This window comes from Balaenoptera ricei, chromosome 3, assembly GCF_028023285.1.
Source record: "Balaenoptera ricei isolate mBalRic1 chromosome 3, mBalRic1.hap2, whole genome shotgun sequence".
Taxonomy (NCBI): Eukaryota; Metazoa; Chordata; class Mammalia; order Artiodactyla; family Balaenopteridae; genus Balaenoptera; species Balaenoptera ricei.
In genome coordinates, this window is record NC_082641.1 from 36,784,034 (window position 1) to 36,928,212 (window position 144,179).

General features: G+C 38.9%; 1 protein-coding gene across 4 annotated transcripts; it reads left to right on the forward strand.

Moving 5' to 3' along the window:
• The first annotated feature begins 11,788 nt into the window (after window positions 1-11,788).
• On the forward strand, window positions 11,789-109,067 carry NNT (nicotinamide nucleotide transhydrogenase). 4 transcript variants are annotated; one of them, XM_059916353.1, is made up of 22 exons: window positions 11,789-11,996; window positions 22,763-22,966; window positions 27,569-27,798; window positions 30,177-30,394; window positions 34,043-34,130; window positions 39,152-39,240; window positions 43,010-43,197; window positions 60,103-60,236; window positions 60,515-60,706; window positions 61,247-61,400; window positions 64,767-64,928; window positions 65,744-65,854; window positions 66,710-66,855; window positions 68,073-68,268; window positions 70,880-71,113; window positions 72,798-72,958; window positions 74,132-74,311; window positions 81,851-82,010; window positions 84,124-84,205; window positions 103,364-103,482; window positions 105,555-105,670; window positions 107,208-109,067. In XM_059916353.1, the coding sequence occupies exons 2-22, from the start codon at window positions 22,816-22,818 to the stop codon at window positions 107,355-107,357; spliced, it is 3,261 nt and encodes a 1,086-aa protein (XP_059772336.1). In that variant the 5' UTR covers window positions 11,789-11,996; window positions 22,763-22,815; the 3' UTR covers window positions 107,358-109,067. The 4 variants fall into 4 exon arrangements, with proteins under 4 accessions (XP_059772336.1, XP_059772339.1, XP_059772337.1 ...); XM_059916356.1 differs by having other exon boundaries at window positions 11,841-11,864; XM_059916354.1 differs by lacking the exon at window positions 11,789-11,996 and adding an exon at window positions 12,295-12,404.
• The last annotated feature ends 35,112 nt before the right edge of the window (window positions 109,068-144,179 follow it).

Here is a 144,179-nt window from a genome sequence, read left to right on the forward strand (position 1 = left end):
GTTAGATAATTGAGATGTTGTCCTTTGCCTCTCCCTATTTACTGTTATATAACTTTAGCCCTATTCTCATGACATATGAAAAGTGGACTTGCGGACAACATGAATGGATTTTTTTACACTGTTGTTGCTCTGATTCTCAGGTCTTCAGATTCAGGCTAGAACTACACTACTAGCTTTCCTGGGTTTCCAGCTTGCAGACATTAAATCATGGAACTTCGCAGCCTCCTTGAGCACATAAGCCAATTCCTCATAGTAAATCATATATATATATATATTATATATAATATATATATTAGTTCTCTTTCTCTGAAGAACCCTAAGAAAGAATCTGATACTCAGAAGTGGGGTGCAGCTGTAACAAATACCTTAAAAATGTGGAAGAGGCTTTTGAACTGGTTAATGGGTACAGGCTGGTAGTGGTTTTTGATGCATGCTAGAAAAAGTCGACATTGCCATGAAGGGGTTGTTAATGGTAATGCTGGTCAGGGCTGAGAAAGGAAAAGAGGAGAGCTGTAGAGAAAGCTTCCATCTTCTTAGAGTATACAAATAATCATGTACAGAATGTTGTTAGAAATATGGACACTAAAGGTGATTCTGATGAGGTATCAGACAGAAATAAAGTTGTTTTTGGACAACGGAGAAAAGGCAATCCTTATGATAAAGTGGTGAAGGTCCTCTCCAGCTGTGAACCTGTGAAACCAGCTAAGTGATGTGCTTCCACCCAGTCTGTGGTATTTTTGTTAAAGCAGCCCAAATTAGGCATTTATTCCAGAGAAATGAAGATTTATGTTCACACGAAAACCTGTACCCACATTTTTATAACAGTCTTGTTCATAATAGCCCAAACGGGGAACACCATAAGTTCTTTAACGGGTGAATGGTTTAACGGTGGTATTCATACCATAAAATACTGCTCAGCAAGAAAACCACTGATAAATGCAGCTTTGATGGCTCTCAAGGGAATTATGCTGAGTTAAAAGAAAGTAATCTCAAGAGGTTATTGTATGATTCCATTTATACATGACAAAGTTATAAAGATGACAAAATTATAAAGATGGAGAACAGTTTAGTGGTTGCCAGGGATTAAGGAGGGGGTGGGATTTGGAGAGAAGTAGGTGCAGCTATTAAAAGTAGGTACTATGAATAATCCTTGCGATGGAACTATTCCTGTCTTAACTGGTGGTGATCACACGAATCTACACATGTGATTAAATTGCATAGAACTAACTACATGTGTGCACACACACATACACAAATGAGTGCATGTAAAACTAAGGTGGGTGTATTGTATGTTGTCAGTTTCCTGGATGTGATATTGTATTATAGTAATGCATGGTTACGTAAGATATTACCATCAGAGGAAACTGGGTAAAGGGGTAATGAAATCTCTCTGTATTGTTTCTTACAACTGCATGTAAATGTACAATTGTCTCCAAGTAAAAAGTTTAAAAAATAAGCCTTATTTCATTTTATTCCATCACTCCCCACTCTTTCTTAGCTAATTCTGTTCACTTTTCCCTGCCCAAATCATCTTGGCAACTAATATATCATTTTTAATTAATGGGGGCCTCCTTAACAGAGAGAAGAATTAGCTGATGTGTTTGTTCTCTTGGGTCTCATTTGTGTGAATTATCTTCCTCTCCTAGTCTCCTGGGCCTGCTATGAAATGTAGCCCCAAGCCAGTCAGCACTTGACTCCCATCTGGATCAGGGCTCCAATCCATCTTCGAGAGCCAGGAAACTGCCTGGGATTTCCCCAACATCTAGTGCACACATTGGTTTAATGTTGATCTCTTCGCTGGACTATAGCTCCATGAGGATAGGAATTCATGCATTTGTTCCTTCAGTAAATATTTTTTGCACATCTACTAAATGCCAGACACTGTTCTAGGTGTGAGGACGCTCAGAGGTGTGAACTTAGTAGCTGTGAAGTGTGTGACACTAGAAGCAGGAAGACCTGTTTGACGGCTGTAGCAGAAATTCCGGTGAGAAGTGATAATGGCTACTAAGGTAATGGTTGTGGGGTCGGAGAGAAGGACCAAATGCAAGAGATGTTAGAAGGAAGCTGACAGATGTGTATAAGGCATTAATGAGAGGCCAGAGACAAGGACGACTCCCAGGTTTCTGGCTTTGGTGCCTCAGTCCCAAAGAGTGAGAAAACCAGAGGAAAGCAGACTCTCACCGGGCCTCTCGCTAATTCCATTTTGGACATTTCATTTGGCACCCGGAGCATCCAAGTGGAATTGTTCGGTCAACAGGTAAGTCATGGACTTGGAGTTCAGAGGGGTGTTGCCTAGAGTTAGAGATCTGATAGCTGAAGCCACAGGAAGAAATGAGATAACTTAGGAAAAAGTATACAGAGGCAGAAGAGGAAAGAGAAGCACCAAACTGAATGGCTAGGTCGAAGAAGAGGAATCTCTGTTTCTACATAGGACAAAAACTGAGAGAAGACAGTGAGGAATAGAAGATTAAAGAGGGAAAGCCCAGGAGTGTCAAACTGTGCCGAGATGTCAAACAAAAGTAGGATTCTAAAGAATCCAGGAAAGCACACCCATTCCCTGAGTTTGAGCCCTGAAGTCACTTAGGCAGCTGTGTGCTGTCTGGGGTCATTACAGAGCTCAATGAACAACCACCCCTGGGAACCACGCCCTCCTTCACCGAGCCATCTTCTGACTATAATTTGACTATCTGGATAGATTTGCATTTTGAGAGGAAAAATAACAACAATAATAGCTAATATTTAGCACCAACTCTGTTCCAAGTACACTTTACATGGATTATCTCATTTAATCTTCAAAACAACCCTATGAGGTAGGTTCTATTACTTACCCCATTTTATAGATAAAAACACTGAGATTCAGAGACGTTAATTAACTTGCCTAAGATCACATAGTTAACGAGCAACTCAGTTTTATTAAGAGTCCACAAACTGAGACAATATGCTATACTTTATCTCCAGAATAAGTGGATGACACTGATACAAACATTCTATTCTGTTTGGGTTATATTTCTCACTATAAATTAATAAATAGGCATTCCAGTGATATTATCAATTGGAATAATATAGATTTGTGAGTGATATGGGTGCAAGCAATTGCCAGTATTAGGAAGTATAGACAGCTCTAAGCTTGACTGTGAAATAAATGGGAGAGATATGAGAAGTTTGCAAGACAAGTGTATTAAGGACGTTTTTGTTGCTATTATGGGTTTGTTTTGTTTTTAATGGGAGAAAGATTAGTTTGTTAGCCAAAGACAATGAGGTAAGGGAACACATCAGGGAAGAGGGAGGAAAATTGAGAGATTAAAGGACCAGAGGAGGTAGCAGTTCATAAACTCAAAGTACAGGCAGCAGAAATAATTTGAGATGGGAGAGAAGCTATGTCACTAAGAAATGGAAGCAAATGCAGATAAACTGCAGGAGAGGGAAGGTGCTGGAAACTTCAGACAGTCTCCATGTTCTCAGCAAAAAAGAAGGAAATGTCTTTACTTTGAGGGTGGGAGACATAAAAGAAGGGACTTGAGGAGAGGGGCAACAGTTGGAAAAGCTGCTCTGGGAGAGGAAGCTGAGGAGGAAGGGGGAGTGCTCACAGGAAGACAGCTGGGTGGTACCGAAAGTCCCCCTGAGGTTGGAGACCAGGGTCTTGTAGGGGCAACACTCTGAACAATTTCGTGACTTTTCTCTAGCAACTCTTCCCAACCTGATGTGGAAAATGAGAAGCCTGTTAGTGGGAATGTAATTTCATGGTGCAGTTAAGGCAGAAGAACAAAAGCAGAAGGGGCTGAGAGGCTGTTCATGGTTTCAGCTAGCTAGAGGAAGGGTTAAAGATGAGGGTGATAGATTGGAAGGAAAAGGGGAATCAAAAGAAAGAAATAAGGGAGTTGGCATGAAAGTGGTGGTCCGAGCATGAGACATGAGAGTTAAAAATTTTAGAGGAAGTTTCGGTGAATAGTTCCATGTACAATATTCTACTAATTGTACAGTTCAACTAATTGAACTGAAGTGCTTGCTGGCCAGCAGGAAGGTAATGTAATAGCTGGGAATGCTATTTTCAGCGTTGAAATTTGGCATTCAAAAGACAATTAGGAATGTCAATGTCTAATGTATAAGTGTCAAGTATGAGGCATGTTCTGCTTCCCTATCTCTGGCACAGTGTATTCACTGCCCTTTCTGTTGGCACCTAGATTCTATCATTAATATTTTACTACACCTGCCAGGCTTATTTTTTAAATTAAATATTTTATTTTGAGATAACTGTTGATTCACGTGCAGTAGTAATAAATAATACAAAGAGAATATTTGTACTCTTTACCTAGTTCTCCCCAACGGTAGCATTTTGCAAAACTACAGTATAATGTCACAACCCGGATATTGACATTGATACAGTCAAGATATAGAACATCTTCATCATCATAAGGATCTCTCCTGTTGCCCTTTTATAGTCACATCCACCCTCCTCCTTAACTCTAGAAACTTCTAATCTGTTCTCTATTTCCATAATTTTGTTATTTCAAGAATGTTTTATAAATGGCATCATACAGGTATGTAACCTTTCAAGACTGACTTTTTTTCTCTCAGCATAATTCTCTGGAGATTCAGCTAAGCTGTTGTGTGTATCAATACTTCATTCCTTTTCATTGCTGAAAAGCATTCCATTGTAAGGATATACAACAGTCTGTTCAACCTGTTGAAGGACATCTGGGTTGTTTCCAGTTTTGGACTATTATGAATAAAGCTACTATGAACATTGATGTACAGGTTTTTGTGTGAACATAAATTTTCATTTCTCTGGGATAAATGCCCAGGAGTATAATTTCTGGGTCATATGCTAGTTGCAAGTTTAGTTTTTTAAGAAACCACCGAACTGTGTTCCAGTGATGAGTACCATTTTACATTGTCATTAGTGACGTGTGAGTGATCCAGCTTCTCCCCATCTTCGCCAGCATTTGGTATTGTCACTATTTTTTTTTTTTTTAGACATTCATATAGATGTGTAGTGATGTCTCATTGTGGTTTTAATTTTCATTTCCTTAATGGCTAATGATGTTGAACATCTTTTCATGTGCTTATATCCCTCTTTGGTGAAATTTTTTTTATGCCTTTTGCTCATTTTCTATTTGGATTTTTTTAAACTGTTGAGTTTTGAGAGTTCTTTATATATTCTAAATACAAGTCCTTTGTAGATCAGGAGGGAATTTTCTCATGTTGAGTTTAAGATATATGTGGATATCTCAGTGGAAATGACCAGCAGGCAGTTGGCTGCATGAGTCTGGAGGTTAGGAGAGAGATTGGGGCTGGACATTAAGCTCTGGGAGTTGTGATAGCACAGCTGACATTAAACTGGAAGGAAGACAATATTAGAGTTAAAAGGAAAGAGGGCCAAGAGAACATTTGCACATTTAAGCAGTGAAAGAACTGAGAAAGAATGGTTAAAGAAGTAGGAGCAGATAGGAAAGTGGTAAGATGAAAACCAGAATCTGGTTTTTGCTTTTTTATTATGGGTAACATCTAGCATTAAAAAGAGATCTACAAAGAGATGACGTTAACAAAACAGCTTAAAAAGTATTTGAACTGGAGTTTTCATCAAATGCAACATTTAAAAAGTTAAGTAATAAAAACCCTCCAGAAAGTAGGCATAGAGGGAACTTACCTCAACATAATAAAGGCCATATATGACAAACCCACAGCCAACATCGTTCTCAATGGTGAAAAACTGAAACCGTTTCCTCTAAGATCAGGAACAAGAAAAGACTGTCCACTCTCACCACTATTATTCAACACAGTTTTGGAAGTTTTAGCCACAGCAATCAGAGAGGAAAAAGAAATAAAAGGAATCCAAATTGGAAAAGAAGAAGTAAAACTGTCACTGTTTGCAGATGACAAGATACTATACATAGGGAATCCTAAAGATGCTAACAGAAAACTACTAGAGCTAATCAATGAATTTGGTAAAGTAGCAGGATACAAAATTAATGCACAGAAATCTCTTGCATTCCTATACACTGATGATGAAAAATCTGAAAGAGAAATTAAGGAAACACTCCCATTTACCGCTGCACCAAAAAGAATAAAATACCTAGGAATAAATCTACCTAAGGAGAAAAAAGCCTTGTATGCAGAAAACTATAAGACACTGATGAAAGAAATTAAAGATGATACAAACAGATGGAGAGATATACAATGTTCTTGGATTGGAAGAATCAGCACTGTGAAAATGACTATACTACCCAAAGCAATCTACAGATTCCATGCAATCCCTATCAAACTACCAATGGCATTTTTCACAGAACTAGAACAAAAAATTTCACACTTTGTATGGAAACACAAAAGACCCCGAATAGCCAAAGCAATCTTGAGAAAGAAAAACGGAGCTGGAGGAATCAGGCTCCCAGACTTCAGACTATACTACAAAGCTACAGTAATCAAGACAGTATGGTACTGGCACATAAACAGAAATATAGATCAATGGAACAGGATAGAAACCCCAGAGATAAACCCACGCACATATGGTCACCTTATTTTTGATAAAGGAGGCAAGAATATACAATGGAGAAAATACAACCTCTTCAATAAGTGGCGTTGGGAAAACTGGACAGCTACATGTAAAAGAATGAAATTAGAACACTCCCTAACACCATACACAAAAATAAACTCAAAATGGATTAAAGACCTAAATGTAATGCCAGACACTACAAAACTCTTAGAGGAAAACATAGGCAGGACACTCTATGACATAAATCACAGCAAGATCCTTTTTGACCCACCTCCTAGAGTAATGGAAATAAAAACAAAAATAAACAAATGGGACCTAATGAAACTTAAAAGCTTTTGCACAGCAAAGGAAAACATAAACAAGATGAAAAGACAACCCTCAGAATGGGAGAAAATATTTGCAAATGAAGCATCTGACAGAGGATTAATCTCCAAAATATACAAGCAACTCATGCAGTTCAATATCAAAAAAACAAACAACCCAATCCAAAAATGGGCAGAAGACCTAAATCAACATTTCTCCAAAGAAGATATACAGATTGCTAACAAACACATGAAAGGATGCTCAGCATTACTAATATTTAGAGAAGTGCAAATCAAAACTACAATGAGGTATCACCTCACACCAGTCAGAATGGCCATCATCAAAAAATCTACAAACAATAAATGCTGGAGAGGGTGTGGAGAAAAGGGAATCCTCTTGCACTGTTGGTGGGAATGTAAATTGATACAGCCACTATGGAGAACAGTATGGAGGTTCCTTAAAAAACTAAAAATACAACTACCATACAACCAAGCAATCCCACTACTGGGCATATACCCTGAGAAAACCATAATTCAAAAAGAGTCATGTACCACAGTGTTCATTGCAGATCTATTTACAATAGCCAGGACATGGAAGCAACCTAAGTGTCCATCGACAGACGAATGGATAAAGATGTGGCACATATATACAATGGAATATTACTCAGCCATAAAAAGAAGTGAAATTGAGTTATTTGTAGTGAGATGGATGGACCTAAAGTCTGTCATACAAAGTAAGTCAGAAAGAGAAAAACAAATACCGTATGCTAACACATATATATGGAATCTAAAGAAAAAAAAAAACTTGTTCTGAAGAACCTAGGGAAAGGACAGGAATAAAGACACAGACGTAGAGAATGGACTTGAGGACACGGGGAGGGGGAAGGGTAAGCTGGGATGAAGTGAGAGAGTGGCATGGCATATATACACTACCAAATGTAAAATAGATCGCTAGTGGGAAGCAGCCACATAGCACAGGGAGATCAGCTCGGTGCTTTGTGACCACCTAGAGGGGTGGGATAGGGAAGGTGGGAGGGAGACGCAAGAGGGAGGAGATATGGGGATGTATGTATATGTATAGCTGACTCACTTTGTTATAAAGCAGAAACTAACAGACCATTGTAAAGTAATTATACTCCAATAAAAATGTTAAAAAAATAAAATAAATAAAAAGTTAAGTATAAACATGTTAACTGCTATTATGGAGTTTATGATCAAGTAGTTTGACAATGGTAACTATGTAATATATAGTTATATTTTTTAAAAAATTGAAGGAAAAATTCAATTAGGTTGAGTATTAAAAAAGCAAACAAGTTTATAGGAAAATTCTTCTAATTATTAATACAAAACAACTTTCACCTGAATTTCCCCCAAATAATTTGAACTTTCACTTTAAACTCAAGAGCTAGTAAATCTACCCATGTTAAAAAAACAACAAAAACCTGTCTTTACATTTTGTACCCTTAAACACACAGACTGCCCCTGTAGTGGGTTGAACAGTGCCTCCCCAAAATTTGTGATTACGCTTATTTGAAAATACAGTCTTTGCAGATGTAATTAGTTAAGGATCTCATCCTGGATTTAGGGTGGACCTTAAATCCACTGACTGTTGTTTTCATAAGAGGAAGAAGAGGGAGATTTGGGCACAGAGAGACACACAGAGAAGGCGGCAATGTGAAGAGGAGACAGAGATTGGAGTGATGTGTCTACAAGCCAAGGAACACCAGGGATCGCTGACAACCAGAAGCTTTCTCCACAAGCTAGGAGAGAGGTGTGGGGTATTTTCTCCCTCAGAGCCTCCAGGGGAAGCAACCCTGCTGACACTTTGATTTCACACTTCTGGCCTCCAGAACTGTGAGAGAGCATATTTCTGTCATTTTTAAGACACCCAGGTTGTGGTAATTTGTTACAGCAGCCCTAGGATATTAATATAGCTCCTATCCCTCACCATTTTCCCAGGCCCCCAAAGATATCATTAAATAAATAATTTTTTGTATTCATTAAAAAAAACATAGATTTTTATCACTGGCACTTACTACATGGAGAGAACAAAGGTGTGCTTAGAGATGGTGTTTTAGGTGCTTACAGTTGTAAATGCAAACTTGTTTTACTTAGCTTAAATTGCCAATTATTTAACTTTGTGCTGGCTGCTTATTGTCAGTTCTCCTCTATCCTCTTCCAATTACTGTTGAGTAGTGTAAGTTCATTCAGTCAGTTAATATTTGCTTCCTACAATCAAACACACTTTTGATTGGTCTGCCTGAGAGAAGAGGGCTGAGACTGACATTAGTGATGGTTGCTTCAAAACCTGTCAAGTGCCTGTATAATTAAAAATCCCCGGAGTCTAAGCATATTATCTCATTGGAGTTGTTTACTTTGCTAATAATTACTTATAAAAGGGAAGTTTGAAAAAACAAACTGCCGATAACTGTTTAAAGTAATAACCACAATGAAAACACATTAAATTGACCTGTTCTCTGGCCTGGTTTTAACTAGATGCAGGGTTTTGGTAACATGTTATCTTTGGAGTTAGGTTTCTGATCACACATTTTCTCAGGCTTAGCCTACATTTTGATTTTTGGCTATTGGGCACCTCTGTGGTTTGAGGCTTCAAAGCTGACTCTAATGGTGCGTTACACTCTTCTAAAGATTTAAATCTTTTTTGCTTTGGATAGATTAGGACTCTAAATATTAAATAATATCTTTAAGCATTTGTGGGTACAAAGTCTCCTAAATTTTAGAGGGTTTAAGTTTTGATGTGTATCTTGACTTTAAAATATATTTATTTATTTATTTATTTTAATAGCTACTTTATTTATTTATTTTTGGCTGTGTTGGGTCTTCGGTTCGTGCGAGGGCTTTCTCTAGTTACGGCAAGTGGGGGCCACTCTTCATCGCGGTGCGGGGACCGCTCTTCATCGCGGTGCGCGGGCCTCTCACTATCGCGGCCCCTCCCGTTGCGGGGCACAGGCTCCAGACGCGCAGGCTCAGTAGTTGTGGCTCACGGGCCCAGCTGCTCCGTGGCATGTGGGATCTTCCCAGACCAGGGCTCGAACCCGTGTCCCCTGCATTGGCAGGCAGATTCTCAACCACTGCGCCACCAGGGAAGCCCCTAAAATATATTTAAAATTAAAATATCCAATCACAGAACAATCTGTAATGAAAACTTGCATATATGTGAGAAGTACTGTTCTAAGTGGGATTGAAGGCTGAGAAGGCCAAGGAGGAAGGAGCAGATATCAAAATGGACAAAGTCCTCACCACCTAATAGGGGATACAAAATCTTGGCAAAAATTTTATACAAGACAGTGTCTAAGATTCAGAAGCAACTAACTTAAAACAAACTTTTGGAAATATTCCTATTTTCTTTGGTAATTCCTATGACTATATTGTAATGATTATGTAGGAGCTTAAAGCCTAAAACAATCCTCCAAATGACAAATGTTTTCATCTGGAGCAATGCACTCAAATTACGTTGGACAAATGAGCAGAATGAATTTTTAAAATTACCATACACTGGGCTTCCCTGGTGGCGCAGTGGTTAAGAATCCGCCTGCCAATGCAGGGCACATGGGTTTGAGCCCTGGTCCTGGAAGATCCTCCATGCCGCGGAGCAACTGAGCCCGCGAGCCACAACTACTGAAGCCTGCGCGCCTAGGGCCCGTGCTCCGCAACTAGAGAAGCCACTGCAATGAGAAGATAACCCGTGCGCAGCAACAAAGACCCGATGCAGCCAAAAGTAAATAAAATAAAATAAATAAATTTATGAAAAAAAATTACCATATACTTACTATTTAACAGAAAAAGTGAAAATCGATATATCATCTTTGGATTTGCTCTCCAGTCATATAATCACAAATTAAGTCAAATTAAATAAGCCATTGAGCATTTATTTAAGCCAGGGTTTCTCAGTCTTGGCACTGTTGCTGTTTGGGGCCAGATAATTCTTTGTTGTAAGGGGCTATCCGGTGTAATATAGGGTGTTTAGCAGCATCCCTGGCCTCTACCCATTAGATGCCTCCCCTTTCCAGTTGTGATGACCAAAATGTCTCCTGACACTGTGGGATAAAATTGTCCCCAGCTGGGAACCACTGATTTTTAAGCCTTGGGAGAGAAAAGAAAACCCCTGCTCCACCCCCCAACACGTTTTAAACCTACCTTAGTTTTTTCCCACGTTTTATTGAGATATAGTTGACACACAGCAATGCATATGTTTACGGCGTACACCATACTGATTTGACTTACATACATAGTGAAAGGAGCTTAGTTTTAATCCTTATCAACTACTCATGCCTTACTGTACTTGCAGTATTTTGAAACTGTTTCTAGGGTTGCACTTATCACCGTTCATTATTATTTTAAAACATGAGGCTGTGTCCTTTCCTGTCTGTGAATTCTTCCAGGACAGGAACAGTGTTTTTACCTCGTCTGGATGCAGTGGAAGTCCTCAAGTTGTATGATCTTTTGTGTTGGTTAAAGACAAGAAATGTTCTCAAAATAAGGGTTTCCCTGTAGTTTATTTCTTTTTAAGGATATGGAATATCTGTTTGCCTCATGCCTTTGAGATTCATAATTTTTAACTCATCTTAGATATCTCAATTAAAGTAAAAATGCAGTGACCATACTGACACTTCGTGATAATTCAGCTTTGGGTAAGCGAACCAATTTATACTCTCTACCTTATTATTCCCACTTTTAATCAGAAGACACCTGTAGACTAAGTAACACAAGTCATTACGTTTCAGCGTCCTTCAGTTGTTTTGCCGAAATCAGCCTAGGCCTGGTCAGGACACTTAACGTCCACCAAAGGCGCTCTCCAGCCCCTGGATATTAATAAGAACAGAAGCACACGACTTTCTGTGGGCGTGCCGTAGGGAGACCAGTCAGCAGATGTGTGTTAATTTTGGAGCCTTGACTTCTTCTCAGAGGAATTTAACTCCACCCCTCCGTCCGGAATGGAAAAACAACGCCCCCATTCCCGCCCTTCACCACCTCCTGGCCTCCTCCCACTTGTCCTTTGGTCTTCTGTTTTAGAAGTTCTGATTTTTCCTAGACAGCTAGAGGAAAGTCAGGTACCAAAAGTGGAGGTCTGTTATTTCATTCGTTCTGGTGGGACACGGGAGAGGCGATCACACTTTGTAACTGGCTCTCCAGGAGAGGACCAATGTAGCCCTGGAAACTTCAGCGCCTGCGTTGGGCTCCAGGTTTGATTGACAAGGACGGGCCGAGGGAAAGTGCGGGGGGGCGGGGGGCGGGGAGGCCGCAGGTCGAGCCCGGGACAAAGAGGTTTTTGGCTGCCACCAAGGAGAGGGAAGGGCTCCTTGGGGTAACTGGCCTTTGTGCGCTAAGGGGCATTTCGTGAGGTCGTTTTCTCATTCGGAGAGAGGGCTGGCGGGCGGGCGGGCTGGTGGAGGCAGCCGGGCGGGAAGAAGGGCCCGGCGAGGAGAGGGCGCTGGGCCGGGGTGGGGACTGTGCCGTCGTCACGTGGCCTCAGCCACCACCGGCTTGGGGCTGTTCTTCCGGGTTGGAGGCGCCGCGCCGCGGGGCTGGAGCCCGGGTCTGCCAGCGCGGCGTCCCCTCGCAACCCGCGGCCGCCCCGCCTCCCTGCCAAGGTGAGCGTCAAGGCGGCGGCAGCCCGGGCGCGCTCCTGGGGCGCAGCTGGGGAAGGGGCGCGGGGCTGGTCCAGAAGATCCCGGCGCCCGCGGAGAAGGAGACCTGTCAAGGAGCCGAAGGGGGCGGGGTCGGCAGTGACCCCGGCACGTGGTGGACCCTCGGGAGCCTTGGGCCGGGAAGGAGAACTGTGCCTCGAGGGCCCCCTTTCTTGTCTCGAGCGGGGGCGACGTGGAAGCAAGTGGGGGATGGTGGATTCGAAAACTGCGTCTTCGCTGAGGGCAGGAAACGAGGTGTCAGCTGTGCAGGTGCAGATTTTGGAGCTTTGTGGGGCGGCGGGAGTTGTACGGGGTTGTTTCAGGTTACAGGATGGAAGGAGGGAAGGAGGTCATAGAGGACTCTTGGTACGGGGTGCACCCGGAGAGGTGGCACCTGGACGCCCCGAAATTGTTCTTGAACCCGGAGGGAATTTGGGGTGGGTGACTGGCTGGAGACACAGTTGGTGTCGAAAGTTGTGAGTGTATGTCGGAGGCGGGCTGGTGGTGGTCGGGGCATGCCTCTATTGGGCCGAGAGTGGGGCCGGGGCTGGCAATGCGGGAGAGACAGCGGAGGGGGCAGAGCTGATTCGAACCCCGGAGGCGGAATGACTATTACGCCGCCTCGGCCAATCGGCTTCCGGGGAAGGTTATAAATAGCGGTCCCGGGCAGATGCCAGCAGGGTGGCAGTTTAGTTGCAGAGGGAGGAGCTAAACCCGTGGCTTTGGGCGACGTCACGCTGCCTGCCAGTCTAAGCTTTTGTAGGGTATTGTGTCCTTGGTTGGTTTGTCTCGTTTTAGAAGTGTAACTTGTTTAATAAAGTTGCAGGCGTCCTTTATTTGCTCTCTGGTGCAGGGAAGTCCTTAAGGAATCTGTTCGTAAGGAGTCTTGTAGGACAGGCTCTGTTAGGAACGGTGAGGCTTGTGTGCTTTAATTTAAAATATTTCGCTCTTCTCCAGGGCACCCCTTTTACTTGCAAACTTTGGCTTTTTTTTTTTTTAATTGAATGGACAGTTTAGGATTGCTTTCTTATCAGCAAGTGTGCCCAGGCTGCTTAGCTTTGCTGATGGAATCACTTTTCCACAAAGCTACGTAGCATTTAATTTTTAAAGGAAATTTCCTGAAGCTCCTTGGAGAATGTGTTCATAGATCCCCAGGCTTCAGGTTACCTATCCCTAGTTATTCATTCACTCAGTCAAACAATACTTGTTGATTTCCTCTATTTTGTGCAAGGCACTGGGCCAGAGGTAATACCAAAGTGAACACTGATAGCAATTAAGATACTGTGTCCTTTTAATCCTCACAATAACCCTATATGATAGGTGCCATTATTATTTTCCCCATTTTAAAGGTGGTGAAATCAGACACAAAGAAGTGACTTGCCAGGGTGACACAGCTAATGCGTTGCAGAGTGGGGCCTTCCAACCAAGAGTTCACCCTCTTAGCCTCAATGCTATCCTCTCTCAGGTGCTTGCCTCCAAGGATTTTAATCTATTAGGGGAGATATTTACCAAAATAACTTACATTAAACGGCTGTATGAATGCCATACTAAAAAAAACAGTTTTTTTTTTCAATTTTGAGTTGTAAAGTTTTTCTCCATTGCTTAAAAGCCATAGAAGACATGGATAATATAACAGCAGAGCTTTAAAGTGAAGATAGGAGAAAATGTGACAATCAAGGTGGAATACAGTTGGCTCTTGAATAAGGGCCCTCTGTATCTGCAGTTGCTCCCCATCCGAGGATTCAGCCAACCATAGACTATGTATATTGTAGTATTGTTAATATTTACTATGGAAAAATAGCCGCCTAGGAGTGGACCCATGCAGTTCAAACCCCCGTTGTTCAAGGGTCAACTGTACTATCTTTGATGTAAACAAGTACTAGGCTGTAATAGCATGGTTCAGATATTCTCTGAATATCTTTCAGGGTCATTTTTATTTGATTTAGGCTTAGTGACATTTTCAAGTAGGCAGGGCTAATTTTCCAGGCTCCAGGCCATGAAATAGGACTTCAGCTTTAAAGCATTGCAAAATCTCATCTAATCATAAAACTTCTAGAGCCTAATGGGGTCCTAGAAAGGAGCTTTCCTGTGCTCGTTTTATAGATGAGCAGACTGTGGTGCTGAGAGATTCAGGTCAAACAGCGAGTGAGTGGCGGCAGGCTTAGACGATACTCGGCCTGTATTCTAGCCAGCTTTGTTCTTTTGCTGATGAGGTCTGGCTAAGCCTGACCAGTGAGAATGGTGGTTGTTGGGGAGCTGGGATGATCCAAGAAGAGAAACTAGGGTAAGTGGGGAAGTTGGGATAGGACTAGGTCCTTGGTAATGGTAGTTCAAAACCTCCCTCAAGACAAGAATTATCTTTTTTAAAAAAAAATTTTAAATTTAATTTAATTTATTTTTTTATACAGCAGGTCCTTATTAGTCATCAATTTTATACACATCAGTGTATACATGTCAATCCCAATCTCCCAGTTCCTCACACCACCACCCCCATCCCCCTGCCACTTACCCTGCTTGGTGTCCATACGTTTGTTCTCTACATATGTGTCTCAATTTCTGCCCTGCAAACTGGTTCATCTGTACCATTTTTCTAGGTTCCACATATATGCGTTACTATATGATATTTGTTTTTCTCTTTCTGACTTACTTCATTCTGTATGACAGACTCTAGATCCATCCACGTCTCAACAAATGACCCAATTTTGTTCCTTTTTATGGCTGAGTAATATTCCATTGTATACATATACCACATCTTCTTTATCCATTCGTCTGTCGATGGGCATTTAGGTTGCTTCCATGACCTGGCTATTGTAAATAGTGCTGCAATGAACATTGGGGTGCGTGTGTCTTTTCGAATTATGGTTTTCTCTGGGTATATGCACAGTAGCGGGATTGCTGGGTCATGTGGTAATTCTATTTTTAGTTTTCTAAGGAACCTCCATACTATTCTCCATAGTGGTTGTATCAATTTACATTCCCACCAACAGTGCAAGAGGGTTCCCTTTTCTCCACACCCACCCTCTCCAGCATTTGTTGTTTGTAGATTTTCTGATGATGCCCATTCTAACTGGTGTGAGGTAATACCTCATTGTAGTTTTGATTTGCATTTCTCTAATAATTAGTGATGTTGAACAGCTTTTCATGTGCTTCTTGGCCATCTGTATGTCTTCTTTGGAGAAATGTCTATTTAGGTCTTCTGCCCATTTTTGGATTGGGTTGTTTGTTTTTTTAATATTGAGCTGCATGAGCTGTTTATATATTTTGGAGATAAATCCTTTGTCTGTTGATTCGTTTGCAAATATTTTCTCCCATTCTGAGGGTTGTCTTTTCGTCTTGTTTATGGTTTCCTTTGCTGTGCAAAAGCTTTGAAGTTTCATTCGGTCCCATTTGTTTATTTTTGTTTTTATTTCCATTACTCTAGGAGGTGGATCAAAAAAGATCATGCTGTGATTTATGTCAAAGAGTGTTCTTCTTATGTTTTCCTCTAAGAGTTTTATAGTGTCTGCTTTTACATTTAGGTCTCTAATCCATTTTGAGTTTATTTTTGTGTATGGTGTTAGGGAGTGTTCTAATTTCATTCTTTTACATGTAGTTGTCCAGTTTTCCCAGCACCACTTACTGAAGAGGTTTTCTTTTCTCCATCGTATATCCTTGCCTCCTTTGTCATAGATTAGTTGACCATAGGTGCGTGGGTTTATCTCTGGGCTTTCTATCTTGTTCCATTGATCTATGTTTCTGTTTTTGTGCTAGTACCATATTGTCTTCATTACTGTAGCTTTGTAGTATAGTCTGAAGTCAGGGAGTCTGATTCCTCCAGCTCTGTTTTTTTCCCTCAAGACTGCTTTGGCTATTTGGGGTCTTTTGTGTCTCCGTACAAATTTTAAGTTTTTTGTTCTAGTTCTGTAAAAAATGCCATTGGTAATTGGATAGGGATTGCATTGAATCTGTAGATTGCTTTGGGTAGTAGAGTCATTATCATAATATTGATTCTTCCAATCCAAGAACATGGTATATCTCTCCATCTCTTGGTATCATCTTTAATTTCTTTCATCAGTGTCTTATAGTTTTCTGCATACAGGTCTTTTGTCTCCCTAGGTAGGTTTATTCCTAGGTATTTTATTCATTTTGTTGCAATGGTGAATGGGAGTGTTTCCTTAATTTCTCTTTCAGATTTTTCATGATTAGTATATAGGAATGCAAGAGATTTCCGTGCATTAATTTTGTATCCTGTAACTTTACCAAATTCATTGGTTAGCTCTAATAGTTTTCTGGTAGCATCTTTAAGATTCTCTATGTATAGTATCATGTCATCTGCAAACAGTGACAGTTTTACTTCTTCTTTTCCAATTTGTATTTTATTTCTTTTTCTTCTCTGATTGCTGTGGCTGGGACTTCCAAAACTATGTTGAATAATAGTGGCGAGAGTGGACATCCTTGTCTCATTTCTGATCTTAGAGGAAATGCTTTCAGTTTTTCACCATTGAGAATGATGTTTGCTGTGGGTTTGTCGTATATGGCCTTTATTATGTTGAGGTAGGTTCCCTCTATGCCCACTTTCTGGAGAGTTTTTATCATAAATGTGTGCTGAATTTTGTCAAAAGCTTTTTCTGCATCTATTGAGATGATCATATGGTTTTTACTCTTCAATTTGTCAATATGGTGTATCACATGGATTGATTTGCGTATGTTGAAGAATCCTTGCATCCCTGGGGTAAATCCCACTTGGCCATGGTGTATGATCCTTTTAATGTGTTGTTGGATTCTGTTTGCTAGCATTTTGTTGAGGATTTTTGCATCTATATTCATCAGTGATATTGGTCTGTAATTTTCTTTTTTTGTAGTATCTTTGTCTGGTTTTGGTATCAGGGTGATGGTGGCCTTATAGAATGAGTTTGGGAGTGTTCCTTCCTCTGCAATTTTTTGGAAGAGTTTGAGAAGGATGGGTGTTAGCTCTTCTCTAAATGTTTGATAGAATTCACCTGTGAAGCTATCTGGTCCTGGACTTTTGTTTGTTGGAAGATTTTTAATCACAGTTTCAATTTCATTACTAGTGATTGGTCTGTTCATATTTTCTATTTCTTCCTGGTTCAGTCTTGGAAGGTTATACCTTTCTAAGAAGTTGTCCATTTCTTCCAGGTTGTCCATTTTATTGGCATAGAGTTGCTTGTAGTAGTCTCTTAGGATGCTTTGTATTTCTGCTGTGTCTGTTGTAACTTCTCCTTTTTCCTTTCTAATTTTATTGATTTGAGTCCTCTCCCTCTTTTTCTTGATGTGTATGGCTAATGGTTTATCAATTTTGTTTATCTTTTCAAAGAACCAGCTTTTAGTTTTATTGATCTTTGCTATTGTTTTCTTTGTTTCTATTTCATTTATTTCTGCTCTGATCTTTATGATTTCTTTCCTTCTGCTAACTTTGGGTTTTGTTTGTTCTTCTTTCTCTAGTTCCTTCAGGTGTAAGGTTAGATTGTTTATTTGAGATTTTTCTTGTTTCTTGAGGTAGGCTTGTATAGCTATAAACTTCCCTTTCAGAACTGCTTTTGCTGCACCCCATAGCTTTTGGATCGTCGTGTTTTCACTGTCATTTGTCTCTAGGTATTTTTTGATTTCCTCTTTGATTTCTTCAGGCATCTCTTGGTTATTTAGTAACGTATTGTTTAACCTCCATGTGTTTGTGTTTTTTACGTTTTTTTCCCTGTAATTCATTTCTAATCTCATAGCGCTGTGGTCAGAAAAGATGCTTGATATGATTTCAATTTTCTTAAATTTACTGAGGCTTGATTTGTGACCCAAGATGTGATCTATCCTGGAGAATGTTTCGTGCACACTTGAGAAGAAAGTGTAGTCTGCTGTTTTTGGATGGAATGTCCTATAAGTATCAATTAAATCTATCTGGTCTATTGTATCATTTAAAGCTTGTGTTTCCTTATTTATTTTCATTTTGGATGATCTGTCCATTGGTGTAAGTGAGGTGTTAAAGTCCCCCACTATTATTGTGTTACTGTCAATTACCTCTTCTATAGCTGTTAGCAGTTGCCTTATGTATTGAGGTGCTCCTGTGTTGGTTGCATGTATATTTATAATTGTTATATCTTCTTCTTGGATTGATCCCCTGATCATTATGTAGTGTCCTTCCTTGTGTCTTGTAACATTCTTTATTTAAAGTCTATTTTATCTGATATGAGTATTACTACTCCAGCTTTCTTTTGATTTCCATTTGCATGGAATATATTTTTCCATCCCCTCACTTTCAGTCTGAATGTGTCCCTAGGTCTGAAATGGGTCTCTTGTAGACAGCATATATATGGGTCTTGTTTTTGTATCCATTCAGCAAGCCTGTGTCTTTTGGTTGGAGCATTTAATCCATTCACGTTTAAGGTAATTATCGATATGTATGTTCCTATGACCATTTTCTTAATTGTTTTGGGTTTGTTTTTGTAGGTCCTTTTCTTCTCTTGTGTTTCCCACTTAGAGAAGTTCCTGTAACGTTTGTTGTAGAGCTGGTTTGGTGGTGCTGAATTCTCTTAGCTTTTGCTTGTCTGTAAAGCCTTTGCTTTCTCCATCGAATCTGAATGAGATCCTTGCTGGGTAGAGTAATCTTGGTTGTAGGTTATTCCCTTTCATCACTTTAAGTATATCATGCCACTCCCTTCTGGCTTGTAGAGTTTCTGCTGAGAAATCAGCTGTTAACCTTATGGGAGTTCCCTTGTATGTTATTTGTCATTTTTCCCTTGCTGCTTTTAATAATTTTTCTTTGTCTTTAATTTTTGCCAGTTTGATTACTATATGTCTTGGCATATTTCTCCTTGGGTTTATCCTGTGTGGGACTCTCTGTGCTTCCTGGACTTGGGTGGCTATTACCTTTCCCATTTAGGGAAGTTTTTGGCTATAATCTCTTCAAATATTTTCTCTGGTCCTTTCTCTCTCTCTTCTCCTTCTGGGACCCCTATAATGCGAATTTTATTGCGTTTAATGTTGTCCCAGAGGTCTCTTAGGCTGTCTTCATTTCTTTTCATTCTTTTTTCTTTATTATGTTCCACAGCAGTGAATTCCACCATTCTGTCTTCCAGGTCACTTATCCATTCTTCTCCCTCAGTTATTCTGCTACTGACTCCTTCTAGTGTAGTTTTCATTTCAGTTATTGTATTGTTCATCTCTGTTTGTTCTTTAATTCTTCTAGGTCTTTGTTAAACATTTCTTGCATCTTCTCGATCTTTGCCTCCATTCTTTTTCCGGGGTCCTGGATCATCTTCACTATCGTTATTCTGAATTTTTTTTCTGGAAGGTTGCCTATCTCCACTTCATTTAGTTGTTTTTCTGGGGTTTTATCTTGTTCCTTCATCTGGTACATAGCTCTCTGCCTTTTCATCTTGTCTGTGTTTCTGTGAATGTGGTTTTTGTTCCACAGGCTGCAGGATTGTAGTTCTTCTTGTTTCTGCTGTCTGCCCTCTGATGGATGAGGCTATCTAAGAGGCTTATGCAAGTTTCCTGATGGGAGGGACTGGTGATGGGTACAGCTGACTGTTGCTCTGGTAGGCGGAGCTCAGTAAAACTTTAATCTGCTTGACTGCTGATGGGTGGGGCTGGGTTCCCTCCCTGTTGCTTGTTTGGCCTGAGGCAACCCAACACTGGAGCCTACCTGGGCTCTTTTGTGGGGTAATGGCGGACACTGGGAGAGCTCACGCCAAGGAGTACTTCCCAGAACTTCTGCTGCCAGTGTCCTTGTTAGCACGGTGAGCCACAGCACCCCCCCCGCCCCGCCCGGCTCTGCAGGAGACCCTCCAACACTAGCAGGTAGGTCTGGTTCAGTCTCCCCTGGGGTCACTGCTCCTTCCCCTGGGTCCCTATGCGCACACTACTTTGTGTGTGCCCTCCAAGAGTGGAGTCTCTGTTTCCCCCTGTTCTGTCGAAGTCCTGCCATCAAATCCTGCTGGGCTTCAAAGTCTGATTCTCTAGGAATTCCTCCTCCCATTGCCGGACCCTCAGGTTGGGAAGCCTGACGTGGGGCTCAGAACCTTCACTCCAGTGGGTGTACTTCTGTGGTATAAGTGTTCTCTAGTCTGTGAGTCACCCACCTAGCAGTTATGGGATTTGATTTTACTGTGATTGCACCCGTCCTACCATCTCATTGTGGCTTCTCCTTTATCTTTGGATGTGGGGTATCTTTTTTGGTGAGTTCCAGTGTCTTCCTGTCGATGATTGTCCAGCAGCTAGTTCTGATTCTGGTGCTCTCGCCAGAGGGAGTGAGAGCGCGTCCTTCTACTCCACCATCTTGGTTCCAAAATCCAAGAATTATATTTTATATATCTTTGTATCTCCCTCAGTTCTTGGCATAGATTCAGTGAATGTTTCCAGTGGGTGGCTGAATTCTGAACTTATTTGCTCTCTGTTCTCAGCCATGAATAACCCTAGAAGTGACCTATGAATGAATGAGGAAGGTATTTATTGACTCAGGAATGCTTTAGGACTGCGATGAAATGACATATATGGAAATGCTGTGAAAATATAAAACCTTCTATTTGAATGCAAAGAATTATTCCCATTTTTGATTGCATGCCTGAACACATCTTGCATGCTCCCTCTTCCTTAGCTTTTTTCATAGTATTCTCTCCTTCTCAAATGCCTTTCCCTTCCTTTTCTTAGCCTTGTAGGAGGACATGATCTCCTCTGATGCCTGGAACTTTGGATTTGTGTTACTCTGCTTTCTGTGTTATTACTTGTTGACTTTTCTTATCTCCAAGTCTGTGACCTATTCCAGTTTAATTCTACAGATGCTCCTAACGGCTGTGCCTCTGAGACTCAGCCCTCAGTACATGTTTGTTGAACTAAAGGACATCTTAAGAATAAGCCCTGGGCTTCCCTGGTGGCGCAGTGGTTGAGAGTCGGCCTGCCAGTGCAGGGGACACGGGTTCGGGCCCTGGTCTGGGAAGATCCCACGTGCCACGGAGCAACTGGGCCCGTGAGCCACAGCTGCTGAGCGTGCGCGTCTGGAGCCTGTGCTCCGCAACAAAAGAGGCCGCGATAGTGAGAGGCCCGCACACCGCAATGAAGAGTGGCCCCCGCTTGCCGCAACTGGAGAAAGCCCTCGCACAGAAACGAAACCCAACACAGCCAAAAATAAAATTAATTAATTAAAATACTTATTAAAAAAAAAAAAAAAAAAAGAATAAGCCCTACCTGGATCGAGCACTTCTGTTCCCATTGTTGCTTTCTGGTGTTTGTAGGAAGTTGCTTCAGGGAGTTGTGGCAGTAGTTATGACATAAAAAATGAGTTAGACCCTTCTTCCTCTGGAAGCTGGAAGTATGTTTATGGAGTCTGCTGGGTTTGGGTGCTGGACCCCAGTAGGGCCCGCATGATGGGGCAGAGCCTAAAGGCATAGTTAGTGGAGTTAGCTGAGGTTGATTGATGGAGTTCCAGGTCTTCTACTTCTTCCCATTTTTGAAGGAAAGAGAGCACTGGGAGTCAGGGGGATGGTGGGAGTGCCTTCCATGTACCCCTGGGGATCTGCCACGGAGGGTGGTTGAGGTAGCCACTGAAGCCTCAGAAACAGCAAAGGTCAATGACACTTCACCTAGCTCAGTTAGAGCTGGCAAAAACTGTCCACTTGTGGGAACCACTGAGAGAATTCCTAGTTATGCCCACATCTGCCAGCACAAACCTATGTGATAAGGTTAACCAGGGAATTTTTCTTTCTTTTTTAAAATTGGAGTCATATTCCATGCATGTTTAATTTTCTTGTGATGTACACCTAACAAACATGAATCTCTCATTCACTGAGTCAATCTGGGTTTGGGGGGGTATCTCACAGGATGAATACCCTGCTGCACTGAAAAGTATGCAGGTGTTTTCTGTATAACACGGTGGCTAAACAAGTACTACTGTATTGTACAGTATTTTAGACAATCTAAGGGAAATTATTGGTAATTTTGATTTTATGCAATTTTTGCTGGACAAGCTGACTTAGACAGTGACTTTCATGTAAGATGTGACTGGACTTTATAGCATTTTTTTTTAACTTTCCAGCTACATTAAGGATCAATTAGACTTATGTGACCTAGGCTTGGAATTGAATAGTGAGTTTATAACTACAATTTAAGTGGGAAACGAATTCCAAGTTTTAAATACCTGAATTGGAAACAAACTTTTGAAGCATCTTCTGTAAGTAAAGGACTTGGCAAATAAATTCATTGTAGATGCCCACATTTAACTGTTATTTTCCAACCTCTTTGAATTAGCTGGGTTTTGTTTTTTTTAATGTTTTTGATGTACAAAAGGCAAAGTATGTTTTTCTCAGCACATAAATGTTTCGTTTTCTTTCCTTTAGTGATTTACCTTCAAGGAAATTGGGGATTCAGAAAGTTGGGAGCTCCTGTGAACATGGCGAACCTACTGAAAACAGCGGTGGCTGGCTGTTCCTGCCCTTTCCTTAGCAGTTTGGGGTCCTGTAAGGTTCTACCTAGGAAGAAGGATTTTTTACGAACATTTCATACACATCAGGCGCTGTGGTGTAAAGCCCCTGTAAAACCAGGTAAAGTCTCACTTCATGTCATGGGAGCCAATAGATCTCCTGATGACAGATAAAATAAGGCACGCAGTTTTACAGCCCTGTGTTTGCCAGTGATCATTTTGAGTAAAAAACGAAATGAGTGCTTTCTTATATTTTCCATGTATGGAAGTTCCTGACTGTCAGTGCTAACAGAAAAGAAAATAAAACAGAAAAAAAAAAAGTCAAATCAGTTGAGTTGTACCCAGGGAACTATTGCTCATAGTATCTATTTCTCCTAGCAGCTCTTCCTCTTTCCTGGTCGGTGTTGGGGAATTGTACATATATGGCTCAGCTATGCTCAGGAATTAGGAACTAGGTGTATTAATTGATCTGCATTAATGTTTCTTGATTTAGTAAATGGCAACTTCATCTCAGTTGCTCAGGTCAGAAACCTTGGAGTCATTCCAGATCCTCATAATCGGTATAGGTCAGCTCTACCTTTTATCTAGAATCTCTCCTCTTCTCACCATCACCACTGTTATCATCCTGGTCCAAGCCACTATCATCTGTCACCTGGATTATTGCATTAGTCTTCTAAGTGGTCTCTGTGCTTTCTACTTCTGTCCCCGGCAACAGTCTGTTCTGTACGTGACAATGAGAATAATCTTTTTAAAATGAAAGATCATGTCACTCTTCTATTCAAAATTTGCAACTAACTTCCTAGGTCACACAGAGTAAGAGCTGAAGTCTTCTAGTGGCCTACAAGGCCTTCCTTGCTAGGACCTCCACTTGCTTCTGTTCTGGGGTGCAAGCCAGAAGGAGGAGAGTATCAAAGGGGAACCTTCTAAGCTGAGTCAGATCCCTTTAAGCATCTTGCCCAGAGACCCTCCTAGCACTCTGTATACACCTCATTGGCCAGAACTCAGACAGGTGGCAATATGTAGCTCTAAGGGAGACTTGGCCATTTAGTTTTTTATTCTAGATGGCAACATACTCAAATAAAAATAGCATTCTGTTATTTTTAGGGGAGGAACAGCGTGGTTATTTGAGAGAAACCAGAAGTCTTTGCCGTATAGAATAATTCCCTTTTTGTTTGTAGGACTATTTGTGCATTAAGGACGCCTAAACTGATAGGTTTTTTGAGTTCTTATGTCTGCCTTTTGTAGATTTCACAGCTCTTTTCTTGTTCTCTCATGATAAGTCACTACTGGCAGGGTACCTGCCTCTGAGAGCCCTCAGCCTTATCTTCAGATTTTTTTAAAGTGTTCTGAAAAGCCAGATTATCCAGTGTGATAAAATTGTGTATAAAGTAAAAGTCAGTAACTACATTGAGCACATGGGAATTGTCCTTGTGAGTGAAAGCGTGGACTTCAAGATCTCTATATCAACTGTGCATGAGACTTTTTTTGTTTGTTTAATTTCTGGTTCTTGACTGTTTCCTAGATAATTATTTTTTACCTCTAAAAGATGAGGGTCCTATTTATTCCTTAATATAACCACACTTTCATTACCACATTGAAAAGCATGAAAAGTAATTTCAGTCAGTATTCATATTTTCTCAATTTTTTCTTTTCTTTTTTTTTTTTTTAACAGTTGCCTTGTTCAAATGATGATCCAAACAGGGTCTCTTTTGATCTGTATGTTCCTCTCCTCTGTTTTCTTTTTAATTTATTTTTTGAAGAATTTAGTTGTCCTGTAGAATTTCTCACATTCTAGGTTTAGCTTATTGAATTCCCTTGGTATTATTTAACCAGTTTCTCTGTCGCTTGTATTTTCTGTAACATTTAGCTAGAGCTAGAGGCTTGATCAGACTCAGGTTTGCTTTTTTTGGCAAGTGTACTTCATAGGTGATGCTGTGTACTATCTGTTGCAGCACATCAGGAAGATTAATCAGTGAGTTTAGATGCTCTCAGTGTGATCCATCTATTGTGAAGTTCCCATCAGTTTTTCACTCAAAGGCTGTAGCAGTCATTTGATTGATGATCATTAACTAAATCTGTGATTTTATCAGGGGCTTTAAAATGGTGATATTCTATCATTTTATCTTCATTTATTAGCTAGAATTTTTCTATTAAAAAATCTTTCCCTGTATTACAGTCATCCCTTGGTATCCATGGGGAATTGGTTCTAGGACTTCCCGTGGATACCAAAATCTGTGGGTGCTCAAGTGCCTTATATAAAATGGTGTAGTATTTGCACATAACCTTCACACATCCTCCTGTACACTTTAAATCATCTTTAGGTTACTCATAATGCCTAATACAATCAAGTTTTGCTTTTCAGAACTTTCTGGATTTTTTTTTTTCTTTTTAATATTTTTGATCTGTGGTTGGTTGAATCCATGGATACGGAGGGCCAACTGTATTTAGTTACTCTGAGATTGTACTGGAAGGGTGGGTAGATGTTTGATTATTTTCCATTATTTACTAGTTTTGCTAATCTGTTCGTTTTCTTATGTATACATTTTCTACTTCTGCTGTAACAGATGATCACAAACTTACTGGCTTCATATAACACAAATTTATTATTTTACACTTCTGGAGGCCAAAGTCTGAAATGGTTCTCACTTCCACAGGCTCTAGGGGAGAATCTGTTTCCTTGCCTTTTCCAGCTTCTGGGGACTGCCTGCATTCCTTGGCGCATGGCCTCTTCCTCCGCCTTCCAATCCAGCAGGATAGCGTCTTCAAATTATTCTTTGACTCTGATTCTTCTGCTCCCTTCCTCCACATTTAAGGACCCATGTGATTACATCGGGCCCACCCAGATAATCCAGGATATTCTCCCTGTTTCAAGGTCAGCGGATTAACAACCTTAATTCCATCTGCTACCTTAATTCTCCTTTGCCATGTATTGGGTTCTGAGGATTAGGACATGGATATATTTGGGAGACCATGATTCTGCCTACCACACCTTACTTTCTCCAGAGTTGACCAGTGAAGCTTTTAGAAAATATTTATCTTTTGAATATTTTATTTTTTGAATTTTGAAATATTTATTATTATCCTGAACTCATGGATTTTAACATCTTTATAGATGTATTTTACTACATTGCAATTAATTATCCTTTTGATGCTCAAATTGGCTCATATTTGGCCAGCAGAAGCCCTTTGTGGTTGGATCCTAAATCCTTTTGATATGACTTCATTTGTCTTTGGTAGCTTCCTTGGCTTATATGTAGGACCTAGATAATTTGAGGTTGTCAGATAAGTGAACTCCAGATAAGTTTATGTAATTTAATTTTGCACATTAATTCAAGATATTTGCCAGCTTTCAATTATTTTCCTCCCTCTCTTTTAAGTAGAGAGCAAGATTCAGCATATGTTTGCCTTTGGCTTACTATCAATTATTACTGCTTAAACAGTGTGGGATCTAAGACTGTATGTCCAAATGCAGCTATTTTAGGTTGATTTAGTCTCTCTAAGGTCTCAATAAATTACTCTGTAGAGATAATTTGATTTATTTTTTTATTATATGTATTCAGAGTTTAGATTGCTAGAGTGGCTTTTCTAAACTTTAGTAAAACTTATATAGAAGCAGACGCTCTTCATTAAAAAAAAATATCTGTTTGTGTCCATATATTGAGTAAAACAACAGAAGAAACTAGTCTACTTTAGCTAAGTCTGGTCTGAACCATATATAAATAATTTAACTCTTGTGTTATACAGGTTCTTTTGTGTTGCAGGCAACACAATCACATCAGGTTATATTTTGTGATGAGGGTTTATTTTTACGGATTCTTGGGAAGTATGGGAGCCCAGGAAACCCTTCATCTACTTCTTGGAAAAGTGGGATGTTATTCTGAATTTCATAGCCATGACTCCTCTGCATGTCCACTAATGATGTTTCTACCACTGTGGCTGCTGACCTCCCTTTGATTATCTCATGGCTGTGTTTATGAATAGCTGCTGCACCATTCTACTCTCTTTGTCCTTTTTGGTGGGTCTTGCATCCAAACTCCCTCTGAGAGAAACTGATTGGGTTGGATAGTCATTGGCCAACATGGAGTGTCCTCGGGCAGAGTTCCTGTATAAGTCATCTCATGGGCTGCTGGTTTTCCTTAGGTCTGGCCTGTAGACTGTTATCTCTGATCCAGCTGCCGACCCCTGGTCTAATCAGTTGTGGCCAAGAATGGAAGGTCTTAAGATACAACACTTGGAAATCTATGAAGAATTGCCTGTGGCCAAATTGCCAAGAAAAGGACTTTGGGTGTGGCAGGCCATCAAAGTGTCTAGTGTAGGATTGTTTTTCAAAATAGTTAATTACTTCTGTCTTCCTTAAAGGTAAAGACCAGGAGACTATAAACCTGAGAGGGTTAGTTAGATGCGTGGGGTTAGCCTGTTGAGTGGCCTTTCAACGTACTTTTCCCTAAGAATAAACTAAGCTAGTTACAGACCTTGAAGAGAGCCATTTGGTTAAATAAAATATTTAGGATTTTCAGGAGAGTACGTATAAAAATTTCCAGTCATCTTATCAAACAAAGTCAAAAAATTATGAGTATGAATCAGGAACATCATTCTGAACAGCAACCTGTATGTGCAGCATATTTTGAACAGACTGCCCATTTCTGTTTTCTGAACCGTATTATTAAAACACTGACTTTTGGTGTTGTTATTTACCAAATTTTTTTTTTTCTCTTTGTTGTAGGAATTCCATATAAGCAACTGACTATTGGGGTCCCCAAAGAGATTTTCCAAAATGAGAAGCGAGTGGCATTGTCTCCTGCTGGCGTTCAGGCCTTGGTCAAGCAGGGTTTTAATACTGTTGTGGAATCGGGTGCTGGCGAAGCTTCCAAGTTCTCAGATGATCACTACAGAGCAGCAGGTGCCCAGATCCAAGGGGTGAAGGAAGTGCTGGCTTCTGATTTGGTGGTCAAAGTAATTATTCCTTTCCCCCTTCCATTTATGGCATGCTGACTTTTCTAAATCTTCTCGTAGAAAGATTAAATTACCTCTTCTATGCTTATAGTTTTTCATACTTTTAAATGATGCTTTTTTTCTCAAAGAAATGGTTGCATGTTGTGAATATTCTTCATGTTCCAGTAGAACTTTTATCAGGCAATGTGACCTATATTTAACCATGAGAAAAGAAGAAGTGATCTTCCTTTTTACATTTGCTATGTGGAAATTCCCTTCTTATTGCCTAGGGAAAATTTGCGGTACATGGTTCCTATGTGTCCACAGTACCCTCAGGTGAGTGTTTAACTGCTTCTAGAATGGAAAGGAGGCATGGAACTCCTCCTGGGACCGAATGTAGAATGATCTACAGGTATGTTCCTGATACCTTGAAGGAACAGTGATTTAACGACTTAGGTACTATTTCTAGAGAGGGAAGACTATTCTGGAAAAAGCAATGTTGGGCTTAGAGCAGCCTTACCTGCTTTAATAAAAGGTCCTAAGGTAATGTGTAATAGAGGTCTATATGCTAAAGAGCTTTACAAATAAAATCTTGAGTAAAAAATCATGTAGAGAAAAGAAGAGAGACTGTATCTGAACATTAACTTAAATCCTAAGCCTTCTGTAACCAAGGCAAGTAAGGAAGTATGGACTAAATAAGCATGATTATCTGGTTAAAATAAGCTTCTTACTTTTTCAGGATAGACCTGCTTTTTTTCTACATTAATTTCTAAAGGGGAATCAATAACATAGTTTTTTTAACATACAGTCCACTGAATAACTTGATAGGGTCTTAAATAGTGTTTTTTTGCAGAGACACAAAACTTTTCTTCTATAGGAAATTAATAACAATATGATATGGAGATAAATAGTAATTCAGGTTAAGTTTTTAAGTGTTTAGGTATAGTGATACTTGGTAATGTAACTTGGTATAATAAAAGAGCTTAGAGAAAATAGAAAAATGAGTATAATCCATTCTAATGTATGTTCTAGTGGCCAAAACCTTTTGAGATGTCCCACAAAAAAGGATTAGTAGGGTGCACATAAGTTTTAGAAATGCTCTGTGTTCCTTTTAGGGATTCACAATGTGTATGAGCATGTTAAATGCACTGAGAAATCCTACAATATAAAAACTTAAGTAACCTTATACTTGTACTAATAAACTACTTGATCTTAGGGTCTCTTTTTTGAGTCAAGTCTGTTAATATCCTGAGGAGCTAGTGACCCGAAAAGCACCTTCAGGGAAACGTTCTAGTGGCTTAACTCACTCAGATGTCAACAGTCTCAGCTGAGCATTTGATAGGGGCCAGGAGAATTAATTCAAAGTTGTCCTCTAATTTTTATTAAATCTATATTATAGATTCTCACTGAGGAAAAATAGACCTTGTCAGAGAGTCTTAATTAAAGTCCAGAACCTAAAATCACATGCAGCACCAGATCAACAACTGAAATGGGAATAGCAGATAAAGGTGTCTCATAGGTAAATTGAGATGAAATGCTGTGAAATGACAGTATTGACCCAGTGTTTGTGTTTCTGTTTCCTTTTAAAACATAAGTCTCAGAGCTGTTTTTTTTTTTTTCTGTGCTTACTAGCCTAAAAGCACTACTGCTGCAAATTGGGAGCTAATGAAATGATATACTTTAAGATTGATTTTAAACAGGGATGTGAAACACATTTTAAAACACCTTTTTAAATGGAATTTTAAAAAATTTGGCTTGAAAAAGTGGACGTTTGAAACTTTCAAGCATGTGCAGTGTGTGCTCATTGACTGATACTTAACAGAATATATTGTAGCTTTTTGCTTAAACCCAATTCAGTAAGGCTACTAGTTTGAGTTGTGTTCATCTATAAATATTCTTGTGGAATTTTAAGGTGACATAAATTGATACATATTACCATGGATAGTTTAGTTTATGTTGTTCTTAACTTCTCACCACTCCAAATGTTTGTGCTTGCCAAAATTAATAATAATTGAATCTTTGAACACACAACAAAAACTTCCTGCCTGTTTATTCTAATGTGTCTTAATTTTACCAGAGTAATAGATTTTGGGAGAACAGGTTTGTTGTAGAACCTACATATTTTTTTACTGCTCTACCTGTCATTATCAAACCTGTCCCAACCCTATTTCCAGGTATGTGTGCTCCTTACTCAGACCAGGTCATAGGTTCAGTGAGACGATAGGTGGCATAGATCTTTGTGTGCTTTATTTTGTTTAGGAATTGAGTCAGAAATTTATTGCTGAGAGATTACTTCTGGAGTGTTATTTCAATCATGGCATATTATTTTAATTGTTTTGTTTACTTAAAAATATTATAAAGGCATTTACATTTTTAATTGGTGATGACTTTTTTCTTAGGTGCGAGCCCCTATGCTTAACCCAACGTTAGGTGTTCATGAAGCTGACCTTTTAAAAACATCGGGAACACTGATTAGTTTTATTTACCCAACCCAAAATCCAGACTTGCTAAATAAGCTTTCCAAAAGGAAAACTACAGTTCTGGCGATGGACCAGGTTCCAAGAGTCACAATTGCTCAGGGATACGATGCGCTAAGCTCCATGGCCAACATTGCTGGGTAGGTTGATTCTTTTCCATTCCCGCTGAACAAAAGCACAATGGTGCTATAGAAATACTCTCACTGTAGCTCTTCTCTCTTACAATGATTTTACTTGTAATGATTGTTGGAGATTGCAGCCTTCTGAGAGTGCACTTAAATTATTTTTAAGACTTGTATTGTTTCACAGTCATCAGTGGGAAATGACTCTTCACTTTGCATGCTATTGTACACTACTTTTTAATCTTCATGGGGAGAAGGGAAGTAGTATTTCCTTCCACCAAAGGAAATGACTTTTTTTTAATGAAATGCAATATCTTAATATCTGTTTTCATGAAAAACTGTATGGTAAGTAAACCACAGTGTTAGTAATTTCTAATTATCCAAAAACCTTAATAGAGTAAACTCATATTTTACTGAAGTCGATAGCAAGGGTAGTGATAACAATTTAGAACAAATGATTTAAAATTCACATAGATCTAGTACTGTTTTTCAGACTGTTAGTCATAAAGGATGAGAAAGGGAAAGGGTGCAATGTAGAAAGTCTTATTTTTAGTTTACTAATTATAAGGCTTCTGAGTCTATGCTAAGAAAGTACTTCTGACTTCTGAATACATAATGTCCCAAATTTTGTTCTTTGGAATTTATCTGTTCTTTAACAGGGATACACTGTATTTCATGTGTGTGTGTGTATATATGTGTATATTTATGTATATATTAGGTTGAAATTACTGTTTTTTTCCTCAGTTTTATTACAGTATGACTGACATAGAACATTGTGTAAGTTTAAGGTGTAAACAATGATTTGCTATATATATATATATATATAGTGAAATTATTACCACAATAAGTTTAGTTAACATAAATTGCTGTTGTCATAGGGTCAAAAATGGTTGGATATTAGCAGTTTCATATGGTTCAATCTAATATATACATATTGGTAGATTTACCATTTTAATTAGGTTTTACGTAGGTAAATTCATAAAATATTTAATGAATAGGGAAAATGCGTGCACTTGAGGAAGTTTCATCTGGTGTCAAAACCCATATTGATAACTGAGGGCTAACTATGGCCAAGATGGCAATAAACTTCATTCGCCCACCAGCACTAATGCATTCCCCATTGATTGCCTGGACCACTGTGTATAAAAGAATTCCAAGGCCCAATCAGCTCAGAGGAATGTGGCTGTGACTGAGTAACCATGCCTGCCACGGGGCAGGGATAGGAATAGCTATGTGAGTACAGTGTATTGCTGACTCTGCCTGGAGAGTGGGAAAAATCTGGAAGTCAGATGATGCTTATGAAATCAGCTCATCTAAGAAACCTGTTGAATTAGATTTTAAGCATGAAAACTATTAGTAGTGACAAATTGCTAATATGAATGAGGCACTGACAAATGAAAATGTTTAAAAAATAAAACGGTGCATGAAAAAAGACTAACCTGAATAGACTCTTAAAGCTAACACACGAACTGAAAGTTTTCTTAGGTTTCATATCTTAGATGTAGCATATCAAATGTGCCACAGATTCTACTTTGGGTTTCACCTTGTTCACATTTGATATAAATGAGATGCAGTAAACAAAGATGACAAGTTAACAACACATTTTGTTGTCCTTATGTAATATGGCAAGTGGTTGGTTTGAAGATATTTCTTGTGATGTGAATTAATACTAAGGGACAAAATAAACTTTTGTCATATTTATTTAGTTTTGGAAGAGTTATGCAATGTGGGACTTAAAATTTTATATAGGAAATGTACAACGTAAAGTTTTAAGGGCGCTGTTGATTTTTGTCATGTGAAATGCACATGTGTGAAAGGTTATCCCAACCAGTAGCTCTAGATCAGTGGTTTTCAGCTGCAGAATCTTTTGAGCAAATGAAATATGAAGCAATATAAACAAATCCAATAAGAACAGAGTGGTCTTCATTGAATTGAGGGATGAAAGGGTGTCTAGAAACATTCTCTCTCCGTTCTCCATCCCAACCACAGTGGCCCCAGAGTTGGCTGAAATTTGAACTTTTGGGGATCCAGGGACACAGCTTAAAGAATCACTGTCTTACGTCCTGAGCTGATATATGCAAAAGGCATAGTTTGAGATGAATCATCTAGTATACTTACCCATACAATGTGTGATAAGTCATTACCTAACTCACACACACAGCTGTATTACCGTGAAGACGTGCTCCTTCTGGTTCACTGATGTTCATTCTGAGCCTTTTTGCTTTCATCAAAAAAAAGGCCCACTTTTATCACCTTTTCCCACTATCAACGTTTTCTTGTACATTTTCTGTGTAATCAGTCTCGTTTTTGTTTTTTTCCAGTATAACAACTGAATCTTTTAAAACGTTAATTCCAAAATTAATTCCTTATAGTGACCTTTGAATCTTTATCACGTTTGCCCTTTGAAAATTTCTATCACTTGGATTCAGAACTAACAAATAATGTAATCATTAAAATATTTTTCTGCTCTAATATGATTTAACTTAAAGTAATAGTGGTAACTGTTCCATGCTTTTGCGTTAATTATTATATCAAGTATTATTTTACAAAAATATGACCAGGGAAAGGTTTTTTTTGTCAACTAGCAGGTGGATCTTATCATTATAATATTTGCATTATGATATTAATCTGTGTATCATAATGTTAAGGTAGAGTGTGTGTTACTGAGAGTGTGCAAAAGTGCCTTTTAAGTATAATATGAGAATGAAACTAATGTAATAGGAAATGAAATTAGTGTAATAAAAACATCCTGTTAAAGAAAAGGTGGTATAAATTACTAGTTTTTGACACATAGAGCGTTTCTTTAGCTAAAAACATATTTACCAAGCACTTATTGTAACAGGTTTTATGATAAGGGCTTTACCTGCATTATCTCATTTAGTCCTCACAACACTAAGAGACTCTTTGTTCCCATTTTAGAGATGAGAAAACCAAGGATTAGAGAACTAAAGAAATTTGCCCAAGGTCACAAAGCTAGTTAGTGATAGAACTTGGACTTGAACTGAGGTCACTCTGTCTCAAAATCCCATGGTTTCAACCATTAGAGATCAAGGGAAGTGTTTTTTGTTGTGAGGTTGGAATTTTGAATTTTATTATGTACAAGCATATAGCCAATCTACTTTTTTTAATTTAAAAGATTTTTTTCCTCTATTATGTAAAGACTACACAGTCAACAAGGAAAATTTGGACAATAAAGTAAAACAGAAAGTTTGAAGTATCTGTAGTCCCAGCTGCCAAAGAAAACCATTGTTAGCATTTTCTTGTCTTCCCTTCATTTCTTTTTTGTATCCCAACTGAGCTTCTGTAGTGCTCATTACGAAGAGGTCAGAGAGCGTCACGGGTAAGAGTGTGCCTCTGTAGGCAGCATGCCAGGGTCAGACGTCTGGCTCTGCCATTTACTAGCTGAGGGACCTCAGTCAAGTCTCTTCACCTCTGTGTGTCTGTTTCCTCACCTATAAAATGAAGATAATAGTTATACTTATCCATAGGATTGTTGTGAAGATTAGGAGTAAGCATATATACAGCACTTAGAACTGTTTTTGACAGATAGTAGTCACTATAAAAATGTTAGCTATTATTCTTATTCTTTAATAATTTCTCCTACATAAACTTAAGTTCTTTAATTTTATAGAATTATTTATCCATTTATTTTTCTATTTTCTTAAGTTACAAGGCTGTTGTACTAGCGGCAAATCATTTTGGACGTTTTTTTACTGGTCAGATCACAGCTGCTGGAAAAGTTCCTCCAGCTAAGGTAGGTAAAACTAATATTTCTTCATACTATGAATTAGGCAAGAGTATTATAGTTTTTAAATAGTTATTTAAAAATGTTTTGTTTGCAAATGATGACGTCCGTATCATATACAAATATATGGCAGAGCCTCAAAGCTACTTCAGGTTACTTGAAAACAATGAATTTTGACATTTCTGGAAGTTCAATGTTTTTTCACTTTCTAACTTGAATTCTTTTTTTTTTTTTAAATTAATTAATTAATTAATTTATTTTTGGCTGTGTTGGGTCTTCGTTTCTGTGCAAGGGCTTTCTCCAGTTGCGGCAAGCAGGGGCCACTCTTCATCGCGGTGCGCGGGCCTCTCACTGTCGCGGACTCTCTTGTTGGGAGCACGGGCTCCAGATGCGCAGGCTCAGTAGTTGTGGCTCACGGGCCTAGTTGCTCCGCGGCATGTGGGATCTTCCCGGACCAGGGCTTGAACCCGTGTCCCCTGCATTGGCAGGCAGATTCTCAACCACTGCGCCACCAGGGAAGCCCTCTAACTTGAATTCTTAAAGCGATTTTGGATGACTTGTTTATTAGTAATTGTTTAAAAAGCCTCGTGATACATTCAGCAAATTCTCAGCTTCCCAGTGATTGTGACACATTGGCTCAGGAAAGACTTGGTTTTCTCACTTTTTGCCAGATTTTGGGTCAAGAGGACAGGAAATAGTAGGTGGTATAATCAGGGTGTTTGGCAGGGGGAAAGGGTGCAGTTTCTTTAATCTATATTGAGAGCAGAGAAGAGCAGTTGATGAGAGGTGGTGGTGGCTAGGTGAAAGAATAGATTATGCTGTGACCCTTCGAGGCCACGGACCCTAAATAATACTGTAAGCCTCTTAGCAAAGTATAGGAAACAGGACCTTAAACGTTGTCATCTATCTGCAGAGTATACTCTGTAGGGTGCAGGTTTACTTGGTGCTTCCTGCTCTTAATTACTTTGTTATATCAACCCAGAGCTCTCACACAAAATAAATCTCCTAGGAAAAATGAAAAAAAGACAATAGCAGCTTTGAGAAATCTATTTATACATGGCTTTAAAAACAGACCAGGTGAAGACAGTGGCACGTGGTTCAAGTGGAGGCCAGAATACTTAACAAGAGAGTATGAGCAAGCAACACAGAGGTGTGATACGTAAAGTGATTACATCTGACTTCTTTCTCAGGATCATAAGAAAAGGTCTGGCCCTCATGGTGGCCAGAAGTTGGCTGCTGTTCTTAAACTGGCTGAATGCTTTGATGCACAAATCCACTACTCAGTTTTGGTTAGAATCTGTCTGGAAGGTGAGAGGAAAGCTGTTAGTATAAGGGATTAAAAAGTGAAACAGAAGACAAGAGGTGTAAAGGAAGGAGAATCAGTCAGCTTTTAAAAGGTGGAAAAGTGACTCTCTTTACTGAAAATTTAAATTGCAGCTTAAGGGATTTTAGTTACATGTCAGAAACACTTTCCTGATATTGAAGAATTGGACAATAGATGGACTTATCAAGGTAGATTGCTTAGGGACTTCCCTGGCAGTCCAGTGGTTAAGACTCCGTGCTTCCACTGCAGGGGGCGTGGGTTCGATCCCTGGTCGGGGAACTAAGATCCTCCATGCTGCGCAGCACGGCCAAAAAAAAAAAAAAAAAAAGGTAGCTTGCATAATATTTTATTTGGGTTTCCTTTAAACATGGTGTGTTCTTACATGTCTAGAATGAGCTAAAATCAATCGGTTGATGGCTTTTGACGTGCCAGGCACTGTTCTAGTAGCTGGGGATATGGCATGAACAAGGCAAAAAAATCCCTGCCACAGAAATTTACACATAGTAGGGACCACAGTGAGGAGATAAATAAACCATCAGACACATATGGGAGATCATTTTAGACATAAAAGAAAAGAACAGCATGATATGGTGGTGAGTCATAGGAGCAAGCTACTGTAGTTAGGGTGATGGGGAAGGCACCGCTGACATTTGATTGGGACCTAAAGGGTGGGAAGAAAGAAAGCGGGGTTCAGGATTCTAGGCCAAGGGAACAGCACATATAAAGGTGCTGTGATGGGAAAGAATTCAGTGCTTCTAGGAGAGTAAAGAAGGCCATTGGTCTTCGAGTGTGGTGAGCAAGGTGGAGAGTGATCTGAGATGATGTTGGAAAGGTAGGTCGGGGCTGGATGATGTGGGGCCTTTCTTATGGGTCATGTTACAGAGTTCAGATCCTCTTTTTTCTTTTTTTTTTAAAATTTATTTATTTATTTATATATGGCTGTGTTGGGTCTTCATTGCTGTGCATGGGCTTTCTCTAGTTGTGGCGAGCGGGGGCTACTCTTCATTGCAGTGCGCGGGCTTCTCATTGTGGTGGCTTCTCTCGTTGCAGAGCACCGGCTCTAGGCGCCGCAGGCTTCAGTAGTTGTGGCACGTGGGCTCCGTAGTTGTGGCTCGCGGGCTCTAGAACGCACGCTCAGTAGTTGTGGCGCACAGGCTTAGTTGCTCCGCGGCATGTGGGATCTTCCCAGACCAGGGCTTGAACCCATGTCCGCTGCACTGGCAGGCGGATTCTTAACCACTGCGCCACCAGGGAAGTCCCAGATCCTCTTGCAGATGAGGGAATGTCTGATTTAGGATTGTTTAGGAAAAACTCCACTCTTGCTCCTGTGTCTCTCCTTAACTTTCATATAGAACACTTCACTTCTGATACTTCCAGTCACCAAATGTGTAGGGATTTTCCCCAGACCAAGCAATTCTGTGACACCAGCTGGGTGTCCTACAATTTCACTTAATTCTGAACCTATCTGCGTGGGGATAGCATCAGATCTCACAGGTTAAGGACTCAGGCCCACAGGACTGTCCCCACCCCCCTTCAGATGCCAGTCACAAGTCTAGGTTGTCACCTGTGCTTCTGACTTGTTGACCGTAAGTCAGAGGTTCCCACAACCCCCCTTGGGTTCAGTTAATTTGCTAGAGGTGCTCACAGAGCTCAGGAAAACAATTTACTTCCTATTTACCAGTTTATTAGGAAGGCCTATGATAAAGGATGCAGATGAACATCCTGTTGAGAGAGATGACTAGGGAAAGGTATGTGGGATGGGGTGTGGGGCTTCCATGCCCTCTTTGGACACCATTCCTGGAAGCTTCCAGAACCTCCTGGAACCCTGTACGTTTGTGATTTTTATGGAGCTTCATAACGTAGGCATGATGGATCATTAACTCCATTTCCAGCCCCGCTTCCCTTTTTGAAGAATGGCTTCTGTCTTTTAAATTATGGGGTCTTTTGTTATTTCTTGATTCAGGATAACTTGGCCCAGTCCTATGACTTTTACTTATTTTAATTGCATTTTTTTTTTTTTTAGTGGTGGTGGGGCTTCGGTGTGTGGAGTGGGGATTGGTGCCTTGGAGCCCAGCAGCGTCTTGTTCCCTCTGGTCCCTCTTTGTCGCCTTTCTTGTAGACCCCCCAGAGAAAGCATTCCCATTTAGATCAATTCACACGATCTCTGAGACAGTGCCCAGGGGTCACCAGAGCACAGTTCCACTAGCCTAGTCTTCTTAAAGAGGCAGAAGAAGTGGGCGTGAGGGGTGGGTGGGAATTTATAAACTTCACTGTTTCTGTGGGTGGCTTTTTTTTTTTTTTTTTGACTGCAAAGTATAATAGGTCTTTTCTCTGGAAGGCCCATTCCAGATTACATTGTTCTTAGTTTGTTTCTTAGAAGGCGGGGAGACTCTTGTTTCTGAGGAATTCTATGATTTTCTTGGCTCTGATCCTTCCTTGGTTAGGGAGATTAGTTACATTGCTTTGGATTTCAGGTGCAATTCATTGAAAGTGGATCAAAATTAGGTGGTTGGTCACCTGCTGTTCCTCTTAGAAGCTCAAAATAGGAGTAGGTGTTTCACCAAAGTTGTACCCGTCTTTGAAACTTATTTTGATATTTTATGAACATAGAAAACCTTAAAATTTGAGAGGGGAGAGGGAGCTAGAATACTATAATATATAGTATTAGTAAAAGTAGCTTTGATAGTGTGGGAAAGAACCTGTCAGTCTTTAACATATGTAACACTGATGGTGCTGTATGTAGCTTTTACACTGAGATGCTGAAAGTCACACTAGCTTTAGTGAAGTTTTTGGCCTTTGCCATCAGCTTTAAAAAACTTTTTAAGGGCTTCCCTGGTGGCGCAGTGGTTGAGAATCTGCCTGCCAATGCAGGGGACATGGGTTTGAGCCCTGGTCTGGGAGGATCCCACATGCCGCGGAGTGACTAGGCCCGTGAGCCACAATTACTGAGCCTGCGCGTCTGGAGCCTGTGCTCCGCAACAAGAGAGGCCGCGATAGTGACAGGCCCGCGCACCGCGATGAAGAGTGGCCCCCACTTGCCGCAACTAGAGAAAGCCCTCTCACAGAAACGAAGACCCAACACAGCCATAAATAAAATAAAATAAATAAAAATAAAAAAATAAACAGGAGCTGTTGTTTAAAAAAAAAACAAAAAACTTTTTAAAACAGTGGTGGTCCGGGGGAATTCCCTGGTGGTCCAGTGTTTAAGAATCCTCCTTCCAAAAAAAAAAAAGAATCCACCTTCCAATGCAAGGGACTTGGGGGTTCGATCCCTGGTTGGGGAACTAAGATCCCACATGCCGCGGGGCAGCCAAGACCGCGCGCGGCAACTACTGAGCCCGCGAGCCACATCTAGAGAACCCGCGTGCTGCAAATACTGAGCCTGCGCACCACAACTAGAGAGAAACCCCTGCGCTGCAACAAAGAGCCCGTGCGCCGCAACAAAAGGTTCCACGTGCCGCAAGGAAGATCCTGTGTGCTGCAACTAAGAAAAAAAAAAACCCCGAAAAACAGCGGTGGTCCAGGTACAGAGTAGCCTATCCACACAGTACATTTATTCAGGGCTGATCATCACCACCAGCACCACCTGGTGTATTACTGCATGCTGACTGTGTACCCGGCCCTGAGAGTTACTAGCGGATGATTTTACATAATCAGTTGATCATGAACTTTATTTAAAACATACGGGTTCTGCCTTCTTTCCTAGATTCTGATAGTCGGTGGCGGTGTGGCCGGGCTGGCTTCTGCAGGTGCAGCAAAGTCGATGGGTGCAATTGTTCGGGGATTTGACACAAGGTGAGGGCTTTACTAGCGATTGCTGTTAAGGTAGAAACGTTTTGTTTTAGGTGGATGTTATGCTTTCCTTTTGCAAATTGAAGTAGCACGCTGAAACTGCTCTGTAAGCTCTTTTCATTTAAAAGTGTATCCATTTGTTCAAAGTTAACTCAAAGTGAAAATGTATTACTTAGTGGAAAAAAAAAAGTTTAAGGACTCAGGCCCAGTACAGCAGAAATAATTTTAAAAAATTGCAAACGAACTGCTCACACTCAGTCTTGTATTTTCATGTAGATTAGCAATGGGACCAGAGTTCTCTGTATCCTGACTTTCTACCGTGTTGCTCTGCTGTGTTTTATTTCTGCTCAGAATGTGTTTAGTCACTAGGTAGGGCATGAACAAAGATGTTTGTGAGTGTGAAGAAGGGGAGTAGTATGGGAGACATCTTGGAGAGCAGACTGGGGTGGGGGGTGAGGGACGTGCTCGGCATCGAACAGACGGAAGCAGATAAAGCTGACTGGGCAGCAGTAGAGCCGCCAGGTGAAAGTGCTTGATTATGTTCATTGCATATTTCTTTAAAGCAGACACATCAACATTTTCCTGGAATTTCTTTAAAGTAAAGAGAAGTTGAATTAAAATTGTTCTTCATTTCAGAAGACACTAGATACTAGCTTTTATTACGTGTTTTTTGAGTATTGTTATCATTTATGCGTTCCAATACTTTTTTAAGGTTGAAACATGTAGTTAGTTATTATCCGTTGAAGTCAGTAGAGGAAAAATACCATTACTAATCTTGAATATAGAATGATGAAAAAGAAATGCAACCATTCAAAGTTAAAAAGAATATGACATTTCAGAGTAAAGGCTGTTCCAATAGAATATGGTTTACAGTGCTTACCTGGAGTTTAGAGGGGTGATGTGCTGATAAAATGCTGTCTTGCTGAAATGAGAAAAGGCATTTCTGAAGTAACCAGGACACAAGCCAGGGATAGCCACAGTTAAGTATGTCATTAGTCCTAGCTTTTAATTTTTAATGTTTGCAGATGTGAAGTTATTGAAGACCCCCCAAATCTGGCAAAAGTAGGTTGTTCAAGTTTTCATTGTAGTGGACAATACTATTAAAGTGGAAGTGTATATATTTGACTTGGAGATGATGTGAAACTCAGTGTTGGGTTAACTACTGAGAATTTATAAAAGTTTTGTTGATGTCTTTGGTTTAGATTATGTAGAGAGTAGACAGCTAGAATATAGCTGTTGCTTAACTTCATTTTTATTTACAGTTTATTAAGATAACTCAAGTATACAGTGAAGAAAGATGTGGCTGATCTGATGTAATGCTTTTCTTATAATTATAGCTCATTAGTTAATCTAATCACTATTTTGAGACTGGGGGTTAGTATCATGTTATAAATGTGAAATCTAAATATGTTGGAAAACACACTTGATTATAAATTCTTGTTGGAAAACTGAATGGTATTATTTTCAGTTAAACACCCTAAAAGCAAGGAAAACTCATTGCCTAGCGGTATTATACGGGTGTGATTTTCTAAATTCTTTCAGACAATAACTAGGAAATTCCACTCATTGCCTATTGTCTCTATTACAAAGTTTATAAAGTCTTTACTTTCCTTTTTTGGTGTGTATTCCAAAAAGCTTTATTTGCAAAAACAATTGGCCGGTCAAGAGCTTTAGTTTTCAGATACCTGTACTAAATGCTTACTCTCTTCCAGGCATTGTGCTCTATGCTTTATTTGTTCTTTATTGTAAGTATATGAAATAGGAATAAATAACCCTATATTACATAATATTAAAAGAAATATAAATCAGTTTAATAACTTATCCAGTTTACTTTCTTTCTGATTATAAAAATGCTTATTTTCCCAATTCAGAAAAATATAAAAAAGTATGAAAAGTGAAAATAAAATACCCTACAACCCTGCTAGAGATAACTATTAACATTTTAGTATATGTTCCCTTTTCTACACATTAATTAAAAATGTAATTTTACTAATAGTACTATTTAACTTACTTTTTTACTTTTTTTTAACTTAGCAGTAGATCATGAAGCTCTTTACTTATCTGCAAATATATTTAATGGCTGCACAAGATTCATTGTATAGAAATACAGTGACTTGGGGCTTCCCTGGTGGCACAGTGATTAAGAGTCCGCCAGCCAATGCAGGGGACACGGGTTTGATCCATGTCCGGGAAGATCCCACATGCTGTGGAGCAACTAAGCCCGTGCGCCACAACTACTGAGCCTGCGCTCTAGAGCCCGTGAGCCACAACTACTGAGCCCACGTGCCACAACTACTGAAGCCAGCACACTCTAGGGCCCGCATGCCGCAACTAGTGAGCCTGCATGCTGCCACTACTGAAGCCCGCACGCCTAGAGCCCGTGCTCCACAACAAGAGAAGCCACTGCAACGAGAAGCCCGCGCACTGCAACGAAGAGTAGCCCCCACTCGCCACAACTAGAGAAAGCCCGTGCGCAGCAATGAAGACCCAACGCAGCCAAAAATAAATAATTAATTAAAAAAATAGACATTTCTAAAACTTTTTAAACCTGTATCCCTTTGGATAACACCAACTCAAATTGGCCTAAACTATAAGAAAATGTGTTATCTCTCCGAAGTGAAAATCCATAGAAAGGACTCCCTTTTCACGCTAGAGGCAGCCGCTGGTCGGTGCCATCCAGGACCAGGTTCCTTCTGTCTCTCCTCTCTGCTGTCCTCAGCTCTGGCTGATTCCCCCTGTGGTCACAAGTTGACCTCGGCAGGCAATTTGGGTTACAAGCTTCCTTGTTCAAGTCCGCAGAAACGGAGAGAAGCTCTTGTTCATCCATGTCTTACCTTTTCTGCCCTGCCTTCTGTATCCTATCTTTGTGTCTGCTCCCCGACCATGACAGTTGCCAGGGGACTGATGGGCTCAGTCCACTGTTTCCCAGACTTCCCTTACGGCAAGAATTACCTACAGCTCTTGCTGAAAATAGAGCTCCTGGCCCCTCTGCTGGAGATTGTAACTCACTGGGTCTCGGAAGGGGCCTGGGAATTTGAATTTTTAACAAGTGCCTGGAGCGATTGTTGTCGTTAGGGAGGTTTGGGATTCACTGTAGTGAGATGGATGTTGGTGAGTTAAACACTGTCCGCCACAGAGCTGAGAGCTTTGTTGGCTCTGGTTTCCCAACTAGTACACAGAACTTGGCTAGCATTTATTTATTTATTTTTAAACTGAATGTATTTTTACATAAGTTAAATGTGTTGGCTCTTCACATTTTGCCATTTATAGGTCGCTTTTCTCAAACACAATTTAACGAGGACTAGGGGCAAAAATCACTTTGTAACAATATTTCTAAGTAAAAGAGTCGTTGATGTGGGAAAAGTCCCCGTAAGTCAGAACATTTACAAGTGAAAACCTCAACCTGAGTGATTTGAATGATGTCAAATCTGAATGTAGGTCAGATCTCACATCATCAACAGTGGGACCACTGTCAAGAAACTCAGGTAATTGATGACTGGAGTTGGCAGTAGTGAAATTCCTTTTGTAACTTAACTAAGTAAGAGTTGGAATTTCCTATAGTTTTTTTTTTTTTTTTCCCAGAAAAAAATATTATCATAAAGTTGTTACCTGCCTTTAGAAAAAAATTCAAACGGTCTGGTCAGAGACCTCAAAAGAAAGTTTCTACTTTTGAATATGTAGAGTTTTCTTAAAAATGTGTATGTAAATGATGATATTGATTTCTGTATTAAGGACCTGAAATAACCACTGCTTTCCCTTCAATAATCACCAGGGCCGCAGCTTTGGAGCAGTTCAAGTCTCTGGGTGCTGAGCCCTTAGAGGTGGCCTTGAAGGAATCTGGTGAGGGACAAGGAGGATATGCAAAGGAGATGTCCAAAGAGTTCATTGAGGCCGAAATGAAGCTCTTTGCTCAGCAGTGCAAGGAGGTGGATATCCTTATCAGCACAGCACTTATTCCAGGTGTGTCATTACGTCAGTGGTTATCGATAAAGCACTTTTACTAATGATACTTCAAAATGAGGGTGAATAATTGTTTAACGTTTGCATTTCTTTAAGTAAAGATTGATTTAATTTCTAGAGAATGAGAAGGCACATGAAAGGCAGAAAAGACAAAATCACTGTGGCCCCTGCACAAAAACGGTCATTAATAATTTGTATATTTTCTTCCAGTCTTTTTTTCTGTGTATTATTATCTATGTTCGTAGATCATATTCTGTGTACAGTATTATATTTGTAAGCAGTTTGCTTTGTTTACACCCTTGATAATTGTTTTTTAATTTATTTCTGTTCTTTGTTAAGATACTACATTTCTATTGTAGGAAATCCAAACAGCACTGAAAAATATGAAGGAAAAAAGTACAGATTGGAAGTTCTACCAGAGTGACCATTATTAATATATATTTTTAAAATTTTATTTATTATTTTTAAAATTTTATTTATTTATTTATTTATCTTTGGCTGTGTTGGGTCTTCCTTGCTGCGCGTGGGCTTTCTCTAGCTGTGGCGAGCCGGGGCTACTCTTCGTTGTGGTACGCGGGCTTCTCATTGCGGTGGCTTCTCTTATTGCGGAACATGGGCTCTAGGCGTGCAGGCTTCAGTAGTTGTGACTTGTGGGCTCCAGAGAGCAGGCTCAGTAGTTGTGGTGCACAGGCTTAGTTGCTCCGCAGCATGTGGGATCTTCCCGGACCAGGGCTTGAACCCGTGTCCCCTGCATTGGCAGGCGGATTCTTAACCACTGCACCACCAGGGAAGTCCCATTATTAATATTTTGATGATCATTTTTTTATACATGAGAAAGAGAGGGGGACTTTGTGTGTGTGTATATATATTTATGGGATTTCCCATATATATTTTTTACTAAAGGTTATGATACTTTGTTACTTTGTAATTACTTCCTTTGACTTGTTTGGTCTTTGCAATCAAATCGTGAGCTCTTTGATGGCAGGAATTACTTTTTAGTCCTTTACAACATGCTCTTCTGAAGAATAGATGCTTGATGTCAAACCAGCCAGCATTTATTAATCAGTAATAAACAGTGAACAGTAGCTTGATCTAGCAAGACTTGGGAGTGAAGAAACTCTCTACCTTTTATATTTCTATCTCCTCTCCTGTCCTTTGCTTCTGTTATTGAATAATGACTACCATGCTGACTCTAATTTTTTTACCTTTCTAAAAGAAAGTGGGCCAGATAATGAGAACTTACAGGGTTCAGGTTACCTGTGTTCGATCCTCCTAAAGGAGCCTTGCTTTCTCTCGGGGACCGTGGAAAATTAGGAGAAGCTGCTTTGTCATGAGGTTCTGGGAAAGGAGAAGTTCTCTTCTGGCACCCCCTTCCCCCAATCTGGCTAATATACACCCAAGGGCAGGAAGCTGATTGGCAGCATATCTGTGAGCTTGTGGGGGAAAACATGCCTCTCAGGCTCTTCTTTCTGTCCTCTGTTTACCCACCTGATACCCAGTAGGTGAGCTCTTCTCTCCAGACATCCCCATCCCACCGGAGCTGGCTAGATGAAGCAGACAGCGGGAGAGTGACATGGGCTCAACCCATAGAAGAATCTGTGTGTGTGGAAATGAGGCTGGGGTTGGTTACTGGAGGTGGGTGCAAATCAGACAAGGCAGGGGCCACAGGTGGTGTTTGTGAAATCTGCCAGCGACAGTAGGACTCATGAACAGGTGGTGGCAGGAGAGCACTTCGGGATTCATCCTTTCCTTTTGTGGCGGTGGCTTCTGGCTCAGCTGTTGCAGGTGGCTTTCAAGGAAGGATGGGGTGGCTTTTGCTGTAGCCACCATTTGACCTGTGAAAGGTAGTTGCCTGTTGGGGAGATGAGTTGGGAACTGACTGTATGTAACAAGTGGCCAGCAGAGGGTGCTAAAGCATTTACTCATGCAGTAAATGATGAAGCCCTGAAGCTAGTAGTTTTAAATCATTCTCTTTATAAAGAACTGAGTAGATCCACAGACATTGAAAACAAACTTAGGGTTACCAAAGGGGAAAAGGGTAGAGGGATAAATTAGGAGTTTAGGATTAACATATACACACTACTGTGTATAAAATAGATAACCAGCAAGGACTTACTGTATAGCACAGGGAACTCTACTCAGTATTTTGTAATAACCTATGAGGGAAAAAGTCTGAAAAAGAATATCTATATCTATATATCTATATATAAAAACTGAATCACTTTGCTCTACACTTGAAACTAACACAACATTGTAAATCAACTAAACTTCAATAAAAAAATAAAATAATAAGAAAAAGAAAAAATAAAGTATATGTCACTAGGTTAAAAAAAGAACTGAGTATACTTTGGATATAGTATGTAGAATTATTATTGATGGTAAATCTTAAAGTAAGTTATAGAACTCAAGACTTCTTCTATAAAACGCATATGGACTTTTAGGACCTACCCCCTATAGTATCTTTTTTTTTGAACAAAAAAAGGGCATGTGAACAGCTGACTAAACTTTAACCTCTTATTTTTTATAAGTAGTTCACAGTAAGTGTATGTACCTTAGCAGCAGTTCAAATTATATGATAGTGTTAAAGAGGACTTGTTGAAGAAGTTTTACCAGTTTGTTCTGCTGAGCCTTTCCCGTTTTCAGCCTTTTCTGAAGCCATCTGGTCAAAGCACTTTAAACTTGCACAAAGTCCCTGACCGGTGGATTGACCCAGAGTTCACACTCACAAGGCTGGTCTGAAAAGCACCTTTCTGTTACTTTTTTGGTAAGCCCCCCAAAAAGAGAAAAACTAATTTGAATATAATAAGGAAGAAGATGATCTTTCTAAAGATCTTTCATATCCCTAGGCGACTGAAACCTGAAAACCTGTGAGCATTAAAAAAAAAAAAAAAGATTGAAAAGATTATATAAAGGTACACATGCCCTTTGAAAAACAGTGTCCTTGGCATTGTACCCTTACTGGTGTTTGTCCTGAGCCTTTGCATGGGTCACCTGATGATGTGTCTTGCTCCTGAAAGACTCCTGGAGCAGAAGTTGTTCTAAAGTTTTCCTTGAGTGGATCCAAAGGGGATTAAGTTAAATGTCAGAAGTTCTCCAAGTTGCGATTCCTTAGACCGAGATCCTCGTGGCTATACTGAAGACCTGGCGTGGATAAGAACACTGAGAGAGGAACACGGGCGATGAGCTCGCTTCAGGTAGCAATCCTGTGGAGTTGGTAAATTTTCATTCCTCCTGGGCACACGTCAATCAGTGGGCTTGGACACACAAAAACGTTGTACTTATGAGGATCGTAGGTAAAATGAGAGGTTTCTGTAGCTAGCTACTTATTATGCTGCCTGGTATCTTGTACCACTGTCTAGACCCCCTCATTTGGGTTGGGCGATGGATGCAGGGCTAGCATTTCACTTAGTGCAGGTAACTTCAAGAGAGGGCCTAGCGGACAGTCTCATTTTGTGGTGCTGTGCCCACGAGGGAAAGCTCCCAACCTTCCTCTCCAGCTCCGTGACCTTTCGGGTTACCACTAAAAAGTTCGGCAGCCCCCCTCTCTGATAACGTTCAGGCCGTGCTCATAATCTTTTCCAGTAAACCTTTTGAGACACAGGAGATTTTTTCAGCATTCTTATTGTTCTGAAACCCTTTTAGAGAGACTTTTCATAGACTTGGAATGTTTAATCAGGAAGAAACTGGATCAGGTTGAAAATCTGATTCGTAAATTAGGGATTATAGCGGTGGGGTGAGGAGAATCACAGTGGTTTAGCAGTGACTGTGTGTTAGGCAAATTTTGCCTAAATTCCTGTGAGAATTAGGAGTACTGTGGGGCACACGCTAAATCTACCCTGACGGAGACAACTTTCTCCATTTAGAACCTTTCCTGATGACGCCTAATTAAAAATCATAAGCATCATAGGGTCATCTGGCTTTCCTGCTCTCCCCTTCCCCACCTCAGGTCCTGCCCTCATTTCGTAATTGAACCATAGCTACTGGAAAGCCTGGGGTTTTGTTTAGTAATGACAGTAACTTGGACCACTCAAGTTCCCAGCATCATTAGGTAAAGGCATCTAAAGCCCTCAGGATTGGACCACCTCCCCTCCCTCCCCACCCCACCCTTAACTGTGCTCTAAATTTTGCACCCTTTGGTAAGGTGTTTCTTGCCTTTCAGTTTCTAGTCCTGATTGAGCTTTTGGACCTCATGTGAAACTCATTTCTTGCTCTCTGGGCCCGATTTCAGTCACGCGCGCTGCTATTATCTCTACAAGGAGGCCAAGGACTTTCAGGCCTTGCACATGTTGTTCCTTCTCTTTGGAGTGCTGTCCCTGCCCTTCCCTGCCTTTTTTTTTTTTTTTAAACATCTTTATTGGAATATAATTGCTTTACAATGGTGTGTTAGTTTCTGCTTTATAACAAAGTGAATCAGTTATACATATACATATGTTCCCATATCTCTTCCCTCTTGCGTCTCCCTCCCTCCCACCCTCCCTATCCCACCCCTCTAGGTGGTCACAAAGCACCGAGCTGATCTCCCTGTGCTATTTGCCTGCTTCCCACTAGCTATCTATTTTACATTTACTTATAGTATATATAAGCCCATGCCACTCTCTCACTTCGTCCCAGCTTACCCTTCCCCCTCCCCGTGTCCTCAAGTCCATTCTCTAGTAGGTCTGTGTCTTTATTCCCTGCCTTTTGAAGTCCTACTGAGCTCAGCAGTTTCTCCAGAGTTCCTGCCGTCTCCTGCTCCGTAGTAAACACTCTTTTTTCTGCATTCATAGCATCTGCCCGTGCCTCAAATTCCAGTAGTTCTCAGTCTCACTGCCCTTTAGTTGCCCTGGCTCATCTCTGCCACGAGGGTGCTTACCAGGGAGACTTGTGTACAGCTGTGGCTCAGCAGATGTTCCTGAGCTAATGTGGGGTCCTTCCTTAGTTCTCGGTTGGTACAATCCCTTTTATTTTTCTGGTGCTATCCAAGGAAAGAAAGAACACTCTTGGATAGGAATACTGCAGAGGCTAATTTAAGACTGGGAAGCTAGCTTTCTTAAATTTTCAAAAGTAGGACACTGGCCACGTTTGCAGTTTGAGGTGTTGAGCTAGGCCTCTCAGGAGATAGAATTAGGAAGTAGTGGGAAGGTCTGTTCAGGAGTTAGAAAGTGTCCTATCAGCCAGGAGGGAAGATATTCATTGCTTGATTATAAATTATGATCCCTTAGGCCGTATATCCTTGCACCTCTTTTTAGGTATGAACCAGATTAGGGTAACAGTCCTTTTAATTTTTATCTATATCAGATAGGCTCTGTAGTATACACCCATCAAAGGAGCTTTGTGGCAATTTTGCATGACTCTGGAGAATTGGGAGGGGGTGTTTTCCCTTGATATACAAGGGCCTTACACATATGAGACCAAACCTGAGGGATCTCACAGTCTCCTGGAAAATCAACATTGGTTCTCCATTGGATGCTGCCTGTCTCTTTGAAGCCATCTTTCATATGGAGTAGAAATATAGTACAAAAGAGTAACTTTCCATAGTAATTTTCACACTTGTTCGTTTAGGCAAGAGAATAATTGATACAGCAGTATACTCTTCGTTTGTGAAATTCCGCAAAGATAATATTGTTTTGATGACTACACAAGGTTTTCCCCTAAAGTAAAGCTTTATTTTTCAGATTGTTTCTTTCATTCTGTAAACATTGTGATCTTATAGGACAGTGATAAATCAGGGATTTTCAACTATTTTTGAATTATTTAACTTTCTTTTACTGACTAATCTGACTCATCTACCATCCTCTCCTTTAAATGCATTGTATGATTGTATGGAATTTTGTAATATTTCTTGTACAGAGTTTCATTTGTTTTGAGAATTTTGAAGGACAGAGAGAAATACTTAAATGTTGCAACATCAACGGTTGGTAACCACAGGCTGTCTATACACCTCTTGGTAGCTTTCAACAGAGACAGGGCAACTTGTCATCAAGAGGAAGATGCCAAAACTGTGGAGTTTTCCGTCGTCATTATCAATCTTGACTATTTAGAGTGTGTTTGAGCACATTTAGTGAGTGACTGGGCCAAATTTAACAAATGTCCTGGTAGGAAGATTTATGGCACAGAATTATGTTCTGGTTTGGTCTGTTATTTCTCCCAAAGTACGTTGCAAGATTGGAAAGCACTGTGCTTCCCTCCGTGGCAGTCCCTGAGTTGAAAAGGATTGGGAGGCTGAGGCTGTCCTGTCTCTGGTGAAACAGCACCCGATAGATAGAGTTACAGCTACAACCAGCACTTTCCACCATGGGCATTTCTGTTCTTCCTTCTTTCCACTTTCTCTATACTTTCTTATGCCTCAGTATTAGTTAGGATGGTCTAGCTGCTAAAACAAATTCACCCAAAAGCTCAGACATTATAGAAATTTACTTCTTGCTCAGTTAGCAGTAATAGGTGGTTGACACATTGGGGGCAGCTGTCCTTCAGGTGGTCCTCTGGGGATTCAGGTACAGCAATGTTGTCATCGTTATGAGGCTGTGAAGGTCACTCAGGGCACTGTCTCCGTTCCAGCCGGCTAGAAGCAAAGGGCCGTGGCGGAGTGCGCCTGGGACGCCCAGAAGTGGCACACACCACCCCGCTCACATTTCTTTTGCTAAAGACCTAGTCACGTGGCCAAACCTAACTATGAAGGAGGCTGGGAATTGTTGTCTAACTGCGCCCCCAGGAATAAGAGAACATTGTATTAGTTTGCTAAGGGTGCCGTAACAAAATCTCACAGACTGGGGAGCTTAAACGACAGAAATTTATTTTCTCACAGTCTGGAGCCTAGAAGTCCAAGATCAAGGTGTTGGCAGGTTTGGTTTCTTTTGAGGCTTCTCTCCTGGGCGTGTAGAGGGCCTCTTCTTGCTGTATCCTCACATGGTCTTGGTGTCTTTTTTGTGTCCGCATTTTCTCTTGTTTTAAGGAAACCAGTCAGATTGGATTAGGGCCCACCCTGATGGCCTCATTTAATGTAATCATCTCTTTAAAGACTCTATCTCCAAATATAATCGTATTCTGAGTTACCGGGGGTTAGGGTTTCAACATGTGAATTTTTCTGGGGACACAATTCAGCCCATAACAAATGTGGATTTTGGTGAGGAGCTAAAAGCTTCTTTCCTCTTCCCCAGTTTTTAATTTTATCTGCTTATGTTTAATCCATTCATTGGCAATCAGATCATGGATTTAGAACCAGATACAGTAGATTCCAATTCCAGTTCCACTGCTTGACAGCTGTGGCTCTCCGAACCTCAGATTCCTCATTGCTGAAAAGGAAGTAAACCTTTTTATCTTGCAGAGTTGTTTTGAGGACTACATGAAGAAAAAAGCCCAGTGTAGGGCCTGGCACATAGAGCATTAGCATAATTGCCTTTCTTCCATTGGTGATGCCTGGCCTTGCAAATGGTATCCAGACTGAAAAACTTATTGACTGTTGCAATAGAAAGTCCAGACATTCTTGAGCATTATGTGGCATGTCAAAGATGTTCTCTGAAATCATCAGGCTTATGGATATACTCATGAAGTTACAAAAGCATTGCCATTAGATGGCAATCTAGCATGGATTTCACTGTGGAAAACCTTGGCTTAACTTGCTTTTTATCTGACTTTTCTGAAGATATCCATTTCATTAAGGCTTTTTTGTCAATCTCATTCTGACCTAAGTTTTTTTTTTTTTTTAATTTTATTTACTTATTTTTGGCTACGTTGGGTCTTCGTTGCTGCGCACGGGCTTTCTCTAGTTGTGGTGAGCAGGGGCTACTACTCTTCGTTGCAGTGCACGTGTTCTCATTGTGGTGGCTTCTCTTGTGGCAGAGCACAGGCTCTAGGCGTGTGGGCTTCAGTCGTTGTGGCGCATGGGCTTAGTTGCTCCGTGGCATGTGGGATCTTCCTGGACCAGGGATCGAACCCGTGTCTCCTGCATTGGCAGGCGGATTCTTTTTTTTTTTTTTTTTTAATCTGAGAATCGGGTCCCAGACTTAATTAGTATGTTGCAGAGCAGTTTTAAATTTATTTATTTATTTATTTATGGCTGTGTTGGGTCTTCGTTTCTGTGCGAGGGCTTTCTCTAGTTGTGGCAAGCGGGGGCCACTCTTCATCGTGGTGCGCGGGCCTCTCACTATCGCGGCCTCTCTTGTTGCGGAGCACAGGCTCCAGACGCGCAGGCTCAGTAATCGTGGCTCACGGGCCTAGTTGCTCCGCGGCATGTGGGATCTTCCCAGACCAGGGCTTGAACCCGTGTCCCCTGCATTGGCAGGCAGATTCTCAACCACTGCGCCACCAGGGAAACCCCCGGCAGGCTGATTCTTAACCACTGCACCACCAGGGAAGTCCCCTGACCTAAGTTTTCTGACATAGAAAATGAGATAAACGGCATTATTTCTCTTTTAAAAAATAACCTCCTAATTATTTTATAAACAAATGTATAATAAATATTCATTAATTTTTTAGGGATTGGTAGCTAATGTACATCTAAACATGTATTGGAGGGAAGACAAAGAACATTATAATTTATATAAGAATATTATTTAATGTATTATATATAATATATAATATATATTATATAATATATATGTTTCCTTTCTATGCTACCATTTAGGTTTGGTAGGTTGTTTTCCTTTTTTTGAGAATTCCCATAGCTTATGAAGCCATGGTAAAGCCTTGACTGATTTTGATTTTTATCTATACAGAATTTTGCAGCTATGACAGGTCAATTATTGAGGTAATCCTCAAAAAATTTTTATAAATGTGTTCTTTAATTATTAGGTAAAGGCTTGTTTTCAGGTTTCTTCTTTACATAGATCTTTAATTTCTCTTATCTGCTAAAACATGCTGTTGGCTAATCATATTTCCTATGTATTACATTTAGAAATATCTCAAGGCATCCAATTTGTAACAGTCAAGTTTTTGCCACCTGGCTTTCTCTCTGGCTCCTTATACAAATAATTAATTAGGCAGAGAAAATTTTCATCTAGTTCCAGGAATAGAACTCACATATAAAGCTTGACTGGTTAAGCTTGGGTCAGAATCTCTTTATGTTCATGAACAAAGCTATCTGTAGCCTCTCTAGTGATAACAGAGATGGAGGGATTGTATCCGTGTGTTGCTCTGTGCACCACAGGGCTGGCAGAATCAGAGACTTATTAGATCAGTGGGTCAAATGTTCAGCAGTTTTTTGCCACATCCAATCTATTACATAACCAATTATCTTTTGTTTTTCATATGTATACATATATGTATAAAAAGCCTTTTGTCCTTATCTGTAACATTTTTATAGTTTAAGACTCAATATTTTGGACTTCCCTGGTGGCGCAATTGTTAAGAATCCGCCTGCCAATGCCGGGAACACAGGTTCAAGCCCTGATCTGGGAAGATCCCACATGCCGCGGAGCAACTAAGCCCGTGTGCTACGACTACTGAGCCTGCGCTCTAGAGCCCATGAGCCACAGCTACTGAGCCCACATGACACAACTACTGAAGCCTGTGCGCCTAGAGCCCGTGCTCCACAACAAGAGAAGCCACCGCAATGAGAAACCCATGCACCGCAACGAAGAGTAGCCCCCGCTCACCGCAACTAGAGAAAGCCCGCGTGCAGCAAACAAGACCCAACACAACCAGAAAGAAAGAAAGAAAGAAGTAGACTATCATAAAGAATAGGAATGTGTTAAAAAAAAAAAGACTCAATATTTTAACCCCATCTATGATTTTGTAATTCCAAAAGAGCCTTTGGTGTGTATCGATTAGGGTGCCTTTGGCTGCCAGAAGCAAAAATTCCAACACAGTCTGCCTTAAACAAGAAAGGAGATTTGCTGGGTCGCGTAGCTGAAGGAAGCTAGTTGTTACTGGATAGGTGTGCATCGGGACCCTGCTGTGCCGCTTTGTCCTCTTTTAGCTCCGCCCTCTCTGAGTTGGTTTCATCATCAGGAGCAGATGCAGGCCTCCACTGTGCGCAGCACACATCCAGAGGGCAAGGCAAGCCGTTCTGATGGCTCCCTCTTGAAGAGCAAGGGAACTTCTTTTTCACAGGCCCTTAGCACACTTTCCCTCATTCTTATTGGCCTTGACTGGGTTACATCCCCACTTCTGAACCAATCCATGTAGGCAGGGCAATGAGCTGCCCCTCAGTTTACACCTGGATTTCTGAACTGGTCTTCAGTAGGTGCTGAGATTACCCTTAGGCCAGCCAGGCCTGCCTCTGGAGTAGTTTCAGGTCATTTCTCCTGAAGCTCATGGACTGTGTGGAGAAAATGGAAATCAAAGTAGTGACAAGAGGATGCTGGATAAACACTAGTGCTCAGTATAAAATTGTATGCTTAGAATGACATTTCATAATGTATAAATACTAAAGTTCAGAACATTTTTACATGCTCTGTTTTGCATGTAGTCAATATATAGTATTGTGTTGCATTAAAAATTATCCTTTTATTTATAGTACTTGTTCATGAGATATCTATTTTGGTTTGGAGACATATATTCTATAATTTATATTATTAATCTCTTTACTACTATACTGTTAAATATACCATGTTCTTGTTAAAGCAGAAAGTTTTTCTTTTTGCTTTGTTTTTATAAATTTATTTATTTATTTATTTATTTTTGGCTGCGTTGGGTCTTCGTTGCTGCGTGCGGGCTTTCTCTAGTTGTGGCGAGTGGGGGCTACTCTGCGTTGAGGTGCACGTGCTTCTCATTGCGGTGGCTTCTCTTGTTGCGGAGCACGGGCTCTAGGTGCACGGGCTTCAGTAGTTGTGGCACGTGGGCTCGGTAGTTGTGGCTCGCGGGCTCTAGAGCACAGGCTCAGTAGTTGTAGCGCACGGGCTTAGTTGCTCCGTGGCACGTGGGATCTTCCCGGACCAGGGCTCGAACCACGTGTCCCCTGAATTGGCAGGCGGATTCTTAGCCACTGCGCCACCAGGGAAGCCCAGAAAGTTCTTCTTGAGCCTGCTTAATTTGATGCCTTACAGGCCAGGAAGTTAGGAATTTCCCCATCTGATTAAATGCCATTGAATAATTCCAGTAAATAATGCTAAATGCTCTTTGGAATTATTATAAAATTTTGTGGTAAGCGTTTTTCATCTTGGTGTCTTGTTGTTCTTAATATTTTTAGTGGTTTCCTATTTTTCTTTATTTCCTTCTTCCTTCCTTCCTTTCTTTCTTTCTTTCTTTTTTTTTTTTTTTTTGTGTGTGTGATTAAAGTTGTTTGTGAGGGCTTGAATCTTTTTCCAGTAAGATAGAATCTGAGAATTTATTGATTTCAGATGATCATGTTAGGCCTGATTTATTCAGAGAGGTATAATATATTGCAAAACTTTCCAGTAAATCTTTAGCTGTTGAGATTTAGTCTAAGCCAAATCTCTCTTTTTTAATTTACTGTTGTAGAGAGGCCAGTGGTATATTCTTTTGCCGCATAGTGATAAGTTGTTAAAGCTATTTTTAGAAAACTAATTTTTTTCTAGAAATTTTTGAATTTACTACTTTAAAAACTGCATCTTAGTATTCGTTTAATGAGAAAACATGAGTATGAAAAGATACGATGAATTCAATCACATTTCAGAATAACTTTGTGTGAATCACAGCCATACATACATACGTCTAGAAACAGTGCACATGTGTGAGGCATTTTTTTCTGTCTATTGTCAGTTCTCGGTGCACACAGAGATTCAAGGTTGCCTTACACTAATCTATGGCACCTCTACTCACCCCAAATAATGGCCATCCCAAGCCATCCAATTGGGAAACTCTATAATTAAAACTTTTAGATGAGTGCTATAAATATCTCAGCTATTCTCCTAATAAAAATGTTCACTACTCTTTGAATGCAACTTCTTTCAGTCCTAAACTATTAGACCTTAGAGCTGTAAGTAAAGCTTTCCTTCCCCATCTAGCCTGCACATGGTAGGCACAAAGTTATTACTTGAATCAATGAATGGATGAATACTTGAATGACGACTGTGAGTGAATGATGTCCTACCATTGTCTTGGCAAAAGTATGGAAATAAACTCCCAACGGGGAGGGAACTGAGTAATCTTACCAGGAACTTAATGTCCATGAACCATAAGGAACCAAGAAATATTTCATGAAGTTGAACATCTTTCACCCACAGTTTGTATTGTGCCAGGAAATATATTAAAATTTTTTTTTTCTCCTTGTTAATTTTTTCAATCATAGTGATTTTGGGGGGAGGGTGGTTTGAAGAGATGTAACAGTCTTGGTCTTTTTGTATATCTCATCTTTTGCAGATAAATGATAAAATTAACAGAAATGAGCAGTCAAAAGGGGAAAGCCCAATTGTGCCTCTAAAAAAATACCTCTTATCTGCCTTCTTTTATTAACTCTTCTGCCTTCTACAGTCCTGTCTTGAAACACCTGATATGCTCATTTGATCTTTTATCCTTGTGTCTAGGATCTGCCCAGGGCTGTCACTGGGGTAATTATGGGACATCTCTATATGGGACATCTCTAATTAAACATTGGATATATTCTTTTCTATGTTATATATTATTAAAAAATCTGTGCACATCTTCCTGTCTGTTATCCATCCTTAGTTATGTTTCTGTCTCCCTGTATAAGTGTTTGGATTCACTCTTTGAAAGGCTGTCCTAACTGTGTAGCTTCCCTTGCTGTAGCAGGGAGGGCAGAGGATTTTGATCAGTGTTTTCAATTGGTAAGTTAACAGACTGGTTAAGGGCATTTCTAAGTTATTTTAATTCTTCTAGTGCAACTCTTTAATCTCTCTCCTCAGCTTAAAGGGGGAAACTTTAAAACTTTATGCTTTATCTGTTTATTTATTTTTATAAAAATAGTATGTGACTTTTGTTGGAAATGCAGTAAAGTACAAAGTAGAAAATAAAGATCATTTGTGATCCTTCTACTCAGTGAAAAATACTCTTAACATTTTACCATTTTCTTTCAGCCTTTTTTCCATGCATTTTTATCATGTTAGATGAAGATAAAATATCTTTCTTACTTTCTCCACTTAATATTATTATATCATAAGTTTTCTCCCTTAGCATAATAAGTCATTAAGAACTCTTCGCAAATATATTTTCATGGTTTTGTGGAATTTTCTTGTTTGAATGTACTGTATTTTATTTAACTGTTCTCCCAAAGTTAGCCTTTTCATTTATTTCCAGTTTTTGTCAATTAAAAATAATGTTCTAACATTTTTTTTTTGCTTTATTTTTGTATCTGTATTTTCATTTATTTCCCCAGGATTAATCAAACCTTAGACGTAGAATTACTGGATGAATGAATATCAATATTTTTGGCCTGTTGATACACACTTGATCTACTATGCTTTGCTGAAAGATTATACAGTTCATAATTTCATTAGCAGGTTTTCCAGCTAATTGTTTCATTTCATCAGTATTTGGATTTTGTTGACTCTTTCAGTTTGAGGGCAAAAATGTTTCTCACCCTTTGTACTCACATTTCTTTCAGTCTTACTGAGGGTGAACTTTTTTCATTTGGTTGTTACCATTCTCTTTGAGTTGGCCATTTGTATTTGCTGTTCATTTATCAATTAGTATCCTAGTGTTTTGTTTTTATTTAAATTTCTGTGAGCTTTTTATTATATTAATTTTTTGTCATGTTTATGTTTTTTTTTGAGGATAGTAATACATACCTTTTTCATATTTAAGTCTATTGACGTTTTCCTTTGTAATTTTTCCCATTGCTGTAAATTTAGGAAGTACTTTTCAATCCAAAGACAGGAGAGATATTCACCAAGGTTTTCCTTTTTTTCTTTTCTTTATGGGTTGATTCTTTTCTTTTATAATTAATTCTGACCTATAGAGTTCAGAGTTTAGTTTGAAGTAAGATATTAGGTTTGGGTAGTTTTTTTCCCCCAAAACCTAACTAATCATCTTATTCCTTTGGTTCCTTCCATTTTGTGATGCCACACTTACCTTTCATTTTTATCATAGTAGGCCATCAGGGTAAGATAGTATTTTGAAATTTCCTTCTCAGTCTTTCCCTCCCTTGACCTAATCTTTTGAGGATTTGCTCATTTGGAACTTTTATGTGCTACTCGGCTCCTCTTTTGGCTCCCTTTCTTCCCCTCTTCTGTTTTTAATTTGCATTTCTGCACTTTTCAGAATTTTCAAAAAATTAAGCCACATGTGAGTTCTTAAAGGCAGCTGCACTGTTATATTCATCATTGTATTCCCTGTAGCCCTTACTGAATTTTTAAAAGTATAACATTAAAACAAGCTCTTCTAGAACACTTGGGAGATAAGAAAAAGCACAAAGAAGGAAATCAATTATTCCTAGTCTTACTACTCAAAAGACATCCTGATATTGTTAAACATTATACCCTATAGAATTTGCTAGGAACTATATAGTATATGTAATATTTTGTGTGTGTGTGTGTCTGTGTATCTATATACGCACACACACACACACACACATACTTGAAACATTCATATATATGTATATATAAATTTTTTTTTACTGAATGGGAACATCCTATACATACTGTTTTGTTGTGTGCTTTTTTTTACTTGTAATAATTCCATGTCTTTTAAACATTCCTCTATAACTTAAGTATATTTTTTTTAACTTACCCTCCAGTTATTTGGCTATGTACTAAGTAAAATACTCTTACGTGAAAGAAAATGCTATTCTTTCAAAAGTGGTTGAACTTCAGAGTGATACTGTGGATGGAACACCTGTTATCTCTGTTATGACACAAATATGTGTGTGTGTGTGTGTGTGTGTGTGTGTGTATTTAAAGTTGTGTCAGCCACTGAAAAATTGTTTTGTGAAGGTTGAATAAGTAAAATCAAAGAAGAGAAATAGGTGGTACATCAGATGTTTGCTAGGGAGCCTAAATGGTTTTGGCCACTTGACGTCTTATAAAGTGGGCAGCATTACAGATTCAGGGTCTGATCTGTAGCTATAGATATCTCAGAAGGAAGAAGGAATCCAGAATTTCTAGGGCAGGAGAAATTAGTTCGATGCCAAATCAAACTTGTGAGGTTGATGGTCGTAAAGTTGGTGTGGTTAGAATTCAAAGGGGTTGCACCTGGATCCAAATTGGTTCTAGCCAAAAGAGTAGCTTAAGGCACGTCGACCTAAGACTGGAGGGTACAAGTAAGGTGGGAGGAAAGGCTGTGACAAACGAGAGTCTGGTTAATAAAGAAGAGGCTCTGGACAAGGGGTGGGGGTGGGTGGTGATGACAGTAAATACCTGGAAAGTACAGGTTAGCCCTTTAAATTTGCCACTTTATGGCAAATTTATGGCAGCCACGTCACCCAGAGCTTTAAATCACTGCAGTGCTGGTCAGCATGACCTTTATTTTGGGACGAGTCCTCAGATGTATGTTGTTTGCATCTCCAAATTCTCACGCTCGAGTAAAGTTTAAGTATTCAAGATACCTTTAGTGGACTACAGTGCGGGAGGGTAGAGGACAGGAATACGTAATTCCAGAGAATTTTGAGAAGTGGCGAAACTACCAGGACTAAAGGGTGTTGTCTTTGGGAAAAGATCTCCTCATTCTTGCTCTTTTTCATGGAGACTCAGAAGAGAGAACCAGAGCTTCTCGAACAAACCATTGTGGCTGGAGCAGAAGGTCCAGTGGGGCAGGAGTGAGAAGAAATGCTAAGGAGAGTGCTTCAGCCCGGGGAGAAAGGCCTTTGGCAATAGGAGGCTTAGGAGTTGGACTTGATCTTGGCAGTATAAAGTTTGCATTGAGAAAGGAGGTACACCCACATGTATCTTTACAACTTTTTTTTTCACATGTGCTACAAAAAAAGGTTGTTTTTCTTTTTTGAATCACATATATTCCAGTCAAGTAGATTGAAAAGCAGATTATTACCATGCAAATTTTACTTTGAATTGATTTCCATTTATAAAACTGACAGTGCTTTTACTAAAATTCTGTAGACACAGAGTTGAAAACTTTCAAAAGAAGAAAAAAAGATAATTAGGCTATTAACTCTCTGCTTTCCTGTGGCCAATCTCACAAGTTTATTTCCTTTTTCTTTTGGCTTAGATATTTACACTGTTTTATAAAACTTGAACAAGGTATTATGCCCACAGTGTGGACCCCTGTTGAACATATTAATTTACGTTAGCTTGAAAAATCCTTATGTTTGGTGCTTTATCCTCTATGTAAGGATTAGTAAATGATTTGTTATAAAATGTGAAATATCTCATGAGGGGCAGGCTTCATGAGAGCAGGGATCTTTTCTGTTTATCTACCAGTAAACTCTCCAGCACTAGGCATGGAGCTCGACTTACCAGAGGTGCAGAATAAGTAGTTGTTGAGTGGGAATAAAAATGTATGAGTGGTTCCTAAGATTTTTTGGAGTTGTGGTATCCTACTGTTTTCATTTCATGGCACTTCCCTGTGTCTCCTCGAAGTTATCCTGTGTTAAATTAAAGTAGATTAATATAGCATGTGGGAAAATCTGGTGACATTGGTTAAGATGATTGGAAATACTCTATTTTGTAATTCATAGATTACTATTGAATGTTCCCTTGACATTTGTGATCTTTATGAATCGTCCAATTTGGGTGCACATAGTTTCCTTACTAGCTTATTTATTATGCATTTTTTAAAAAACAGGCAAAATGTTGATCTCTTCATGAGTGGTACTGGGTGTAAACCAGTTGGAAAGAGCAGTGCTAGCTGAAATTTTCATGCTTAGCAAATGACAAGGCTTGCTCTCTGGCTAAGCGGCTCCCTCCCACCCACTGGCTTTGCAGCTCAGACTCATCCTATTTCTTCCTTAGGAGACTGACCAGTCTCACCTGTGTTATGAACTTTAGGGGGTCTCTTTGAAAGAGTTAAATTTTCAGATGTTAAATTCCTGGGTATCCAGAGACTCCTGTAATAATTAGAATATAGAGTTTTAAGAAATTACCATGTAATTTGTACTGTTTTCTTTGGTTTTATTAGGTAAAAAAGCTCCCGTTTTGTTTAGTAAAGAGATGATCGAGTCCATGAAGGAAGGTTCAGTTGTTGTGGATTTAGCTGCTGAGGCTGGCGGAAACTTTGAAACCACCAAGCCAGGAGAACTTTATGTTCATAAGGTATAGCACAAAGCTTCCTCTATGAACCTGTTCCTATATCTTTAGTGATTTGTGAGAGGGTGTTTATTGCTTTAAATATTTAGAGAAACTGAGGCCTGAAATTTTCTAAAATTAAAAATAGTCATATTTAAAGCTCCTTTTGAAATATGTATTTGTGAGTGTGTGTGTATATTTATAAAGATTTGTAATTTCAGAACTTAGCCTTGACTGAGAACTGTCCTAGAAAGAATATGGGCATTTAGTAACAGACCTTTCTGACTGTATTTTTGTTTGTTTAGGGAATTACTCACATAGGCTACACAGACCTTCCCAGCCGAATGGCCACTCAGGCCAGCACCCTGTATTCCAACAACATCACCAAGCTCCTGAAGGCCATCAGCTCTGACAAAGACAATTTTTATTTTGAAGTGAAAGATGACTTTGACTTTGGTACAATGGGTCACGTCATTAGAGGAACTGTAGTGATGAAGGTAAGTAAAGAGATCTGTTTCTCCTGTGTTTTCATTATACATTTGTTTTAGGATTTTTGTTTATGGAACGATCCTATTTTGGAATTGGGATATATTCTAATAAAGTATCGATGTGTTGGGTTTATGCCAATAAAAATTGTTTAAAAATGTAGAACAATTTAAAGAAAAATATTGCAAGATTTATATACATGTGTGACTCACCTAAAATATGCATTGCTTTTGAAAAACAGAAACAAAAAAACAGGCAAAAAACCCAGAACTGAATAAAGTAAAAATTAAATATTCCCCCCCCACCTATCTGCTTTTAAGTTTGTTCTGTATTCTTCCTTATATGTTCTATACACATACTAATTGTACATCTATGTATGTATGCATGACACAGACATTATATATTTATATACATGTGTGTTATATATTTATATAAAGTGATGTTATAAATTATGTGAATTTCTATATTTATTTAAAATTATTTTTCAGAGAAGAGTTTTTCCCCAACACTGGATTGACTTCAAAAAGTGCTATTTTTCTAATTTCTGTTAGGATGGCGAAGTGATCTTCCCTGCTCCCACGCCGAAAAATATTCCTCAAGGTGCCCCAGTAAAACAGAAGACAGTGGCTGAGCTGGAGGCTGAAAAAGCAGCTACGGTCACGCCCTTCAGGAAGACGATGACATCAGCTTCTGCATATACAGCAGGTGAGGGTCCCATCTATGAAGATTTAGTCCAAATTCTTTGAACTTTGTGAGTAACGTATTAATTGTCAAAATTAGTAAATGAAATGCTGTTGTCCTTTGTTGGATTCCATCAGGACTTGGGCCTGTTAGAAGCAATTTTCACATACATGTCATCTGTCCACCTCTGTGGACGTGGAGACTGCATTGTATACCCTCAGAGATGCAGGCACTGGGATAAATGCTGGATTGAATGAGTATGAAATAATACATAGGCTGTTAATACTTTTCTTTTATAGAAAACATTTAAAATATAATCGTTAATATTTTTCTATATATCAAATGAGTATTGATGTATGTCAGATTGTGTTGGTGTTAAGTGCATGTAAATGTGGTTATTGGTTTATTTTTTGTGGTTTATAAAACATCACTTGTGATTATCTACACCTCTGGGTAAGACTGGGGAACCAAATATTTGCATTGAAGAATAAACAGTAAGTTATTCACCTAGTAAAAAAAAATTCAATTTTTAAATTTTTATCTCTGTCTTTACAATTTAACATAGATTCTTTGTTTTCTAATTCACCTTCATGAAGGCAGTAAAGAATTATCGTAAAATAATGATAAATATTCATTCTGGCTATGAACTGTTAGAGTCTGAAATATGGATATTTGATTTTAAATTGGTTTCTGTCTCATAGAATGAATTAAAAATGTTTAGATTTGCTTAGAGCCAAAATAAAAACAAAACAAAAGCAAACTATAAAGAATAAGGACCAGTACAAAGCACACAGAATTCTTGTAGCCTCAGCATTCTCCAAATTCCCATGTGAGTCCAGATGTTTTAAAGCTAAATATGTAACTCTCCTTGAATAAAGAGCAAGTCTCAGCAAAATGACTGAAAAAGCCTTTAGTTGCGAACATTGTGAATAGATGGAGCAGTGTCCCTATTTGCTCTTACTTGTTAAAAAAAAAGAAACCGTATTACTGTATTGTGCATGGAGAGTACTGTCAGCAGGGTTGTAAATTTCCATTTCTCTTTACAATTCATAAGGAAATGTAGTGAGGCACGAATGATGATTTATTTTTCTAGGTTTCTCTTATGTTTATTGAGTCAAGATTTATTGCATTTTAATAGATGTAACATTGGCATATTCCAGTGAATAAAAGGATGGCCTTATATTTGTTTTTCTGTACCCTAAAACTTCCTCCTTTATAATAAAACCAAGTGTTTTTCTTGTGTATATGTTAGGAATCTATTTGACTAGCATTCTTCAAAGAATGTGATTTGCTTTTTTTCCCTTTTCTTTTTTTCTCTGTTTTTCTTTTCTATTTCCTGTGTTATACAAACTAAATATAGCACATTTGAAATTACTGAATGTATTATAGAAAAGACTTTAGTTTATTAAATAGTTAAAAAGAAAACCTGGGGCTTCTCTGGTGGCGCAGTGGTTAAGAATCCACCTGCCAATGCAGGGGACACGGGTTCGAGCCCTGGTCTGGGAAGATCCCACATGCTGCGGAGCAACTAAACCCATGCACCACAACTACTGAGCCTGCTCTCTAGAGCCCACAAGCCACAGCTACTGAGCCCGTGTGCTACAGCTACTGAAGCCCACACACCTAGAGCCCGTGCTCCGCAACAAGAGAAGCCACTGCAATGAGAAACCCGCGCACCGCAACAAAGAGTAGGCCCTGTTCACCGCAACTAGAGAAAGCCCTCATGCAGCAACGAAGACCCAACGCAGCCAAAAATAAATAAATTTATTAAAAAAAAAAGAAAAGAAAACCTTCAGATGTGGGATTTCTATCTTAGATGCCCAACACAACTGAGTGCAGGTTATGGTAATTTAGTGCTTCTGAACTAATGTGGGCATTTAATGAGTGCTAGGTATTGTGCTAAAACACTTCACGTGCCTTAACTCATTTATTCCTTATAAGTACTCAGTAAAGTGGGCATATTATTATTTTCTTTTTCCAGATGAAGACAGAGAGGGTTAATAATTTTACAGATGAGGGTACTGGAGCACGGAGAGGTTGAGTAACTTGCCTGAGATCACACAGCTGACAGGCAGTAGAGCCAGGATTTGAACCAGGCAGTCTGGCTTAAGAAAACATGTCCTTAAATATAACCCTGCACAGCCCTTCTCTGATGTTTAACTGAAACACAAAACAATATTCTGTCTAACTCTCCCTCCAGATGGTTAACAGGCCATCCATTGGAACCCTGGAAATCTTGTATGTGGGTAGGAAAATAAAAATTAAAACTACAGAGACTTCCCTGGTGGTCCAGTGGTTAAGACTGCGTGCTTCCACTGCAGGGGGCACTGGTTCAGTCCCTGGTTGGGGAACTAAGATCTCACATGCTGTGTGGGGCAGCGAAAAAAATTAAAAAATTAAAAAAAAAATTTAAAACTACAGTCTTATTGACTGATTTAAAGTAAAATGAATGTCAACTGCTAATGTTCCAGCTATGCCACTTATAAAGAAATAGTTTATATCAAGGGATAAGAGTACCTTATTCAAAAAAGTTAAATTCCAGCTTCCTGGTCACCCATTATCATTTGGTTTTCACTGACCACTAGGTAACCCTTTCCTCTGTTGCAGAACAGCCATCCACATGTTTGCTATTAGGAAAGGCGATAATTAAAGATGTATGTTGAGAGCTGACTGTTTGTATTCTGCACATTCTTAATTTAATTCGCTTTTTTTTTTCCTTTTCTTTGTAAATTCCTGTTTGCTGACTTAGTGTTGAGGCTGGAGCTGACTGCCCTGGCCAGCAGTCCAGTCCAGATTCAGGAGCAATTGCAAAACTTCTGTCCCGGGTGGGTGGAAGCCATATGTTTTGGGGAGGTGCTGGAGTGAATGAAATCCTTCCTACTCTCTTAAAATCCTTCTTCCTCAGCCAAATCTGAGAGTGACATGAACTTGGCCTCACAGAAGTCTGTCTTATAAAGGTTGTGTGTTGCCCAAGTAGAAAATGCTTTGGTAGATCCTTTATAGGCCTATAATTCTGGAATAAAAACACTTGTATAAACACATGTGGCACTGTCAGTGAAAGTTAAAACGGGGAAGAGGACAAGTTATACAGAGGAAAGTGTGCAAATTGTTATTAAGGTGACTCATAAATTTTACTAGATGTTTAAAATTTATTTTATTTTGGGGAGTGGTGGTCAGGAAGTTGAATTTTGTTCGCAATACCTTTAACTCCCTTTCACCACCCCCCTTCCCAGTCATGGAACATCTCAAAAAAATCTCATTATTGGCAAGGGTGTGGAATTTTAAAGCATTGACTATCCCACATGTTTGTTTGTGTGTGGGTGTGTGTGTGCTTTTAATCCTCCCGAGATAATTGGATGTGAACTCACACTCTTTCCTCTCTTTCTCTAGGTCTCACTGGGATACTGGGTTTGGGCATTGCGGCTCCCAATTTAGCCTTTTCCCAGATGGTGACCACTTTTGGCTTGGCTGGCATTGTGGGCTACCACACTGTCTGGGGAGTGACCCCCGCTCTCCACTCACCACTGATGTCTGTGACTAATGCAATCTCAGGTTTGTTCGCCTCTTGTTTTCCCTCAGTTTAGGTTTTCAAGGGCTTATTCAACTCTAGGAGTGCTTTCCATGAGGTTTATAAAGTCTGTGTTTTCCAAATTGTAGGGCTTGGCATCTTGGTGGTTGCAGTGACTTGGGCTTCCAGAGGGTGCAGGGGTAGGGTTGGAAGTGAGAGGCCAATGGAGTGTGTCATACCTTTGGGCTGCTCCCATTTCAGGCAGTGCAGAGCTACTGTTCCTTCTTTCAGTTATGATTTCCTTTAAAGAAGGGATTCCTCTGATAAAATTTGGAAACTGTTTCACAGCAGCAGCATGGTCCATGCAACAGTCCGCACAGCTATGTGGACAGATGTGGGAGCTGCTGTGGCTTGGAAACCTCATGGCCCCAGTGGGCGTCTCTTGCACAGGCATGGCTTTCAGGATCTCCACCGGGAACGGGTCCAATTCCAAGAAGTACTATGCTCAGGAAAGGCCAAAGCTATGGGCTTTCACCATCATATATTTATAGTTCATGCATAGTATTTTCCAGTTCTGTAACCACCAGAGGTCCCTTTGCTCCATAAACAATGTTGTCTAATAACAATATTGATTTATATCTTTATCAGGGGAACAGAGCTAGAAAGTAAAGGTTAAAATTATTATGCAAAAGGAGAAAATGTTTTGGTAACTCTTTGCCCACAAAAGTACTTCAGTGAGAATGTGTGTGAGAACTTTCTCCGTTATGATGCATGTGCTTGTGAGGTCTTTCAGCGATGACATTTGATTTGGCAGCATGGCTATTAGCTACTGTTTACCGTATCCATGCTTTCTTCCCAGGGTTGACCGCAGTTGGTGGGTTGGTGCTGATGGGAGGACATTTGTATCCTTCCACAACTTCTCAGGGCCTCGCTGCTCTTGCTGCATTCATATCCTCAGTCAACATTGCAGGTATGAGGACGGTGAAAGAACCCAGAGTGCGATTTTTAGTGGAGACACGAGAAGCAAATATAAATCAATATAAAACAAACATTCTGATTTTAAGAATTTAATCGTGCCTTTAAAAAATGTTTCACTCAGATTATAAATGCTCTGTGTGAAGGAAAATTAGTTATTTTGCCCATTGGTAAGTTTTAGAAACTATTTGATAAGAGAACACCCCTCCCCCCTGAATGCCCCAAAGGTTAACTACAATGCCTACAGGTTAACTGGAAAGTTATTGAATGCATAGTTTTGAATTAAGCTGACTTAGAGCTATCACCATAGTATCTTTAAATGGGTATAATTTTAGATAAAACTTTAGCCTTTTGCCTTATCCTGGCCTGTGTTCCTGAAAACTGAAAGCCTAGCATATCACTTGTATATGAAACTCATTCGATGATATTTTGTAGCTATAAATTCTTTAATGTGTCCAAACAGACGTGGTGCCCGTTGATATGGTATTTTTTCTTTTATCACTTATTATAGGGTTTAACAAACAGAATAACCTATTAGAAGAAAAACACTGGCCTTTGATCGTTTGCATTCCCGAGCTGTTTGAATGGCTGTTTATTTTTAGTCATGCAGAAATAGTTGGTTTTGTACTCTGATAGCAAATTTTCTTCCTGAATGTATTAAGGGTTCCTCCCTTCAGTGTAACTGGCTTGAATAATAGAATAACTTCAATTTTGAGGTTCTAAAATGTTACTTAAAATGATATTTATTCCTAGATGATAAAGATGTACTTAAAATAGAAAAATTGTAGCCCTTTAAAAATTATGTTGCTCAATGAGATACCTCTTTCTGTTTCATATTTACTTGGATAAGGTGGCTTTCTGGTGACTCAGAGAATGCTGGACATGTTCAAGCGTCCCACCGACCCCCCAGAATACAATTACCTGTATCTGCTCCCTGCTGGTACCTTTGTTGGAGGATATTTAGCTGCCCTCTACAGTGGTTATAACATTGAACAAGTAAGAGTCTCATTTGAAAGCTTTTATTTTTGTTCTGTGTCTTCATCCCAGGTAGACTTAACATTATCATTACCAAAATTCAAATTCTGTCAAGCAAATACGACAATAACTTTTGAAACATCTTGGTCAAATACAGCATTCTCATCCTCTAAGAATCAGGACCTTGGATTCTAGAGGCAGATTTGCCTGCTAAGTCTGCAAGGATGGGTTTACCTGTTTGTCCCTAAGTTTTTCCACATGTACAAAGAGGCAAGAAGTTTATTAGTACCCTTTTTATGTATCTGGCTGGATTGTTGTAGGGATACAATGAAATAATCAGTAAAAAATTTGAAAAAATTTTTATTATTAGATATTATTAGTCCTTTTCCTACTTACTTTCTTCCCCTATGGATCCAGGAGATGTTATGCCAGTGCATTTAACAAAGATAATTTAAAAATGCATGCTGTATAGAGAAACAGAAATAATCAAGTTGAACTTTGAAAGTTCCATGTCTAAATATAATTTGTAATAGAGACTCAACTTTGTTCCAAACTCAGTCATACCTTTCTTTTCAATGACTATTTCAGCCTCTCTGACAGCTGAAAAATCATGTCTCCTTTGGTTTCTGCTATTTCTAACGTGTAGTATTTGTTGAATGAACACAATCTTTTTTGATAAGAGTTAGAACCGTGAGTCAGGGAGACTTAGGTCTGCATCCCAGATTTGCTATTTACTGATCTTTTGCCCTTAGAAAAATTACGTAGCCTCTTTAAGCATCGGTTTCCTCTTTTATAAAACGAGGATGATGATTCTTTCCTCCTGTGACTCTCATGGGACTGAGTTACAGCATAAATAAAGTATACAGCACGGTCTCTGACACTTACAACCTCAGGGGTTGGCGCCCTTATAGCATTAGGTCAGGTCTAGATCCCATAACAACTCTATTTAAATTTAGGTACTTTTATATGCATTTGTATGCTATCAAGTCCAGAAGAAGCCAATGTACATAAATGGTATAATTGCAAGTACAATTTAAAGTATTTAATATGGTAATATCCTTAATGGATAGGAAAATACATTGAAATATTAAAAAAAAGAGCTCATATTGGTCCTTCTATTGTATGAATTTAAAATTGTCCTCAGAGAATCATGTTTCCTCAAGAGGAGTTCTCCTTAAGCTAGTAGACTGAAGGTTTTGATAATCTCTCTCTCTCTCTCTTCCCTTTCCTTTGAAAAGATTGTGTACCTGGGCTCCGGCCTGTGCTGTGTTGGTGCCCTGGCCGGGCTTTCCACCCAGGGAACTGCGCGTCTTGGCAATGCATTGGGCATGATTGGGGTGGCTGGAGGCCTGGCAGCCACCCTTGGAGGCCTAAAACCGTGCCCAGAATTGTTAGCTCAGATGTCTGGAGCAATGGCTTTGGGCGGTACCATTGGTAAGCACTTGTGGGTTTCTGCCTTTATGTTAAGTCCATGCCCTTTGAACACCTGACGGCAGTTAGGCTCAGAGATTTAAGAATACCTTTTTTAGGAGTAAGAACTTTTTAATTGCACTTCAGTTTCTGAATATACATATTTCTGTTGGAGGCCCATATTGATGAAGGAATTAAATTGCCTTAATGGAAGTTCCTTCAGTAAATATTCTTTTGGCAAAAAGTCATCACAGTTGGTATAATTCTCATTCAGAAGTAAACATTTTAAAACACTGAGTAATATCAACTGTGTCCAAAGAGTCGGCTGAGAAATGCCTTGTGCTCAGTTCTTGTTTTCCTTTATTGACTCTGTCCAGTTAGCCAATAATAGAACAGGGAATTGGAATACTTATATGGGTACCATCTATAGGCTCATCTTTTATTCGGCTGGGTATAAATAACAGCAGAAGATTCTGCTTCAGAGACCTGTTAAAAACGTGAAAAACACGTGCCAGCAGAAAAAACACTCTTTTAGTCTTATTCAGTGGTGTGCTGGGGGTGGTTGGTAAATTTTCAAGAATCTTTCGAGCTGGTTATTAAACACAGCTATTATCAAAAATTAAATTATATAAACTTAAAATTAAATAAATTAGAAACAAAGGTAATAATCCTAAACACTCATGACTTTCTAATGAATTCACTAGCTTTTATTATCTCTTCTTTTGAGATTATCCATGTGTCTTGTGTCTGTGTGGTAGAAATACTGTGTAATGATGGGCTTCTGTACATCTCTTCCTGAATCCATATTTAATGACATCATGTTGGTAGCTTGAGAGCAGCCATGGCCGTTGTATTTACACCATGGAAATCAACAAACGCTACGAATCTGAGTTTCATTTATTGTTTTGTTCATTGTCCAGACCTAATAAAGTGATGGAGAAAATATGAATAATGCAAGCTTAAACTTAAAAGTGTGTTTTGTCATTACACTGTGAATTGCACAAAAAAAATTGAGCAAATATTCTTCAAGTACTTGGAAACTATTATCAGATTCAGCAAAATTGCCACTTACATGATTGACAGTGAGTGAAGTTCTTATATACATCTTGTTGTTTCACTCTCGTCTTACTCGTTAGAGTAAACAAAAATCTCAACCAACATTCATGTGGGAACCACACTCATTCATCAGTTGCAAACACTAGGTTGGCTACAGATACCAGAGTTTGGTAACATTCTGTGAAAGTCAATTGGCTATATGAAACTTACAGTAAAGAGTATTGTATATATTTTTATTGTTTGAAAATTGTGTGCTACATACATTTTTATGAGTAAAAACTCACGTATGTATTTACACACGCACGTTTTTATTCTGAGGGGCTGGTGGTTAAATACTTACCAAGCACAGCATTAGCTTTACGTCTCCTTTTATACTTACCTGGGAAAGCTGTGCATCCTTTCTTGACAGTCCCTGGAAAAGCACTTGAAGGAAAATGCTTGTGCTGTAGGTTCATGGCGGGACAGCCTTTAGGCATGGTCTTTGCAAATGTTGTGAGCCCCAGCCCTTCTATTCCCCCGCCTGTAGCCAGGCAGCTCCTTCAGAGTCTCCTGATTTGGTTATTTACTACTCAGATATTTGCATTTCATTACCTTTGGACTTGGCTCCCATCCACTCACCTGAAAACCTAGACCTTCTTCATATTCCAGTTGTTCCTTGTGTGCTCAGGGGCAAATGTTGGCTGATAGGGAAGAGAGCCTGGGTTATTCATGCAGTGGGGAGAATTTAAGGGGTTTAGCTGGAGCTTTAAGTAATCTGAAGAAGCGTTAGTCCGGGGGAGTGTTCAAAGGTTGTAAGAAACGTTGATGCTATGTGTTTGGGTTCTTTGGAGTTGGGCATTGGTGAGGTGTGTTAAAAGAGCCTGCTATTTGAAAGGGTATTTAAGCCAGTGTTCTTGCCTGAATGGTCCCTGTAAGAGAATATTTTGCCAGGAAGCAGATAAATACTTATTAATGACAATGATGAATAACCTTAAGTGGCCCGTTTTTAAATTGAGGTATAATTAACATATTATACTAGTTTTAGATGTATATAATAATTTGATATTTATATATATAGATTGCAAAGTGATCACCACAATAAGTCTAGTTAACATTCGTCACCATACATAGTTAAAATTTTTTTTCTTGTGATGAGAACTTTTAAGATCTACTCTCTTAGCAACTTTCAAATATGCAATACAGCTTTATTAGCTATCGTCACCATGCTGTACATTCCATCTCCAGGACTATTTGTTTTATAACTGGAAGTTTGTACCTTCTGACCCCCTTCACCCATTTTGCCCACCCCCCCCCCTTCCCACCTCCCGCCTCTGGCAACCACCAATCTGTTCTCTGTATCTATGAGCTTGTTTTTTTGTTTGTTTGTTTGTTTTTTCAGATTCCACATATAAGTGAGATCCAATGGTATTTGCCTTTCTCTGTCTGACTTACTTCACTTAGCATAATGCCCTCAAGGTCCATCCATGGCAAGATTTCCTTCTTTTTTATGGCTGAATAATATTCAAGTGTGGTCTTTATTGGGTTGTTTCTCAAAGGTCTGTCAAGTTTTAATTTCTCTTTGACTTTCACTTTCCAACAGGATTGACAATTGCGAAACGCATCCAGATTTCTGATTTACCTCAGTTAGTTGCTGCTTTCCACAGTTTAGTGGGCTTGGCAGCTGTGCTTACGTGCATAGCTGAGTACATTGTAGAATATCCACATTTCGCTACGGATGCAGCAGCTAATCTTACCAAGACCGTGGCCTACCTCGGTACTTACATCGGTGGTGTCACGTTTAGTGGTTCTCTTGTTGCCTATGGAAAATTGCAGGGTAAGTGATTCAGTATAACATAGAGGTAAATATCTATTATTTAGGGTGTTTAGGGGTCCATTTCAATTTCAGAAAATAGCTTAGTAGTAGAACCTGTTAGGTGAAGAGTATTTGTATGACATTATGAAAGTTTTTTTTTTCTCCATAAAGATGGCTTCTCTTTATTGATCCTTACAAATCTCACAAAGCTTTGAAGCCGTGTCTTCTGCAGAGAGCTAGTGAGGTAGACTAATGCACAGAAATTCACATAGAGGGACTAGTTGACATTTGATAATATGTATGAACAAAATAACGTCTTTATAATCCTTGGTTAGAGATGCCGGTGTAGTGTTCACAGAAATGATTTATACATTTTCCAGAATAGAGAGAGGCTTATTGAATAAATTTGTGTGATTAGTATACAGTACTTACTTTTTTTTTTTTTTTTTTTAAAGACTATTTTTCGAGGGGATGTTTTTTTTTTTTTAATAGCTACTTTATTATTTATTTATTTATTTTTGTTTGTGTTTGGGTCTTCGGTTCGTGCGAGGGCTTTCTCTAGTTGCGGCAAGCGGGGGCCACTCTTCATCACGGTGCGGGGACCGCTCTTCATTGCGGTGCGCGGGCCTTTTCACTATCGCGGCCCCTCCCGTTGCGGGGCACAGGCTCCAGACGCGCAGGCTCAGTAGTTGTGGCTCACGGGTCCAGCTGCTCCGTGGCATGTGGGATCTTCCCAGACCAGGGCTCGAACCCGTGTCCCCTGCATTAGCAGGCAGATTCTCAACCACTGCGCCACCAGGGAAGCCCAGTACTTACTTTTAAAACAAATACACATTTTAGGGGGCTAACCTGGCAGCTTTTGCTACTGCTGAAGCCAATCATGAAAGTAGAAGTGGACGGGAAAACCTCACATAGCTGCTTTCAGTGTTTTCATAAAAAAGCAAGTCTCTAGAGAAACTAGTTTGTGATTTAAAAACCTGGTCTTGTCTCTCAGTAATCAAGTCATTAGAATTAAGTGGGGGAACTTCCGTGAAACTTAAAAATCACAAAAGAACTTAAAGCCTACGATAGTCTCGTCTCACGCTTTGTCTTTATTATTTTATTTTTTTATGGAGCTTATATTCTTGGGGAGGAGACAGTCAAAAAGGAAGGTAAACCAAAAAATAAATAAAACAGCAGTGGCAACTTTTACAAAAGAAACAAAAAGGGGCTAAAAAAAGGAGAAGATGTACCATAAGTAAGATGTTAGTTCATGCTTTGTCTTTAGAACCAATTAACAAACAAGGACCCTCTCCCTTGGGCTCAGTTGATAGAATCAGAAAGGCTAATGTTCTAGGACTCTGTTTTGACATTTTCAATAAATAAAACCACACTTAACTTCTGTATTGGTCATATGGGGAAAAAAAAAAAATCACTTTTCATGGTTCCATGACAAAGAGTAAGGAAATTGTTGTGTGATCAAAGTAAAGGACAATTAAGTCGAGCCCTACTTTTCCTACTTCCGTTAGTATTTATGTGTAAGAACTCTAATTTACTTTTATGTTTCAGTAGCTGGTGATATAAAGTGATATTTTAAGTAGCATGTTTTTATCCTAATATTAAATTTTGGTGGTTTAGGATTAAATGACACACACTTAAGAGTGTGTGTGTGAGGGGGTTTCTTGTGACACGTTCTAGGTTCTGATTCCCACGTGCTTGGCCCTAGGTATCCTGAAATCCGCCCCTCTCCTGCTCCCTGGGAGGCACGTACTCAATGCCGGCCTGCTGGCTGCTAGCGTGGGTGGAATCATCCCGTTCATGCTGGACCCCAGCTTCACCACTGGCATTACCTGTCTGGGCTCTGTGTCAGCTCTCTCTGCTGTCATGGTAAGAGGTCAGAGATGGAAAGCACATTCTTAGCGAGGAACTAAGTATTTTGTTAGGTTACAGTCTAATCTTATTTCTGTCTCTTCAAGACCCCTGATGGAATAAAAATGTTTCAAAATGCTGTTATGTATTCATCTTTGGAGAGTCTGGAAAATATAGAAAAGTGTAAGGAGAAAATTACTCTTTCTCTTCACTTACTAATTCCTGTCAAAGCTGTCACATGGGACATCTTTTTTACTCTGGGGTCTTTTCACTGGATCAATGTGTTGGTGAATAGGAATTTAAAAAGCCAAGGGTTTCATTTCCGTTCATTAGGTGCCTGCTGTGTGACAAGCCCTATAAAATAAGTGTCAGAGAGTCCCTGCCCATTAGTTGCTCTCACATTTGTTGGAAGCTCTGATAGCAAGCCAAATGATCGTATGAAATGAAATGTTTTTAATAAACCCTGTGTGTTCAGTGAGGGAGTTAAGTGAAACCTTTCAGGATAGGTTGGCCCTCCTTTTCCTCTCTAGTTACTGCTTTAGTATATGGATACATACAGTATTCTTTAGGTGTCCGTATGTCACAGTTTAGCATTCTATTTATAGCAGTGTATGGTGCGGCTGTATATAGCTCTGTGCCATTCACTGATTACTTCATGTTTGTCTAGTATACTCTTAGTATATACTTTATAGACAAGGTTTATGCTTAAAAATTTTTAAATCATCTACAGTGCTTAGCACAAAGTTAGACATACAGTAATTGCTTAGTCACGCTAAACCCTATCCTCAGATTTTCAAGCTAGTAAGACTGGGCTTATATTTTAGTTTTAGCGGCTTCACTTGGCACCAACAGGACCCTCCTCATCAGCTAAAGTCATAAAAACTGTGACATTTACTCAGTGCTGTTACTTTTTTCCACGTGTAGACCCCTCTCCAATTTTTGCCTGCTCTTCATCACTGCCTTTTAGGGATTTAGGGATTTTTTTTGCACAGGGGTTGTGGTTCAGCGTTTGCACTTGTTACGTCTGTAGGAGAGTTGGTCCGATAGGGGTCACTCGGTCATTACCAGGTGTGGAACTTACGTGTAAATATATTAATTGGAAAACCAGAATGATTGCGAGCCATGATGCTCAGCGTCAGAGGTTTCTTTTCATCGCATGAATTTTGAGTTCAGCTCTGGTTTTTGTGCTAGGGTGTGACTTTGACGGCTGCCATTGGGGGTGCTGACATGCCCGTGGTCATCACTGTGCTGAACAGCTATTCAGGCTGGGCCCTGTGTGCAGAGGGCTTCCTGCTCAACAACAGTCTGCTGACCGTCGTGGGTGCGCTCATCGGCTCCTCCGGTGCGATACTGTCCTACATCATGTGTGTGGTAAGGAAGCAGCCAATGGAGGAAAAGGAAATGCTGTTCTGAAAACGAGGGCCTGTTTGTCATTTCTTTTATTTGCAGTAAAAATGACTGTGTTGGTTCTTTTTCTCTCCAGCAGAAATATCAGAGTGTTTCGTTTGAATAAATTTGCCATACTGCTTTTAAAGTACCCAAGTGTAGATAATTTGGAAAATTAAATATAAGATAAAAATCTTCTAACTCCCTGCATCTGGTGATAAACACTTAAGATTTTATTTCCTTCTATTCTTTTTCTTTGTGTATTACATATCTGTGTGTTTACTTATCAGATCATATTGTACACTGTTTTACGTTGTTTTTTTAATCTTCCAAATTATAGTCTTGCCACTTTCTTATCATTAAAAATGCTTTTTAAATATGATTTTAAGGGTCTTCATACTAATCTAGAATATGGATATTCAAGATTTATTTAATTTTCCCTAATGCTGTACTTTAAGGTTGTTTGATTTTTCTTTCTCTTTGTACCTAAATACATTTTGGCACTTCTGAGTTTTGTCTTAGGATGATTCCTAGAAGTGAAAGAGTGTGCTCATTTTTTGGGCTCTGTCTACTTATTGCTGTGTGGTTTCCGGAAAGCTTGCTCCAATTTACACTCCCACTCGTCATCTGTGAGAGTGCCTATCTTGAAGTTTTGTGGTCAGCATGATTTAAAAAAAAAAAATTAACAAGACACATACTTCCTAGCTTCCTTTTTGTTTCTAATTCTCTTCTTAATGGCAAGAAGATATCCTGCAAATAATTAAAGGTTTGACTAAAAAACTTTTTCAAATTATAGATATTATTCTCTAAATAATAGTTTTGAATGGCTGTGAAAGGACAAGCATGAAACTGGGTGAAGTTAGAATGTGACTTTATGCTGATTAATAACTCAGGCAGAAAAATAACTTCACCTTCATTCTTTTATTACAATTTAAAAAATACCTTATTTTACAGCTCAGAATTTCTCTTATGTCTTTAATTGAAAAGTCTCATTGTAAATTGAATGCTGTAGTTATTTTTTCATAATTAAAAATTAGTTTGCTTTGGCTATATTATAAAAAACAAAAATTTGAAAGCCTAAGTTCAAAACAAGCTGAGAGGTTTGAAATTAAATCCCCCAAGTTCAAGGAGTTTGGACAGGTGTTTCCTACTGGAAAAGTGTCCGGATTTGGAGTTTTTATTTATTTATTTATTTTTAACTAAATTTATTTATTTTTTAATTTATTTTTATTTTTGGTTGCATTGGGTCTTCATTGCTGCGCGCGGGCTTCTCGTTGCGGTGCACGGGCTTCTCATTGCAGTGGCTTCTCGTTGCAGAGCGCGGGGCTTTAGGTGCGCGGGCTTCAGTAGTTGTGGCTCGCGGGCTCTAGAGCGCAGGCTCAGCAGCTGTGGTGCAGGGGCTTAGTTGCTCCGCGGCATGTGGGATCTTCCTGGACCAGGGCTCGAACCCATGTCCCCTGCATTGGCAGGTAGACTCTCAACCACAGCGCCACCAGGTAAGCCCGAGGATTTGGAGTTTTTAAAAACAAATGTTTATGAAGGAGAAAAATTTATTCAGTTGTATTAGAAATAGTTTTCTCTAAAAATGAACTTTTAACCCTTAGTTTGACTTTGCTTCATTTGGTGAATTTCAGTGGCCAGCAGGGGGCAGCAGATTGTCATTAATACTTAAACTTACGGTTTGTAAAATACTGATTTTAAAATTAAATGGGAGTATTTGAATTTTTACAAGGCCAGTGGCATACTAATGGGGAGAGGAGGTCGGGGCTTGTATATAGTTCTTGGAGTGTCAGCATGGGTACCTTCTTATCTTTATCCTTTTTCTCTTAAATGGTTTTCTTTAGGTTCTTAAAATTATCAACAGTATTTCCCAAATTTCTGTCTTTTATTTCCTCTCCTTTCCCTTCTTTATTTAGTTTCTTTTATTGTTGGTTATAGTAACTATAGTAACCTTTGCAGTAGCATTAACTAGAATAAGGTATAAAAGATACTTGTTGAAAGTACTCTTTTCTACATGTGCTTCTGTAATTATACCATCTTTCTCCTAATTTTTATCCATTCTTTCATATTTCTTGATCTGTTTTTTTCTAGTTCTTCTGTTTCTTTTCTTTCTGTTTCCACTGCCTCAGGCATGCCATTCCACTGTCAGCATACCTCAGATATTTTTTATTCCTATATTGTATGTAAGGCTAACAAGGTCTCATAGCTGTCTGTGACCATAAGTATCACACTGGGTTAGATATTTTGTTTGTAATAGCAAATTGTAGTAATTTGGATTCGAGACCAGTTGAAGCTTTAATTTTTTTAAAAATATTACTCAATTGCAAAAATAAAAGATGTTTAATGAAACATCTTTCATTAAGGAAATAGAAAAGGATAAATAAGGGGGCTTCCCTGGTGGTTCAGTGGTTAAGAATCCGCCAGCCAATGCAGGGGACACGGGTTCGAGCCCTGGTCCAGGAAGATCCCACATGCCGCGGAGCAACTAAGCCCCTGCACCACAGCTGCTGAGCCTGCGTTCTAGAGTCCATGAGCCACAACTACTGAGCCCTCGTGCCACAACTACTGAAGCCTGCGCGCCTAGAGCCTGTGCTCTGCAACAAGAGAAGCCACCACAATAAGAAGCCTGCGCACCACAATGAAGAGTAGCCCCCGCTCGCCGCAACTAGAGAAAGCCCGCGCGCAGCAACGAAGACCCAATGCAGCCAAAAATAAATAAATAAATAAATAAATTTAAAAAAAAAAAAGGATAAATAAGGATATAAAATAATCTATAATCCCATTACCACTTAACTGTTAACACTTAATATTCTAATTCTTGTCTTTTTTCATATGTATATATTTAAATACATTCTATGTTAACGTTTAATTTTCTAACCAATAAATTTTAGTGTCTACATGTTATTATATCACAAACATATACCATAATTTATTTATCCAAGTCCATGATATTAGTTGTTCTTAACTTTTTTTCTGCAGTATTCTTCCTTGTGTGTTATTGATTATTTTCTTAGGTCAGATTTCTATAAGTACAATTACTTGGTTAAACGGAGTAAGATCTTTTTGTTGGCTATAGATATTGATAAATTGATCTCCAAAGGACTCTGCAGTCAAAGCTCCCACCACTGATGTGCAGAGTGCTTGTTTTACTGCTCATGTTCTACTCCTATGACTTATTACAAAACAGACAACAACAAAAACACACCTGCATGGTTTTCAATTTCAAAGATAGAAATTTCCTTTTCTTCTAAGTTTTCCTGCTCTCTGACTTTTCACATTCATACTCATTGACTCTTATCTTTATTATAAGAAATTGTTTATTTCTTATAATAAACTGTTTATTATAAGAAACTGTTTCTCCATGGCTTGTGCTTAGCAGCTCAGAGTGGTTCATAATAATAATACAAGTGAAATAGCTGCTCGTAATTGGGCGTAGTAGAATATGCTGGGTGCTTTACAAATATTAACTCTTTTAATCCCCAAACTAATTCTGGAGGTAGGAAATATTATTCTCACTTTACAAGATATTTTAAGACACCATTTATTTATTTATTTTTTATTATTTATTTATTTTTTAAATTTTAAAATTTATTTTTAAAAAATTTATTTATTTTTATTTTAGGCTGTGTTGGGTCTTCGTTGTGGTGTGCGGGCTTCTCATTGCGGAGGCTTCTCTTGTTGCCGAGCACAGGCTCTAGGCACGTGGGCTTCAGTAGCTGTGGCACTCGGGCTCAGTAGTTGTGGCTTGCGGGTTCTAGAACGCAGGCTCAGTAGTTGCGGCGCCCGGGGTTAGTTGCTCCATGGCATGTGGGATCTTCCCAGACCAGGGCTCGAACCCGTGTCCCCTGCATTGGCAGGCAGATTCTTAACCACTGCGCCGCCAGGGAAGCCCTTATTTTTTATTTTTTAAAATTTATTTGTTATTTTATTTTATTTTTTGGCTGCGTTGGGTCTTCCTTGCTGCATGTGGGCTTTCTCTAGTTGTGGCAACTGGGGGGCTACTCTTCGTTGTGGTGCGTGGGCTTCTCATTGTAGTGGCTTCTCTTGTTGCAGAGCATGGGCTCTAGGCGCGCGGGCTTCAGTAGTTGCAGCACGCGGGCTCAGTAGTTGTGGCTCACGGGCTCTAGAGCTCAGGCTCAGTAGCTGTGGTGCACGGGCTTAGTTGCTCCACGGCATGTGGGATCTTCCCGGACCAGTGCTCGAACCCGTGACCCCTGCATTGGCAGGTGATTCTCAACCACTGTGCCACCAGAGAAGCCCTAAGACACCATTTATTATTCACCTTTGTGTTTATGGAGCCTGCCCTAGCACCTGGCACATTCAAATGAGTATAATAATTGTTAAATGAACATTAGATGAATATTCTATTTGTTAGCTCATTTCACATTTTGGAATCCTCTCCAGATAGGTTATGGTAGCAGAAATACTACCACATATCAAATATCTATTAATATTACTAGTATGTTTACCTTCATTATTTTATTATTTATTGAAGGAAACATGCAAGTCCAAACCAGCACAGAGTGGTTTTATTATGTGAGAGGGAATGGAATGCACCCTAAGTGTAATCAGCATCCCAAAATTGAAGTTTTGTTCTGACAAAGAATTCTTTTGGGTATCCTCTGAGCCTAATGCTTGGTTACACAACACCCAATATTACAAAAGCTGAAAAATGTTGACAGTGTCAAACAGCCAGATCAAATGAATGATTTGCTTTATATCCAGATGTCGTATAGACATTAAACTCTTCATGATTTTGCAGTCCATTTACTTGAGATAGTGTCCAGATTGCCTGGGATATAGACGGCTTACAAAAATGCAACAGCATTCTCAGACCAAATTTTCTGATTTTTGTACTTTGCTGCTTGTTTCCAAATGAAAAGAAAACAGAATGAAGTAGATCAAAGCCAAACCAAAAATAACTTTTTTTTTGCCTTGCAATCAACTAATTAGCACCTACAAAGCATTGAAATGTGAGATGCTAGTCAATGGTATACATGTTGTTAATGTTGTTATTGCTTTGTCTATTTTATGACCTTTCCTTTGTTTTCATATTTATTTCTTAGTTTGCTTGGAATTATGTGAATTAAGGATCTCTTTAACGTAGCATACAATTTTCATTACAGGACTTAATAACTTGAAAGGAACAGTCTTGGACAGTGTTGCAAATACTTTGTCTTGGAAGTTGGGAACTCTTCAATCTGTCCATCAGTGGTCACAGGATAGTCTCATTAATCACTTAAGCAAGCAAAAAAAATAAATAAATAAAAGGAAACAAAACAAAGCCCTAAACCCTAAACATTTGTTGGAACTGTGATGTTGTTGCAATGGTAAATTCAGAGATGAAAATTAATTTAGTCTAATTTTTAAGAGACCACATGGAATTAGCTTAATGGTGATATGCTTGTGGATATGTATTTAACAAGTTGACTTTGATTGTTAAACTGCTGTGTGGTTCCCTAATTTCTCTTTGTAAGATACCTTCAGAAGTGGGTACACGTTAATTAAATGTCCTCAGAAATTCTTTCCTTCTCCTCCATTCAGTTTTATAGGAAGAAAAGGAGGGTTCCTTTTAAGCCAAGTTAAAGTGGTCATATTCTTCTACATCCTGTGCCTCTGTCATCTCTCCCTTTATACAGGACTGTGTGATGCAGGTGATGGAACCTCTTTGTACATTTCACTTTTTTATTTTTAAAGTTATCTATGGCAGAAATATCTCAGTGTCTGAAATGGGCCTTTGAATCAGTTTTTAAGGGCAAGAATTTGGTAGAATGTATTTCTGGTAATTTTGTTTCAGAATCCTGTGATTTAAAAGTAGAAAGGATTTATCAAAATCAGCAAATGTTGAATGTTTGGGAAGTGTCAGGTATGGCCATTTGGATTTTCATTCAACCTTGGATTTAAGTATAGGAAGTTGTGTTAAGAATTTAAAACTCCACGTTGGATTGGGATGAAGAACTTAATTAAAAGCATCACTTTAATTTTTCTCTGACCCTCTTATCTGTTAATAATATGCATAAAGATATTCTGAACTTTATTTTATATGTAAGAAACTTAGACAAATCCACCAGACTCTGGGCTTTGTGAAATGTGAATGTTATATCTGATAAATGGGGTTAGGTCAAAAGAACAATTTCAAAAATTCTGACAACATTTTGATCCACATCTTTGAAACTTATGATAAGTCAAGTGTGGCTTTTTGCTCATCTTCTCTGCTCTTTTCTTCCCTGCCTTTGCCTCTGTCCCACTTCAACAGTATATGTAAATCTCTCTCCTTAGGTGGTAGCAGGCTTGCCTATCTTTGGATGAGTGGTCATGTTTTTTTTTCTCTGATGTGTTCCTTATCACTGAAAATCTCCAGGTGCTTTTTGCTCTTTAATAATAAAGTGTTGTCTTTTTTTTAAAGTATAGGTTGACACTTACATAGCTTTAAAATAGTATAACTGATGGATCAATGATATGTTTATTACAACCCTTAAAATAGGATTTAATTTTTTGGAATTCTTTATGAAGTGATACATTCAGTTATGATCATTTAGAATGACTACTTTGATCACATAGTGATTTGAATTCTTAAAATGTTTTTGATTACTCAAAACATCTAGCTTCCTGTCTTTTTTTTTTTAACCACCACACCTCCAGAGGTCTACAAACAGTTTTCAAAACCAGATCCGTTATTGTCACATATTCCAGCCGTGGTGTTTGTATGGTACTTTGTTGGATGATTGTAAATGAGCATGCAATAAATGCCTTCCTCTTACTTTTTCCTGACATTATTTTTCTAGTTAAAGGGTGGGTGTAAATTTTAGCGAAGCAGTGTATAAACTAACTCATTTATCTTTTTTGGAAGTGAAATATTTTAGAAGGCTAATGATGAATCCAGTCACTTCTGTTATTGCTTCATGGAGCTGTAGTTGATTCGGAAAATAAGACAGTATCAACTCCTGCATTTCCTTTTTTCCTGATGACAGAGGGCAGCAGACTTGTAAATGATAGGGATCCCTATCCTTTGATTCCTCCCTGTTGCCTCTTGACAGCTTGCAGCTGGTAGCAGAATTCACCTGAGATCTGTAGAGTCACCTTGTAAAATTTCTTATAGCTATCATTCTCTTTTACTCTGGTGAAATACATGTCAGTATGGAGGTAGAACTTGCTCAATCAGTACACATATAATAATGACTAGATCTGAGTTTTTCACATATATGTCAACATCACTGGTAATTTTCCATTAAATTTTTAAAAGTTTATTTTGACTGAAAAGATATCAGTGTACACTTGATTTTATAGAAAAAAATGATGTGATTTCCCAGATGTCTTCTTATCATTTAAATTTTTGAAATAATTTTCAGAAGCTAGATCAAATTGATTTGGTTAAAATGTTTTAGGTGATCAAATAAGCCTCTTTAAATGATTCTGAATATCATATACACAAAAGGATTCTGAATACCATATACACAAAAGGGTTCACACCATTTTCAAAAGTTATGTGGATTAAACTCTCACAGCTACAATTTTACTCTCCAGGCAATGAATCGCTCCCTGGCTAATGTGATTCTTGGAGGCTACGGTACCACTTCAACAGCTGGTGGAAAACCCATGGAAGTTTCTGGCACACATACAGAAATCAACCTTGACAATGCAATTGATATGATTCGAGAAGCTAATAGCATTATTATTACTCCAGGTAAAAAACCAAAACCCCAAAGCAAACAAACAACCTGTAATAGCTGTTGTAATGGATTACATTAAAATAATTTCTTGTAATAGGGAAAAAAATCAAAGTGGAACGTCTTCACTTTTGAAAACTTAATGGAAATTTAGAAGCAGCCCTGTGATTACTAAGTGAAAAGTACTGAGAATTCTTGGCTTAGGTTAATATTTTGGGAATCACATAGAGATTCTATAAATTGAGGTAGTGGATTCTACCTGTGTCTTTTTGTGGTTCTGTACCAATGTTTAAATCATCTTTGAGTCTTGGTTATTTTTTGCTCATTGGTAAATTTTGGGCCTATGTCAGCATTAAATTAGTATATGAAAGTGTCTAACTTACTTGTTAGACTTGCTCAGTAAAGGTTGGTAAATGTTAATGTCTTTCTTTTCTTTTCAAAAGTAAATATTTAAAAAATCATTGAGAATCATGTGGTTTCCAACAAGATGAGGTAACAAGGCCCAGTAGAAAGGACTTCATCTAGGAGTCATAACACCTTACTTCTGTTTTTAATTTTGCCTCTAACAATTGACATATGTGGACCAAGTCAGTTAATCTCTCCAGGCCTCAATTTCCCAATTTTCTGAGGTTTAGCCCAGTACTTCTTTACTCATCGCAGAATGCCGTTGTATTTATTACAGGCAATACATTGATTCCAGATTAGGATTTTTAACTCTATCATGGTATCATAGAAGTTTTCTATAAAGAAAATCAATCGATTTGACATGTGGGTAGTTTGCTGGTTGGTTATATACTAAGATGTAAATAAATAACAAACCTTAGCAGGATTGAATATTCAGGTGCAAGCCTTCTCAAGAGGGGGCAATATCATTTTCTAGGGGCGTTTGAAACACGTGGGTTTGGGGTTTTGGTTGTCTCCAAGATGGGGCTGCTACTGTCAGCTGGTGTGTGGGAGCAGGTAAACTAAATATCCTGTAAAGCCTGGGACATTCCTGCAGCATGGATTGTCCCAGCCAGAGCGCTTCAGCATTACCTGTTGAGAAACGCTGTGCTGGAGTGTGAAGGGGAAGAGTAAGAGACAACACTCCTTTCCCTTTAGGCATTTTCCATCTAGTGGAGAAGTCAGATAGATAAATAATGCACGGTGGGTTATGATAAGGGCTGAACTGGATGATGTAGACACTTTTTCTATCATGGAAAACCTAAGCAGGATTGTTGGGATGTGAGGATTTGTATGGGGCCCTAGAGGATGGATGGCACTGGGGGGGAGGCAGAGGGAGTACCTGGAGCAGAGACTTGGTCTTTGGAAAAATGAGGGTAGGAAAGTGGGGACAGATGTGAGATTCATTGCACAGGGAGGAGGGACAGAACACAGGGGTTCAAGGGGAAGGGAGATGACTGACATTTTCGGTCATACCTGTAGGACCATCAGAAATACGGAGCACTTTATTCATTTATTTATTTTTTGGCAGAGGAGGAAGGTTTTAAGTTCTTATTTGGAGACGTTAAGTTTGCGGTGGAGCTGGGACAGCGGACAGGCTGAACTCGAGCTCAGTGACGGGCTGAGGCTGGAGACAGGTTGGGAGCCGTCAGGTGGTCGTTGAAGCCATGGGATGGGCTGAGATTTTCCAAAGAGAGAATGAGGTGCAAAGTTAAAGCCCTGGGGAGCTTCATCATTTAAGGGCGGGGGCACAGAAGGAGAAGATCCGTTCAAGGAAATCGAGGAAGAGTAGTGACAAAGTCAGGAGGGGCACCAGGGGACTGTAATGTTATCAAAGCCAAGTAGGGAGACAGTTTGAAAATGTTTATGTGAGAGCGAGTGAGAGCCTGTGCACAAGTGTGTGTGTGTGTGAGTGTGTGTGTGAGATGTGTGATATGTGATGTAGGGAGGGAGTGCTTAGCAGTGTCAGACACTGTAGGAGACTGAGAAGGGACCATGAGAATTTGAATTTGCAATTTAGGCCAATATTTTTAAAAGTCCATATTGTAAGTTTTTTGTTTTCACTTCTAGTCCTGTTAACTGATTGCCCTTTTTGGCATAAAAATATGTTTCAATCAAGAGAGAAATTGTAGTTCATAAAATCTGAAATAAAACCACATTCTTCTGTGTTCTTAATGTTCCTTGTAGGCTACGGTCTCTGTGCGGCCAAAGCTCAGTACCCCATTGCTGATTTGGTAAAGATGCTCTCCGAACAGGGCAAAAAAGTCAGGTAAGTGCTTGCAGTTCGTGTGTGAAAGGAAAGGAAAATAGATGACTTCCTTTAGGTGACTGTTTCTTCAAGTGGAGTTTTACCTGTGGATACTAGGTAGAGAAACTATTGTAAATTGTAAAAGACTCTATTCTAGCCTTAGTCTTACCTGTTAGTTGTCGCTATCTCTAATAGCCTCAAACCTGAATATAGTCTCATTTTAGAAAAGGAAATTTTATTGTACTAAATTCCAGGATAGTTATCAGTAGGGAAAAATAGAAACCTGGTTTCTCTGTGGTCTGATTTGGGGAAGGAGGTCAAGCAAGGCATCTGAATCACATCAAGTTGTGTCTTTTTGGTGTCTGTTGTTCACACTGAAGAAAAACATCTCAAACGAGTGGTCTCTGAAGGGTCAGACCCGGTGGTAAAACTTTGGCTGGTTAATAGCTGACTGATAAAGCTCTCACACTCAGGCTGGAAAAGGCTGCAGGAAAATTTCTTTTCCTATGTATAAAATAGGTAATCAATAAAGCCATACACTTTTTGAATTGTGAATTAGAATGGCAGCTGTTCCTGCTGCTTGCCATTTGGGCACTGGACTCTGCTCTTGGGCGGATATTAAGCAGAATGGCAAAGTCAAGGACTGTGCATTTCTAGATTATTCCCCGTGACCTTGGATAAAGGGTTTTGTGGGATGTAAAAATGGGGCAGGGGGTGGTGAACCCTTGCAGTACTTTGCGTCTGTTCTGCGCACCTTTGGATCCATGTTCTGGAACTCCGCTGTTAGGAAGCAGCGAAGAAGGGACCGTCTGGAGTTGTCCCTGGAGCATAGCTGCTTCGTGTTGTGTGGGGAGACGGGTTCCCTAGCAGTTTCACTGACATGGTACCGTAAGTCAGAGCGACAAGATAACTCTCTTGTTCAATAAAATTAGTTTGTTCACCAGGATGTTAATGTATGTTGACAAAACAGTTAATGTCTGTTAATAAAAATTCCTTTGAGCTGTCAATCTTACACTTTTGTCTGGAGGCAGATGATAAGAAAATAAGCCACAGTGTGCCTAGATCTAGTCAGACTATCTGTGCCAGACTGGATGCAGAGTCCTAATCTTCAGCTTGAATGTCCCAACTATTAATAGCGGTAAAAGAGACTTAGACGATGAAATCAGAGGGTTATCTAAAATATTTTAGTGTCAGCTACATTTTATTTCTTCCTTTCTTCCCACCCTTTTTTCCCTTCTTCAGTCCTTTTCTTGCTCTTGACCTTCTGTGATCTATAGTGAGTCTGTGCTTTTCAAATACACAGAATCCAAATACTGTTTCATGATAGGACCATCGTTTCTGTGATGTAGGCGGTTTCCACGTTTGGTAAAATCTTAGATGAATTGAAGATAGAAGATGAGAAAAGGCATCCTCTTTGTTTTCTAATTTTCACATAAGAGGTCTCATTTTAGTAACTTATTCCTGTTTTCATAGAGGGTGTTAAACAGTGCTTCCCTTTTAGTCATCGTCTTGCCACTTAAAGCATTTGCAGACCTGCAAGTGGAAAGGATGTGTTACAGAATCTTTCATGATTTTCCTAAAAAGAAATTGTTTCTCTTTATTCAATCCACATGTGAAAAATTCTAATGTATTAGTAATGCCTTCTGTCACCACATAACTGTTTAGGAGATGAGTGGCAATCATAATAAAACAGAGAAAGATGGCTTTCATGTCTTAGTTATCCTTAGGGAAGGGAATGATTAATTTGACATACCTCTCTTATTACCCACTGGTCAGTCCAGGTTGTGGGTGCAGGTTGAGCAGCTTGACGGAAGGCAGGATGTGAAAGGAAAGGAATTAAGAGGGAAGGAAAAAAACCATCTGAAAAGAAAAGGGATAAGACAAATGAAATTCTGGTTTCTGACCTGATTAAAATTTGAATTTTATCCGTGAGGACATAATATAAACTGCTGTTTTAGGAGGAGGATTTCTGTCACACTGCATTGGAAAAGTAATTATTTGACTTAAGATTTATAGCAGATATTTAATTAAACATATATGAAGAGTTTCTCAATTACAATTTGTTTTTTATTGAAGTAATTTTGTGGCCAGAACATCAGGCTTTTCATGAGAGCTTTTGTTTCATATAATTGTCATCAATTTTTCAAATAAGTTGTGAATAATAAATTTGTTAATAATTTATTATGTAGGATCAGAATAAAATTATTGGTCAGCCTAATCTCTACTTGTGAGTTAGGAAGAGTAAGCCATTTATATTGATCTCTCTATTTCATATTAAAGATGAAATATATATTAATATGTCCAAGGGTTTTTTTTTGACTATAATATGTTGAATTTTCAACGTGGGCTTTGTCATAAGTTATGTAAATCTCACATTTGAATTAAACAGAAGAGAACTATTCTTGCTAACATGATGAGAGTATATTATCATATTTTTCCTTCCTAGCGTCCGTGTGGGGATTTTTTTTTTTTTTTTTAAAGAGAATATAGCAACTTTGTTGATTTTGCTTTATTTGTGTCATCTTTTCGTAGGAGAGATGCAGATTTTCTTTATGAAGTTAGGACTGTGTGTATACATGGATGCTAGCTTTTTCTTAAGAGGCAAATGTCTGTTTGAACAAGAGATGGCTGCAGCAGTTACCTCGTATTTCAATGAAATAAATCTGTATTTACAGTTTGCAGTAATTTAGTCCTTTCGTCACTCTGTGGAGCGCCCACGGTGTTCATTGAGCACAGCTGCTGGGCCTCTGCTGTTAGTAGATCTTTATGCCTCCGGACCCCAGCATGCCTAGAATCCAGATGTGGTGACACATTAGCACACATTCCCCATGGAAATGTGCCAGTGTGGACGTACGATTGTCATCAATTAGTTATGCCCAAGTGGTGCCAAGAAAAATTGCATCTGTCATACAGTCTGTCTGGCTTCATGGCCCACGGTTGATTTAGAGACACTCCTGTTTTCCTTTACTCTGGCCATAGTCATAACATGCTCACAGAGAGTTGAGATTATCTAATGAAGCACATGACATTTCATGACAAGAGCTCGTTTCAGAATGTCATGGAAGTTCACTGACTTAGCTATTCTTTAGTGGCCAGGATATTGTTGCTTCCCGGGCACCCAGAACACCTAATTTATGCTTGATCTCGGAAAGCATTTTATTACAAAAATCTTATGATACAAGAGCACAGACATTTTTTTCTCTTTGTTTCCCAATCTTTGGATTGATGTGATAGGCTTTTCATTGTAAAGCTGAGATAATCTTTCCAAGGAATAATTCTTAGAAAGAGGTATATATTTTTTTCTTTTTGCAATTAATCACTGCTTGATTTTCTTTGTATAAAGGCATTATTGCTTTTAAATTTATGAAACCACCTTTCAACTTCTTTGATTGACTAACTGATGTTATATATTGCTTTCATGTTAATGTTCAACTCTATCTTTCTATTAATAATTTATTGATAGAAACTTATTACTAGGTACTGAGAATACAAGAATGTGTAAGCCCAGTTCCCACTCTCAAAAGTTTATAGATATAAAGAGAACAAATTGATCAACAAATGAATCAGTGAATGAATTCCATTTAATGTGATAGTATGCTAAGAAGAGTACAGTAGAAGGAAGGTAGGAATGCAAAAGAGAAGAGTAGATAAGTGTCCGGGGGATATTTTAAACTTTTTATACTACTCATAACATGACATTTTTTTTTGCAGGTTTTAAAAAATAAATATTTATTTTTTCATCCTCTGTCTAAACACTTCTAGCTGCCAATGGTATTTGCAGTTTAATAGTGTTTCACAGTCTTGTGTGACCTGGCTATGAGTTTAAATATATGTTATTTTTGCTAGGAAACCCATTCTTTGGAGATAGTTGAAGATGAAATATTTTGTTGATCTAACTGGATTTTCCTGTTTTTCATGGATTAAATGTAATCTAAATAAACAAGAGTTCAGCCGTCTTGGATTTTGTTATGTTTTGGGGTACAGGAAGAGCCAGGACATGCAAATTTATTAAGTAATAAAGGTACATGCGTCTGAGAGTAGAAGTTAGGCCAGATAAAAGATCCAGTATAGTAGTTAAATAAAGAAATAGATATTATTTATGAGTTTCTTACCGGCTTTGCAATACTTTCTTATCAGCCATGACTATTCATGTTAATGACAATTCACTGTATGAATAATTATATAGTACTTCGTTCCAGGCACTGTTCTAGGTCCTGAGAATACATCAGTGAATACAAAGATAAAAATTCCTGACCCTGTGGAGTTTTACATTTGCTGGGAACTTAGATAATAGGTGTTAAGATATTCTGAGTTGAAGACGCTTATAACCTCATTGTGTTTCCAATTCAGATGCTAGTTGAAATGATGAAGAACAGCAAGAGCGAAGGTCATTATATCAGAGTTTCAGAGTTACAGCTGGCACTATTTGGTGATGAATTAGCCAGTGCTTCTGGTTTTCTGAAAGAATATGGTGTGTTTCTTTGCACTGAGCCTGCCTTCTTGTAAAACATGGTGACAGGTGGGTGGGTGTGATGGGAGTTATTTGTGTAATTAGTCAAATGAGTGAAACTTTTGGTAGAAGAAAAGAAAGCTAAAGAGCACATGTGTAGTCACTTACATCTCTATATTCAATCTATGGTATAAAATTGCCAGTAATCCCTCAGATCAAAATATGTATTTATTTTAACATCTTTATTGGAGTATAATTGCTTTACAATGGTATGTTAGTTTCTGCTGTATAACAAAGTGAATCAGCTATACATATACATACATCCCCATATTTCCTCCCTCTTGCGTCTCCCTCCCACCCTCCCTATCCCATGCCTCTAGGTGGACCCAAAGCACCGAGCTGATCTCGCTGTGCTACGCAGCTGCTTCCCACTAGCTATCTGTTTTACATTTGGTAGTGTATATATGTCCATGCCACTCTCTCACTTCATCCCAGCTTACTCTTCCCGCTCCCCGTGTCCTCAAGTCCATTCTCTACATCTGTGTCTTTATTCCTGTCCTGCCCCTAGGTTCTTCAGAACCATTTTTTTTTTTTTAGATTCCATGTATATGTGTTAGCATACAGTATTTGTTTTTCTCTTTCTGATCTAATTTTATTGATTTGAATCCTCTCCCTCTTTTTCTTGATGAGTCTGGCTAAAGGTTTATCAATTTCGTTTATATTCTCAGAGAACCAGCTTTTGGTTTTATTGATCTTTGCTATTGTTTTCTTTCTTTCTATTTCATTTATTTCTGCTCTGATCTATATGATTTCTTTCCTTCTACTAACCTTGGGTTTTGTTTGTTCTTCTTTTTCTAGTTCCTTTATGTGTAAAGTTAGATTGTTTATTTGAGATTTTTCTTGTTTCTTGAGGTAGGATTGTATTGCTGTAAACTTCTCTCTTAGAACTGCTTTTGCTGCATCCCATAGGTTTTGGATCATCGTGTTTTGGTTGTTATTTGTCTCTAGGTATTTTTTTATTTCCTCTTTGGTTTCTTCAGTGATCTCTTGGTTATTTAGTAATGTATTGTTTAGCCTCCATGTGTTTGTGTTTTTTACATTTTTTTCCCCCTGTAATTGATTTCTAATCTCATAGCGTTGTGGTTGGAAAAGATGCTTGATATGATTTCAGTTTTCTTAAATTTACCAAGGCTTAATTTGTGACCCAAGATGTGATCTATCCTGGAGAGTGTTCCACGTGCACTCAAGAAGAAAGTGTAATCTGCTGTTTTCGGATGGAATGTCCTATAAATATCAATTAAATCTATCTGGTCTGTTTTGTCATTTAAAGCTTGTGTTTCCTTATTAATTTTCTGTCTGGATGATCTGTCCATTGGTGTAAGTGAGGTGTTAAAATCCCACACTATTATTGTGTTACTGTTGATTTCCTTTTTTATAGCTGTTAGCATTTGCCTTATGTACTGAGGTGCTCCTATGTTGGGTGCATATATATTTATAATTGTTATATCTTCTTCTTGGATTGATCCCTTGATCATTATGTAGTGTACTTCCTTGTCTCTTGTAACATTATTTTAAAGTCTATTTTATCTGATATGAGTATTGCTATTCCAGCTTTCTTTTGATTTCCATTTGCATGGAATATCTTTTCCCATCCCCTCACTTTCAGTCTGTATGTGTCTCTAGGGTCTGAAGTGGGTCTCTTGTAGACAGCATATATATGGGTCTTGTTTTTGTTTCCATTCAACGAGCCTGTGTCTTTTGGTTGGAGCATTTAATCCATTCACATTTAAGGTAATTATCGATATGTATGTTCCTATTACCATTTTCTTAATGGTTTTGGATTTGTTTTTGTAGGTCCTTTTCTTCTCTTGTGTTTCCCACTTAGAGAAGTTCCTTTAGCATTTGTTGTAGAGCTGGTTTGGTGGTGCTGAATCCTCTTAGCTTTTTCATGTCTGTAAAGCTTTCGATTTCTCCATTGACTCTGAATGAGATCTTTGCCAGGTAGAGTAATCTTGGTTTTAGTTTCTTCTCTTTCATCACTTTAAATATATCATGCCACTCCCCTCTGGCTTGTAGAGTTTCTGCTGAGAAATCAGCTGTTAACCTTATGGGAGTTCCCTTGTATGTTATTTGTTGTTTTTCCCTTGTTGCTTTTAATAATTTTTCTTTAATTTTTGCCAGTTTGATTACTATGTGTCTTGGCGTGTTTCTCCTTGGGTTTATCCTGCCTGGGACTCTCTGCAGTTCCTGGACTTGGGTGGCTATTTCCTTTCCCATGTTAGGGAAGTTTTCAACTATAATCTCTTCAAACATTTTCTTGCATCCTTTCTTTCTCTCTTCTCCTTCTGGGACCCCTATAATGTGAATGTTGGTGCGTTTAATGTTGTCCCAGAGGTCTCTTAGGCTGTCTTCATTTCTTTTCATTCTTTTTTCTTTATTCTGTTCCACAGCAGTGAATTCCACCGTTCTGTCTTCCAGGTCATTTATCCGTTCTTCTGCCTCAGTTATTCTGCTATTGATTCCTTCTAGTGTATTTTTCATTTCAGTTATTGTATTGTTCATCTCTGTTTGTTTGTTCTTTAATTCTTCTAGGTCTTTGTTAAACATTTCTTGCATCTTCTCAATCTTTGCCTCCATTCTTTTTCCGAGGTCCTGGATCATCTTCACTATCATTATTCTGAATTCTTTTTCTGGAAGGTTGCCTATCTCCACTTCATTTAGTTGTTTTTCTGTGGTTTTATCTTATACCTTCATCTGGTACATAGTCCTCTGCCTTTTCATCTTGTCTGTCTTTCTGTGAATGTGGTTTTCGTTTCACAGGCTGCAGGATGGTAGTTCTTGCTTCTGCTGTCTGCCCTCTGGTGGATGAGGCTATCTAAGAGGCTTGTGCAAGCTTCCTGATGGGAGGGACTGGTGGTGGGTAGAGCTGGGTGTTGCTCTGGTGAGCAGAGCTCAGTAAAACTTTAATCCGCTTGACTGCTGATGGGTGGGGCTGGGTTCCCTCCCTGTTGGTTGTTTGGCCTGAGGCGACCCAGCGCTGGTGCCTACCAGCTCTCTGGTGGGGCTAATGGCAGACTCTGGGAGGGCTCACGCCAAGGAGTTCTGGAGTCCCAGAACTTCTGTTGTCAGTGTCCTTGTCCCGGTGGTGAGCCACAGCCACCCCCTGCCTCTGCAGGAGACCCTCCAACACTAGCAGGTAGGTCTGGTTTAGTCTCCTATGGGGTCACTGCTCCTTCCCCTGGGTCCTGATGTGCACACTACTTTGTGTGTGCCCTCCAAGAGTGGAGTCTTTGTTTCCCCCAGTCATGCTGAAGTCCTGCAGTCAAATACTGCTAGCCTTCAAAGGCTGATTCTCTGGGAATTCCTCCTCCTGTTGCCAGACTCCCAGGTTGGGAAGCCTGACGTGGGCTCAGAACCTTCACTCCAGTGGGTGGACTTCTGTGGTATAAGTGTTCTCCAGTTTGTGAGTCACCCACCCAGCAGTTATGGGATATGATTTTTTTGTGATTGCGCCCCTCCTACTGTCTCATTGTGGCTTCTCCTTTGTCTTTGGATGTGGGGTATCTTTTTTGGTGAGTTCCAGCGTCTTCCTGTTGATGAGTGTTCAGCAGTTAGTTGTGATTCTGGTGCTCTCACGAGAGGGAGTGAGCGCACGTCCTTCTACTCCGCCTTCTTGAACCAATCTAGGAAACAGTACTTTTTTGCCTTAATAGTATCTATAGAAGGGTTAAATGTGGCCTTTTGAAATTTGACACTATTCGACACTTGAATATTAACTACAACCAAGTTGCCAATGTGTGCACTGTTCACAATTATTGGCCTCAGTCTTTATTGACTATATACTTTCTCTAGTTTTTTTGTGTAGTTGCAAGTGCAAAGAATTTCTGGCTTTCATTGGACCATATTGATATTTACTGGGATTTCAAGGTAAAAATTAGAAAATTAATTCAGAAATGTTGACAACAAACCACATTTGTTTTACTGTAAAAATTTGTGTTTTTTTTAATGTAAATGATCATTAAAAATGTGCATTTATTTGAACAATACAGATGAGCATTTATATCACAAAATGTATTTCAATAGACTATTATAGTTTCAGGTTACTTTTTTTAAAAAAATTAATTAATTAATTAATTTATTTTTGGCTGTGTTGGGTCTTCATTTCTGTGCGAGGGTTTTCTCCAGTTGCGGCGAGCAGGAGCCACTCTTCATCGCGGTGTGCGGGCCTCTCACTGTCACGGCCTCTCCCGTTGCGGAGCACAGGCTCCAGACGCGCAGGCTCAGTAGTTGTGGCTCGCGGGCTCCGTTGCTCCGCGGCATGTGGGATCTTCCCAGACCAGGGCTCGAACCTGTGTCCCCTGAATTGGCAGGCAGATTCTTAACCACTGCGCCACCAGGGAAGCCCTCAGGTTACATTTATTAAGGTCTTATGTATGCCAGGCATTGATCTAAAGTATAAAAAGCTCTTTACATGAACTGTTTCCCTTAAATCTCACAATAATCCTCTGAAGAGGCTTTGTTATGAATCCCATTGTACACATGAGGAAAGTGAGGCACACAGGTAAATTGTCCAAATGTTTTGAACGCAGGCAGTGGCACTCTAGAGCTTTTAACTGCTACTTTTTACTATTTCCCTGAAATCTTTCTCTAAAAAGAGATAATAGAAAGTTTGAGTCAGTGTACTTTATTGGGCACACTATGTTCCTTAAAACCCTTTCCTTCCCTCCCTTTATTTGAGTCGCTCTAATAGAGTGCCAGGTACTGTGGGAACTGATAAATAAGACACAGTTCCTATTCTCAAGTTGCTCCCAGTTTGGAGAGCACAGTCTTCAGCCAGTTACTATGATGCAGTGCATCGTAAGGAGGAGGAGCATAAAGAAAGAGTCCTGGGAGCATGGAAGATTTTTCTGTGATCGCATTTTAGTAGTTATTCCCCTTCTGTAGAATTACGTTATGGACAAGGACAGCTGATCCTGTTTTGTTAAGCATGTATACAATAAAGATAATTTTCATGGTTCATAGGGAAGAACCAAAAGGCTGGTAGGCTTTGCATTTTGGAATTCTGGATATTCTTCATGTGATGATGGAATGTTGATGAGCTTTGGCCCTTAGTTCCTGGAAATTGCTGGTCATGGGCAACCAATGTCTGATATAATTAACTTTAATCCATACTTTGAAGATTAGCCAGTTGCATGGGCCAGAATTGTTGTAAGTTCACATTGACTCATCAGCCTGCACATGTATATTTCTACAAATTTAGTGTGTTCCGTCTTTTCTCTCAAAACATTGGCATTCTCTTGTAATAGTCTGGCATGTGTTTCTTTCCAACTTTAGATTCTTAAAGTTTACTATAACAAATTATTATGCAAACAGATATAAAGTGATCTGTCCTTTGGGATATTCAGCATAACATGTTAGTTAGCTTTATGATTATTTACCCTTCACAACTAGCTCAACAGAAACATTGTCTTTATGCAGTCTGCAGCTAATCAAATATTACAATAATAACATGTACATTTGGAGGTCTTTAATTTCTAATTTGGACCAAGACACCTCAGTTAAAGCATAAAGATGATTGCCAGATGGATTAATTTAAAAATAAGCAAAGGCAGTATTAAAAACAAATAAATAAATTAAAAAATTTTTTAAATTACTGGAATCAAGGAGGGATACAGAATTGAAATACAAAAGTAAATCACAAAATGTGTATTGGTTTACTCAGCTAAAATAGAATCTCTAGTTCATGGAATTTTAGGACTGGAAAGGGAGTTTGTGGTAGTCTGAATAATGGCCCCAAAGATACCCACCTCCGAAGCCCCCAAACCTGTGAATATGTTACCTTATATGGCAAAAGAAACTTTGTAGATTCAGTGAAGATTCTGAGCTGGAGAGCTGATTCTGAATGATTTGGGTGGGCCCATGTAATCACTAGGGTTCTTACAAGAGCGAGGAAGGAGGGTCAGAATCAGAGAAAGAAGTGTGACAATGGAAGCAGAAGTCAGAGTGATGTAGCCTCAAGCCATGTAATGGGGGCCTCCAGAAGCTGGAAAAGGCAAGGGACGGATTTTCTCCTAGAGCCTCTAAGAGAAATGCAGCCCTGCCGACACCTTGATTTTTAGCACAGAGAAACTGATTTTGGATGTCAGACCTCTATAATCAATTTGTGTTGTTTTAAGCTACTGAAATTGTGGTGATTTGCTATATCAGCAATAGGAAGCAAGTACAGACCTTAAATGTCATGTAGCACAGTGACTCTTAGTCTTTCTGAAGCCTCACCAATCAGGTTTTGGGGAGAGGAAGGGACCTGGGGGAAACAGGAAGCACTTGTTGATGCTCAGAAGGATTAGGAGATGAGGAGAAATTTTTGGTGTCCAAGATTTACTATGAAGATCTCAAAAGAGCACATTCATTGCAGTTAGTAGTATAGGACTGAGGTAGAGCCATGTCTTGCAGTGGTTCTGGGAATCCTCAGTTCCACCAAAGCTGCTGCTCTCTCTTACTAGTAGGTTTGATCCTTCCCCCTCCTCCCATAAATGAAGGGCTGTCTCAGCTATCGTAACTGCCTTGACTACGTCCACTGCCAGCCAACCATCCTTTACATTTATTTGTGAAATCCCCTTGAATCCATTTTGTACTAAATTGGTGGTTTGTATGTCAGCTCAGATTAATGAACCTGTCTCTGCCTGATCCACAGAAAAGAAGCCTGAAACTTTCCCTAACTAGGAAATTTGTTCTAAATTGTTGACAGAAAGTTGTTTTCTTTTTTTTTTAAAGTCTTAATTGAATTTGTTCTTCTGTTTTATGTTTTGGTTTTTTGGCCACAAGGCATGTGGGATCCCAGCTCCCCGACCAGGGATCAAACCCACACCCTCTGCATCGGAAGGTGAAGTCCCAACCACTGGACCACTGGGGAAGTCCCCGAAAGTATTTTTTTTTAAAGTTAATTCCAACTCTTTCTTTTTCATCTGAAGACTATTTTCTTTTCTTCTGTTGAATGAAAATGAGGAATATTTGGTCAACTTCTGTTTTATTTGGTCTGCTTGAAAATCAGTTTTGCCGTTTTTTTTCTAGCCAGTTTATCTTTTTTCACATAGAGCATGTTATTTTCTTTTTTTTTTTTTTTAATTTTTTAAAAAATTGTATTTTTATTTTTATTTTTTTTGGCTGTGTTGGGTCTTCGTTTCTGTGCGAGGGCTTTCTCTAGTTGCGGCGAGCGGGGGCCACTCTTCATCGCGGTGCGTGGGCCTCTCACTATCGCAGCCTCTCTTGTTGCGGAGCACAGGCTCCAGATGCGCAGGCTCAGTAGTTGTGGCTCACGGGCCTAGTTGCTCCGCGGCATGTGGGATCTTCCCAGACCAGGGCTCGAACCCGTGTCCCCTGCATTAGCAGGCAGATTCTCAACCACTGCACCACCAGGGAAGCCCTGTTATTTTCTAAGTTAGGTATTTTGTGTTTCTCTTGAACCTTATCCAAGTGCCCTCTGATCCTTTTAAGCTGCAACTCCCTGAACTAAGTCTAGTTATTTGGTTTTATCATTGGATCTAGTCAGTGGTAGAAGATAGAGTACCTTTTCCTGATGTGTGAAAACAACCCTGCATTAATTTTGAATGTTGACTTGAAATTGACACAGTTGAAATACAGATTGACATTAACTTTGAATACAAATCAGCTGATTAATGCAATTTGATATGTTAACTATATTACTAAGAACCTCCATAAAATGAAATGACCTTTTCAAACAAAGTTTTCACTTTAAGATGTGTTCTTTTGGAAATTATTTTGTTTCATCATTATTAAAAAATAATGACACATGAGGGTCCCTGAATTTAATTATAGAATCTCTGCCTTTGATGGGGCACATTCTTTGTGCCTTTAGTTCTTCCACTTGATATTTAATTGTTTTGTGTTTGTTTTTGTAGGTCCTTTTCTTCTCTTGTGTTTCCCACTTAGAGAAGTTCCTTTAGCGTTTGTTGTAGAGCTGGTTTGGTGGTGCTGAATTCTCTTAGCTTTTGCTTGTCTGTAAAGCTTTTGCTTTCTCCATCGAATCTGAATGAGATCTTGCCGTGTAGAGTAATCTTGGTTGTAGGTTCTTCCCTTTCATCACTTTAAGTATATCATGCCACTCTCTTCTGGCTTGTAGAGTTTCTGCTGAGAAATCAGCTGTTAACCTTATGGGAGTTCCCTTGTATGTTATTTGTCGTTTTTCCCTTGCTGCTTTCAATAATTTTTCTTTGTCTTTAATTTTTGCCAATTTGATTACTATGTGTCTCGGCATGTTTCTCCTTGGGTTTATCCTGTATGGGACTCTCTATGCTTCCTGGACTTGGGTGGCTAGTTCCTTTCCCATGTTAGGAAAGTTTTCGACTATAATCTCTTCAAACATTTTCTTGCGTCCTTTCTTTCTCTCTTCTCCTTCTGGGACCCCTATAATGCGAATGTTGTTGCATTTAATGTTGTCCCAGAGGTCTCTTAGGCTGTCTTCATTTCTTTTCATTCTTTTTTCTTTATTATGTTCCACAGCAGTGAATTCCACCATTCTGTCTTCCAGGTTACTTATCAGTTCTTCTGCCTCAGTTATTCTGCCATTTATTCCTTCTAGTGTAGTTTTCATTTCAGTTATTGTATTGTTCATCTCTGTTTGTTTGTTCTTTAATTCTTCTAGGTGTTTGTTAAACATTTCTTGCATCTTCTCGATCTTTGCCTCCATTCTTTTTCTGAGGTTCTGGATCATCTTCACTATCATTATTCTGAATTCTTTTTCTGGAAGGTTGCCTATCTCCACTTCATTTAGTTGTTTTTCTGGGGTTTTATCTTGTTCCTTCATCTGGTCCATAGCCCTCTGCCTTTTCATCTTGTCTGTCTTTCTGTGAATGTGGTTTTTGTTCCACAGGCTGCAGGATTATAGTTCTTCTTGCTTCTGCTGTCTGCCCTCTGGTGGATGAGGCTCTCTAAGAGGCTTGTGCCAGTTTCCTGATGGGAGGGACTCGTGGTGGGTAGAGCTGGCTGTTGCTCCCACTTGATATTTAAAGAACATAAAGTTAAAATATTCTGTACACCAAATATTTTGTGTATACCAAATAGTGCCTTAAAATACATAATAAATTAGTTTCAATTTAAGTTCTTCTTGGCTGAGATGTGGTGGGTTAATCTTGGTAATTTATTTTATTAGGTATTGTAAGGAACTATTAGCTGGGGAGAAAAAGAAATACAGACTCTGCCCACTTAACCAAATGCCCATTGAGCAAAGTATCCAGATGTTCTAACAACTACTTATTATTGATCAATTTCAATAAAGTAGCTGTCAGAGAAAGCACTGAAAGTCTTCACTGATTTTTTTTTTTCTTTCTCCGTTGAGCTCTCTTTAAGACCTTGCAAAATCCTGCTCCTCATTCAAACTTTACTCCTTAGATTGAGCATGTGCTGCTGATGATTTTTATTTGAACCAAACTTTATTATGATGGTGGCAAAATGGTGGTTTTATAACCCCATTACATTTATCAGTTGATGGTCTACCACTATAGGGGAGAGTGTTCCCACCCTCCCTTCCTTCCTTTCTTCCTTTCCTTATTGACTTATGAACCTGTTATCGGTCTTGACTCATGAATTCCCACTTTCCGCAGTGGGTTGTAATCCATGACTATCCTTATGTATTTTGATGTTCAAATTACTTTCTTTATACACCTTAGTGTCATATGTGCCTTTAAAGACACATGTCCATGTCATTCTTTCATGCGCATTTATTTTGCTTTGTGCTCTGCCTTCTTTCTCACTTTTTGTAAGGATTACACAAATTCAGTCTTTCCTCTTTTTTAAAATTCAATTGTTTATTACATGTAAGTGAGCTTTACCTTCTCTGAGTCTGTTATTGTCTTTTTCTTACTACTTCTGTTATTTCCTGTGAACCTAAGGGATTGTTCATCCCTCCCCATCATTGAAGAAAGGTTTAAAAGTCCTGAACTGGAGACTGTGATGCTTGTTTACAAAATCAAGCACCTCTGAAACTTCATTCATCATGCCTTTTCTTTTTCTATATTCATGTAATCAGCAGGCTTAGGAGTATATTTTGGTTATTTCAATATACTGCATTTTTCTCTATTTTTTATATTCATGCTTAAAATTCTATATTATTGTTAAAATATTAAAATGACATTCATGTTCAGAATTGAGGGTTAGTATTAGTAACTCCCATTTAATGAGCATATAGTTTGGTGCCTGGAGAAATTTTTTTTCAAATGTTTTATCTTATTGCCATTGTAAAGGTATTAAAATTTTAAAGTGGACATCTCAACCCAAGAGTCTGTGTAATGTTTTGGAAATGCTTTCTCTGAGGCAGTTTGAAAATAGCTGCAGTAGTGCTGAATATAGTTTGTGTTACTACATGAAGAGTATGAACATGAATTGTCAGTATTTTGCCTCATTTCTTTTGTTTTCAGGAGTGATTAAAAACCCTGGTTTGGAACAGACAATGACATTAGGATAGCAATGTCTAGCCAAAAAAAACCAATCTTGTTGTTTTTTTTTTATTTTTTATTTTTTAATTTATTATTTATTTATTATTTTTATTTTTGGCTGTGTTGGGTCTTTGTTTCTGTGTGAGGGCTTTCTCCAGTTGCAGCGAGTGGGGGCCACTCTTCATTGCGGTGCGCGGGCCTCTCACTATCGCGGCCTCTCTTGTTGCGGAGCAGAGGCTCCAGACGCCCAGGCTCAGTAGTTGTGGCTCACGGGCCCAGTTGCTCCGCGGCATGTGGGATCTTCCCAGACCAGGGCTCGAACCCGTGTCCCCTGCATTGGCAGGCAGATTCTCAACCACTGCGCCACCAGGGAAGCCCAACAATCTTGTTTTTAGAGAACATTTAAAAATTTTTACTCAACTGTTGAACTGTTACATTTCCAAAAAATGATTAATTTTATTTATTTATTAATTTTATTCTCACCAAAATAAAGTAGTAAATCAACTATACTTCAATAAAAAAAATAAAACTGTAGGTAGCCCACTGAGGAAAGAGATGATAAATGCCTTTTAAAAGAGTCTTACATATATACACCACTATATATAAAGTAGATAACTAATAAGGACCTACTGTATAGCACAGGGAACTGTACTCAGTACTCTGTAATGGCCTGTTTGGGGAAAGAATCTAAAAAAGAGTGGAGGGACTTCCCTGCTGGCGCAGTGGTTAAGAATCTGCCTGCCAGTGCAGGGGACACAGGTTCGAGCCCTGGTCCAGGAAGATCCCACATGCCGTGGAGCAGCTAAGCCCATGCGCCACAACTGCTGAGCCCGTATGCCACAACTACTGAAGCCCACGCACCTAGAGCCTGTGCTCTGCAACAGGAGAAGCTACCGCAATGAGAAGCCCGCGTACTGCAACGAAGAGTAGCCCCCACTCACTGCAACTAGAGAAAGCCCGCACGCAGCAATGAGGACCCAATGCAGCCAAAAATAAATTAAAGAATAAAAATATAAAAAAGAGTGGATATATATATGTATAACTGATTCACTTTGCTGTACAGCAGAAACTAACACAACATTGTAAATCAACTATGCTCCAATAAAAAATTTTAAAAAGTCTTAGATTATTAATAGTCCATTCTATACAGTTCATTCTACCTCCTACCGCTAGTAATTTTTCAGAACCTACTTCCCCAGCATTTAAGAGGTGCTGGTAAATGTTTTGCATTGTTGCAGGTACTTTGTGTACTAAGAGACTTTTTTTTCTCCTATGTCCATGCAAATACTTAATTAAATTAAAAAAATTTATAGCTTATAGTATTGTTTGAAACTTTCTGGGTGCTTAGTTTTTCTCAACATTGTAAATTGGATTCTTAGAACTCCTTATTTCACCCATTCAAGCAGAGATAAATAGGTATTTCTCAAACCTCTTCTACATGATGTGGGCTTGTAATAACAGGTGGTTAGTACTCTATGGGAAAATTGAGAGAGAGGGAGCTATTAAGTAACTTACTGAACATCATGTAACTAGTTAACTTGAGCTACTAACTAAACAAAAATACCTCTTAAATGCTTGACTATACTGTCTATATTGTATAGTAGTGAAAAGACTCTTGAGGCCGAAAGACCTGAGTTCGACTTACAGGTTAGCTATACTAAAAAAGTTGTATAGCACATCTCAAAGAGTCAGTATTAGCCATTATGCCAAAATATATGCCGACAGCCCCTCTTATATATATTCTTGCTCTCTTCTTTTTTTAAGGTACAGGAATGTAGCTCTAAAGCCCAGTTTGTTTAACTAAGTCCTGGATTTGAATCAGCTGCTCTAAATTCTAATTCTTGATGGAGATTATTAAAGATGATTAGGGATAGAATGAAATAATATATAAGAAATTTGTAAATTGTATCACAATATAAAAGCATGAAGTATTAATTTATTTTAAATGAAGTTAATTTTTTCCCACCATAAAATTGTTCATTCTCATAGAAAATTTGGAAAACATTTTTAAATAGAGGAGAAGTAAAATGATTATCTGTTGTAAACCATCTAGAGATAACTGTTTTGTTTCCTTTTAGCCCTGAGTTTCTGTTTTTTTAAACATAAGTTGGTTACTTAGGAACATTCAGTGGTCCCAGATGAAGATTATATAAAAGAGAATTTGAGGGACTTCCCTGATGGTGCAGTGGTTACAAATCCGCCTGCCAATGCAGGGGACACGGGTTTGATCCCTGGTCCGGGAAGATCCCACATGCTGCGGAGCAACTAAGCCTGTGCACCACAACTACTGAGCCTGTGCTCTAGAGCCCGCGAGCCGCAACTACTGGGCTCAGGCACCACAACTACTGAAGCCCACGCTCTCTAGGGCCTGTGTGCCGCAACTACTGAGCCCACGTGCTGCAATTACTGAAGCCCTTGCGCCTAGAGCCCATGCTCCGCAACAAGAGTAGCCACTGCAATGAGAAGCCCGTGCACCGCAATGAAGAGTAGCCCCAGCTCGCCACAACTAGAGAAAGCCCGCACGTAGCAATGAAGACCCAATGCAGCCAAAAATAAATTTAAAAAAAAAATTGATTAAAGAGAACCTATCATTTGATATCTTGTTTTCCAATTACGAGCTCCCCAGTAATTCAGGCTCTTCATTATCAGATTATCTTCATTTAAAGATGTAGAAAACCATATATCAGTTATTTGGACAATGTAAATAGCCATTTTATAGCTCTTTTCAGGTCTGCTTTTGGGAGGGGTCAATTCCTATGCTTTTTTAATCTGTTCCTAACAGGGACTGTGTTACGAGTGGGGAGGCCTGGCTTGGCAGCAGTTCCTGTGAAAAGTAACAGGGCATCTTTTTTTTTTTTGGAGTACAACTGCTTTACAATGGTGTGTTAGTTTCTGCTGTACAGCAAAGTGAGTCAGCCACACGTATACATATATCCCCTCTTCCTTGGATTTCTTTCCCAATTAGGTCACCACAGAGCACTGAGTAGAGTTCCAATAGGGCATCTTAAATAACTGTCAGTGATAAAAACCAGCAGTGTGGTGTGGGAGCTGTTACAGACTTAGGCTTCTGAAAGGGGCCTGAGGGTATGACTTTCTTGCTGTGCCTTGTGCATCTAGATCACATCCAGCATATTGTATTTACCGTGGGGGACTGAGGTTTGAGCTGGACGGTGACAGTATAGGAACAGGTGACTAGGACAGCAGTGAGTCTAGAAGTCCTGTCAGTCACTGAACAGTTGAAAGAATTGAAGATGTTTTGCTTAACAGGCATCCTAGGTTAGCTCAGAGGAATCCACATGTGAAAGAGGGAGTAGACCCTCAAACTACAGACCTTGGAAAGCAATGAGTTGGAGGTTCTTTTTGGTTTAATATAATGAGCGTGTGTGTGTGTGATATGTAATATATATTTATATAGTTATTGGGATTTTTCTAGTAATGGAATAGAGCTAGAATGGAGTTAGTTTCTGGTCACTGAAGGTATTTAAGCTGAGGTTGGATGGATCCCTGCCTAGAGGTAGTATAAAATGCATTTCTTCACTGGATTCATTCATTCATTCACTCACTCACTCACTTTTTATTTGGTCCTTCCTGTGTGCCAGGGACTGTGCCCAGTGCTGAGGAGACAGAGATCAATACTGTGGGCAAGAGGTTGGATTACATGACTTCAGAGATCCGATTATGGCTGTGGTTGAACGAAATTGCTTGATGCTTCAGTTTCTTTTGTGTTAATAAAAGAGCAGATGTCTGATTTGTGTATTACTCTGCCTTTTAAACACTCCAGCGTGTTACTCTCCCATTTCTTCTGTGATGTAGAGTAATGCTGCATATTACTCTCTGAAAGTAGGCCTTTAACTTATGTGCATGACAGTGTTTTTCATGGCAAACGTTTAATTCCAGGCAGACTTCAAAAAGATTCAAAAATTATCATAAAGTATCATGAGAGAACATAATGCTTATTAAATGTAAGGTGATATTATTAATGTTGTTGGGAGTTCATTGAACTTAAAACATATATGGAAGAGTCAGGTTCTAAAGTCACACTTATTTTTTTGAGAGGAGTTACAGTTTGTATATACTGAGATCTTGAATCTCCAAACCTTACTATTTGTAGATTGACCGTATATCTAGACAGATTCTATTCCTGCTTGTAGAGATCAGATAGTACCAGGAGAAGCAGAGGTGCCAAGAACAAAGTGTGCAGATTTGGAGGTGATATTGGGGTCTCTGTACATTTCGGCCCATCAAGTAAGGCCAGCTGTTCATTTGTTTCATGTCTAGGTTTGGAATTCACCCAGTTGCAGGCCGGATGCCTGGTCAGCTTAATGTGCTGCTGGCTGAGGCTGGGGTGCCATATGATATTGTGTTGGAGATGGATGAGATCAACCATGATTTCCCAGGTAAGTGATGGGGATAATGGTAAAGTTTAGGTATTCTTAGTATGAATAGAGTGATGCCAGTCTTAGGGCATAAATTGTGGGATTACTGAAGACCTACTAGTCAGATGAAGAGTAACCTGCTCCTAGTGAGTATGCAGTTGAAATTAAATAAGCGAAAGACAATACTGAACAAGGTGCAACAGATTTATAAGCAGCACGGGTAATTTTCTCCCTCTGAGGAGATCTGAAGGATGGTGAAAATCTTGGGGAGGCAGTGCAGTGGACTGCATTGCAGAGGGATTTGGAACAGACCTGGCTTTGGAATCCAGGTCCTGAGTCTCATTTGCTTGTGGCCTTGAACTAGGTACTCAACCTCAGGTTCCTCATTTATAAAATTGCTTCTGCTGATGATTTAGTGTCTGATTCTTGCCAGTGTCTGAGATTTTACTGGTTTTCAGTTGTACCCACTCATGGTCAGTAAGTAGTTTTCTGTTTTCTTGAAAGTACCAGGACCTCACTAGATAAGGTGTTAGACTTTGTGGCTGTCACTGGGTAGATGTTGAATGCTATGACATTTGGCCCCAGATCATGTTTGTGAAAATTAAACCAGTTCCCTCTGGTGCGTATCCACTGTAAACTTAAAAAGTCCTGTTTATTAGAGAAAAATAATGAAATTGTGTGTATGTCTAGATTCACATGGCATTTTTGGCAGAGTTCTAAGGTACCTTATATTATGATCCTTAAAGAGGGAATTTAGACCATTTTAATTTTATGCCCCCTTTCAGATTTCACTGTTGCTAAATTATGTGTGAAAGCTGCCAGTTCCAGGAATTATGGACACAGCTTTAATATAGTACAGACTCTTAGACCATTTTCTTTTAGACATTGAATTGCATATTAAGTAGTCATTTTAAAAGTTGAAAATGGAATGCAGATCCTTTTTTTTTTTAACATCTTTATTGGAGTATAATTGCTTTACAATGGTGTGTTAGTTTCTGCTTTATAACAAAGTGAATCATCTATACATATACATATATCCCCATATCTCCTCCCTCTTGCGTCTCCCTCCCACCCTCCCTATCCCACCCCTCTAGGTGGTCACAAATCACGGAGCTGATCTCCCTGTGCTATGTAGCTGCTTCCCACTAGCTATGTATTTTACATTTGGTAGTGTATATATGTCCATGCCACTCTTTCACTTTGTCCCAGCTTACCTTTCCCACTCCCCGTGTCCTCAAGTCCATTCCCTATGTCTGCGTCGTTATTCCTGTCCTGCCCCTAGGTTCTTCAGAACCATTTTTTTTTTTTTAGATTTCATATATACGTGTTAGCATACGGTATTTGTTTTACTCTTTCTGACTTACTTCACTCTGTATGACAGACTCTAGGTCCATCCACCTCACTACAAATAACTCAGTTTCATTTCTTTTTATGGCTGAGTAATATTCCATTGTATATATGTGCCACATCTTCTTTATCCATGTCACAAAGAAAGAAAACTACAGACAAATATCACTGATGAGCATAGATGCAAAAATCCTCAACAAAATACTAGCAAACAGAATCCAACAGCACATTAAAAGGATCATACACCATGATCAAGTGGAGTTTATCCCAGGAATGCAAGGATTCTTCAATATATGCAAATCAATCAATGCGATACACCATATTAACAAACTGAAGGAGAAAAACCATATGATCATCTCAATAGATGCAAAAAAAGCTTTTGACAAAATTCAACACCCATTTATGGGAATGCAGATCTTTAATGTTACTGGCAAGATCATTTTGGGATCATAAACGAGCTATAAAGTCAGATTAGGTAGATCCATTGAGGGGAGGGAAAGCATAATAATGCAAGTTCCAGTCAGGGTGCTCAGGTATCAGATGCAGGACCGATTGCTTTTAAGCTGTGTGACATTGGCTAAGTTACTGAACCTCTCTGATAAAGCTCTTTGTACAGTGCCTGGCACAAGTGTTTGTCCTATAAATATTAGCTTCTGTTGTTGTTGTTGTTATAAAGTCAGGTCACCATAATTTGCCTGAAAGTAAAAGTGACCCTTTTAATTTTTGTATTTTCTTTTATTATGTAGACACTGATTTGGTCCTTGTAATTGGAGCTAATGACACTGTTAATTCAGCGGCTCAAGAAGACCCCAACTCTATTATTGCAGGCATGCCAGTCCTTGAGGTCTGGAAATCAAAGCAGGTAAAGTTTCAGACTTGTGTTTCATTCTAATAATTAAAGGTCTCTTAAAATACATACACAGAACTTTCCTTGGTCACTTGATGAGAAATGATGATGCCTTTTAGGAGACTCAGGAGTTAGAGGAGATTTAGGGTCCAGCTCTCTACATCCAGCTTCTGTCTGTTCTGTGGTCACCAGAGGACCTGAGTGAATGCCCTGATCTGGATTAGAACTAGAAGAGATTATCTGGGTGGGTTAACACAATCCGTAACCACAGCTGAAAAAGGACCTGTGAGCTTTTGGGATGAGTCTGGCTGAATTCCAGGCCGAGTCCAGTGAAGCAAATGGCTTCCCTCCAGGACACTGAGGCAGTATCGTCGCCTTCACATATGACGATGAGCACAGTTTTTCATTTAATTTTTTTGAAAGGGAATTTGTATGTTATGGAGTGTACAGAAGAAAGGTGATTTAGAAAACCAAACAATCACATGGAAGGAAGCAAGCCCTGCTCACAACACATTACTTCTGAAAAAGCTAATTGCTAGATTGCAGAGAACGCAAACACTTATAAATTTTCCTCTGCCCCGACTGTGGGCAAGTCTATTTACCATTCTCAAGTCATATCTGCATTTTAAGAATCATTATGACGTAACGTATATTTTCCCTTTAATTTGTCTCTCTTTATTGTAAATGTGTGAGTTTTAAACATAGTATTTGTGGTGAGTGAGTAGATATGACATGCACTTGTTCATGTGTATATGGACAGTTGCATTGACCACCAATATTTGAGTTTGTAGGGTACATTACTGTATTAATGGTATATGGAACATGAATAACTTTGCTCTGCTTCCATTTTTGAATAGACTGCGTGTCCTAAAAGACCATAGAAAGGCTTTTCATTTCATGAAGAATTGACTTGATATTCAACAGGACAGCAACATCCACAATCCGTGTAGTTGTAAATGTCTAGAACACATCGGTATTAGGGATGGATGGACTTAGCCCTTCATTTTTCTTCGTGGAAGCATTCTGTTAGTCATTAGCTCTGTTCTGTGACACACTAGATTGCTCTTTGCGCTCTTGTCTTATATCCTTTCTGTCTGATATCCTTTACTTTAAAGCAATGGACTAAGAATCATACCGTTTTCCCACTCAACTACATTTATCTTAGGATGGGTAGTAGAAGCTTATGCACTAAATTTGTTCTCTTTAGCCCATTCAGAGAAGGATGCTTATTTTTCTGACTAGAAAATGTTATACATAGTCTTTATAGAGAAAAGCACTGAGAAAAAAAATCACTTATCACTTGGAGATATACTATTGTTAACATGACCTTTTCTCTAATGGATATAAGAGTATGGGCACATTTAAAGAATTAAAGTTAATACAAAGTAAACATGCATGTAAAACTACTCCTTGTGTATTTTAAGTCTTTGTAGTAAAGAATTAGTCATGGTACCTGCTTTGTTCAGAGTCAGGGCAGGGCAATGTTGGTTTGTCGAACAGGTCCTGGCCAGGTCTGTTAAATACACCGTCTCACTTAATCTTTGGTTCTCAGGTCATTGTTATGAAGAGGTCCTTAGGCGTTGGCTATGCTGCAGTGGACAATCCAATCTTCTACAAACCTAACACAGCCATGCTTCTAGGCGATGCCAAGAAGACATGTGACGCTCTGCAGGCGAAAATTAGAGAATCCTACCAGAAGTAACACACAGAGTCAAGCTGTTGTCCAACCAAGCCACCGCTTCACTTGTGGGAACAGGCAAATAAATTATTAACGTATACAGCTGATACACATCTACATCAGAGCTCTTGAAAGAAAAGGAAGACTCTGAAGAAAGCAAAGCAAATACAGGGAAAATTTTCAAGAGCAGCAATCCCTCAATTTTAAAAAAAAAAGGATTGACAAGTCTAAATGTCTTCCTGTGCATATTTTTTGTGTTATGAATTCCAAAAGTATTTTACACAAGGAGAAGGAACAGCCTCATTTTAGATGTAATCCGTTTGGATTTTCCTCAATAGTCAGCAGTGTTTTAAGAAATTAAGTCTTTATGATTTTTTAGGACTTACATTATACATAGATTTGAAAAAATCTGACACAGTGTAAACATCACAGCCACCTGCATTTATGTTTTTTCAACAAATGTGACTAATTTGAAACTTTCATCAACTCTTGAGCTGTCCCCTTACCATTTAACCATAATCTGAATTAAGCACATCAAATTAGTTTCAATTTTTCAAACTGTACTTCTGATTCTATATTTCAGGGGTGTATTTTCTCACTTCTATTTTAATACATTAAAGGACTAGATAATCTTTCAGAGATGCTGGAAACAAATCATTTGCTTTGTATGTTTCATTAGGACACCAACGAAACGTATAATTTGAAATCAGTATTAGTTGTATTTTTTGAACCCCATTTCCAATTGGAGATCTCTCTAATTTCAATCAATTTATAATGTGTAGTACTGTATTAAGTGCACTTGAATGGAATTCAACTATTTGACTAATAAAATGAGTTCATCATGTTTGCATAGTGATGTAGCAATTGTCTCTGGTGACGAAAGGCTAAAATCAAGTAATTCTTCCTGTTATTAATATCCGAGGAAGATTTTGTTACCATGAAATAGATGAGATTAATCTGTCTTAACTGCTTGGAAGAATAATTTTTTTCCCAAATCTGAGTGTGTTTTAAGGTATTATGTAAATGATAACATTTGAGAGAAATGGTGGCACTTTTTAGCTACCTCTTTGTTTAAGCGCACGTAAAGATTATGTCTTTTTAGCACCAGTAAAGATTATGTCTTTTGCAGTAAAAGTGTAGATTTTCTTCGTGACTTTGCCATTATGCCAAAAGCTCTGTATAGATTGAATGTGTGAAGAATATTTGGAATATCTATCTCTATATATAATTAATTTGGCATTAAGTTTCTTGAAATAATTATTAACATGTAAAAAGTATCTAAATCAGAAAAAGAAATAACTGGTGTGAAATTTTTTACTATAATACTCATGTTTATTGAGTTTAAAACTCATAGTATTTGTTGGTTTGGTAATCAGTTTCTTTTTTGCTGTGCCTGAGGTTAAGATCTGTTTGTGTGTGCATGTGTTTTAAATCAGGAAAGACTCCTTTTTAATTTTTAAGTGGTAAATGCAATTTGTTAATGGATCTCAGGTCATTTGTAACCTCAGGACTGAATTATATCATGAAGGTTCTATTAGAAGAAAGTAAATAGTATCTTGAGTCATGCCCTTTTCCTTTTCTCAAAGTAGTGGTAGGTATATCTGGGAAGCAGCAACTTGGATTTTTTTTTTTTTTGAGATAATTCCTGCATTCAATTTAAATTAAAATAATTATACTTTGATTTATTAATTTATTTCCATCATTTACAGTAAATATTTTTCTATATTTTAAAAATTTAGGATGATCTCATTTCTTTGATACTTGCTAATTCTTTGTCATTCAGTTGTGTTAATTGAAATGAAAATTCATGCTCTGGTTGGTTTTATTTTACTTTATTGTTTAAATGATTTAAGGGATTTTTGGGTATTTAATCTCTTAAAGTAATACTCCAAAAGATTGTTGATCTTGAGTTATTAATTATGGCGAGGTCTAAAAGCAACAAAAATAATTTTCGTTCACCTTATTTTATTATTCCTCCCTTTCTGATAAGTCATATAACTGGTAAATATGACTTATTTTTATTCTGTGTTGATCTGTTGTTCACTATGTCTTTTTGAAATTCAACTAGAAATAATTTTTTTTTTTTTTTTAACTTTTGGGTTTATTTTATTTATTTATTTATTTATTTTTGGCTGTGTTGGGTCTTCGTTTCTGTGCGAGGGCTCTCTCCAGTTGTGGCAAGTGGGGGCCACTCCTCATCATGGTGCGCGGACCTCTCATTACCGCGGCCTCTCGTCGCGGAGCACAGGCTCCAGACGCACAGGCTCAGCAGTTGTGGCCCACGGGCCCAGCCGCCCCGCGGCATGTGGGATCTTCCCAGACCAGGGCCCGAACCCGTGTCCCCTGCATTGGCAGGCAGACTCTCAACCACCGCGCCACCAGGGAAGCCCCACAACTAGAAATAATTTTTAAAAAATCCATTATACCCTACAGTCTGTTACCAAAAAAAAAAAAAAAAAAAAAATTAGGCAGTAAAGTGCTAACATTGATTTGTCTTTTTGGCCTTATTAACCATCCTTTGTTTTCTCACGTTTGTCTTAATTTGGGAGTTTGTGTTTAAGTTACGCATCCAACTAAGGAATAGTATATAGTAAATGTATAAGTTTTTATACATTCTATCTATCTATCTATTGATTTATCTATCTAACTTTGGAAAGTTTTCCGGTACATAAATCTCTTTATCATTCTGTATACTCTTCTTTCTAGGGTTGTAATAGAGAGACTAATAGAGAGGACTAATCTGTTCATGCAGTAGACTTTCAGTTTTTCCTGAGCCAGTGAGTATCAGTTAAGTATTTGGTAATGAATCTGGAAGGTGGGCCTTGGCCTTTCTGATTGCATTTAAGTCATTACCCTAACTTTCAGATTTTACTGTTTTCCTATCCAACACAAATATGGGATATATTATGTATCATTCAGCTTTAGGGTTTAATTCAATTTATCTGATCCCAAAGCCTTAGTTTGTATAATTAATAACTTATAACCCATATGTTCATCTGACTTAGAGGCAAATTTTCTAGTCCCCTAAGGCATAAGTCTTGTTAATTAAAGCATTTTAGTACTGGAAAGTTGGACAGCTCTTTTGTATAGATAGGGGAGAATAGTTCAGATATCTAATTTATAGCTCTTGCCAGTTTTTGAGAGTCTTTGCCAACAAATATTACTGGGGCAGAATGGTTAAAAAACAAAAACAAACCCAAACCCCAAACTTCACTCCAGTGGCAGCAACTTTCATAATCCAGCTGCTCTTTGGATTCTCAAGGGAAAGAAGAATTAGGTTAATTAACAAGGAGAAAAAAAAACTTTTTTAAGTGAAATTTTTAAAGTTGATTTACTAAGGCAGCAAAAATAGTAACATTTGAATTTCAAAGCACTCAAGATTGCTGTTCTTAAACTCTTATTTCTTAGACATATGTGTTGGGCTGAGGAATTGAACTGTTTTCTTCACTATTTAAGTAATTATAGACATTTAACATGGTATATACTGTAAGTCTGGATGGAGATCTTTTGGATGCTGGTAAAATAGTGATATAGATGATGAGACAGTAATTAGAATGACCAATATTTGAAACTGTTACATATAGTGATTAAGATAGTGGTAGGAAAAAACAGTTGGATCATAGCAGATAATTCATTTGGGGGAAGAGTGGAAAACCATATTGGATCTCGGTCATGTTGATTGTCAAAGCATATGACTGCCTTGTTCTATATGAAATATTTGTACTTCATATTCTTGCCAAAGATTACAACCTTGAACTCTGCTTATCAGTTCTTTCCAAAAGCCATTTGTGAAGAATAATACTAATGGAAAGATTGCTTAAATGATATGGAGTCCAGTTTGCCCCTGGATATTTCAAGTTTCACTCATAGACCAACTTCTTCAGAGAACTGGGTGCTTGGGCTGCCTTGTCTGGGTCACTGTGAGTAACAGAGACGTGAAGGCACTGGCATGGAGAGGGTGCTGGTGAGTTCAGCGGGGGAAGCCACGTGGCAGCACTGGACTGGCAGGGACCAGAAGTGGTTGTCACGGACTTTGAGAAGAGTTGAGCAGGGGATGTGGATTTGGGGTACGCAGGTGACACCTGACGTGATGGTGGCTAGTTCCTTCCCCTCGCAATGGAGAGAAGTGAAAAGGGAAGTGAGAACTCAGCAGGGGGGCCAAGGGTGTTCCTGTTTCCTCTACTATAAAGGTGGAAGAGGAAGATCTAATAAACTTTTTCTCATTCTCCTTCCTGTTGCATTTGGGAAGATGAAAAACACAGCAGCAATGGGATCTGATGTACGGGATAGTAAAAACCCATGGAATGAATCATTTAGGAATTGAAATAAGGCCATTTTCCCCCCCATCCTCCTACTTTGTTTTTGGTTTACGGTAGGAAAAGCAGAACTTGGGAACTTCTACAGTAAGGTATAGGACGACATTTAGCCTGTGAACTTTGCTTTAAACCAGTCCTTTCCTGGAACTGATTTTCCAAATGCCAGTGAGTTGCTGTCCACCAGCCTTGGTTTTTTTCTCGCTTCTTTCTCCCAGTTAGGGAGTGCGCTTTCCGGAGTATAATACGGTGGCTAAACCAGTACAGCAGAGTCTTGTGCTGGTTAATTCTATTCAGACCTTGTGATTCTAGTCCTCTACTGCACACACAGGGTTAGAACTGAAAGGTCACATCTAAACCTCTCCAGAGGAATGGGAGAAAGTGTGACTAAACACATAACTCCTTTGAATTATGTCAGCAGGGTGATGATTTTTTCCCCAGAGGGATGAAACAGAATGTCATGGCTTTATCTTTAGAATGTTTCGTCACTACTCTCCAAGTTTACTGGAATGCTATGCTTCAGAAATCACGCCTTCTAGAAAAGGCCTTTGAAAGCTTTCAGGGCTTTGCTGATTCATGGAAAATTTTATTCTTGCAAATTATAGTTAGCTCTGTGGTTTTGTCCCATTGGGATATATATGGGCATGGAAGCTTAGGCATACTTCAGGTCCACACCCTTGTGTCTGGGGATAACTGCTTCATTAGTGTTGGTAGAATTATAGTAACTTGGAAACATGGTCTCATAAAGATTAGAATGATCATTGTAAATGAGACCAATAGAACATTTAAAGACTATGGCAAAAAATCTTATGAGGATACTGTATACATAAGAATTTCAGAGTACCTATACTGGCTTTGGTCCTTGCTGTAATGCGTCTCACCCAGAATACTGTCCGTGAAAGTAGCAACAAAGGTGGATTTTAGTGATGAACCCAGGTTGAATAGTCGGCTAGTAGTGTCACTATGAAGGATGTTACTGTTTTCTACATAATGAATCACTTTTGGTCATGCTTACACTTCTGGAGTGTATCACCTTTCGGTAAATTAAGCCATTTTAATAAATATATTACCATGCAGGGCAGGAGGGAGGGGGGTGCGTTTTTATGTGTGTTACAGTTGACTTCTATTCAGTATTTAGGACTCATTATCTTGAAGTTTATCTTAGCTTTTACAAAAAAATTCTAGATAGCAAGACTCTGCCTTATAGTCCACTTTAGTAGCTCAGTGAGTGGGTAATAGTAACAGTAGCTATTAGTAGCTACTAGTAACAGTAGCTATTAGTTAATGATGCTCATTTTGTGCTAGACAACCTCCTATCAACATCCTGAGGGTTTTCAGTGCACTCTGCCATGTGGTAGAGTGGGACTTAAACCCAGATCTGGCTGACAGCCAGCAGGTCCACTACCCACCCTGTTGATGTTTGTTAAACAAAAATAGCTGAAGGAAAGGATAGCACTCATGAAAGGGAAGATTCACATCATTAGAAACTATTTAAATACTTTTTAAAAAAACCCAGTTAAAATTTCAGCAAGAAGATGCCAACCACTTATAGGAAGAAATGTGACACAAGTGCCTGCTCTCTTTATATAGCATTACAGAAGTTGCCGGTTATCCAGTCAGGATTAGTCCTTCCACTCATTCTCTCTTTTTGTCTCATACACAAAAGCCTAAATCCTGAGGATGCTTCCTATTCAGGAGCAGAATAAAGGAGACTTTGGAGTAGGTGTTCCACTTTTCAGGGTTTTGCTTTCCAGGACCATACCTGCTATACTTCCTTGCCTGCTTTGACCTCCGACACCTTCCCACCTGACAGCTAGTCAAGCCAAAGTTTTTTGCTGGGAATTTTCACAAACTGGCTTTATTTTTCTATAAATGAACTTAATTCCTCAGACCTCCCACGTTTGCTGGTGGTGGAAACTTGACCTTAATTCAGGGCATTTTGTCCTCCTACTCCTGGGGGCACATCTTCATTCAGAGGTAAAAGGGGGTGGAAGTCTGGCATCTTCTGAAATATATATTGTCTTGCCTAGTCCTGGTTACTAATATATTTGCATATTGACATCCTCTACTGAATGAAATCAAAGAAGTTACAAGATTGTTTAAAGCAATGTGGAATGGGGAGGAAGAAGTACATAAGGTGAAGGATATGATAATCTCAACATATTTTGGCAAATTTCTCCTATTACTATTTATATTTGGGGTGAAACTTTAAAAATAAAATACAATTTATATTTTGGGATAAACTTTTTCTCCTTTGTGTGAAAATGGAATATTGTTATTTCCACAAAGAAAGGAGTAGGTGCTCTATTGTTTAAATAATTTGAAATGGAATTGACCCAAATGATTCCAGCAAAGAAGTTTTAAGGAGGAGTCATTTAATTATTCTCCTGAGAAAACCTGAATTGCTTCAGAAATCTGTATTTTTAAAAATTTAGTGAGACATTGAGTTGTTTTGGGGAAGGGTTTTTTGTTTTTTGTTTTTCCTCCCTGCCCTGTGAGGAATGTAAAGTGCTCTATCATCTAATTTCTGTTAGTTTATCAGCAGTGCTTTGGTGTTAAATCTATAGCCAAAAGTTGAAAAGAAACATTCATTCATAGTCGGAGCACATCTGAAACAAAGCAAGGTCAAAACACAGCTCTTTCGATAATTAGTGTCTTTTTAAGGACACAGGTTAGCGTTTCTATCCCAACTAATTTTTTTGTCCTGATGAAATATTTTTTTTAAAATAGTGATTTCTGTGTATGTTATTAATTGTAATTTTCAACTGGTGAAATTGGAAAACAGAGCATCGCAATCATCCCGTAATTACCCTGTGGCAGATGGAACAAGAACCATATCTTCTTTCAATTAACTATTTTTTTCTTAAATTATGGGTGCTTGGTTGTTTCAATAAATGTCATGGTTCCTATTTTATGCATAAGCTTTTTGCGCCTCTGGAATAGTGTTTTCCCCCCATGGAATTGCAGGAAATTGAGCAAAACAAAGAAGATATTAAATCATGGCTATTTAAAGCTGCCATGATTTAGTATTTTCATGCTATCACTTGCAATAGATTACAAGGGAGAACATGGGGCAATAAGGAAGAGCTTAGCATAATAGGTGTTTCCAAAGTACCTGAGCCTGAGGATGAGAGGGGCTTGTCAAGGTGGAACAGAGTGTGAGAAAAGTGAAGTCACTGAGCATCGGGGACCATTTACTTCTGTGATATGGGGAGGAAAAACCCCTGGGAAGAGAGAGACCAAAGGAGCATTTCATGAGATGGGTGAAAGCCAAACTACTGTAGATTCCAAATATGGAGGTAAGGAATGTCAAAGGAGAGAAGAATCGGGACTTCCCTGGTGGCGCAGTGGTTGAGAATCTGCCTGCTAATGCAGGGGACACGGGTTCGAGCCCTGGTCTGGGAAGATCCCACATGCCGCGGAGCAACTAGGCCCGTGAGCCACAACTACTGAGCCTGCGCGTCTGGAGCCTGTGCTCCGCAACAAGAGAGGCCGCGATAGTGAGAGGCCCGCGCACTGCGATGAAGAGTGGCCCCCGCTCGCCGCAACTGGAGAAAGCCCTCGCACAGAAACGAAGACCCAACACAGCCAAAAATAAATAAATAAATAAATTAATTAATTAAAAAAAAAAAAAAAAAGGAGAGAAGAATCAATCATTGGCGTGATATTTTTGGAAGGAATGTGGAGTAAGGAGTTGCAATTCAAAGTAAAAGAAGCCATAAAAAAGAGCTAACGGTAGCAGTAATGACATTTTCTAGATTAGAAGATGATGTGAGAAATTGCTTATACTTGAAATGTTCTGAATTCTGTCTCCTCCACCATTGACTTGGTTTGGCCTCTTCTCTGTAAGTATAAGTTATGGAGGTAGCTTATAGAAGAGAATCATTTCCTGGGGAAGAGTAGGGAATTCTGGGGAGCATTTGCAGAGAAGTGTTCTGGGAGATAAATAAGAGATGATTAGGCACACAAGGAAGGAACAGGTAAATATTTAAATGGAGGAGAAAGCATGTGAAAATAAACTGAATCAAGAAAATTCAAAGGTAGTAATTCTCTTCCAATGTGGATCACAATATAGTTTTTTTATTAAGTGCTATTAATGTTTTAAATAAAACTCGTGCTAGAGGACTGCTATTTTCTAGGTTATTGTGAGGAGGAGGCTGGGGGTCATGACTGTTGAAATAGTCACTTTTTTTTTTTTTTACTCCCTTTCAATAGCCATTTGTCAATTTTGCTTTCCTTATGCTGCTTTCAAGCAAAAGTAAACTAAAAATAACATTCCTAGGATTTTTCACAATATGTTCCTTACATGAGGCATTGAAGTTATGATGATCAAAACATCTCATTTAATGACTTCAACCATTTCTCCTAACAAGTATTAAAATTAGGTGAATCACATTTCACCACCTTTTACAAACAGATTGAATGGTAGATTCAGTTAGTGATTCTCCTAATAAATGATTCTTTTTTCCAGAGGACATCATTTACTACCATGGGGGATTTAAAACACTTGTAAAATCTGTCTTCTTTGTGGCAGAGAGTGGGGGTGTGTGGGGAGAACGTTTGAACATTTGATAAAAAGAGAAGGCTAAATATTTTTAGTGATGCTTTGGTGTAGTATATGCTCACATACAGAGAAATACAACGTTTTTAGGAATTCAAAGAGCACTCCTTCTTGCAGGTGGGGATCAATCCTTCTTTGACTCTGCTTTGGGCAGTGGGGCGTTAACGAGCGCCATGCAGACAGAGTCTTGATAAGTGCCTGTGCCTTGGGGCTTGGCTTTTCGGAAAGTTCCCTCCTGGGAGCCTGTTGCCTTGCTATAAGGAAGCTGGGCTGAATCACGAGAGGCAGCTTAGAGAGAGTCTTGGAGGATTGGGGTTGTCTTGGACTTACCAGCTGAAGGCAGCTGCATGGCCTACATCCATGGAGCCGGAGGACCACCAGCTGAACCTTGCCAGAATGTCTAACAAAACAGAATTCTGTGAAATAACAAATTGTTGTTTCGGAGCGGTTGGTTACACTGCAGTGGGACACTGAAACAAGCTGTGACAAAGCAGTAATAGCAAACTTGGTTCCTTTTTTTTTTTTTTTTTAAACTATGCATTAACTTAGTTCTGACTATTCCTTTTTCTACCCCTTCCTTGGATTCCTTCTTATTTCTTTCCATTGTCTCCACTTCCCTTTTCCTGTGGAAGCATGGATGGTCATTCTTCTAGGCAGCATGAGTTGGGAGACACTTGGAAACCCTGCTTACCCCAGAATATCTTCCTTATCAGTCTGTCCTGGTACTTGAATCTTCAACATTATTTAAATAATGATTTTCCCCCTAAGCTAAGACTTTACATCTCCAATGATGAACATGCAACTATCTGGACACGTAACGTTATTCTTTGTCATTCACTACTCAGCCAGGAGTAGTTTGTTAGTTTGCTTTCCCAAGAAAGGGCTAACCGAAAGCGACTGCTTACCAGACCCTTGCTTGCCAGAGGGCCTTGCCCACACATTTACTCCTGCCTGCTAGGCTCTCCCCTGATTTTGCCATCCAGTTAACTATGACTCTTCCTTCAGCTCTTGACTCCATTAATACTTTCTTAGGGAAGTGTCCCAGAACCCCCAATTAAATCAGTTCTCATGTTATATGTACGCATAGAACCAAATATCTCTTCTTCAGAGAGATTTTAATTCAACTTTTTTTTATATGTAATTATATTTGTACCTCCTGGAAATATAAGCTCCAAAGGGATAGAGATCTTGTCTATTTTTGCCCACTGTAGTATCATCAATACTTAGCATATATTCTGACATCTGGAACATATTCAATACATATTTGTTGAATGAATGAATGAACTGAGATTCTGAACAATTAAATCTTCTCTTACCTTTGTACTTTAGAAATTTTTGTGCCTGGACTGGGTGTTTTGTTACTATTGTGGGCAAGAAAGCAGGCACATGGCATTCTAAAAGCTCTATGAGATATTTCAAGAGGGGAAATAAAAGCTAAGAGCGCTATGCTGAAACTAAGACTTATTAGAGCAATGTGGACTCCCTTACAATGCCTCTTCATTTAAATTCTAACCCATGGATAAAAACATTCCCAGAAGCAAGAAAACTAATAAGAGCTAACATGAATACTAGCATGCATTGTAAAAACATCACTGGGCTGCCATAAAAATTATTTCTGTTTTTCCATGCAATAATAGTTAAAAGCTTCCTTTTCTTTTATAATTAAACAATTTTGGATTTATGAAGGAAGAACTATAATGCTTTTTTTATTGAGGTATAATTGTCATATAACATTATATTAGTTTCAGGTGTACCACATAATGATTCTATATTTGTATACACTGTGAAATGATCACCACAATAAGTCATAACTGTAATGCTTTAATACACTGCAGTTCTCAGATTTATCTTCATTAAAGTCTGTAATAATTAAGTTGAACAGAAAAAATGCTTAGAGTGGGCTTACTAATATGAACAGAAAAAGGAAGTATTAGAGCTTTATGTTTTGCTTTAACATTGCTATTCCGACTTTGAATGGGTTGAGCAAGAATAGCAATCATGATTTAACCAATATTCCACTTATGAATAGCATTTTTATAATTCTCTGAGGGTTGTGAGTCAAAAGCCTCCACTTTTATTTCTTTAGGGATAACTGCTGTTTGTTCTTCAATTTAGAATATTTGGGAAGTAATTGACCAGGAGAAGCATTTCCCAAAATGTGATGGGAATGGCAGGTAAGAGAAAAATAGGTTCTGTGGTTACAGAAGTTTAGAAATGCTGGATTAAACAAAATTCAATGGTATTTTTCTCTCTTTAATCACAGGACTGATAATATGTGCTGTAAATCTCCAAGAAGAAAGGATATAATATACAGCATTTCCCATTGTCATCTGATCACTGAATTTTTTAATTTAATTAAGCATTTTTATTTATTTATTTTTTGCTTAACATGTTCTTTGGAATTTAAATGTATTCTGCTAAACACTTTGGGAGACGTAACCCAGAGAGAAGTCTCCTCTTACACATATGGGAAGGTATAGAAATTTACCAAACCCCTGGTGACATATTTCTCTCCTGTCCTTTCCCTTAACCACAGCCCTATGAGCCTCCTGTTCTAGGAACTACTTAACTGTGTTCCTGTTCCTACAACTGTGCTAATTATAATAACAGCTAACACTCATTGAATACTCACTATGTGCCCGGCATGATTCTAAAGATTTTCAATATAATAACTCATTAATCACAACAGAACAATCCTTTCAGTAGGTATCCCATTTTACAGATGTGGGAGCTCAGAGTTCAATTAATTACGTAGGTGGTGGAGTCAGGATTTGAACCTGGGCTGTTTGGCTCCACTCTGAACCACAGTACTATGCTGTCATAGAACTGATTTGCCAACTAACTTTTTTTCTTATAAGTTTATTTATTTTATTTATTTATTTTTGGCTGTGTTGGGTCTTCGTTACCGTGCACAGGCTTTCTCTAGTTGCGGCGAGCAGGGGCTACTCTTTGTTGCAGTGCGCAGGCTTCTCATTGCAGTGGTTTCTCTTGTTGTGGAGCACGGGCTCTAGGCGCGTGGGCTTCAGTAGTTGCGGCACGTGGGCTCAGTAGTTGTGGCTCGCGGGCTCTAGAGCGCAGGCTCAGTAGTTGTGGTGCCCGGGCTTACTTACTCTGCGGCCTGTGGGATCTTCCTGGACCAGGGCTCGAAGCTGTGTCCCTTGTGTTGGCAGGCGGATTCTTAACCACTGCACCACCAGGGAAGCCCATTTGCAAACTAACTTTTAGAAAACAACTTCTTGGTAAGTTGGGAACTATTTGTAATTTGTGAACTCTTTGGGATTCTAAACAAAGAAGCAAAGAAGTACAGTTTAATGTACCAGTTTGACATTCGCTTAACATCATGCATGTGTTTGGCAGAGTCAATTTTTCCGAAAGATTTCTTCACCTTTTAGAAATACAGAATCTGTCATTTTGACATGGTGCCATGAGAAGGATCACTCCTAGAATATGAACTACTTGTTTTTAAGTGCAGGCTACTCTTGAGTTTTCCTTTTCTTTCTTCCTTCCTTCCTCCCTCCCTCTTCGTCCCTTCATCCCTTCCTTCCTTCCTTCCTTTCTTTCTTTCTCTATTTCTTTCTCTCTCTCTCTCTTTGTTTCTTTCTAATACTGTAGCCGTAGATCTTGTTATGTACTTATGCATACATATCCATACAACAGGCTACAAATAATTCGACTGCAAAAGCACATTGTGGTTCTGGTGTTAACTACTTCTCCTTCTTTACTGGAAAGTTATGAAGGCTGTTGTCTAGTCTGGTTTGGGCAGATTCTCTGTCCTGCCTCTATCTCTGGCTCTCCTTTTTGTTATCTGAGTTCTCCATTATCTTTTGAACTTCTTTATTTCATGCTAGTCCACGTTTCCTGTAGAGGTTGATGCTTTACAGTAGAGCTGATCAAATTTTTGCAGAAAATTGCCTTTCCATCCACAGTTTAGACTCCTCGTTTCTTTATACTAGCCCAATAATTCTGCTAAACTATTTTCTAGTTCCTCTATATTACCTTAGAACTAATCTTTCTGATATGCTTATTTATATAATACATGTAAAATTAAAATAAAATACAAAACCGTATGGATTATTAGAGGCAGAGCATAGCTGAAGCTGTATAATAATCTCAGGAAACTAATATTGCTTCTTAGTTTTAATTATAGTTTTGGTTTTTGCTCACAATTGCGTAAAATTAGCAAAGTTCTCTAAAGCAAGAGAACTTAACATTAATCCAATACTAGTTTATCTTCTCTACTTAAATGCTATTTTCTTTCCTTTACCAATCAGGCTCTCAAGTGGGTAGTTTACTTTTGCTCATACTCTCTTTAGGCCTCAAAAACCTTTGTTGTTGGCTCCTACCCTAATTATTTAGCAGAAATTACTCTCTTGAAAGTCAACAATGATGTCCTTATCACCAAATATAAACCTCAGAACTCATTTTCTTGGACATCTCTAACATTTGACACCATTGACCAGCCAGTATGGCAAATGTCTCCTTTTTTAGGGTCCTACTACTGTAACTACTGTAATTAATTTAGCCTGTGAACACATTACCTCTTTGACACTTACTTTTATTATATTGAACTTAACTAAAATCCTTAACTCTTTCTTTACGCAGGCTGCTGATAATTTCTCTCCCATTTACACTTCTTTTCTTTTTTTTTTAACTTGACTTATTTGGGCCTATTTTCTTTTTTTATAAAAATTAATTAATTAATTTATTTTTGGCTGTGTTGGGTCTTTGTTGCTGTGCGTGGGCTTTCTCTAGTTGCAGCGAGCAGGGGCTACTCTTTGTTGCGGTGTGTGGGCTTCTCATTACAGTGGCTTCTCTTTGTCGCAGAGCACGTGCTCTAGGCATATGGGCTTCAGTAGCTGTGGCACTCGGGCTCAGTAGTTGTGGCTCGCGGGCTCAGTTGCTCCGTGGCACGTGGGATCATCCTGGACCAGGGCTCGAACCCATGTCCTCTGCACTGGCAGGCAGATTCTTAACCACTGCGCCACCAGGGAAGTCCATGGGCCTATTTTCTATCCTTGGAGATCAGGAACTTGAGTCTGCCATTCAAAGGTTGGCTGTTCCTTCTAACTTTGTGTCATCTGCAAGTATGGCATCAATTTTCTTATTGAATTCATTGAGAAGAAAAATATTTTCCTTATTTTGTAGGGCTTAGGACGAAACAGGACAACACATGCTGCACACTCTTCTCCAAGGCTGACTTTGATTTGTTAATCAGGACATTTTAAGTACAAACAGCAATAAATCTATTGAACTCACATTTCTTCACTTTTTGTCCAGAAGGGTATCTTTAAAAGCTTTGTCAAATGTTTTCCAAAAATGCAGAGAAATAGGAAACTGACTAACCTAATAAACATACAATGGGTAATGGGTTAGTTTTGGTAGGGTTTGTTTCCTATGAACTAATTCACACTCAACACTGTTCCCTTTTTAGATGCTCATAGTCTGAGATTTTAAAAATTTGTTCTAGAATGTTGTTGAGGACAATTAGTATATTTCCAGTCCATCATTTTCAATATCAACTTCTTGCCATTTCTGGAAGGTCAGGAATATATTTGCCCATGATCAGTCTTGTAGCATTTTTCCTGCTTGTCTTGATTCCTCATTGATGGCTGACGACAGAGTCATCAATCTCAAGGTGTGTTCTGAATTTATACTTGGATATAGTATGTACAAGTCCCATTTGGGCACATTGTAGAGAAGTTAGGAGGTTCTTTATAAAGTCTCTCTTCTACCTTTTCCAGCTAAAGTTCAATATACTTTACACAGAAGAATGGAAAATAGGATTCGAGGAGATCAACTTTGCCTCTGCTCCTTGTTATTATGGCATCGGCTACCATGGTTCGAAGACTTTTACCTCTCATGCTCTCATTTTTATCTAAATATAATTTAAAGAGTCTAGTTTATTGTTCTGTTCTTCCACAATCTTGAGCTCATATTTTACCTTCTTTGACAACTTTCTTATACCTCTGTGCCACTTTTAAAATACTATTCTTGATTATGAATCCTTTTATGATGTTTACTTTTAAAGTTTTAGATCCTAGGAATGCCGTGCATTGTCTTTCTTGCATAAAATATACCCATAAGTATCAGCTAAGATTTCCAGGTTTTTTAAAAAATTAGGGCAAGAATCTAAAAACATCTTCAAACCAATTTGAATGCAGAATTCTTCTAGAATGTTGTTTCCCCACAATCGTCTACACTTGTCTAACTCCTACCTAATTTGACACCAGTTTTCGAACTTATATTTGATTGATTGATGTAGTAATTATTTAAGTTGTGTAGTTAATATTGTGTAACTACAACTAAAACTGGCTTAAACATATTTGGGAACAAAATCCAACTGCCTCTTGTTAAGCATCCAACTCAGCTGGTAGGAACAGATGTTCATGAGTGTTTAGAAAGCCTTCTAGCCCTAAGCATTCACTGTGCAGTGAGTGTGAGTCAATATATTTTATAGACGTAATGGAGAGCATTGGTTAATGTGGTGAGTTGGTTAAATGGAGGTTGATTAAGAGAGCATCTACTGTAGAATAAGATGTGTTCCTTGCCTTCTGAGGAAATTGCAAAATGGAAGCCAATTCTTTCTGACCCTTCTGATTAGAATTGATTAATTGTAGTGTAGTGATTCTACACTATATTATACTCTATCATAACACCTGTAATACTTTGTTTCCCTAAAGTCTGTACTTACTGGACTATGAGCTCGTGGAGGGCAGAGATTGTCCTTGATAAATGATTAGGTGAATGTATTTAAGAAATTATAATGTGATACATGAAAAGAAGGAGGAAAACAGCAGAACATGGGCTGATATGGAAAAACATGTTTCAAAAACCATCCAGGGTTATTGGTACTGTAAAATGTGCCATTTAAAATGCTGTCTAAGGACATATAGTCAACAGTAGCAGAAAGGCCAATGGAGTTGGAAATACAAAGCAAGCTAATTCTCATTTCTAAAAATTTAAAACAATAACAAAGCTTGAAATACATATTTTAAACCTTAGCTGTAATGTTTGCATTTAACCAATCTTCTGTTTGAAAACAGTGATATAAAATGGTGCTGACTTAGGCTTTATTAGTACAGATTAAATCCTGTTCGCCGGGAAGAATCGTTCTGTAGTTATTCTGTTTCTTCGCTAGATGGTGCTTATGAGCTAATGAGAAAAAAGATTGAGTTCATGGTTTATTCATTTAAGGGGAAACACAAACTTGTGAATTAAATAGAATAAGGCAATAAAAAATTAGAAAAATTTAAGACAGCTATTTACAGTTGTTAGACTACTCGGAGAAAAATCTCATCTTCCTTTCTGGTAAAAATGTTAAGCTCTTGGGAGAAAAAAAATTATGCATTAAGATCATTAAATCACCAAATTCTCAATGTTCTGTAGGCTAATTGTTCAAGTCTAGGGAACTAAAAAATTCTCCTTAGTCTCCTTAAAATACAACATTCATCTTTGGCTGGAAGTAAAAGCATTTAAATTGTTATATGATGAGAGTATCATTTCATTTCATAATGTTATTTTGTGAAATGGGTCGTTGACTAGATTTTAAATGGTGTCTGATAGGCAATATTCCTTTACTTCCATTTAGAGGTATTAGAAGTTAAAAGTGTAGAAGTTAAAAGGGAAGGCTCTGGATTCATACTGCTTGAGTTTAAACCCCAGATCTGCCACTTACTAGCTGTGTATCTTGGTACTTTACTTCTCTAACCTTCCTTTTCCTCATCTTGCAAAACGAGGGTGCCATGGTTTCCATTTCATAAGATTGCTGTGACTTAATATATGTAAAAGACTTAGAACAGTGCCTGGGACATAGTAAACCCTCAACAAATGTTAACTTTCATGACATTTCTTATCATTTTTCACTTACTAATGAAGACTGATAAGTTCCAGTCACAAAACAATTCGGGGAAATACCAATTTAATTACATTAGCACCCTTTCCTTCCTTTCTCTCATTCTGGTATTCTAACCTATTCCTCCTCTGCCTCTATCTATGAAACTGACTTATATTTTACAAAATTACTTATTTAGGGAGCAGACTGTGGCTTAAAGTTCAATAGAGGCATTTATATTCTAATGTGTGGTGTTCGGGATAGCTTAACTTCTGAATTTCAGGAAAAGATGGTTTTATTTCCTCATTATAGTTTCTGAGACTGAACAATTGCAGTGACTGATAGCAAACTTTTCCTAGTGGAGCATCTGTTGCTGACAGGTATCTGAAGGTTGCCACAATGGTTGGCCAGTATCATGGCAAAGATAGACAAATATATGAGGAAGAAATTATTCAAAAGAAATATATATATATTGTCAAAATAGTGGCAATACAGATGTGAGAAAAACCATGGAAGGACAAACATTCGAATAGATATGTTAAAACTGAAGAAAGGCTATGTCCACTTTTAGGAAGAATCATGAACAAATTCATGAGTCGGGGTTTTTGTTTACAGTTCTATTTTTAGTGTGTGTGGACCCCGGTGCCCCAATTCACAGTTATTAACATGTGATATGTTTGATAGGACCTGTGTCCTTTGCTCTCAAATGTAGGAGATGATATATGAACATAAGATGATGGCCACAGGCATCTGGTATTTACCAAAGGGTTACTCTGTACTGTGTGTGGTGGTGGCAATTCCACCTGAAGTGTTACATTGAATTCTCACTGCAACTCCGCTAAGTAGTTGTCATCCTCATTCTAGAGCTGATGAAATTGGCGTTTGGAGAAGTTAAATAGCTTTTCCTCGATTACATAGTCAGTGAACAGTGGTGCTAGTATTCAAACCCTCTTCTGTCTGACTCCAGAGCCTCAGCATTTACTGAGATGTCAGTTCAAACAAAGACATTGTTTGAGTTGATTCTGGAGGTTTAGACAGCACCCTAAATGACACATTTCCTAATTGGTCTTCCCTGCTGAGACATTAACTTGTCGACACAGGGCATTATGCTTCGTTAGTTCTCCGCATGCCTGGACAGTTAAAGAATCAAATTGTCCTTCATAATTTGAAGATGATACCACCGCATGTGAGGCTGTGGCTGAGAAAAACCAACATCTGACAAGCAGTTCTTTCCACATCATGTATACATGCAGATTGCTCTTTGGTTTGTGGCTCAAGCTCTGTTGGCAGAGCCTCACTTGTGTGTTTCGTTATGCCAAAGTGTGGTTAGCGAAGCTTAGTTTGAACAAGACTGCACTATCACTGATGCTATATACTCATCAGGGCGTTCTCCGTTTTTGTCCCCAGCCATTTTTAGCTTTGCCACACCATCCTTTGGATTGAAGGTTCATCAGAAGTCTTTAGACCTCCCAGATTTTATATGCAAGACCTGTTTAAATAGTGTGCTATGGTCCCTTTTAAAAACATGTCTGGTCCACCAGATCTGAGTTGTAATGATTCACTATTTCAAGGCTGGTGGACCAAATGAACTGCCAACCTTGGTTACTGGGTCTTGCCATTTATTGTTCTCAGGCCTGAGACACGTGTTCACAGGATAGGGGATGGTGGCTGTGTGTTAGAGTTAAAGGGAGGTTTGATTACTCTCTCTGTTTTTATAAAACTTCACTGTGGTCTGGTGCTCGACTGCTCTTCCAGGGCCCTCCAGTTTGTACTTCTTATCTAGTCACCCTATGACCAATTGTCCATGTAGATAGACAGCTGGTGGCTGAGATTAGGGAATGCACTTGATGACAGCAGGTCACGATAGCTTGGCATTCACCATAACAGAAAACAGCTGCAGTGAACTCATCTCCTTTGTACAGCACCATTCCTCCTCCAGCTCTTCCTCCTCCTCCTCTTTTGGGAAACATTTATTGAATGCATACTGTAAGCCAGGCATTAGGCTAAGTCAGGGATACTCAACTTCCGCACCTTTCATATTTTGGTCCAAAAAAGCCTTTGTGGGGGGGGCTGTCCAGTGCATTATACGATATTAAGCAGCATCCCTGACCTTTACCTACTAGATGCCAGTCGCAGCCTCCCCTCCTCCCCTAGTCATGACAATAAAAATATCTCCAGACACATTACTAAATGTCCCTGGGCGGGGGGCAAAATTACCAGTTGAGAACCACTGGTCTAAGGATATTATCTAATTTAATCATCATAACAACTCTATGAAATAGGTAGAATTACTTATTATTTCCCATGCTTTTCCTTCTACCTAGGTTAACTTTGCTTCCACTCTCCATCTAGAGAAACATCTTAATCTTGATAGCCCGAGCTCTAATGTCCTCTCTTCTATGACGTTAGGGCTGGCCACAGCTCATGTACCTACCACTCCCACTCCAACAAGGTGCCAGAGCATTTTGTATTTATAGGTAGAACATGAATGTAACAGTAAGTGACCTTCTAAAAATATGAAAAGGAAAGAAATAAGATTGTATTCTGAGTTAAAATGTGTAATAAATACATACTATAACATAGACTTACAAAGTTACCTTAAAGAGACCAAATTGTTCTGTGGCTTAAAAGATTTGACTATTTCCTGTAAAAGAATTACTGTATTCAAAGAAAAAGCTTTGTGCTTTAGAATAGGGCTTATAATCATAGAAATAAAGTTAGAAGCAACCACGGATGGGTAAAGTGGGTCCTGTCAGGCCAATGTAGCACCGAGTTAGTCTGCTGGTTATATCTACTGTGGAGACTGGGACATCAGAGTAGTAGATCCTGACTTTGTTAAGTGTTTGATCATCCTTTAAACTATTGTCTCCCAAAGGATGGAGCACATACCACTGGGCATAGTCAAGATGATGTAGGTAATGTATGTACGTTCGTAAATAATGTAGACTTGTGTGGTGAGAATGTTATCCACTTAAAATTTCTACCAGATGTTCTGATACAACAAGCAGAAAGTTTAATTTTGGGGCTAGTATGTCTTTAATGCCTGATACTAATCTTCCTTTTAAGTATAGAGAGAGCAGGCCTCAGGCTCAGATCCCTTCACAAGTAATAATAGTTTCTAGTTAAATTTAATATTATTGCTTAGTTTCCATTTACTTTTATTTCTATAATATATTTTCTTGAATTGATCAAAGGCAAATGATGTTAGTTTTCTATTTCAGGCAGTGATTTAAAGTTTCTTTTAAAAGTAATAAGAAGACAAAATGAACCCATTTCAAGAAAACATTGAATAAATAATCATAGGTGTAGTAAGCAGATATGGTGAAGTCACGTAGGATTAGGGTGACCAACGCATCCTCACTGGAAAACCGCAAGTACTGAATCCCACCTCAGTTCTGCTTAAATTGAGACCCTAGGTCACCCTAAGTAGAATATGAGAATGCTTGGTGTTTCAGAAATGCTCTATTACTCATTCAAATGGCAGGAAATGCAATTCAGCTCAGGTAATTCTAATGAAGAGACTTACAGAGGTGTGAGCAGGTTGAGAGATCAGACAGTGGATACTGAGGTGGTCCACAGAGACTAGAACAACTGGAAATTATTACCTACCTGGAGGAGGAAGTGGTGTTTCCAGGCTCAGAGCCCAGAGAGAGTGGAGCTGGACCACAGATGCTGAGATTCCCAGTGGCAGTTGTGGTCTTGAGGGATGAGGCTCCTGCCAGATAAATGGAACCAAGCAAGGAGGCAGCAAGGAAGAGACATCCCAACTCTTCCTTTTCCCACTCTCTAATTTCATGCTGGTGCCTTTCAGTAGCTGAATCCAAACAGAAGCCTCTGGCCAGGAGGGTAGGGGCGTGTGTACAGGCCGTGGGGGCCAGCCTCTCTGGATATAGTGCAAAGCAAAGAAGGGCAGAAAAATGGATCTGGAGTAAGGGAAGGGAGCAGAGAAAAACCACATAAATTCCAAATTCATTAGATCATCTTCTGGTACGGCTTCTGATGTAGGTACAGGGAGAGAATAGGCTGGTCGGCCTGACCCTTAAGTGTTTTTCCTCATTAAATATTGATGAATCAGCATGTTGGTTTTATAAACCGGGATTTTGTAAGCGTTGTCAGAGTAAATTTCCCCGAGTCTGCTGAACTTTGGGAACCTGTTGGGATAGTGCTCTGGAGAAACAAAAAGATGCTGGGCTTGGTGAATTCAACATAACATCTAGCCTTGTGCTAGATTGTGTGAGCAGTCAACGGGCCTCCCTCAGGCAGAAAAGAAATACTCCAACCACCTCACAGTTGAATGAGCTGTACTTCTTTGATTAAAGTTTTACAGTTATTATCTCAACTTCAACACTCTTTGAGTTATCCAGTTGCCACAGGGAGTGAATTTCTCACCCATGAACCTACCTTGTTCAAGAACTAGATTGTACCTCTTATACCTAACCCATCATGGTGGTTAAATCCAGAGTCTTTAGTGTGTCACATAAAGTTCTTCAAAATTTGGCTCTTGATTTCCTCTTTAGTTTTTGCATGGTGTACCTTTTTGGGATAATTTTACTTTCAACTTTTCTATGCCCTTCTGTTTTTGATATGTTACTTGGAAATAGTTCGTTGCTTGATTTAATTGTTAAAAATCCAGCCATTTACATACACGCACGTATATATCCACAATCACATACATATTTATAATTATATTTATTTCTCTTTCTCTATATATTGAAAACCATAAATTCACACCAATATTCCATCCCCATTCTAGTGGGATTCTATTTTTCTCTCTTTCCATATTTGTAACTCAACAGTGAGAAAACTTGCTCACATTACCCTAAATATATTTACTAACGTGACCAATCCCGCTGTAGGTACCCAGGTTCCTAATGCTGCTGGTGCACCGTCCCAGGGGATGCTCTTTTCACCACACTGGTTCTCCAATATGTCATGTGCACTTGCTCCTCTTATGTGAATGCTCTCCTCACCCTGCTTGGGCTTTGACACCCACAACTAGCTGCCTGCCTGCATGGACCCCTCTTCTGTTCAGATCCTTCTTTCCCCCCTGTGTGTGGACGTCCTCCTCATCCTGCTTAGGTTTGACCTCTGCACTTGGTCCCTCACCTGTATGGACACACTCTAGTGTCCAGACGGTAGTAGTAGTTCGGATATCCTTCTTGCCTCACTTGGGCTCTGATACTCCCTGGCCACTGTCCCTTGTGAAGGTTCTCCTTCCCCTGTTCGGTCTCTTGAACGTAATGCCTTCTCCCTGGCCATCCCCTCCACACCCATGTGGACTCCTTCCTCATCTTGCATAGGACACCTCTCTGTTGGACACCCCATATCAGACCACCCTGTTGCACGGATGTCCTTCTCACCCTGTTTGAGCTAAGACTGCTCTGCCACATGGATCCTCTCTTTACGCTGCTTGGCCCGTGATTCCCTACCCGGGGCCACCCCTGTCTATGGATGCCCTCCTCCCCTCAGTCCTCCCCTCAGTAAGGCTCTGACTCCCCACCACAGGAAGCCCTCCTATGTGGACACTACTTACTCCACTCAAGGCTATGATACCCTATTCTGAGCTACCATAGCTCCCCCAACTAGGGGGAGCCTACCTTGCTTTGCTTTTCCTAATGGCTTTAGGAGCCAATTTCTGGGGATGGGAAGATAAGGAAGGAAAGAAAAGGGAAGGGAAATGGGAAGAGCTGACTTATATTTTTAAAAAGATCACTCTGCTATTCTGTTGAGAGCAGACGGAAGAGGAGCCCAGACAGAAGCAGGGGTCCCAGCTGGGAGGCCAGTCATCTCTCAGTAAAATGTCGGTGATTCCAGTGAGTACGTTAACAGTGGTCACATTCTACACTTATTGTTAAGATAGTGCCAATAAGATTTGCTGATAGAGTGAAAAGAGTTAAGGATTACTTTAAAGTTTTTGGCCTGAACGAGAAGAAAGATGGTGTTGCCATTTATTGGAATGAGAACAATTTGGAGAGGAGTAAGATTTGGGGTCGGAAATCAAAAGTTCAGTTTTGGACATAATAAATTTGAGATGCCTTTAATCATCTAGATGGAAATGCTGTATATAAGAGGCAGGAGTTTAGGGAGAAATTGGGATTGAGGGTCATAAGGGTAAAGATGGAATTTATAGACTTGAGCTCATCTTCGAGTGAGTATAGAGAACAGAAGAGGTCTTAGTACTCTAACATTTAAAGTTTTGGAAGGTAAGGAACAATCAGCAAAGGAGACTGAGTAAGAGTGGTCGTTGAAGTAGAAAAAGAACCAAGAGGGAGTGACGTCTCAAACCAAGAGAAGGAAGTGTTTCAAAAGAATGAAGTAATATTGCGGATCCAGCGGAGAGGAAAACTGGTGATGCAGAGGTGAGGAGGAGTAACTGCAGAAGCCATGACCTTGATTCAGTGAGAGCAGACGAGAACCATGGAAACATGGAGGAGTTGGTCCTGGCTGGGAGCATGGGCAGTTCACCGATTCTAACAGGCAGGGAGGCAGGGGATGCAGAGTAGTAGGTGAGGTGGGGGGAACACATGGAAGTTACTCTTCTGATGGCTTCTATTTTCTCAGTAAAATAGGAACTAAAGCCCAGAGCTGAGGGGGAGGAGGCATTGGAGGTATTTGCAGTTTGAATAGAGAAGTGCGAAATAGATTCCTGGGCAAGTAGGACAGTGAATGGACCAGGGAAATGAGAATTGCCAGGCAGTAAGAAGAGGCCTTTTTACGTAGCTGGAAATAAGTGTAAAGTGACACCCATTGTATGGTGGTTTGCTTTTCTCTAGCCACATTGAGTTTCTCAGGCTATGCACAGAGTAGGCAGAAAGTTGGATTTTAGTACAACTAGGAATTTATGAGAGGGGCAAGGGAGTTGACTCTGAAGTACCTAAAAAATGCTAGGCTACTGAAATATTGCTCATGTAAAGTTCTCAGGGGTTTTGTATTAGATTAATAAATCAGAATGTTTTAAAAAATTAATATGTTAGTCTGTTGGTAAATGGGAAATACTAAATTCTCCAGTTGGTTAAACTAAACAAAGCAAAATCTAACAACTTTACTGAAAATTTTACATTTTTGTTTGATATCAATTGATTTATTCATTCATCAAAGATTGGTTGTTTATATATGTGCCAGGGTCTAGTTTAAAGCATTGGGGACACACAGATGAATGAGACATGATCTTTACTGGCTTGGAGCTTGTATTTTTATTATTTGATAAATAAAATTAAGAGCTTATACAGTAATTACAAGACAGAATCCTAAATACTAAAAGATGATAGGAATAATAGGAAGGGTTCTAGAATCTGACTTACTGACCTCTTATTCCAATCCCTCCGTGTACTCACTATGTGAATTTCAGAAACTAATTGAACTTTTCTAAGTCTCAGTTTCCATGTTATACAATGGAGATAATAATAGTACCTTTTGTGTAGGGTTGTTATTAGGATTATGCTATTTAATGCATTTTAGACACTCAGTAGAGTTATTAGCCCATGATGAGTTCTCAATAAATATTAGCTATTATTATTATTAAGACAGACATATACAAAGTGTTTTGCAAATGCCAAAGAATGAGCAACTGACTGAGGCATGTTTACACTATTAGTTTGTTCCATAAATGGTGTTTGCAGAGCAATAGGTGAGAGTTAGCCTACCCAAATTATCATACACTAGAAATGACCTTCCTAATAAATTTATGAAGTTATACTGTAAAAAATGGACAACCAAGTACAGGTGGTCCTCCATATCTCTGGGTCTGCAGATAGAAAATATTTGGATAAAAAATTCCAGAATGTCCCCAAAAGCAAAACTTGAACCTCATGCTGGCAACTATTTACATAGCATTTACATTGTATTTACATCGTATTAGGTATTATAAGTAATCCAGATATGATTTAAAGTATATGGGAGGATGAGCAAAGGTTGTACGCAAATACTATGCCATTTTATATAAGGGACTTGAGCATCCTTGGATTTTTGGTATGCACGGGGAGGGGTCCTGACCCAATATCCCTCAGGCATTGAAGAAAGTCTGTATTTACATGACAAAGAAAAATGAAAATGCATTTTAGAGGCGAGATAATGGATGAGCACACAATGTGGGCATAGACATGGGAACTGCATATCAGACTGGGCAGGAATCAATGAGAAACAAAGTGATGTGGTAAATGGAGCGATGGAAGTTCATGAGTGGTAGTATGAAACTGAACTGAAATTTCCACTGACCAACAGTTCTTTTCACCCAAGGCATTTTCAGTAATGTAATTTTGGCTTTTGTATGTAGAGTTAGATATCCATTCCCACCACATCAGAGGAGACTTGTATTCAACATTGACAAATGATCCATAAAGTGTTCATGTTTTGTTATGCAACTGAAATAGTCTTTAAAATGGTTTGTTGAAATCCTTTTTTCCAGTTCTGTAGCAAAATAGTTTTAGAGCCTCCATCTTAAATGGCTAGAAAATTTTGTCAATCCATCTTATGTAACTGTAATAACTACTATTTATTTAGTTCTCATTATGTGTTTTACTAAGCACTTTGTATGTGTGTGTGTGTGTGTGTTTGTGTGTGTTTAAGATCTTCTTTAAAGCTTACAACAGCCTTGTTAAATAGGTATTTTCATATCCACTTGACAAATAAAGTGAGGCTTAGAGAAATTAAACAGCCTGAACATGGGATACACACCTGGGTAAGTGATGGGGAAGTAGGATTTGAATGTAGCTTTGACTGACTCCAAAACCTGTGTGCTTCCTATGACTCAGAAGTAGTTTTTTTGGAAGTTTAATTTTTATCATTTAAAATGGCATAACTGGGGACCTTCCCTGGTGGTCCAGTAGTTAATACTCTGTGCTTCATCAGCTGCATAGCACAGGGAGATCAGCTCGGTGCTTTGTGTCCCCCTAGAGGGGTGGGATAAGGAGGGTAGGAGGTAGACGCAAGAGGGAGGGGATATGGGGATATGTGTATACATATAGCTGATTCACTTTGTTATACAGCAGAAATTAACACACCATTGTAAAGCAATTATACTCCAATAAAGATGTTAAAAAAATAAAATAAAATAAAATAAAATGAAAACTATTCAAGTAAAAAACAAAAACAAACAAAAAAAAGGACTCTGTGCTTCCCCCTGCAGGGTTTGATCCCTGGTTGGGAAAATACCTTGTATTTTCCATTTAATATAGTTTGAAGTTATCCCCTGTATCTTTGGGAAGAGATTATGTTGATCAACTTTTAGATTTTATCCAGCCTATGAGTGGTAAATGGTATGCTGTAGTTTTGATTTATATTTCTCTTATTATGGGTGAGGTTGAGCAGATATTCATATGTTTAAGGGTCATTTGCATTTCATTTTCTGTAAACCATTGTTTCTCAACTGCAGGTGATTTTGCCCCCCAGGGGACATTTGGCAATATGTGGAAACATTTTTGTTTGTTACAACTGGAGGGTAGTGCTACTGGCATCTCATGGATAGATGCCAGAGGTGCTGTTAAACATCTTATAATTTACAAGGCAGCGCTCCCACAACAAAAGGTTATCTGGCTGAAAATGTCAATAGTGCCAAGTTTGAAAAACCCTACTGGAAATGTATCTATTGATCATTTCTCATATAGAGTTGTATTTCTTATTTTTTTCCTCATTGCTAGAAATTCTTTGTAGGGTTTGTTATCACTGTTCACGAAGATTGATACTCCCACCTATAGACTCCAGCATCACCATGAGACTTGCTTTGGCAAATAAAATGAGAACTGAAGCGCTTTCTCTGTAGATGCTTGAAGAAGCAGCCCATGGTCAGGCATGCCCTTTTTCCTCTGCCTCTGCTGTTGCGGAAGCGTGTGTTGAGATGAAGCCTCCATTAGTTTGGGTCCCTGAGGCAAAATGATTATAGCGCTCCCTGCTGACGATAAAAGGACACAAAGTGTAAGCGAGAAATAATGTTTTATGCCCCTGAAACGTTTCAGGTTGTTTGTTACTACAGTAAAATCTAACCTATTGTGATGGCTATAATCCTTTTATATTAAGGGTGTTAACGTTTTGTCTGTGATGATATAAATTTCAAATAATCTTCCCAGTTTGTCATTTGTGTTTTTACCTAGCTTATGAAATTTTTTGCCTTATAAAAGTATTATTATTTTAAAATTTGTATAAATGTAGTCAAATATATCAGTCTTTGCGCTTATTGCTTCTGGGTTTTGAGTTCTGGTTAGGAAAATTTTTCTTACTCTCAGATCATTCAGAAATTTGGTTAGTCAGCTCTACCCACCACCAGAGCCTCCCATCAAGCCTCTTAGATAGCCTCAACCACCAGAGGGCAGACAGCAGAAGCAAGAAAAACTACAATCCTGCAGCCTGTGGACCAAAAACCACAGTTACAGAAAGATAGACAAGATGAAAAGGCAGAGGGCTATGTACCAGATGAAGGAACAAGAAAAAACCCCAGAAAAACAACTAAATGAAGTGGAGATAGGCAACCTTCCAGAAAAAGAATTCAGAATAATGATAGTGAAGATGATCCAGGGCCTCGGAATAAGAATGGAGGCAAAGATTGAGAAGATGCAAGAAATGATTAACAAAGACCTAGAAGAATTAAAGAACAAACAAACAGAGATGAACAATACAATAACTGAAATGAAAACTACACTAGAAGGAATCAATAGCAGAATAACTGAGGCAGAAGAACGGATAAGTAACCCGGAAGACAGAATGGTGGAATTCACTGCTGCGGAACAGACTAAAGAAAAAAGAATGAAAAGAAATGAAGACAGCCTAAGAGACCTCTGGGACAACATTAAACGCAACAACATTCGCATTATAGGGGTCCCGGAAGGAGAAGAGAGAGAGAAAGGACCAGAGAAAATATTTGAAGAGATTATAGTCGAAAACTTCCCTAACGTGGGAAAGGAAATAGCCACCCAAGTCCAGGAAGCGCAGAGAGTCCCATACAGGATAAACCCAAGGAGAAACACGCCGAGACACATAGTAATCAAAGTGGCAAAAATTAAAGACAAAGAAAAATTATTGAAAGCAGCAAGGGAAAAACGACAAATAACATACAAGGGAACTCCCATAAGGTTAACAGCTGATTTCTCAGCAGAAACTCTGCAAGCCAGAAGGGAGTGGCATGATATACTTAAAGTGATGAAAGGGAAGAACCTACAACCAAGATTACTCTACCCGGCAAGGATCTCATTTAGATTTGATGGAGAAATCAAAAGCTTTACAGACAAGCAAAAGCTAAGAGAATTCAGCACCACCAAACCAGCTCTACAACAAATGCTAAAGGAACTTCCCTAAGTGGGAAACACAAGAGAAGAAAAGGACCTACAAAAACAAACCCAAAACAATTAAGAAAATGGTCATAGAAACATACATATCGATAATTACCTTAAACGTGAATGGATTAAATGCCCCAACCAAAAGACATAGACTGGCTGAATGGATACAAAAACAAGACCCATATATATGCTGTCTACAAGAGACCCACTTTAGACCTAGGGACACATACAGACTGAAAGTGAGGGGATGGAAAAATATATTTCATGCAAATGGAAATCAAAAGAAAGCTGGAGTAGCTATACTCATATCAGATAAAATAGACTTTAAAATAAAGAATGTTACAAGAGACAAGGAAGGACACTACATAATGATCAAGGGATCAATCCAAGAAGAAGATATAACAATTATAAATATATATGCACCCAACATAGGAGCACCACAATACATAAGGCAACTGCTAACAGCTATAAAAGAGGAAATCGACAGTAACACAATCAGAGTAGGGGACTTTAACACCCCACTTTCACCAATGGACAGATCATCCAAAATGAAAATAAATAAGGAAACAGAAGCTTTAAATGACACAATAGACCAGATAGATTTAATTGATATATATAGGACATTCCATCCAAAAACAGCAGATTACACGTTCTTCTCAAGTGCGCACGGAACATTCTCCAGGATAGATCACATCTTGGGTCACAAATCAAGCCTCAGTAAATTTAAGACAATTGAAATCATATCAAGCATCTTTTCTGACCACAACGCTATGAGATTAGAAATGAATTACAGGGGAAAAAACGTAAAAAACACAAACACATGGAGGCTAAACAATACGTTACTAAATAACCAAGAGATGCCTGAAGAAATCAAAGAGGAAATCAAAAAATACCTAGAGACAAATGACAATGAAAACACGACGACCCAAAATCTATGGGATGCAGCAAAAGCAGTTCTAAGAGGGAAGTTTATAGCTATACAAGCCTACCTAAAGAAACAAGAAAAATCTCAAGTAAACAATGTAACCTTACACCTAAAGAAACTAGAGAAAGAAGAACAAACAAAACCCAAAGTTAGCAGAAGGAAAGAAATCATAAAGATCAGAGCAGAAATAAATGAAATAGAAACAAAGAAAACAATAGCAAAGATCAATAAAACTAAAAGTTGGTTCTTTGAGAAGATAAACAAAATTGATAAACCATTAGCCAGACTCATCAAGAAAAAGAGGGAGAGGACTCAAATCAATAAAATCAGAAATGAAAAAGGAGAAGTTACAACAGACACCGCAGAAATACAAAGCATCCTAAGAGACTACTACAAGCAACTTTATGCCAATAAAATGGACAACCTGGAAGAAATGGACAAATTTTTAGAAAGGTATAACCTTCCAAGACTGGACCAGGAAGAAACAGAAAATATGAACAGACCAATCACAAGTAATGAAATTGAAACTGTGATTAAAAATCTTCCAACAAACAAAAGTCCAGGACCAGATGGCTTCACAGGTGAATTCTATCAAACATTTAGAGAAGAGCTAACACCTATCCTTCTCAAACTCTTCCAAAAAATTGCAGAGGAAGGAACACTCCCAAACTCATTCTATGAGGCCACCATCACCCTGATACCAAAACCAGACAAAGACACTACAAAAAAAGAAAATTACAGACCAATATCACTGATGAATATAGATGCAAAAATCCTCAACAAAATACTAGCAAACAGAATCCAGCAACACATTAAAAGAATCATACACCACGATCAAGTGGGATTTATCCCAGGGATGCAAGGATTCTTCAATATACGCAAATCAATCAATGTGATACACCATATTAACAAATGGAAGAATAAAAACCATATGATCATCTCAATAGATGCAGAAAAAGCTTTTGACAAAATTCAACACCCATTTATGATAAAAACTCTCCAGAAAGTGGGCATAGAGGGAACCTACCTCAACATAATCAAGGCCATATATGACAAACCCACAGCAAACATCATTCTCAATGGTGAAAAACTGAAAGCATTTCCTCTAAGATCAGGAACGAGACAAGGATGTCCACTCTCACCACTATTATTCAACATAGTTCTGGAAGTCCTAGCCACGGCAATCAGAGAAGAAAAAGAAATAAAAGGAATACAAATTGGAAAAGAAGAAGTAAAACTGTCACTGTTTGCGGATGACATGATACTATACATAGAGAATCCTAAAACTGCCACCAGAAAACTGCTAGAGCTAATTAATGAATATAGTAAAGTTGCAGGATACAAAATTAATGCACAGAAATCTCTTGCATTCCTATACACTAATGATGAAAAATCTGAAAGAGAAATTATGGAAACACTCCCATTTACCATTGCAACAAAAAGAATAAAATACCTAGGAATAAACCTACCTAGGGAGACAAAAGACAAAAAAAAAAAAAAAAAAAAGAAAGAAGGTGGAACAGCAGGAAATCTCAGATATTTCTGGTGAGAATAGAGGTGGACTCAACCACTTTGGAAATCAGTTTGGCGCTACTGAGTAAATGGAAACCTGCACATCACCTCAAAGCCAGCAACTTGTCTCCTAGGGACACGCGTTAGGACAATTCTTGCACATGCGCACCAGAAAACATGTTTTAAAGTGCTCACGGGAACAACATTTGCAAAAACTTGAACCTGGAAACAGCCCCCACTTCCAGTAGGCTGGTCAAGTAAAGTCCGGGATATTCACACACTGGATAATTATCCAGCGTTGAAACTGAACGAACTATAGTGCTGCACATCAGCGTGAATGAGTCTTTCAAAATAAGGTTTAGCAATGGAAATAAGAATATAAACCATATGGTGCCACTTACATAGAGTTCAAAACCAGGCAAAGCTAAATACTATTTTGTACAGGGATGCAGGTGTAGATGGTAAAAACTCATGAGGAAACAAGGAAATGATTATTGCAGAGACTGGAATAGTGACTTCCTTTTGGGGAGAGAGCACAGGTGCAAAGAATTGGGTCATCTACCCAGGCGCCAAGGAAGCAGAGGAGCTCGTGGACTTTGGTGAGTAACTGCAGTCTCTTACAAGGTGGGAACTAAGAGGAAGATGTAGGAAATGAAACAAAGGGATTTATCCAGAAGTCCAGTGGAAAGAAATCTCAGGAACGTACCTGTTGCAGCAAGCCTAGAAAGCAGTTTTCCTGTCTCTTGGGTAGAAACCTAGGAGTGGAATCACTGGGTTGTAAATGGTAACTTTTTAAGAACCTGTCAAACTGTTTTCTACAATGGCTGGGCTATTTTACCTGCCCATTAACACCGAGAGTTCCACTGCTCCACGTCCTTGCCAACATTTGATATCATCAGTCTTTTCCATTTTAGCTATTTGTTGCATGTATACTGATAGAATGTAGAGAATTTGCATTTCTCTAATGACTATTGATATTGAGCATCTTTTCATGTGCTTTTAAAAATTTTTTATTTATTTAAAAAAAAAAAAAAAGAAATTTGGTTATGCTTGTGTCTAGTACTTTCGTGGTTTTATACATTTAGATCCCTAATTTACTTGGTATGAAAGCTGACTTTCATATGACTCTTTAGTTGTCTCCAAACCACTTATTAAGAACTCATTTCCCCCAATTATTTGTGATGCTTTATTTATTATGTATTAAATTTCTGTATGTACTTCGGTCTATTTCTAGATTTTCTATTTCATTGGTCTGTCAATATCATACAATTTTAAGTACAGGGGCTTTAAAATATATTAAATGTCTGTAAGACCACCCCTTTGCATTGCTCTTGTTTTAAGACTTTTGCTTACTGTTATTGCTTATCTCTTTTTCCAGACTTTATAACCAACTTGTCTAGTTTTTGAAAAAAATTATGGAAGCTATTTTTATTTGGATTTAATTAATTTATAAATAAATGTAGGGAGAGATGACATCTATATGATGTAGAGTTCTCTTTAAGAACATGGTAGGTATTTCCATTTGTTCTGCTTTTGTGAGTTGCAGAGAATTTTATAAATTTTCTCAAATAGGTTTTGGATATTTCTTTTAATCTGCTTTAAAAGTATGCTTTGGATCATTGCTGTTTTGATAAGGCAGGAAATACTCCCTATTGATTTTTTAAATCAGTGGAAAATCTGAGTCCTTACTCTACTGCAAATTGGCTACAACACTCTAAACTATCCACCAATTAATCTGTAACCTAATTTTCTTTTTTTGGAATAAAGGGAACAGGTCTTGTTTGAGATCTCAGATTGTGGGATTAGAGAAGCTATAAAATGCAAGCTAGTGGTAAGGTATTCTTCAACTCATCATTGTTAGTTTATGTATTTTATAAACAGTTCTCCTTAACATTTTCCTCTCTCAAAGCACATAATCTCTTTTTAAATTCCTGCCTCATATTATATTGCATGAGACAAATTCCCCACAGTACAGAACATTCTGAAAATTTGCTATAAAATAATATTAGATAATAGAAGTACTGAGCTCATATATTCTTAATTACATACAATCAAATGTATATACAACACAAACCTAGCCTAATTTTGTTTGTACAACTTGGGGGTAAATGAAATCCTATAGGAATTAACCACAGATTACAAGGCTTATAAATGGATGTTCCTGTGAAAGAGAACCACTTTCTGGAACATGTTGTTAAATTGTCAATGAAAGTGCAATTATCATTGGCAAGTAGTTGTGGTGTAACCTAAATCCAGGACATTAAGCACTAATATTTTACTTGTTTTTTTCTTCAAATAAAAATTTTCTTCCTCAAGCTAGGTTTTGCTAAAGTGGTAGATACGCTTTAAAACAGAAATAGTCGTTCCATTTTGTTGCTATTCTATTTTTAATTGACAGTTTTTACAAATAGCTTTTTTTAATTAAAAAGAAAAAGTTGTGGTAAGATTTTGCTCTCCCCAAACTGTCAGAGGCAAGTGGCATAAGGGCAGCATAGTTGTGGTTATAAGCGTGGACCCCAGAGTCACTCTGCTAGGGTCAAATCCTGGGACGGCTAGTCTCTGGCTATGTGACGTGGACAAATCAATTAACAAATTAATCACTAAGTAGCTTTGACCTAATAGTGTTGATGTGAAGATTAAATCAGATAACATTTTAAACGCTTAGAACAATGTCTGACAAATAGTAAGCTATGTAACTCTTCGATAAATTAAAAACAAAAAGAACATACTTCACATTACTGTCTTTGTCAGCATCTTGTTTCAGATGAAGTTAAGTCAAAATCAACATCAAAGATGCCTTCAGGTAGGGGTAGGGACAAAGGGAGAAAGCTCAAGCCAGGAAAGGCATGACTCCGCTTCACTTGTTGTGGTAATAATGGTGGAGGGATTCACAGGCTGATTGTTTTCATATGACCTGTGTCTCTCCACCATCTGGTAAACCTACCTCCTTCCATCCACTGGGAAATTTCTCTGAGTCTGCCGAGTATAAGAAATAGGATCCCACAAAGCTTGTGGTGGAGGCAATCAGCTAAATTTGCTGCCTCTGAAGGAAAGCCCTGGGAGCAAAAACAACAGTAAAATCATGACAAGTCAGCAGAGAGACTGTTCTGTTAAAACTAGTTAGAGCTAACCCTGTCTACTCATATTCTGCTTAATAGAATCCTTAACCACTGCCCATTTCATAGAATGTTCGTCCCATACTAGTTAACTAGCTCTTTTTACTGAAACTCGAATCCATATACAAACTATGAATATTTAAAATAGGAGATAATGGGAATGTCTGTCTTTTGAATTGTATTGGACTCAAAGGAAAATAAGAGACAATACAACTCAGCATTTCCCGTTATTCCTTTTCACATAACTCCCCAAAGTGAAACAGAGCACCTTTCACATGTAGGGATATTTTTCTCTCCAGTGTTGTCATTGGTCTCCACTAATAACTCTGCATGCATGCTCGGGGAGACCACAAAGAATGAAATTAAATGGAAACTCAGGCAACTGTGTGCAATAGTACAAATGACATAATGAATCCTTAGGGCCATACATAATTGCCTACTTTCATAGAAAATTTTAACTGTCTAGGCTTGTGGAGAAGATTTAGTAACATAAAGTATTAATACGAGATGAAGCATATGCTGGAGCCAATTCAGGCAAAATTCCTCCAAGTCCGACTCTCCTAAAAGACTCAAAGTCTACATGTATGGTATGTATCTCATACTGTTACCTTTCTAACTCTTTTGATTCATTGATTTGTTCGTTCATTTATGCAACAGAAATTACTTAGCACCTACTACATGCTATGCACTGTTCTAGGGTTTGGGGATACTCTGGAGGACAAGGCACGGAGCTTACATTCTAATGGAGGAAAAGAAATAATTATAAAATTACATGACATGGGCTTTCCTGGTGGCGCAGTGGTTGAGAATCCGCCTGCCAATGCAGGGGACACGGGTTCGAGCCCTGGTCTGGGAGGATCCCACATACTGCGGAGCAACTGGGCCCGTGAGCCACAACTACTGAGCCTGTACTCTAGAGCCTGTGAGCCACAACTACTGAAGCCTGCACGCCACAACTACGGAAGCCCACCCACCCAGAGCCCGTGCTCTGCAACAAGAGAAGCCACTACAATGAGAAGCCTGAGCACCGCAACGAAGAGTAGCCATGGCTCGCTGCAACTAGAGAAAGCCCACGCGCAGCAGTGAAGACCCAACGCAGCCAAAAAAAAAAAAAAAAGAATTACGTGACGTAATGTCAGGAAGTGATCAGGGATTCAAAGACAAAAATAGCAAGGCAAGAGGCTATTTAAAATATGATAATTAGGGAAGTCTTCTCTGATAAGAGGATATTTAAGCAGAGGATGAATAAAGTGAAGGACTTCTGAGGAAGAGGTTTCAGGTATCTTGAACAGCAGATGCAAAGATGGGTACTTGGAGGGTTCTTGGTGCAGTTGAGGAACAACAGAAAGGAAATTTGGTTAGTGGGGTGAGTGTGGGGAGGGTGTCAGCTGATGAGGTTGGGGAGCTGGCCAAGGACCAGACCACGTAGGACTTGGTTGGCTGTGGACTCCATTTTTTGTGTGAATGGAAGATGTTGGAAGGTCCTGAGCAAAGGAATGATTTATTATTTTCACAGTTCACCCGCTGCTGTGTGAAGAATGGAATGTAGAAGGGCAAGAGTAGAAGTAGAGAGACCAGCTGGGAACTACTGCACAGTTTATATGGTGACATGGGATTGAAGGGGGACAAAGAATAGAAAGGGTGTATGTATAGTCCCTCTTTGGTGTTCTATTTGGAGTAAGACTTGTGTACTCTTAGCTACACAGATTAAGCTTTTACATATATCTCCACTGTGCTTTACTTCTAATTGCAAAGAACCGTTTTAAGTGGGAAAAGATAGGAAATGAATTCCCCTCAACAGAGAAATGGTTGATTAAATTCTAGCAAATACTTGCCATGACCTTTTAAACAACCATTAAAAGGAATAAGCTAAATTAATCCTTGGAGAGATTTCCATGGTATATTTTTAAGTGAGAAAAAAATATATGTATGTATGTAGCCTCATTCTTGACAAAGAAAATTCCTAACATGTATGTTAGTATATATATCAAATTATGTATATACACATACCTATGTAATATATATGTGTGTATACATGAACATATGAGCATGCAGAAGAGTATAAAATATACACACAGGTTGTTAACAGATTGTTAACATTGGTTATTTGGCTGAGGGCAGATAGGACTTTAAGCAGTTAAGTAGCATCTATGAACTTTGATGGGGGGGAATGCTGAAGTAACTATACGTCCCAGTGCAAACCAGGCGGAATAAGCCCAGTGTGGGATACAGAAAAGAGGATCTAGAATGGTACCAGAATTATTCTCTTAGCCACAGTAATTAAGGGTTATTACCAGTTCCATAGGGAGGAGGAATTGGATAGCAAAACCTAATGTGTATCTTTTATGTGTAGTTTTATACAGTTATGTATGGTAAAGTGTACAAAGTTCTCACTTAAAAATGTTTTGGAAATAAATTAATCTAAGAAAAGATTTAATTCACAGTCCTTTGCAGTTTTAAGACACAAATGATGTAAATGTCCTTCCGAGCATGTTAAAAGAATGAAATGAGTCAGACTATGACTCCAAAATGGTATATGTGTGTTCAACACTTTTGAATGACCAAGTAGAAAAAAAAGATGTACAGTTTGCTATGGACAGACTTACACACTTCATCCATTTGGTTTGGCACCGCTCAGGAGAGCGGTGTGACCATACTAGGCTGAGATTTCTTAAGCCAACATCATATACCTTATCTTTGGAGAACTTTTCTCCTCTGTATTTTTTTTTTTTTCTCCTCTGTATTTTTAAACTTTAGCCAACACTTTTCCAATGAAACCTGTGTTTAAGCAAGAACATTTGGTTTCTGTAGTAACATTGGGGAAGTAAAGCAATTCCTGTATTTGAACCTTTGTCAGTGTGAGGAAGACTACACATAAGAGAAATTCTGGGAAGAGGAGTGATTTCTTCACCTCCTGAACTCTAGTGCGTGACCATCATTGAGAGACTTCTCATTCTGGCTAGGATGGCTTGGCCTACATAGTTCCAAGTTGCAAAGTTGGCAGGTTAGCTCACTAGTGACTAAAAGGTCTTATTAACAAATTCTGCTGGTCATTGAGCCATATTTCTTCATCTGCTTTGAGTCTCAAAGTGATAATATGTGAGTAGTATCTCATGGGGGATTGAGGAAAAGGAAGTTTTTTACCTTTTGGAAAGATTGTTCATTCAGTTTTTAAAAAATTGCCAGAAAACCTCATTGTTTACAAATTTTTCCATTGTGTTCTGTTTATTTGCCAAGAAAAATCTTACACCATACCAATGTTTTAGTAAAACAAATGGCTCCTTTCACAATACAGCTCAGCATATTTGTATATTTACATGAGTT

Excerpts from the sequence above, each read along its gene's own strand:
- NNT (XM_059916353.1), top strand. The coding sequence starts at position 22,816 with ATGGCGAACCTACTGAAAACAGCGGTGGCTGGCTGTTCCTGCCCTTTC. Across the intron at positions 27,799-30,176 it reads CTTCTGATTTGGTGGTCAAA|GTGCGAGCCCCTATGCTTAA; the intron begins GTAATTATTCCT and ends CTTTTTTCTTAG. Across the intron at positions 30,395-34,042 it reads TCCATGGCCAACATTGCTGG|TTACAAGGCTGTTGTACTAG; the intron begins GTAGGTTGATTC and ends TATTTTCTTAAG.